Source organism: Felis catus, chromosome B2 (genome assembly GCF_018350175.1).
Source record: "Felis catus isolate Fca126 chromosome B2, F.catus_Fca126_mat1.0, whole genome shotgun sequence".
Taxonomy (NCBI): Eukaryota; Metazoa; Chordata; class Mammalia; order Carnivora; family Felidae; genus Felis; species Felis catus.
This window is the reverse complement of record NC_058372.1, coordinates 82574082-82718260: the sequence shown is the minus strand read 5'-3', so window position 1 is coordinate 82718260 and position 144179 is coordinate 82574082. Positions and strand designations below refer to the sequence as shown.

Below are 144179 nucleotides of genomic sequence, written 5' to 3'. Positions count from 1 at the left end.
AGAGGCTCATGTCACCTTTTCTATGATTCCTTCTGATGTACCATTTCTAGACACAGATCAGAAAGGATTGCCAAGTGCTTAGAAATACATGTCTATTTGTAAAACGTGGCTACGATATTTTGTTTCTGCTCTTGCACTCCTACTTAGCATTAGCAACCAATGCTCTCTTCCTTTGCTCTCTGGGAGACGGTGTCCTCCCTTCCAAGACAAAAAGTCTGGGCATAAGGGCATGTACATCTGTCACATCAAAGTCATTAAAATGATGTGAGAAAGCCTAAGTTTGGCAGAACTGCAATTGGGAGAGAATGGTACTTACCCAAATCCAGACTGATGCTGGCCACTGACTCCAAATTACTTCCATTATCTAATTTTGGCTGCTGGTTAAGGATACTGTTTTGTTCTATATGTAGATACAGTGATAAATGGGATGGAATTCAGTAGGTCTGATGCCTAGAAAAACCTTCTTGAGACCTGGGAATTATAGACAAGATTGAGAAAGAAACATGCAGAACCTTTCTCTGTTGGGAAATTCTAGTTATCATGCAGCTATAAAAACAGAGCAATCTTCATATTAAGAGAATTTTTTTTTTCTCTAAATACAGCAAAATTAACACCATCCATCCATTCATTCCTTTTACAATATTTATGAGGAAAAAGCATTTGGAAGCTTTTTTTCTTAAACTGAAGACTCTTGGATATCTTTTAAAAATGTTGAAGCAAATGGTTTTCCAGTATCATTTAGCTTTATTTTATTTTTTGTTATGGGCCTTAACATATACTCTGAACCTGCACACATTAGCAAATGATATTCCTGAACCTTCAGCTTCCTCCCATAGCATTGCCTACTGTGTTAAATCCCTAAGCGTTTGACTCTGGCAAATACAATTAGACTATGTAGGAAAGAAAACAGCACGTGGCAACATATAAATAAGCAGAGATCTCATTGCCTCAATATTCAGTCAGCATTCTCTCAAAGCACGATATTTTATGAGAGCCATTCGTGTGTATTTTATTATGTGGAGGGGTAGTCAGAAAATAACTCCTGTGTTGATGGTTACTCTTATATTAATTATCCAGATCATTTATCTACTATGTCTGAGTGATCCCCAATTATGTATGAAAAATCAGCAAATCAAGTGTAGTCTGTACAGAGATACCCACAATTAGCACAAATATACTGACTCTACTGATACACTCTTCAGGGATAGGTTAGGATACATCTACTCTCTGAAAACCAATTGCATTTGTTTCCTAATGTTGCTGTAATCAACGACCACAAATTTACTGGCTTAACCCAACAGTAATCTCTTTTTATACAATCTGTAGGGCACACATCCAAAAATGGTCTCACTGGGCTAAAATCAAGGTATTGGCAGAGCTTCATTCTCTGCTGGAAGATATAGAGGAGAATGCTTTTTCTCACATTCTCCAGCCTCTAGAGACTGCCCACATTCACTGGCTTCTGGACCCCTTCTATCCACTAAGACAATAATGGCCAGTTATGTCTTTCTCACATTGCCTGACTCCATTGTGACTCTTCTGCCTCCCTCTTCCACCTTTAAGGATGCTTGTAATGGATTACATTGGATCCACCTGGGTAATTTAGGACACTCTCCCCATTTTATAGTGAGCTGATTAGCAACCTTACCTGCATCGGCAACTGTGCCACTCGTTGGCCATTTAACATCAATTATTCAGTGTCTGGATATCAGGGCCTGGACATCTCTGGGGGATCATTATACTGCCCACCACGCTAGTCTAAGGTGTTGTGTTCTTTTTACCACAGCTGCAGTAGAAACGTTTTAGGGATGCCCACCCTAAGCACACACCTTCTCAAATAATGTGCCCATTACCATTGGTCCCAACTAAATGGAGCTGAGGTGAGCCTCTAACTGAAGAAGGAGCCCATTTACAGATGAACCAATAATTTATAACCTCTAAAAACTAGTCCCAAAGACAAGCTGGTCAGGTAAATCATCCATTTTGGAGATTTACACTTAGAGATACAGAGGGAAGATACCAGGTATCCGTGAATTCAGGAGCTACCAAGTTATGCATACGTGAAAACTAGATAGCAGTAACAGTTTTTAGTATGTTTAATTAAGCTAAGGAAGATGGTTGAGGAAGAGGGTTAGGGGGTGAAATAGGTGTATCGAAAAAAAAAAGCCAAAGAAAATACGAGGTGACCTTAAGAGATGACATGAGGTCTCTTTTGTTCCTTTTATTCTTTTTGTTTATGTTGACATTTTTGAGGAGTACTGGTGAAGTATTTTGTAAAATATACCTCAGTTAGTATTTGATATTTTTCTCATGATTAGATTAGCGTTGTGGGTTTGGGGAGACGAAGATCGTAGAGGTAAAGTGCGATTCTCATCACATCGTATCAAGGGTACATACTATCAATATGACTTATTGTTGAGGATGCCAAACTTAATTACCTGGCTAAGGTAGTGTTGTTTTTCTCTAATGTAAAGATAGAATGGGGAGCTATTTTCCACCTTCTTGAGGGTGGAGTATCTACCTAAATTATTTGGAATTTTTCACCCAACATTTTTCTTTTGTCCTTTATTAGGTCATTTGTTTATATCAATATGGACTCATTGATATTTTATACTTTGGGTTAGAATTCCATTTTTCTTTTGTCCTCATTTTTATTAACAGTACTTTGTAAGTTCTCTTTTCATTCTGTATTCTCTAAAATTTATGCCTATTGCTTTAATAGCCATTTATGCTCAAAGATTAAAAATATCTATCTCCCAACATCTCCAGGTTACGGAAAACTTTTTCATCGATGTCATAATGGTGTCTACAGCAGGCTTTGGGTAGGCCTGCTGTGTTCAGTGCCTACTAAGCTTCTTTGTAACATAGGATATAGTGCTGGTGTAAGCTGGTCGTCAGTAAATAACTGCAATGCATATATGCGTGCATCGAGTCTGTTGATAAATTGTTTAAAGTTGATGTTGACAAATTGGCACCAAAACAAAATTAGAAAACATGCATAGAGCTAAGTAGTTAGATCTGGGTCTATCATATGATTGGTGATATAAGAAGCTTGTTAAACCCTTATTTAATACATTCTATGTCTTGGAAGGATGTCACCTGAAGCAGGTAAAATATCATCACCATCAAGGGGAAAACATAACCTGAGAGGAAATTAGAAGATTCGAAGAACTTTCTTCTCCAGTGTCCGCTATCCTAATATCCTTTAATATGACATGCTGGAAATATAGCTTTGATAGCAATGAGGAAACAACCTTCTGCAAGACTTATGTTAGAGCACGTTGTGTATGTTTTTTTGTGGGTTTTTTTTTTTTTTTTTTGGTCACACCTCAAAGCCAGTCAGTTTTGGAGAATTTCAACACTTCAAACTCAACCTGTCTATGATGAAACATATGTATTTCCTTCTTCCAAGTCAGATGCTCTCCTACTCTTTCTCAACTCAGTGAGTGGCACCACAATGACAAAATAATGCCAAACACTTTTCAAAATAATTGTATCAATTTATAGAAGTGTTGTCCTTGATGCTGCATTATTCCTTTTCCTTTATCTCTAATTAGGTACTGAGTCCTACATATTGCTATGTTTACTCATTTCATCATTTTATGTTCATTTTTATCACCAGTATCCTACTTCAAACCATCATTTTCTGTCTAAAATGTACTTTGGAAATGTTCTATCATATTATCCTCAACCACTCTTTTTTAAAATTTTTTATTTTTTTGATATAGACTGTTACCTTAGTTTCAGGTCTATAACATAGTGATTTGGTGAGTTTTATACAATAAGCTGTCCTCACCACAAAGGCAGCTACCATCTGTCACCATACAACACGATTACAATACCATTGACTGCAGTCCATATGTGGTGCCTTTTACCCCTGTGACTTATTCATGCCATAACTGGAAGCCTGTATCTCCCACTCCCCTATACCTATTTTGTCCATATACCCTTCCACCTCCCTTCTGGCAACCATCGGTTTGTTCTCTGTATTTGTAGATCTGATTCTGGTTTTTGTTCACTTTGTGTGTGTGTGTGTGTGTGTGTGTGTGTGTGTGTGTGTGTTTGGTTCCACATATGAGTAAAACCATATGGTATTTTTCTTTCTCAGTCTGATTTACTTCACTTAGCGCAATACCCTCTAGGTCCATCCATGCCGTCATAAATGGCATGATCTCTTCCTTTTTTATGGCTGTGTAATATTCCCCCTGGGTGTATATACCACATCTTCCTTATTCATTTGTCTATTGACGGACACTTAGTTTGCTTCCATCTTTTGTCTATTGTAAATAATGCTGCAATAAGCACTGGAGTGTGTATATTTTCAAATAAGTATTTTTGTTTTCTTTGGGTAAATACCCAGTAGTGGAATTATTGGATCATATGGCATTTCTATTTTAATTTTTTAAAGAATCTCTATACTGTTTTCCATAGTGGCTGTACTAATTTACATTCCCACCAACAGTACCCATGGGTTCCTTATACTACACATTCTCACCAACACTTGTTATTTCTTGTCTTTTTGACTTTAGCCATTCTGTCAGGTGTAAGGTAATATCTTACTGTGGTTTCACTTTGCACTAACTTGATGATAATTAGCAAGATTGAGTATCTTCATGTGTCTGTTGGCCATCTGTATGTTGTCTTTGAAAACATTTCTATTTAGGTCCTCTGCCCTTTTATTTCATTGGATTTTTTGTTTGTTTTTGGTATCGAGTTGTATAAGTTCTTTAAATATTTTGGACATTGACCCCTTTTGGATATATCATTTGCAGATACATTCTCCCTTTCAGCAGGTTGGACTTTTGTTTTGTTGATGGTTTCCTTTGCATGTAAAAGCTTTTTATTTTGATGTAGTCCAAATAGTTTATTTTTGCTTTTGTTTCCCTTGCCTTAGGAGATCTATCTAGAAAAATGTTACTATGGCCAATATCAGAGAAATTACTGTCTGTATTTTCTTCTAGGATTTTTAAGGTTTCATGTATTAACATTTAGGTCTTTAATCTATTTTGACTTTTTGTGTATGGCTGTAAGAAAGTGATCCAATTTTATGCTTTTACATGTAGCTGTTCACTTTTCTCATAATCATTTATTGCAAATACTGTCTTTTCCCGGTTGTATATTCTTGTTGTAGATTAATTGACCACAAGTGTGGATTAATTTCTGGGCTATTCTGTTCCATTGATCTATGTATGTATTTTGGTGCCAGTACCATACTGTTTGGGTTATTACAGCTTTATAATACAAACCTGGAATTGTGATACCTCCAGCTTTGTTCTTTCTCAAGGTTGCTTTGGCTACACAAGGTCTCTTGTGGTTCCATATAGATTTTAGTATTTATTATAGTTTTGAGAAAAGTGCTATTGGTATTTTGATAGGGATTGCACCCACATGCATTCGTGACCAGCCCCAATCTAGTCGTTACACCTGGGTCAGACATCCCTGTTGAAAGCATATGTATAAGCCCTTCATCTTCTGCTTACAACCATAAATGGAATTCCACTTGGGATTAAGATAAAAATACTCTAGCTTAGTTTGTAAATCCTTTGCAGCCTATTCCTGTTTTGTTCTTCAGCCCCTTTTAATATCCTACCCTCTCTCACCCTCTCTGTTAGAACCATATCTGCTTGCCTCACCCTCTGGGATGGGCCATGCCCTTCTGTCCATCCTGCCTACGCTATTTCCTTCGCAGGAAGTCCTCTCTCTCCCTCCCTAGGTAATCCTGTCATCATCTTTGCAATCTCAATGTGGTCATCACTTCCTAGGAAGTCTTTCCTTATCTTCTGGATGATATCAAGTCACCCCAGTGTGCTGTGATCCTATAACATCATAAACACAGCTCCTTCTGTTTCTCCTTCACAGCACTGATCATAGAAGCAATGCTACATATAATTAGGCATTTGATATGTGGAATGAAGTTTTTCTTCCACCAGACTATAAATTTTGAGTGCAGAAATTTGGTATATATTTACCTCTGTATGTCTATTACTTAAAATGATATCTGGCACATACAAAGTTTTTAAACATTTCTTTAAGAAATTTACTATTTTCTAGATTCATTAATATCCCAAACGAAGAAACAAAAGCTTAGAGGAATGAAGTGCAAGATAATTAATTTGTTAAGGCAGAGACTAGAACAGTTCTCCTGAATTTTACTCAATTATTCCCCCATCATCTGTTCCTTTGTGATTAAAATCTGAAAACAAAGCAAGGCCAAACAAGATGAAATTCAGGTACAAGACACACAATATATGTATACACCATTGAAAACGAATATGGCATAAGTTTTCTCAGAGCTACAGCATGATTGATTGACATATTTGTTTTACTCAGATACACAGAATTAGCTTAAAAAGAGTCTTTCATTAATAACAGACTCGTTTTTATGAATGTCCTTTTTAAATTTGCCTACACTTTTTGTTTTTAATAATAATATAAACACCATAAAACTGCCATTAAACACAAAAACGAAAATCTTGCAGATGTTCCCACCTCTCTTACTCGTTTGTCACCTCACTGGCATTCTGTAGCAAAAATCCCTTTACTTTTCTAAAATTATGTGTGGTTATGTGTGTTTGCTTCATCCTAAGATGAAGAGATCCTATGGATTCACATGCTTTCTGACATTTGTTATCAGGCTTTTACTGTTTTTCAGTGTAACAGGCGTAAAACGATAACTCAGTGTGGTCTTCATTTGCAATTTATGAACAACAAAGTGGGTTTGAATCATCAGATTTTTATTTTCCATTAATTCCTTCCATTCTGGGTCGAATTGGCCAGAATTCATTCTTCTCCTTAGGTAGAAAAATTATTTTACTGAAAATCATCAAGAATAATAAACAATCTTACAAATCACTTTACTGTGATAAGTTATTTTTACTATAATGGAGTATTATTTATAACAGTGTATAATTTTAGACAGCAGGAAACAGACATTGCCGGTTATTATCATATTTTCACTCCATTTAATTTTTTTTTTTTAATTTGGGGGACGGTTAAGGTTTTTTAAATCTTGGGACATGGTTTAGTTTAACAAACTAACATTAGATTTGGTCCACTAGCAGGCAGGTGGATTTGGTCCACATTTGGTCCACTAGCAGGCAGGTGAAGTAATAGGAATGATTAATTTGTGTGTGTGTGTGTGTGTGTGTTTGTGTGTGTGTGTATCTGTGTTCTTATATGTTTCCATATGAGTAACAAAATTAATGTTAGGGTAACACCGATGTATCACTTGGTCCATGCTCTGATTAACTGACACTTAGTGGCAACATGTCTAGAAGCTTAGTCTAAACTGGAATTTGCAAAGATGATCCTCATTTTCCTTTTGGAAAATCATCTTTTGTGAACTATTACTAAAAACTTACATCAAAATAATCAAAGCGTTTAAAATACAATTTTACTCATTTATAAGAAAAGTTTTTAGTAGATAAATGTCACTTCCAATCACCTGTGGGAAATTATTCTGGAGCTCAAACTAATGTGCTATTACCCTTAAGTAAAACTTATGCTCAGGAAGATTTGTCATGTTTCTGCAGAGACCTGAAATATTGGCATGAAGGTGAATAACCAGTCTGGTATCAGCACACATACTCTAAGTTACTTACATCTCTACATTAGCTAAAAAAGGGGAAATTGTGTGTGTGTGTGTGTGTGTGTGTGTGTGTGTGTGTGTGTGTGTGTGTTTACAAAAGAAACTGCCTTAAGTTTATTCTAAAATCCAAGTAGTATTTATTACAAAAACCCTTTCCAGAAAGTTAGGAAATTTCAAAACTGTCATTGGAAACCTCGAATTCCCCAGAGTGCAACTGCTTTATAGGAGAGGACATTGGTCAGTGTGAATTCTGGTAATCATGTATGCTGGATCAAATGTCTGCATTCCCAGCCAGTTACTAAAGTCAACTCTGATCGACAGTCCCTGGACTGTTTAATTTTTTACCGTGCCAATCATCAAGGCTTCCCTCTTCCCTCTCATTTATTTACATTAATAACGGAACCTTTAGCTGCTATGCTCAAAGTGAAATATTCTTCTCAGAAACAGTTTATGGAGCCAAACTTTTTTTTAGTGTCAAGGAGAGCTCAAGTCATTGACTCATTGTTTTTGTTTTCCCAGATAATATCAAACATGTGTCCCAGATCATGTATAGTGAACCTGCTCAGAAAACATTCTGACTGCATTTGGTGTACGAAGCTGCCAGAAGCTACACATTTTGATGTTGGCCAGATGTTAGGCATTTGTGCATAAAAATGATGGGGAAAATATGCCTATTCATAGTCGAAGGTTTCTGCCCGCAGTTACTCTAAGGGAGATTTTGGTATTTATAGTATAATAGAGTCACATTATTAAGTGGGAAGAGTAGTTTATCCCACAAAATAGGCTCTTTGGAAGAATTATTGTAAGACTGACAAAAAAGCAATATAATTTCCAATTATCTATGATTGATCTTGCCTCATATCTCCAAGTCACCTCTTGCCATTCTTCATTTAAATCTATGTACTCTACTGTCAAATCTTGAGATAATATGGGGTCATTTTATCATTTTCATTAGGATGTTATAAGAAATACATCATAAATATATAAACAAAAAGTGAAACATTGTTAGACTAGTGCATTGGGGAAAGTTTAGATGTTAAATTTTAATCATTTGAACAAAAGTACATCTTTTTGCATAAAGTATCTGAGTATTTCTCCTCCATTAATTCAGTTAGGTTATTCAGACAAGCCTTCTTTATATGATGGAGTTCTCATTTGCATTTGAAACCTGAGGCAAAATTAATTTTCCTTTCAGATGGTATATAATAAAATCCTACTAGTATTGTCTTTCTTTAAATCCCTTTAGATAAGTGATCCTGGGAGCATTTCAAGCTTCTTAAAATACTTGATGGAATGAATGAAGCCAAACTCTGAAGAACTAAAGATAGTCAGTTAGCACATATGTCAGTATTAAATAGCCTCAAGAAATTAAAGATCAAATGTTGAGTTTGACAGATACGAATTTCTGAGAAATATGGGGAAAACCTGGAAAGAGTCATAACTGCTTAGCATCTGAGTTAAAAAAATTAAACTCTGAAAAAAAATACATTAATCATTTCTCTCTATATATAATGTAGCAAAATCTATGGAAAATGCTGTAGGCACATTTTTGTGCTTTTGACTAAGGAGAGAAGTATGCCAACTGGGTCAGAATTAAACGGTTAATGTATTCAAAAAATAAAAATTCTATATGTCTACATAGAAATTTTGACTTTTAAATCAGGGAAATGCAGAATATATACATAAGCAGAGTGTGTGAAATTTGAGCGCACTTTGATATAGAGAACTAATTGTACCTTTAATGATCAACAAAGTGAGCAACCTTACGAATGTATTTGCATTCTAGATGATCATAACAGCCCTGGCAAGCAAAAGAGGAGGTCTGCTGGATGATCTAGTCTAGACGATACTTCCTAAACATAAAAACAATTGATTACTTAAGGTTCACAGTTCATATATCAGCCCTACAGGGAGAAAGAGATGGTCAGTGAATGTAATTTTTGAATAGATATTCAGGTGGTTTTTCTGAGTTCAGATCAGGTAGGGGTTGTAAGTCCTATTGATTCTAGATAAAGTGATTCTGTCTAAAGCATGCTACATGTCCATGCAGCCATGCTATAGGATTATTGCTTTGACACTCAGAAAGTCGCTCATAAAAGCGGTCTGAAACTGGACAGTCAGAGATACTTGAAACAAAATATATTTTATGGAGGCTTGCGCTTCTATAACTGTGGGAGGTGGTTCTGAGATCTACCATTCTGGGAGATCTTACTAAGACCTATGATGAAGTAAGGTATCTAATACGACCTAGTCACCTTCTCATCCAGGGTGCCGAGAAGGAATTTACTTTATAGAGTCTACAACACTAAGGATCGATGGCTGTGGTAGCCGCAGACAACGGTGGATGGAAATCATGTGAAAGAAATGAAAATTGCTCACAAAATCAGACATAGAATTGAGAACGTTAAGTCATAGTAGGTAACATGAGTATTCAGTTATCCTTGTACAGGTCCATGATGATCTCCTACACAAAATAAGCTATAAATATTAAGAACACCCATGGGATGTAAAATCCTTGCATTCTTGGGAGATAGCTTAGAGCCTGGTACACTTCCTGTACACTGGGACCATTTTTAAATGAATGAAAGGATACAATTTAAAAAAGTAAGTTTTTGTAAGAAAAACATCTTAGCATCCTAAACAAGAAGAAAAGTAAAATATTTATACCTAATTGGGAGAAACTTTTCATCCTATTTATTTAATACTACTCTATGATATTAAAATAGGTAAACTCTTCTCTGACCTCTCCAGAAGTGAGAGAACTGTTTAAAACTGCTGGGTGAGATTAGGGGCCTTGAAAATGCTTTTGATTAGCATGAAGATAAAAATCTGCTTTTATAACTAAAACTATGTGGCAGATTTTTAATATGTATCACCCCACAACATTATATTCTGCTCATCTGACTATACAAATATCTTGGAATTGAATAAAAGAGTCATTCAATTGAATATAATTTCCACTTTGTGGCAGTAAGTAAACTGTAGGGTAGGATCAAATGGTGAATCCTTAAAAGAAGGCATTCCAGGAGCATTCGACGTCAGAGTACTTGGATGCTAATATAGAATTTTGAGATGAATTTAAATGAAGATGTATACTGTAATAATCATTACTGAGAATCTTAGCTATAAGATGCTCTTACATAACAACAAAACAAATGCGTATGCTGGAGAATTTCAGTTGTTACCTTTCTGTCTTGCTTTGAAGCAAGGTTTTCATCTTGGTAACACCATAATTTGAAGTACATAGTTGGATAGCTTAAATTGATAGATAGTAGTAGATAGATAGTAGATAGATAGTAAAATCTATCAATTTTAGAAAGCTGAAATCAAAACAAGGATCTAGATTCAAAAGTGGTTATTTCCTTATAGGTGAGCTTACTGTAATGAATTGTAATGCTACTTATTATATTCACTTTAGGAGGAACTCAGAAAATAGTGAAGTTTACAGTTAGATGTAGTCAAGGGAAAAAAATCCACAGAAGTCAACAAAAATTGTCTTGGGACATTTCTAAGAATAGGAGTAAAGGACATATTTTCTACTTGACCAAGGAATAGGCACCTTCAGAAAATAAATAAAAGGTGTGAATTTAAATTGTAAGTGAAATATCAGTGTAAAATTTCTCTTTAAGTTACTTGGGAAGAGCTACCTGGTTTTTGATGTAAGGAGGAGTGTAAGCATCCCATGCATGCTCAGGGGAGGCAGGAGAAGCATATTACCAGACAAGGAAGAACTGCTAATTAATTTGTATAATTCTTTCTCTTCTATTTTCTTCTCTCAGGTCTCCAAAAGATTGGTAATGTAATGGCAGTATGACAGACTTCACAAAACTTGGGGCACCTGGGTGGCTCAGTCGGTTAAGTTTCTGACTCTTGATTTTGACTCCGTTCATGATCTCACAGTTTGTGAATTCAAGCCCCGTATCCGGCTCAATGTGGAGCCTGCATGGGATTCTCTCTCTCCCTCTCTCTGCCCCTCCCCTGCTCATGCTCCCTCTCTCTCCTTCAAAATAAATAAATAAATAAATAAACTTAAAAAAAAAAAACTGACACAACTAGGTAATTTTTTGGAGGTAAGGACTGGAAAGAAGAATAATAGCTGTGATCTTTTGATTAGGATGACAAGTGTACATATGTGGGAGGGAGGTGTTTGAAAGCACCACTTACAAAAATAAAAGTTGAAAAAATTGTGAATTCATAGCTGATGAGGTAGCTATTTGAGAATATGGCAATAGGGCTCAAAATAGAAACAAAAGTTAAATATATAAATTTACAAGGGAATCATCCACAAAGCAGAGATAAGGAAAGCTATGAATTTTGGATAAGTTTTTTAGGGAGGAGATTTTCAAAGGAAGATATAACAGGCCTTAAGTTATATGTCTGAGGACACCTGCACATAGGACATTGAAGGCTAAAGAGAAAGGCTAAGATATATGAGTAGACCAGGCAGTTGGTCATTGAGGAAAAACCAGAAGAAGCAGGGGAAGTTCCAACTCAAGGGAAATATTCAAGAAATGGAATTAGGTGATCAATAGAAGTCTGAGGGGATGGATCAAGAGGAGAGAGGGACTGAGGAAGAATGGGAGGGACTGAGGAAGAAGAAGAAAGGGAGCACCGGCCATGGAGCTCTTTTGCTGGGGAGACGTGAAGAGAATAAGCCATGGTGTGAGTAGACCACTGTTGACTCTGGTAATCTGCAGATGCAGATTAATAGACTCGGAGAAGATGAGGTAGAAAGGAAGTTGAAGTCCTCTTCTTTCTTCCTTATAAGGAGGACTGAAAAAAGAAAGGGTTTGGAAAGGTGACAGGAGACTGTGAGCAGGAGTAAATGGGAGATGGTGGGGAGCTTCCATGTGAAGACGAAGGGCATAGAATATGATGGGAATTTGCATGGACTCGCAAATTTCTGGAACAACACCAGGGAGTCTGGGAGCACGTCCAGTAAACACGAGACGAGTGTGGTAGGAGAAGAGAGGCCCAAGGAAATAAAAATTTCAGTAAAATAGTCATAAAATCGCTATCAAAGGTAGAGGTAGAGGAAAGAAGGACAGCAGATAGAGATGATCAGCCCTTGCAAAGGCCACAGTAGCAGTTTAGTTTTGGCCTTCATTCTTTTTTTTTTTTTAATGTTTATTTTTCATCATGAGAGCCAGCATGAGTGGGGGAGGGGCAGAGAGATGAGGGAGACAGAAGACCTAAAACAGGCTCTGTGCTGACAGCAGAGAGCCCAATGCCAGGCTCAAACCCACCCACAAGCCATGAGATCAGGACCTGAGCCAAGTCTGAATTTTAACCCACTGAGCCACCCTGACGCCCCATTCTTTCCATATTCCTTAAGCATTAGCCCTTTCATCCCAGACAACATACTCAACGGGGCGATGGCCATTCGTCTTTTTCCACCTGGTGAGGGGAAGCATGGAGTCCCCCAAAGAGTCACTCTAATTTTTCATTTATTTTTTTCTTATGTGAATCTAATTGAATTCAAAAACTAAAACATGAGGTCAAATTTGTTCCCCATTTAATAGGAAGAAAAAAATGCAATGATGTAGTAACGATCTTTCTCAGGGTAGAGGTCTAACTTTCTGCTTAAGATAGTCACATATTTCTGAGCTGATAGAATTTTCTAATTTTTAGAAGTAATTTAATTCATACATCTAGACTTGAAGTTTTCTGAAAATGCCTGAGGGGCAAAACTACGATTTTTGTTGTTGTTTTTCCCCTGACAGACTATTTCTTTTTTATTGGCTTCATGATTTGGGGAATATTTGATAACAAGGCAGAACTCAAAGGGGTGAACTTTATTACTCTCATTTATTTTGCTCCAGGGTCGAAGAGAGTTGAAACATTTATCACCGTAGTGTATCTTCTATACATACTCCTACTATGGGCACTGACTCACGGTCACACGTAAAAAGATTCACACTTCTGAAGAAAAAAATTTTGTTGAATAGCATGTCTACTAAATCACTGGGCCACAGCCCATTTTTAATTAGTAGAAACACTAGAAAGAGACTGATGAAGTAGAAGGTAGCTGGAAATTTTAAAGCCCTCTGAAAATAGTTATTAAAACTAACTTTAAAAATCGGCCTTAAGATTTGCTTATAGCAAAAAAAGAGTTTTAGAACTGGAAGTGTTAAAAATGGTTAATTCTATGGATTCAGAAACAAAGACCAGACAAAATAAATCATACACTGATTGCTGGAAAGAAAAAAATTAACTAGAATCCAAATCTTCAGTTTCCCAGAGTAAGTCTTTCTATAATCTTCCCACCAAAAGTGGTGATAATTACAAAGTTTTGATAACAAAGAACATGGTGAAACTAATAGTAAAGCTCCTTACTGAACAAAATAAAAATCTACAATGATAATAATCCTTATGTAAATTAGAACCAGTATCCAATATCTTTGAACTTTTGTTTTTAGTTCTGTTCCTATCAACTGTGTAATTTTGGAGTGTACCAAAAGTCCATCAATTTGAGTGTTTTTATTTTTGTCTTTGTATGGTATCTGAGTAGTTGAATTCCATTTGTATTTTCTATAACTCCTATCAAAGCTAGTTAAATTATTCCTTTAGAGCTTTAAAATATATATGTCATATATATATATTGGCATACATATATTTAAAATATATATATGTATCATATATATGATACATATATATATGCCAAAACTTAAAAGCCTTTTTTTTGCTATAATCTGTTACTTGCTTCTTTTTCTATATTGAGAAAGAGAATAAACTTTTAGTAAATTGCTAAGTGTTCCAGACACTGTGTTCAGTCCTTTGTTTTATACTTTTATGCTTTTTTTTTAACTCTTAAAGAAGTCTCTGACATCCACGATCCCAGTCACGAAGAAAAGAGAGTCAGATTAAAAAAAAATTTTAATGTTTATTTTTGAGAGAGAGAGAGAGTATGAGTGGGGAGGAGAGAGAGAGAGAGAGAGAGAGAGAGACACGGAGACACAGACTCCTTAGCAGGCTCCAGGCTCCGAGCTGTCAGCACAGAGACTGATGTGGGGCTCGAACTAGTGAAACAAGAGATCATGACCTGAGCCAAAGTCGCTCAACCGATTGAGCCACCCAGGTGCCCCAAGAGTCAGACTTTTAAACTTATTCCAAATAATATAGATAATAAAGTGGCACAAAGGTTCTCTCAGGCGGTTTTACTCCAAAGCCCATTCTTATTTTAGACTAGCTCTTCCCACAGCCTCCATAATCTCTTTAATTCATTGTTAATTATGGAAAATCTCCCAGCCCCAATTTCTTCCAGCCACAAACATGCTCTTCAATTCACCAAATGTACTTCCCTTACCAACTTCTGATCAAAGTGATCTATTCTTTGGCATTTATATTATTTCCTGAGGAGTATTTTGTTCTCCTTCCCCATGGCATAAATCTCTCCTTACTGGAAAAGGTAATTAAATTTTACTATTCTGTATTTCTTGAAATAGCATCTTGCAGAGCAATATTTTGTTGACACCACGTGATAAAAATAAAATCTCATCCTAGATAATATATAGGAATTATACCAGCAACCCCAATAATTGATCTTCCTCATTGAATGACAAACCAATGAGTGGACAAAGATTTTACTGAGATGAACTGCTGACTTCTCCACAGGAAAAATAAGTGGACCTTTTTTTAATGGAAATTTTATACTTCTGAAATATTTAGGGTGGCGCTTCATGGCATTTTTGTTGATGGAATATCCTCAAATATAACTTTGTAAATTTGGAGAGACCTAACAGATGAATTAACCAATCAAGGAAATTATATGTATGTCTGGGGTAAAAATAAACTATAAACTACTCACAAAATTACAAAGGCTTTTGATTCTTTTAACTGTTCTTAACTCAAAGATCTAATGAGAGATTAATAAAGATACACATGTAAGCCTGGAGTGATAGTCTCACGCCAACTTCATGTTATCAGACATTACACACAAACAATCAAAATAAATCAAAGATGTCATATCTCTGCATACTGGTTTGACAATTTTTTCCTAATGAAAAATAAAAGAGAATTATTAATTGGTTTCTTAGGACATTAATTTAAGATAGATACTATTGGATTGATTTAAGGGATCTATAACCATGATTTTCTTTTTTTCTTGGCATTGAACTCTGTCTCTGTCTCCCACTTTCTCTCTCTCTATTTCTATCTTTCTCAGATATCATCCTTTTCCAATCCATCAGGGATTTGACACTCTGGCTTGAGATAAATAGAATTCTCACGCTGAAAGTACTATTTTATAAGCGACAAAATACGGAATAGCAGATCTGAGATAGATTGACAATCATAATAACAACTATTATCCTCTAAAGCTGTTTTCTGCTACTTAAAGGGGCAGTATCTATTATAGGAAGAATATTCTTTAAAGTTTGGCTCCACTGGAAAAATGTTTTGTTATTGTGATTGTTGCAAATATAAGCATATTGCCTCTGGCTCTTTTAAATGAAACCAGCTTCATTTCACTTAAGAAGGTTATCTGAACACATTTAAATTGGTCACATTTGAATCCATGTGTAGTTAAATCTTTCAGGGAAAAAAAGAAAAAGTTATTCATCTCCATTTCCACTACGTTAATCTTAAACCTGGATTTTCTTTCTACCCCATATTCTTAGTACAAAGCCTTATTGGTGTTCTCTGCACCTCATCCATACATAGTATTCAGATTTGCCAGAATAATCACTTTCAAACTTCATTGTGGTGGTACTTCCCTTGTTCATGAACTTCCTTACATTCATATCCAATAGGTTAGCAGATAAAATACAAATCTATTAGCTTGCCATTCAAGGGATTAACATGCGCTGCCTTGGCAAAAATAATTTCCTCATTTCTTTCATTTCAGACATGGAAGTCTGAAAAAAGTCACAAAGTGAAAATTGAACATTTCCCCTTTACTTCTTGCATTTAACATCTCAGCTGATAATTCCCAAGTTCACCTTTACAGGCCAGACGGCTCCACTTAATTCTGGACCCATATATTTAACTGCCTAATTGGCACCTGCACTTGGATCTATAATAGGTATCTCAAAATGAACTTGTCTAAGACTGAACTCCTGATCTCTCCCCACACCAGCTCTATCACTCGTTTTCTTCATCTCAGTCACTGACAACTCCATTCTACCTGTTCAGGCAAGTGATGTCACCTTTGCCTTTTTTCCTTTCTCACATCCGTTCCAACAATAAATACTATTGGCTCTACTTCAAAATATATCCAGAAGTCAACTGCTGCTCCCCATCTCCCATTGGCAACCCACACTGGTCAAAGCCACCTCATCTCTCCCCCGGAAGAGCGCATTAACTTTTGTGCCGGTCTTCGTTTTTTTTCCCTGAAGCCTACACTCAATTCTACAACCAGACTTTGCTATTACCTTGCAAGACCCTATGTGGTCTGCACCTCCTGTTAGTTCTCTGACCTCATCTTTTGTGATTTCCTTCTTGTTCTCACTGCTGCAGTCTCATGGATTTTCTTTTTGTTCCTCTAATACACAAGGCACCCCACTATCTCAGGGCCTCAAAGGATCTGCTTTAGTTTTTCTGTTGTCATAGTCACCAAATCCTGTTTCAGTGACTTTTAAAAAATTTTGTTCCTTATTTTAAAACTTTTAAATATTTGAATTAATATTAAATAATTTTTCATTCTTTTCTGTTTGTGCATTGCTCTAAAGTAGTAAAGGCTATCCATTTTCCTCTAAGCATTCCTTTAGACAAATGTCATAAATTCTTAGTGTTTTACATTCATCATCACTACTTTCTAGATTTTCTATATACGGATGTTTTATATTAACTCCATGAACCAGGATTTATCCAAAACTATAGTATTAAAATGTATAGTTAGTATAACATTTTGTTTTCTGGTTGCATGATTTTCATTTTTTATTGAGCTATGGTCACAGTATAGTTTTTATACTTATTTTCTCTTGATAGATAATGAAGCTTTATCTTTGGCCAAATATATGATCAATTTTTATTAATATACTCTGAAGAAAAATTATAACATCAAATTTTTGAGTACGTTTTATATATATTACATATAAAATTTTATATTTTCACAAGGTATATACATATATTTATATACACATATACAACTATATCAGTCTATACATACTAATTTATATACATATATAAATCAGCACTGCATTATTATCGTCTGTTGTTTTCCATTTGGATTTTCTCAAAGAATTAAAATCAACACCTGTGTGATTCTATTTCTCCTTTCATAGTTGAAAGATTGATTTATTATAAGATTCTATTTTGGTCAATTTTATTTACTTTTACTTTCTCTGATATAGCCCCAGAATTCCATGTATTCATTCATTTGGGTAATTTGGCTTATTTTTTCAAAGTATGCTTTTTGTATAGATTTTAGGTATGTTTTTGATACAGAATTTTTCATTATAAACTAATATGAAATTATTTCTCTGGATGATTTCAGCTCATTTATACTTATTTGCTTTTCCAATTATGTTTTCATGTTATTTTATATGATTTTACATTTCTTTTTTTAATTTTATTGATTTCATTAGCTGTGTGCCTGCTTTAGTGTTTTTAATATGCTGATTTCCCTGATATTTAGGAAGCTTTGCATTTTATTATGGTGGTCATATTTATGATAATATCTTAATATTAAACCATAGTCCTTTATTATCTGTCATGAAAAAAATATAATATTATTATATTTTCCCTACTGTTTTCTCTTTTCCCTCTTAACTATATCTGGCTTTAGTCAGTAGTAAAATTTTTATTATTTAGCTTTGTATCTCCAACAGTTCTTTGAATGATATTACTTAATTTTTAGCTACATTAGATGAAGCAATTGAACTTATTCTACTTCCTGTCTTTTTTGCTTACATTTTCTTTTAATCATTTCTGCATTGTGAAGCCTATCACTTCTACATTTTTCTTCACCTTATACCTGAGATAGATGTTAGATTTTATTCCAGTTTCATATAGTTAATGCTCATAACCTCATCCTTTACATAATCTTTTGAGATTTTCCATAGTTAACTGAAGTTCTTCTTATAGTCTACTTGAGAAGTACTCTTGGGGAAAAAATATTTTCAAGCTTTATGTAAGTTCAGGCTTTATAGTTGAAAAGTATGTTTTCCCTATATGAAATCCATAGTCCTACTTTCTTCTCTTGAGTGTTGTGTAATTTTGCTGCTGTATCTTTTGGTATACAAGTTTTGGAGAATTTTGAGGCTAGCCTAATTCTATTTTTCTTCATTAAAGAATCTTGATCTTTTGACCTTGCTTCCCAAGGAATTCTTTCCTTATCTTTGATGTTTAGGATACACCTTGATATTGACAATTCTGTGTCAATTTTCCTTGTTGCACAGTGTATCCTTTCAATATGTAAATTTAAGACTGTTTTGATTTCAGAGAAGTTTTCTTGATTTCTAATTTTAAGTACTCTATCTCCATTTCATTATGGGGGGAGTGGGCAGAATGAAACCTAAGCAAATAAGTTTCTCCTTGATTAATTCTCTAAATCTTATCATTTCCTACTTAAGAGCTTAACACTTTCTTTCAAATTGATTTTGATTAATTTTGTCATTTATATCTACCATTCCTTTCACCAAGTTTTCCACAATGTCAATTATTTCTTTGGCTTTTTCCATTTTGTCTCTGTTTTTTAATATGCTTGCAAGATTTCTCCCAATTTTTATGTCATTACCTTCTCTGTCTTTCCTGAGTTTTCACTTTTTTGCTTTGTGATTGTAGTAATCAAAATGCTGGTAAGAAACAGACGATCTACTGAAAGGAGACAACACTAAGAGGCAAGTTTAATAAAAGGATTATTATAGCAAATGACTAAAAATGGTGAAGCACCTAAAGCTTGACAATAGTGGAAGAAAACACATTATCTCATGGAGGCCTTAAGGGAAGAAACAATTACTGGAAGTCAGAGGAAACAACAGTAGTTGTAAAAGATGGTTACTTATCAGGAGATGTAACATTCATTGGAGAAACACAGCACACCAGTGTCCTGGCTGGAGGAAAGCTGGGGAACAAATGTCCTAATCTTAATCGCTTACCCATAGATCTCTTGTCAGTACTCCCATCCACCCCACTGACCGAAGTCAATCTGAGGGAGCAAAAGAGAACCGCTGAGTAACTTTGCAAAGATCAGCCTTCATGAATTCCTAGCAAATTAGGAAAGAAGGAAACATGTATTAGGAGCAAATAGCAAACATCTAACACAGGGCCATTCTTAAATTTTCAGTAAAATTTTTTCTCCTCCATTTCTCCATTTTCTTCTCCTAGTATCTTGTTATTCTGTGCTAATTCTCCTCCTCCTCCTCCTCCTCCTCCTCCTCCTCCTCCTCCTCCTCCTCCTTTTTTTAATTTACCACACTCCATGAATTTGAGTAGAGAATGGAGACAGGGCCATGTATCAGGCTGAACCACAAGAAATTGCCACCTTTACAGGTTTAAATTGATAGAACATAGTTAATGTGGTTCAACATACAGAGGCAAGTTCGTTTTCACAATCTTTTCCTTCAGGTGTATATGATAGACTTCCACTTGCCTGTGTGCCTTGGCGTTGTACGACATTTTGGAACTCTGTTTCTGTTTCTTTTTCAAACCAAATTGTGTCCTCTGGCTTCTGCTGAAACAAGCTCTCTGCAGTGCTCCAACGTGCAACTGCAAACAAAGGTGCATTTTTGCATCTAGGCATGTTCCCTTCACTTTTAAGAAGCATGTTTGTTTGTTTTGTTCCTAGTGCTTTTCGCTGTTGTAAGATATCTCAGCATCAACAAAAATAGGCACCCACTGTCGAAATTTCCATCCAAATTTCTTATATTGACTTCCTCCTACTTTAATTCTGGTAAAATTCAACTGCTTTTAAAAGTCTTTAGCCTTATTTGTTAGTCTCAGGAGGGCACTTATCTTTTTTTTTCCTCTAAAATTGGAAAATTATTTTTATGCTATTATATCCATAACACAAATATTTATTATGTACATGTTATGTGCAATGCTTAAGTATTCATAATACAACAACAAAACAAAGATACTTTATTAATCTTACATTCTGTACAGATAGAATAGTTAATAGATCAAAAAATAAATGGATTTACAGACAAATGGATGGTATAGACAATTTGTTATTCAGACCACCATTTTGCCATGCCACAAAAACACTATGTAACAAACTACACCAAAACATAAAGTATTAAATTAATAATACTTTACTGTCCTAGAGCTACTCGTGGGCTAACAGTTGGCTCACCTGGTTGCACTGATAATTTTGGTAGGCTTGCTCCTGTAACTAGGAATTGGCATGGGGTTGGAGACAGGTGTCAGCAAATCTTGGCTAGGCTGAGCTGGGACATTGGCTCTACTTCATAAGTCCATCCTCTCCCTAAAATTAGCAAATTAACCTAGGCTTTTTCCCCCTTCATTTGTTTGTTTTCTGGCAACAGCAGAGGCACAGGTATGCAAATAGAAATATAAAACGTCTTCACTCAGAACTGGAAGATGGTCATTTCTGTCCACTCTATGAAGGCCATCCAAAAATCAAGGAGTGAGAAGTATGTCCCAGCCATGATGCACATACATGCAAATACATATGCAAAAGGCCATGGACAAAGGGAATAATAAACAATTGGGACCAATAGTGCAGTTATCTACTCAGTAACTGACAGAAGTGGGTCTTCTATGTGACTCCTATCTGAATAGAATCTTAGAAAACAAACACAGCAAACTCCTGCTCCTTGAAACTCGGCAATAAAATGTCGTTAACCAAAGATAGCTAGCCAACCATGTTTGAGAGAGTTGTGAACAAACGCAGTTCTACATAGCTGAAACTGACATGCTATGATACTGTTAGTGTATAGATTTGCAATAATCAATGGCCTAGCCATCAGTGTATTTAGTTACCTGTCTAACCAGCCATCGATAGAACCTTAAAATTCTAGCAATATTAACTAATATATTATGAATAACTGAAAGAACCTTTGTGTTCAGCCATATAGGAAAAATCATGTTTTATAAAGAAAGTCCAATTATCAATTTATTTTTTACTTAATGCAAAGAATAAATTCAACTTACTCTAGAGAAATTTCAAGAGAATTAGTGTGTGAAATTTCTTTTGATGCATTTTCCATGAGGAATACAGAGCACCTAACCTTTAAATAGTTCTTATAGAGTTGGGTTTAAATTCTAAACTCCGTGATGTGTTCCTTCTACTGAACTTGTTAGTATCTGGGGGGGGTGTTGTTAAAAATCTCGTGAAGTCTGTCTCTGCTCTATAATTTTGTCAACTGGGTCACTGTAAACACACACACACACACACACACACACACACACACACACATACATACACATCAGCCCCTGAACGGTCATAAAGAGACAAAAGATTTCACTAAGGACTCTTCTTGGTTAAGTGCACAGAACAGCTAGTTCTGGTCAGTAAAGATAAAGGAAACTGTTGTTATCCACCATAAAAATTAAGAAAGATGGCATATATACATATGTATACATATATGAAATATGTATAAAATTTCCATTATGACAGCATTAGATATTACAGTAAAAGACTAAAAAATTTTAAAGCATAAGTCCATTAAACTTACAGAAGATTTATTTTAGATGGGCAAAGAGTACACATTAAAGGAAAAGGAGAATCTATGGAGGTTCCACTGGGAGTTTGAAATAACAGAAACAAAAATCACATTATGGAAATTTGTCATTGTGTTTTCAAATTTAACATTTTATCTTACATCCAATAACCTATGATTGCTTCTCTCCTATTTGACTTGTTAATTACCTACATGCTGTGTCACCATGGGCATGTCATCAGAATGTTCCTTCTTTCAGACACCTTTCCTTTCATACTTGCTTTAATTCACATGCACATATTACAGCAAGTGAGCTGTGATACCCTGTGATCTACATGGAATTGTAACTATTGAATTATGAATTATTTGAAAACCAAAACAGCCTCAAGGGACATCCTCAAAGAGGTGCCTATTTGTATTTCAAACAATGAAGGTTAGACAAGTAGGTTTTTATAGTATTGTTAAAATAACATATATGCATTACCTATATTCATCTGTATAAACATATCATTAATGATTCCATGAAGAAGAGTTCGGTTTCCAAGATCGTCGAGTAAACGTCTGTGCTAACTCGACTGCGCACGTGTGCGCGCATATATATGTGTGTGTATACACACACACACACACACACAGAAACACACATGTTTCTCCAATAAATAGTAACAGCTTTTTTCATTCTAAATCGATAAGTTCTTCAAAGAATAAAACCCATAGTCCTGGAGTAAAGTTAACCAGTATTATTTAGATACTTTCCTTATTAGAGATTGTTCTCAACTCTTATGTGCTGCTTCACTGGTCTGAGATACAACTACTTCTGTGAAATTAATGGGTATAATTCTTTTTTGCCCAGTTTTATAATTCCCCAGATAAAGAAAGCATTTTGAAGGGCCCCTGGATGGCTCTGTCAGTTAAGCGACCGACTTCGGCTCAGGTTTGTGAGTTTGAGCTCGCGTTGGGCTCTGTGCTGACAGCTCAGAGTCTAGAGCCTCTTTCGGATGCTGTGTCTCCCTCTCTCTCTGCCCCTCCCCAACTTGTGCTCTGTCTGTCTTTCTCTCAAAAATAAATAAAATGTAAAAAAAAATTAAGAAAGCATTTTGAAACACACACATAAACACACACAAGCAAATGTAGTCATATACTTCATTTCTACTGTGTAAGCATTACTATCTCCTAGTAAAGTCCTCTCTTATTCCAGGAAACTCTTCAGTGACCTTCCTGTTATAATGTATAATGGTCCACTTACAGCCTTCAGATCCAATGATTGCAGTAAGTCTTTCTACTTAACCTTTTTAACAATCAGATCTTGATTTCCAACATCTCACAAGTTTTTTGTTTTTTGTTTTTTCTCTTTATGAAACATCTGTTGGGGTGCCTGGGTGGCTCAGTCAGTTAAGTGTCCAACTTCAGCTCAGGTCATGATCTAACAGTTCATGGGTTCGAGCACTGCACGGGGCTTTGTGCTGACAGCTTCCTCTCTCTCTGTTCCTCCCCTCCTCACACAATGTTTCTCTCTCTCAAAAATAAATAAACATTGAAAAAAAATCTCTTGAGTAATATTTTTTATGTTTATTTTTGAGAGAGAGAGAGAGAGAGCTCATGAGCATGAATGGGGGAGGGGCAAAGAGAGAGGGAGACCACAGAATCTGAAGCAGGCTCCAGGGTCTGAGCTGTCAGCACAGAGCCTGATGTGGGGCTCGAACTCACAAACCGTGAGATCGTGACCTGAGCCGAAGTCGGTCGCTTAACTGACTGAGCCACCCAGGTGTGCCATCTTAATAGTTCTATAATTTTTTATTTAAGTAAACTTAACTTTATTTAAGTTCTATAATCTTTTATTTATTCTAAAAACACTGGGTTTTTAAACAATGGGATGCCTGGGTGGCTCAGTGAGTTGTGCATCCGGCTCTTGATTTCTGCTCAGGTCATGATCCCAAGGTCATGGGACTGAGCCCCTCATTGGGCTCCATGCTCAGTGTAAAGCCTGATTGGGATTCTCTCTCCCCTTCTATCCATCATCCCCATTGTGCACGCTCTCTCTCTCTTTCTCTCTCTCTTTCATATAGAAAACATTAGTTACATTAAAGTGAGGAAAAAGGAAAATTCTTCCTGATGACAACGAAGCTTAACATACTAAAGAAACTACTACTCCAGTATGTAGTTTTGATATGGTGCATATTAAGTAACAACCTGATTCATGCAATGTTTGTTGTAGGTGTCAACTTCACAGTAGAGCAACCAAGCCAACGTCTGTAGCACAATTAACCTGAATGTAAGTTATGTAATTATAAGGCTGTTTGCAGTATTATGTTAGCATGGCTACAACCATTCTGGGGTTTTCCTTAAGTTCTAATTACTGTTTCTTACGGTATCAATAATAACTAAATTCAATGCCCCCTGTAAGAAATGACACTTAGAATGTGGCTACACATGTTATTTTAAACAAATGAAGCACTTCCTTTACTTTTTAGAGCAATTAACTATAATTACGTAATTTACTTTCAGGTGCAATGCAGTGGCTTTGTTCTTTCTCTTTTGGCTTATAGGGATTTTTTGTTTAGAGCTTATTTGTGGGGGAAAAAAGGAATGTTAACAATATACTAAAATTTTGTTTCAATCGTGGCTCTTTTATATCAAAGTTAAAAAAAAACATATTAAATACAAATAATGAAGAAAAAACAACGAGGGAACACCAAAGCATAAATTGGTTATTTATAAAATGAAGGAGAGACATTACTTTAAATTTTTCATTTTTCCTGGGTTGATCCTGTTCTTATTTACACCTGACAGGAAATTCTGGAGGGCAATTAATCGCCTTTTTCACAAGAGAAGACATATCATTTTTTTTCTTTTAGCAATGACCCTGATCTCTATGCCCAAGGAAGACAGATAAACATTTAGGTGACTGGCTTGAATCCAGTGGTGCACATGTATAACTACTCCTCTCACAAACTGCTGGAAACAAAGATTATCTTTAAAATATTAAAGCTGTAAGTCCAACAGGACAATATGATAAATCGAGAATTTGTAATCTGTACGTATGCTGTCCAAAGACAGCAAATCCAGAAGGAGCAGCAGAGAAATAAACAACTGGGGGACTTTTTTGTCAGAAGATAATGATGATGGCAGAAAGCATCAAAAATATACACTTAATTTTGCAGTTGTGGTTGCTATTAATTTATTTGTCTTTAAAGCAAGCGAGAACTGTATTCACACATCCAAAGCAGAAGCTTCTCATTCTGACTTCCTAGAGGCTGAAACCTCTTTGTTTACAATTCTTACTGATACAGGGTTCTGAAATGGAGATGAAAGCAATTACTCCTTCCCTCATTTTGACCCTTAATATATCTTTCTCTGAGTCTGTTCTTACTCACAATTTGAATGGCAAGATTATAACATGAAACCAACTGTAATAGAAGTGTTCTCCAAGTATACTAGCAAATCAAAAGGCTTAATAAAATTTCAAGGCTCAATTGCAACCAGTGTTTTCTTGGCTCAAAAAGGACTGTCAACTATGAAAACTTGACAGTTAACAACAGTACGTTTCAAGATGATACCACACAGAAATTTTGTTAAGTTTGAATATGCAGATATAAAAGGCAACAAATGAACCAGAACACAAGCAGAGTAAACATCTGACCGATTAAAGGAGAAGGTGGCCTTGGGCTTAGTTCAAATGGATCTGAACATAGATTCTGGGACATGCACATTCAAACTTCCAGAGGGAAATCAGAACACAGATTTCTACTGTTATCATGTCATCTGTTATGCACACTTGGAAACCAGAACACAGATTTTTATTGCCATTGGGTTATATATTATATACATTTGGGATCTAAAAGCCAATTCTCCACTGCCTCAACTCAGAAATTACTTTAAATTGGATAATGCTACAGGACATAGAGCTTTGCCTCTAGAACTAATTATAGGAAGCTGAGAGTTTGGATTCATTTCTGAATGCAGAATGGGGGCTCAAAAATAGGCATTCAATCAATAAATGAGCTATAATATTCAAACTATTGGGGCGCCTGGGTGGCTTTGTCAGTTAAGTGTCTGACTTTGGCTTAGTTCATAATCTTTCAGTTCGTGAGTTGGAGCCCTGTGTCGGGCTCTGTGCTGACAGCTCAGAGCCTGGAATCTGCTTCTGATTCTTTGTCTTCCTCTCTCTCTGCCCCTCCCCCACTTATGCTCTGTCTCTCTCTCAAAAATAAATAAAACGTTCATTAAAAAACAAAACAAAACTATGCGTGCCAGTTGCTCCCTCAGCTATAGAAGCCCATAGGTGTGTATAAATGTCCTTTTATACGAGGGATCACTATCAGATGTTGCCTGGTTTTGTAAATACAGGTTTATTGGAATACAGCTATGCTTTTTTATTTATACACTATGGATGCTTTTGTGCTATAAGGGCAGAGTTGAGTAGTTGTAACACTGTGTAGCCTGCAACACTGAAAATATTTACTATCTGCCCCTTTACAGAGAAAGTTTGCTAACCCATGGTCTATGCTGTTTTCAGCATAAGCTTTTTAAAGACTATAAAAAATTTCCATTTTTTGGTTATTAATATTCATAACTTTTCTTGCAAGAATTTGGGTACTTTCTAATGAGCAAGTGGGATCCTGGATAGACTTTATCACACTTACAAATAATGTTACATCAGGACTCATTTAAGCAAAACATAAATGTATTAGAAGGATATTACATATCTTATAAAATCAAAGGCAGTCCATTTAGACCAGATCATGTGACTAATATAAATAAAGACATTTGCAGAAAACTAAGCAGTGGGATTTTGTGAACTATCCCATTAAAACATTGCTATTGAATAACTACCCCAACTGCATTCTCTGAGTTTCTACTTGAGATTCAAATTCCTGGGAGGCAGTCCCATTTGCCTACGTTAGGTCTTCTATCCAATGATAGTGACAAATGTTTGTTTGTAATTGATAGCCCCACAAAGGCACAGGGAAAGACATTGGATAAAATAAGGAATGGTATGAAGAATTAAAAAGAGCTTCATGAAGGCTTGTAAGCAAAGGGAAAAACATGCTTAAAAGCTGTAAGTTGTATAAAAACATAGGATCTACTATGAAAACAGGAATAATCAAAGGCTAAAACTATAGATATTTGAAAATTGAGTGGCAGAGCTAACAAAACAAAAAAATAATAGAACCTTTATTTAGAAGTAAGGTCAGGACTTTGTGGAGCCTATAATTTCATGACAAGTACTAACTATTGTAGTGTGAAAGTGGCCACAGACAATATGTAAGCAAATGGGCATGGCTGTGTGTCAATATAACTTTATTTACAAAAACAGGTGATGAATTTGATTTTACTTCAAACCATAGTTTGCTGACCCCTGCTCTGTGTCCATGGTTGCCCAAGGAGACAGTTTCTATGCCAAGGGTTATGCAAAATAGACCTCTGGAATGTGAGGGAAAGTAGATGGTTTTCATTTGTTTTTTTGTTTTTTAGGAGGTTTTCACTTGTATGTCTCTTTTTCTTTAAAAATTCCAGTTATATATGTACATTATTGTATATATTTGTAGAATAAAAGAACTATGGTTTAATTATAAATACATATATAAATGTTTCCTCAATATTGTTTTACTAGGGACACATAGTTGGCTCAGTCAGTTGAGCTTCTGACTCTTGATTTCAGCTCAGGTCACGATCTCATGGTTCTGCACTGATAGTGCAGAACCTGCTTGGGATTCTCTCTCTCTCTTTCTCTCTCTCTCTCCCTCCCCCCCCCCCCCCATGCATCCTCTCAAAATAAATGAACTCAAAAAATTGTTTTACTAATATAAATATGTGACAAAAATATATGTGTGCGTGCATGCATGCACACACACAGAACTGCTCTAGGCAATAGGGAATAATTGAATAATTGTACTTTTTTAAATCAGTGGTGTAACTCAATCAGATTTGTTTTTCAGAAGGATAATTTAGTGAGCTGTATTTTCATTATATTTAATTTCCTTACCGGAAGTATAGCCATCATTTTCTTCTTAATTCAGAAGATTTTTTTCATTTTGTTTCTTGTATCTTTGACTATCTTAGTTTTATCAAATATGTTTCCTCATAGTTATTCCAAATTGAAGCCATAAAAAGCATCAGTATTACAGAAAGTAATGATACTAAAAAATGATAAAGAATTTTAGTAACTTGATGAGATCTTGTTGACCAAAATATTCAGTGCAAGTTTTGGTGTCGCTTGGAGAAAACAGTGAGACTATTCAGTAGAGCAAGTTTAATCCTCATGATAGATGGGATGCAGTGATTAAATGGCAAAATCTGTGAACTACTACTGCCAAAGGAATATTAAAAGGGGTAACACAGAATATGTCAAGACTTAATACAATGGAGAAGATGCATTTTTAAAATGTAACTAGATCAAGAATTCTTCCTATAAGAGGGAGTGGAACATACATTTCAGAACTAGTATAGTACAAAAACAACAGGAAAGAGCTCATCATGCTAAAAACAGTTCAAGACTAAGGAAACATCCATCCGTTATGCTTTTAACACAAAAAGGTATAATTTCTTGAAAACAGCACAGAGAAAATACTTTCTATAGACGTGTATTGGGGAAACCTCACAAAGGGGAAAAAAAAACATTTTTCATAACCAAATCCTAGCATAGATGACCTATAGAAAGAGTATAGTAGAATATCAGAACAGATCCTATCCTCTTGGCCATCAGGTACGGTGCTTGAAAACGTGATCATCCTTAGGGGTAACCCATCTTGGACTCTGACCTTAATATATCACTGTTACTCTATCTCAGGCTCTCACCCCGTGGTCCCATCCTGGATATCAGTATAACCAAGAATTGTGCCAACCAAAAATTAAGACCATCCATTTTCATTCTTCTTGCTCATTTGAACAGTGTCTCTCTGTGATAATCTTTCTACCTCATTTAGAACTCAAATCCGTTGACTCTAATAAGTAATGTTATCAATTATCTTTCTCTAGATTGGGTTCTTGGATTCATCATTACAATCACTTTTGCACAAACACTCAACATCTTGCCTAAAAATAACAGATTATCAATCAAGGTTTTGTTAAATAACTTTGTATGTATTACTGCTGCAATACCACAGCCTGTTATTTTATGCTAAATGATGTGGAATAGATGAGCGATATTGTTCAGATGTAAAAGAGGACATTGAGTAATGGTGGGCAGCTTCCTGGAGGCAGTGTGGCTTGATCTAGAATTTCATAATGTATAGAAACTGGATGGTTGGGAAGACATTTGTAGGAGGGAGAATCTGATAAGTATAAATGGGGTAACTAAAATGTCAATTTAGGTCTAAGGGATATACATACATGGACTTAAGATTAGGGGAAAAAATCCAAGAATACTTTGAAAGTATAGGGTTCATCTTTGTATATACCAGTTTCAAAGGTTACAAAAATTTATAGCAGAGACCACTGGGCAGGGCACACATTGAACAGCAATTCATTTTTTAGTAAAATAATAGCATTTTTCAGGTAGAGACAACATTATTTTCTCAACAAAAAAAATCTCTAAATTTTGTATACTTGATTATATTTAGTCTCTTAGGCATATATATATATGAAAATTATAAAATTAATTAAGTTAAATGTTTAGTATTTGATTAAGTCTCTTTTATGTAATGTCATACCCAATCATTTTTATGGCTCCAATATATTTAGCATGACATGGTAAACAAGATTAAAAGCACAAAAGCTACTTACTGAGCTCAATCAGCATTTTCTCCACGATCTGCATTTATTACAGACTTTCATTTGCAACTTGGTATAAATTGAAATGTAAGTGTATATATTAAAGACAATTAATCATGCCATGTTAGTGGTTTCCTATAGCGTGATCTATGACTGCCATCTTTGGTATTAATAACTTCTGTATGATATTTCAGAAGCTGAAAAAGTAATTTCAAACACTGGAGCAAAATTTAAATTTTTCACAGCTACTGATTCTTTGTCTAGCCTGGTAGTTTGTTAATGGCTATCACAGAGATTTCTGTCTATATGTACACAAGTTTTATTATCTATTAATTCATTCTGAATAAGGATATGTTGACGTACCTAGTCAAAACTGTCAGAATTTGCAATCTGCTATGTTCATGTCATGTGCATTTATAGTATCAGATTCACTGAACCTATTAAGATGCAAGGGAGCCAAGGTTGGATCAAGGGTCACAGCTCACTTACAAACATATGGGCACAAGCTGCACACACACACAAAGACACAAAACTTTGTGTGTTATCAATAGACAAGCAAGGTTATAAGAAAATTAGAAATATAAAAACAAGCCTTTAAAATAAGATCTTTAAAAAATAATTCAGAAAAAATTAAGTAGAAGCATGCAAAAGCTCTCCTGATATGAAAAGGGAACTGAGGTTTTAATCCAGAAAAGTTTTTTTCTAACATAATTAAGATAATAAAATCCACAATTATTTAGTACTTGAAAAATTACAGTAAAATTTTACATGGATAAAATTTTCCAAATAAAAATCATACAAAAAAAAAAAACCAAAAAAACAAAAAACAAAAAACAAAACAAAACAAAACCTTGATTTATGTTAGACTTTCCTCCTCCAACTGTGAATGCTGGAAGAAAACATATTGGTTTGATGAAGAGTTTTGTGTTCATAAGCTGAGAATTCTATATTTATTCTCATATAGTTTACATGTGACAGTCAATGGAAATTCATTGTTAAATATGTAGGGGATAAGAATATATATACATATTCCTATATGTATATCTATATTAACATATTTTCCAATAGTATTAGATGTAAATATATAGGTATGGATACAGACTATGAATATAGATATATTTACATACACACATAATCAAGCTATAAGAAAGATGAAATAAGAATTCTGAAAAGTCCTATTAAAAGAATATATGGGAGATAGGCATCAAAAATATGTAAATATCTAGGGTGCCTGGGTGGCTCAGTTGGTTAAGCGTCTGACTCCTGAATTTAGCTCAGATCATGACGTCTCAATTCGGTTTGTGAGTTCTGTGCCAATGGTGTAGAGCCTACTTGGGATTCTCTGTCTCCCTCTCTCTCTGTTCCTCCCCCACTCATGCTTTCACTCTTTCTCAAAATAAATAAATAAACTTAAAAAAATGTAAATATTGATACCTTGGAATAGGAAATACCTGTGACTGAAAAAATTGATGAAAGCAAAATCAAAATACTCTGGAAAAAGATATTTAAATATTATATTTAACATTATGTTATTAATAATAATTATTCTCTGCTACTATAAGCCCACATTAAATTAACATAGTCTCCAAATGAGAGAGAGAGAGAGAACACACCAAATCCCTCATCTTAAATAACAGGAAGTAAAATACTAAACGAAAAGCTAAGACTATATTATTAGTATAAGTCAGCTATGCTACCAGATGATTTAAGTTTGCTATTATGAGCAGCAGTATAGTATGGGGCTAAGAACACAGACTCTGGAGACAGATCATCTGAGACTGTAAACCTAGTGTAATCCTTGCTGGTGTTTGACAGTGTTTCAGAACTCTGGGCTTGAGTTTTGAGAGAGACAGAGACAACGTGAGTGGTGGAGGGGTAGAGAGAGAGAGAGAGAGAGAGAGAGAGAGGTAGAGAGAGAGAATCCTAAGCAGGCTTTGCACTGTCAGCACAGAGCCCAACGTGGGGCTTGAACTCACACACTGAGAGATCACAAGTCAGAGGGCTTAATTGACTGAGCTACTCAGGTGCCCCGTGATTCAGTTAGTTTAAATAAGAAAAACCCTTAGAACAGTACCAGAGCATGGAAGCCATATGTAAGAGTCTGTTTTGTTACTGTTAAAGAAGAAAAGGATATCAGATTGTGTGTTACTTAGACAAATTTAAGCAAGATTTTAAAAATCAAGAGGTAGGGAAAATATCATATCTTCTTTATCCATTCATCAGTTGATGGACATTTGGGTATTCTCCATAGTTTGGGTGATAGGTATTAAGGAGGTCACTTGTTAAGATGAGCACTGGGTGTTGTATATAAATGATGAATCACTGAATTCTACTCCTGAAACCAATATTGCACCGTATGTTAACTAAAATTTAAATTTTAAAAAGGAAAATGCGTGTGAGTCAAAAGAAGAAAAAAATATATATATAACTATTAATACATAAATAACATAGCCATGGGAAATTAAAATGAGAAAGTCAAACAGTAATATTCATAACAAAGATTTATAAATATGGACGGTATATTTAAACATATAGTAATGTTTATTTTTAAGACAGTTGGAAATTCAAGGAGAAATGGACAAATACATAAATGTACAGAGAGATTTAAACATAGACCTACTGGTCTTTGAGCATATTAAATTAAATGGATAAAAAGATACAAAAGATTTGAATAATTTAGTAAGGTTGAATGTTATTTATACATCTTTGATGTTTGTGTTCTATCACAAATACACTTTCTTTGTATCCACACACCTGAAAAAAGCTGCCAAAAGGATTACTGGATGTTTATCCCAACAGAAATAAATACCACACTCAAATTATAATAATTTAAGGAGAGTTTATTTACAAAGTGACTATTCACAAAGGTGGGTGTAGGACCCGAAGGAAGGCCACGGTAACCCAGGGCTGGAGACAACAGGCACAAGAGGACAGCAGAGGAGAGATGTTATAAACTCAGAAGAGTAACTGGGTAATAAACACCCCACTTTTGTTCTTCTCTCCTTCTCCATCCCCCTGCTGTGGCTTCCCATTGGACAAAACCAACTAGAAGCCGGGAAACTAAGAAATCCCTTGATGCAATTCCATAAAGGCCAGACATGTGAGACAGAAAGTAGAAGGGAGGAGGTTAAGAATGAATCTGGAAAGACAAGATATCGTATGTGGCAGAGAAGCCACAGACAATCCCAATAAATTTCAAAAGCCAGGAAATGCTCTGGACACATTTGCTAAAGACCCCAATAAAATAAAAAGTAAAATTTTAACAACAATTTTAAGTTAAAAAATGAATCCACCTTAAACAATTTCTTCATTCACCATCCCGTCTTGCAACTTCTTATTTCCGATTTTTTTTTCCCAAAAAGCATTAGTTCCTATAATGGTTCATCCAGGAATGTCTTTAATGTTAAATTCTGTCTTTCTCTCTGTGAGACAATGATAAACAAAGTAATCCAGGAAGCAAATATTATCATGTTCATAAACCTATCTAAATGTTGACTATAAGAGTACTAAGTTGGAATTAAAAATATGAAATTTCTGAAACAATATGAAAGGCAGAGTTAGGAACCTCAGAGAGCATTTGAAAATGATATTTACAGCATTTGAGAGAAGGAAGATATTGATTACTTCATTGTTAAGTATGAACCTTAAAAAAATTGATGGTAAATGAAAAAGATTACAACATTTAAACCAATACATGGGAAAACAGAATAAAGGAATACTTAATCAAACCGAAGCCAGGAATGGAGAAAAGGAGGGCAAAGAAAAACAAATATGCTAAATAGAAGATAGAAATTAACATGTTAGATATCAAAATAAATGAAGACATTTAAATAAGCTACTAAGGAAAAGTGTATCTAATTACACTAAAAATAGAATTCAGTTTCATTCTGTTTATAAGGCATGTACTCAAAATGATCCAAAATCATTGGGAACAAAGGAATGGAAAAATATTTTTCCAGGGAGAACTGTTATAGCCAACATTTGAGAAAAATTGTAAGTCTATCAGTAGGGTAAACACACATATATATGTATATGCATATGTACATATATGGGTATATATGTGTATATATATGTAGATGTATATGTGTGTGTGTGTATATAGGTGTGTGTGTGTATATATATATATATATAATGGGATATTATGCAGAACATAAACATACACACCGAGTCTATATTAATATGGATAATTGAAAATATGACTCTGAAAAAACATTCTGCTTAATTATGCATGTGACATAAAATTTATATTCATTTAAATTGATAAATCAACAGTATCATACATTTTTCTATAGTAAAAACTGAAAACACTAGAATGATACTTTTTTTTTCTAATGATTCAAGTTTTAATTTAAATTTCCATTAGTTAACATATAGTGTAATATTGGTTTTTGTATCCTTTGAGTAAATACCTAGTAGCACAATTGCTGGATTATAAGGCAGCTCTATTTTTAATTTCTTGGGGAACTTCCATACTGTTTTCCAGAAGAGTGGCTGCACCATTTTGCTTTCCCTTTCTCTGCACCCCCTCTGACATCTGTTGTTTCCTGTGTTGTTAATTTTAGCCATTCTGACAGGTGTGAGGTGTTATCTCATTAGTTTTGATTTGTATTTCCCTGATGATGAGTGATTTTGATCATCTTTTCATGAGTCTGTTAGCCATCTGGATGTCTTTGGAAAAATATCCATTCAGTATTCTATTTTTTAACTGAATTATTATTATTATTATTTGGTGTTGAGTTTGATAAGTTCTTTATAGATTTGGGATAATTGTTTCACAGATATGTCATTTGTAAATATTTCTCCTATTCTGTAGGTTGCCTTTTAGTTTTGTTGGTTGCTTCCTTCACTGTGCAGAAGCTTTTTATCTTGATGAAGTCCCAATAGTTCATTTTTGCTTTTATTTCCCTTGCGTCCAAAGATGTGTCTAGTAACAAGTTGCTAAGACCGAGGTCAAAGACGTTGCTGCCTGTGTTTTCTGCTAAGGTTTTTATGGTTTCCTGTCTCACATTTAGGGTTTTCATCCATTTTGAATTTATTTTCATGTATGGTGTAAGAAAGTGGTCCAGTTTCATTCATTTGCATACTGCTGTCCAGTTTTCCCAGCACCATATTTTGAAAAGGTTTTTTCTATTGGATATTCTTTCCTGCATTGTCGAAGATGAGTTGACCATATAGTTGTGGGTCCATTTCTGGTTTTCAATGTGTTCCATAAATCTATGTGTCTGTTTTTGTACCAGTACCATACTGTTTTGATGACCATAGCTTTGTAATATAGCTTGAAGTCCAGAATTGTGATGCCTCCAGCAGTTTTTTTTTTTTTTTGTTTTTTTGTTTTTTTTTGTTTTTTTTTTTTTTTGTCAAGATTGCTTAGACTGTTCAGGTCTTTTGTGGTTTCATACAAATTTTAGGATTGTTTGTTCTAGCTCTGTGAAGAATGCTGGTGGTATTTTGATAGGGACTGAGTGAAATACATAGATTGCTTTGAGTAGTATAGACATTTTAAGCAAATTTGTTCTTCCAATCCATGAGCCATGAGCATGGGATGTTTTCCCATTTCTTTGTGTTATCTTCAATTTCTTTCATATGTGTTCTACAGTTTTCAGAGTACATCTCTTTTACCTCGTTTGCTAGGTTTATTCCTAGGTATCTTATGGCTTTTGGTGCAATTGTAAATGAGATTAATTCCTTTATTTCTCTTTTTGCTGCTTCATTATTGGTGTATAGAAATGCAACAGATTTCTGTGTGTTGATTTTATATCCTGTGACTTTATCAGTTTTAGCAATTTTCTTAGTGGAGTCTTTCAGGTTTTCTATAGTATCAAGTCGTTTGTGAATAGTGAAAGTCTGAATTGTTCCTTGCCAAATTGGATGCCTTTTATTTTTTTGTCTGATTGGTGAGGTTAGGACTTCCATTACTATGTTAATTAACAATGGTAAGAGTGGACATCCTGTCTTATTCCTGACCTTAGAGTAAAAGACCTGAGTTTTTCCCCACTGAGGATAATATTAGCTGTAAGTCTCTCACATTTGGCCTTTATGATGTTGAGGTATGTTCCATTTATCCCTACTTTGTTGAAGGTTTTATCAAGAATGAATGCTGTACTTTGTCAAGTGCTTTTTCTGCATCTATTGAGAGGATCATATGGTTCTTATCCTTTCTTTTATTAAGGTGGTGTATCACATTTATTGATTTGTGAATATCGAATCACACTTGCAGCCCAGGAATAAATACCACTTGATTATGGTGAACAATTCTTTTAATGGACTATTGGATTTGATTTGCTAGTATCTTGTTGAGAATTTTTGCATCCATGTTCATTAGGGACATTGGTCTTTTTAGTGGAGTCTTTGGTTTTAGAATCAAGGTAATGCTGGCCTTGTAGGAGTTTGGAAGTTTTCCTCAATTTGTTTCATTTTGAAGCACTTTGAGAAGAATAGGTATTAACTCTTAAGTGTTTGGTAGAAGTCCCTGGGGAAGCCATCTAGCCCTGGACTTTTGTTTTTTGGGGACATTTCTTATTACTGATTTCTTTGCTGGTTATGGGTCTGTTCAAATTTTGTATTTCTTTCTGTTTCAGTTTTGGTAGTTTGTATGTTTCTAGGAATTTATCCATTTCTTCTAGATTGCCCAATTTTGTTGGCATATATATTTTTTCATAATATTCTCTATATTTGTCTGTGGTGTTGGTTGTGATCTCTCTTCTCTCATTTGTGATTTTATTTGGGTGCTATTTTCTTTTTGATAAGTCTGGCCAGGGGTTATAAATTTTATTCTTTCAAAGAACCAGTTCCTAGTTTCATTGATCTGTTCTAATGGATTTGTTTTGGTTTCTATATCCTTTATTTCTGTTCTAATCTTTATTTCCCTTCTGCTGCTGGGTTTAGGGTTCGTTTGTTGTTGCTTTTTTAACTTATTCAGATGTCAGGTTAGGTTGTACATGTGAGATTTTTCTTGCTTCCTGAGGTAGGCCTGTATTGCTACATACTTCCCTCTTATGACCACCTTTGCTACATCCCAAAGGTTTTGGACTGTTGTGATTTCATTTTCATTTGCTTCCATGAATTTTTTTGTTTCTTCTTTAGTTTTCTGTTTAATCCATTCATACTTCAGTAGGATGTTCTTTAACCTGAATGTATTTGTGGTCTTTCCAAATTTTTTTTTTGTGGTTGACCTCAAGTTTCGTAGCACTGTGGTTGGAAAATATGCATGGTATGAAGGAATGATACATATTAAATTAATAATACTGGTGACTCTTCAGAGAGAGGAAGGGAAATCAGACTGGACTGGGATCAAATGATTCCTCAATATAAATTAAATCTGACTAAATGTTAATATTTGTAATTTCTGGATTTTCAGAAATTAATGTTCATTGCATCACTCCTTGTGTGTGTTCATTTTTTTATTTAAAAGAAATTTTAATGTTTATTATTTTGAGAGAGAGACAGAGAGCAAGTAGGGGAGGAACAGAGAAAGAAGGAGACACAGAATCAGAAGCAGGCTCCAGGCTCCATGCTGGCAGCTCAGAGCGGGGCTCAAACTCACAGACTGCGAGATCATGACCTGAACTGACGGCCGCTTAACCGACTGAGCCACATAGGCACCCATTGTGTGTGTGTGTGTGTGTGTGTGTGTGTGTGTTTTAAGGCAGATAATAAAGAGGTTTGAAACAGGAACAGTAAAAAGAGTGGAAGTGGTTGATATATATGCTGCCCAATACACTGTGAGATATGCCACAAAAATAAGATCTTGACAGAAATGAAGATCAGGCATCATAGACTCACATACATATGGTGCTAGTGCTCAGAATCTCAGCATGTTAACCTCAATGCTTGGTAATTTTTTCAGATTATTTAAAATATATCTTAAACATCTGTTTCACTTGTTCTTTATTATATGAAAGACATTAAGATAGACACAAAACATTTGGACAATAGTCCCAGAGGAGAAAGGGTAACTAATGGCATAAAAATTCCCTCAGGACAAAGCAAACAAACATTTTCTTGTCTGGAAGGATAAAAGGGACCTTGAAGTAAAACCCTGAATGCAGCCCTGGTAACAGCAGACAAGCCTAGTAGATTTGCCTAACTATGGTAAGGGGTCAATCTGGTTGCCAAGGGTAGCCAGCCGTAATGTAAATGAGTGAAGTGGGCCAGGCTTTAGTACACATACATACAGGTAACTGACAGCCTCAGTGTAGGGGAAACCCCAGGGATTTGATAGAGGCTGTGCTGAGCTGGAGAATAAATATTCCTTCTGGACGATCTGCTCCAGTTGATAATTTTATTTAAGAAAGTGATCTTAGGGTTGCTGTGCTTCTGGTTTCTCAAGGAAAGATACGAATTCTGGTAGTTATAAGAAATCTGACTTTTTGTATGCTGGAAACAAATTTAGATTTATAGCATTGTGCTGGCCAACACCATGAAATAAACGGACCCTGGCTTTGGGTTACCATGGCCTGCAAGCCAACAGTAGGAGAGCAACTGAGTCAGCAAAGATGGTTTGCTTTATGATGATGTTTCTGGAAGCCTTAATCAGCATCCCAGCACCAAAGCGTCTCCTGTTAACACAACCGACTATCAATCCAGAAAGCCTCCTACCCATAGGTCTATTTTATCGTGTAGGCATTTGTTTAGCACACTGAGTGCTTTGTGCCTGCTCTACTCATAACACCATTCCTTCAACCGTTTGATCTCTGTAACGTCTTGTATTGTATTGAAAGGGACATACACAAAACTCAATCCTGAATATTATGTTTACAATCTTTATCATGCACCTGATGGTCTTAATTCATGGCACTAAAATCTAATGTTATAAAAATGTTGTTGGGTTGGAGTCTAACAGTTTAAAATTAACCACTTTCTGGATGACATCCTAAATAAGAATAAAGCTGGCAAAAATCTTATTGGAAATCTCCTCACATGAGGACACTTCCCAGGTTATAGTCACAGAAATGGACTCCACAGGGAAAAAGCAGCTAAGCCAGGGACAGCACTTACAAGTGAGCACAAAGTGCCAAGAGAAAGAGCTTTTTAACATTTTTGTTGATATGGCTACATGTCTTCAGGACTGAGTTTGTACCATGGCACCCACATCTCAGGATTGAAGAAAGCTCCCCACCAAGACTGTGATTCCCGTAAACCAGAAAAGCATCCTGATCGCAGGTCTTCACAGCTAAACCAAATATCTCTAAGATCATTAAGACAAAGCCTTTCTCCTCGTGTTCATTTAATTTCTCTATATTATCCTTATTGTCAACAACCTGCCTCTCCCCATACGTATGTCTCTTATAACAGGTTTTACTTTGGATTAATAGTAAATAAATGAAATGAGCCCATTTCAAATGTTTATTTTTTGTATGAAATCTGATCAAATAAAAATTTTTCAAGTAAGCACATTACAATATCCTAATTCTGTAAGTAAAACAAAGATGGAGAACAACACAGAGGAAAAATAAATTATAGAAGCAAATAAATAAATTGGCAGTTTATTGCCAATTATTACCAAGCGTAATTGGCATTCTAATCCTCCAGAGCTCCCAAACTGAAATTACCGTAATAGTTAAAATAGAAAAAAAATCATGTAGCTACTTCAAGGAAATAATCATTAATGAATACAGTCCTTAGTTAAAAAGCAAATGAGTCTTAACTCTGTGATTGTACATAGCAGTCTAAGCAGGGTTGAGCTGGCATGTGAATTTCCCCTTAGTTGCAACATGAACTAGAAACTTAAGGTTTCACTGTTGAATCAATAACTGGATCAGCGTTTGGTTGTGTGTGTTTAATGAATCAATGACTTACCTTTGTTTCAATGCCACATAATTAAGAGACTGATTTGTCATATATGATGTTTTTATTACCTTTATTATTTATAGCTTCTAGTTGCTTCTAAGGATGAAAGGTATGTGAGTCAAAAGAGTAATGACAGAAAAAACGAGGTGCCACCTTCCCGTGAAAGCATCACAAGAGGCAGTATCTGACACCTGACAACTTTATGGCGTATACAGACAATAAAGGTTTTAAAAAATGATGTCACTATATATTTTGTGAGTTAGAATGATTTCAGAGAGCTGATTCGCTAAAATTACAGTTGAATAGGTATTATTGCTGTTATATCTGGTGGAAGAACCAGTAAAAAAAATCAATCATTCAAAACAATTTACTGGAGAAAAAAATTCTGACTGGATATTAGGTTAAGTGTATTTTGATACTTGTCCAGATTAATGTTTTACTTTTTGTTAGTAGTATTCTATTTGGGCAAAAAATACGTTAAAAGATCATGCATCTTAATATGAAGTGGATATTTCAAAATACAAAAAATGAATGAAGAACACAGGTTCATATGTTCTAACATGTATTCTCTATTTTCTTTTTAGTTTTTTGTAAAAAAAATTATGTTCATATGTCTATCTCTTTCATATATTTACAAATCCTGAGTAACTCCTGGTGGATTTTTTTTTCCATTTATGCATTCAGATTAAGGTGCACTATTTGGTTACTAAATTGTTTTTATGTGTAAAACTCAAATATTTGTAATTTGTTTCTAAGTTTTCAATTTCAGTGATTCATTACATAGTTAGTTGACTAACTTACCTAGAAGGACCAACTATTGACTTTTCAGTGCTTATTTTTCTTAAGATTCTCTATGATCTCCAAGGGAATTGTGCACAGCACAGCTTCTTTTTGGAGTGATGTATGTGTTCTTTGGTAGTTAAACTTTCACTCAATTCTTAATACAACTGAAGACAGAGCTCATTAATCATACCCCAAAGCACAGTACTATGATTATACCTCTGTAGTTTCAAGGTAGTAAGTAGGATCTCTTCTTTTGTGTCCAAAGAGATTTACTCAACTGGTCCTTACACAACTATTTCCATTAACTTGCTTTGCGTTAACTATTGCTCCGTATTTCAAAATCAGAAATTAATTCTATCATGGTTATATACTCATTAGAAGAATGCATAGACACACAATTGCTAAAACATTCAGTAGCTTAAAAACTTCTAGAAAGACGGTTCATTTTTGAGGTATTTAAAAATGATTTCATTTACCAGTATTTTAATCACTTTTTTCTTCAAGTTTAATATTTAACTTTGAGAAACCTGAAGTATTTCAATTATGCCTAACTAATCTATCTTCAAGTGTATGGGTGCGTGTCTGTATGCACACACATTGAGAACATTATAGAAAAATTGTTAATTATAATTATTCAAAAGTTTTATTCTAGAAGTAAACATATCTGCTGTACTAGGCTCATGTCTGTAGTCTCCCTCCAGTCTGACTCCATCCTGTCTCCCATTTCTGCTTAAACCACTCCCCTCCCACACTGTAAGCCCTTCTGATGATCAGACATGTGCCCACAGCCTTGCATCCCCCTCTGCACCACACATTGTTACTGCCCTGTCTCCAAAATACTTCCACTATGCCAAAATTTTGACTCCTTACTTAATAAAACCCCAGATATTTTTCCTCATTTAAGAATTTTCTGTCTCCTGCTTCATGCTACCATGCAGGTGTCTCCCTTCCAATCAAAGTCAATTCATCCTCATCCACTGAATCAAATACCCTCCATTCTTTCCTACCTATGATATACAGACAAAAAATGTGTATGTATTTTATATGTATACATTATGTATATATGTATATATATTATGTATATATATGTATCTGCACACACACACACACACACACACACACACCCCTCTGGTTCCTGGCACAAAGCTTGTAAAACCCTTGTAATTTACCTTGTGAAAGGAGCCCTAGAAGCATCTCTTGCTCAAATTTTTGTCCTTGACCTATCCACGACTCCCAAAACTCTTATAAATTCCTAAGTGAGAACAAGAGTACTAGGAGAATCTTTTGTTCTGTTAAATTGACTCTGGTTGGGTTCCTGAATGGCTCCTTGATGGGGGCTAGTCACCTGAAAGACCAAGACATGGTAAGAAGCTCCACCCCTCATTCTCCAGAGGGAGGAGAGGGCTAGAAATGGAGTTAATAACTAATCATGCCTACTGGAGGAAGCCTCCATAAAATCCTGATAGTGTAGGGTTTGGGGAGCTTCCAGGTTGGTGAACACATCCACATGGGGAGGGTGACACAATCTATCTGTACAGGGTCAGAAGCTCTTATGTTTGTCTCTTCATCTGGCTGTTCATCTGTATCCTTTGTCATATCTTTTTTTTTTTCTTAAAGTTTATTTTTGAGAGAGAGAAAAACAGCATGAGCATGTAAAGGGCAGAGATAGAGGGAGACACAGAATCTGAAGCAGGCTCCAGGCTCTGAGCTGTCAGCACACAGCCCAATGCAGAGCTCGAACTCACGAATGCAAGGTCATGGCCTGAGCCAAAGTCAGATGCTTAACCTACTGAGTCACAAAGGCACCCTAATCATATCCTTTAATAAACTGATACATAGTGTTTCCCTAAGTTCTAGTCTGTGTAGCAAATTAGTCAAACCCAAGGAGGAGGTCATTGGAACCTCTGATCTTTAGCCAGTTGGTCAGAAGTACAGGTGATAAACTGGGCTTGCAACTAGCTTCTTAAGTGGGGGTTGGGGGCAGGGCAGTCTTGTGAGGCTGAGCCCTTAGCCTGTGGGATCTGACACTATGTCCAGTTAGGTAGTGTCAGAATTGAGTTGAATTGAAAGACACCCAGCTGTTGTCACAGAGAATTCTTGTTGGGGGGAAAAAGCCTCCATATATTTGGTGACTGGAAGTTGTCCAAAGTGAAGTGTTCTATGTGAATATTAAGACACCGGGAAGCACTTATACTAGTAATTGGGTCTTTCCCTACAGATGAAGGAAAAAACTAGTTTTTTCCTGTATACTATTTTTCTCCCTGCTCTCTTCTTTTACTTCCCATTCTTGACCTTATCATTTTTTACATGCTTTAGTAAGACCTACCCAAAATACAAACAATTGGAGTCCCTTCCCCTGCTATCTCTGTTTCCATGTACACCAAATATTGACTCCTCATGTATCACTAATTTTTCATTTTCCATTAACCCTTCAGCTCATTTCAACTAGGGTTGAAAGATTTAGCAAGCAAAGTAAAAAGTACTAGTTAAATATACAAATAATGTTTAGTAAAGTATGTTTCGAATACTGCATGCATTTTATCTGGCAATCCTAATTTCCCATACCTCTTCCACCAGGAGCCCAAACTGTGCTCGTGATACCTTTGTTGCTTATCCAACTTCCTTAGAAACAAAGAAAGCCCCCTTACCCATCTGGAACAGAGAGTGTTAGGTAATTAACACTTTGTGGGAATAGCTATCCTCAATGACAGATTCCAGTTCTCGTGCCCCTTCCACAGGTTAATTTTAAATGTGTGATTTTCTTAATTTCCAAGAATTGCACCATGGGATTAAGCTCTAGAGTGGTAGCTGGTTTAAACAATGCACCTTGAACTGGCTACATTCTCTTCCCTGTATCCTTTCCATGCTGTTCTGCCAGTGTTCCTAGCTCTTCCCAAATAAACTACTTGTACTTAAATCTTTGACTCAGTCAATTTCTGGAAGAAACCAGAGAAAGGCTCAAGTCTGTTCCTATTTCACTTTTCAGTCTAACTTCTGCTCTTGATGATCTCTTCACTTCCACGGCTTTACCAACTTTGTACAGATAAATTAGTATTTTCCAAAAATTTCCAAACATTTTCCAAAATTTTATCTCCAGCTCATTCTTTCTAACTTTCAGGTTTACAAAACATATTTGACATCCGTCTGGATTACTCTTGAACATCTCAAAATCAACATGTTCAATTTTTCCCCTTTCCTTATTTATGTTCTTCCTTTAATCTCCCCTCTTTCAATAAATAGCTTTCCTACCTAGTTTTTCCTGGGGCGGGGGGAGGGTGTTTGTTTGTTTGTTTGTTTTGCAGTAGGTTAAGAAGAGGCATTCTTAACAGTTTCCATTCTCTCACCTATATAGCTCATCTGTAACCAAGCCTCAGAGACTACCTCCAAAGTCTATTTGTAATAGGTCCACTGTTCCCTCATGATTACTGTTACCTTAGCCCTGCCACCATATTCTTTTACATTGGAATTCTGCAAATCTCTGCAGCTAGTCTTTACTCTATTTTTGACCTCTTCCAATCCATTATCCACAGAATAGACAAGTGATACTGTAAAAATATAAATTAAGTTTTGTATTACTCTGCTTGTAAGACTTCACTGGCTTCCTATTTTCTTTTAAATGGAGTTCAACTCCTTAACTTGAACTGTAAGGCCAAACCTGGATGATCTCCAACCCAAATATGGCCACTCTTGCGGGGCCATTATCACTCTGACACACCAGTTTTCTTTAAATTAGTTGACTTTAATGCTATTTGAATTTCATGCTATTCCTGAAGGGTAATGTTCTGTTTCGTCAACTCAGTCTTCTCTAATTTAACTAGTTTTTTTTCTTGAAATTGTACCACAACCTGTAATTATATATTTTTACAATTAGTTATTAAATGTCTTTCTTCCCTATCAGAATGTAACCTCCATGAAGATAAAGGCCATGCCTATTTTGTTCCATAATGCCAACGTAATGACCCGGTACACAATTGTGTGTCTGTTTTGTGGTACAGCTCAACAATTGATTGAATACACTGAAAGATTCAGAATATATGTGATAAACTGTACATATTCAAGCATTTTAACTCATTTACTCTTTCCAACTATATAGAATCTAAGGGAAGCCACAACATCTAACCTTATTGAGCTTCCATTAGCTTACTTCCCTTTTGATTTTCATAACCTAAGCATCATTATAACCATTTTAAAGACCAAGAAAATGAATCTCAGAGATGCTGAAAAAGATTCTGGCTCGTACAAATCTAATAAGGATTATAATTGTCAGAGCTGGAATTAAAATATATGGCCTCAAAATCTTTTGCCAGTAATACTCTAAAAGTTTCATTGAATGATATTATGTCAACTTGGTACTAGAACTGATCTCAGAATTCTTTTTTATTACTTTTTTCGGATCTCAGAGATTTTAGAATCTATTAAATCTAAATAAATTTTGGTAAGTAAGCAACAACTTTATAAAATATTATTCTCAGCAACTTTCCTAATGTTTTTCGTAATGAAAACTTCCAGGAACAAGATGTTATTGCTCATCTGTTAAAATATGTAATAATCGTAGACTGACACTACCTTCTCAGCAGATATTTATAGCAACATAGAAAACAACCTTGTGTCAGGAGAAACAAAATGATCACAACACCTATGGTCCCTAAACCCAGGTAGCATGCAATTTTTCTCCACACTTAGTAGTGTGGGGCATTTGGTAAGTTACTTATTCTCTCTTTACATTTGTTAAATCTCCCATAACATGTGGATGATAATAGTATTCACCTCATGAGGGTAATTGTGAGAAATATATAAATTTATGCGTACAGAATGCTTAAGACAGTTCTTGGCACATAATAAGTGCACAGTAAATATTAACATTAATTATCTACCTCTGAAAATACGCTGTTAATAGTTTTTCACCTGTTAATTTAATTAGCCATTATTAGTCACCAACATACTAGATTTTTAAAATCTATTTTAAAGGCAGATAGAATGAATAAGAAATTTCAGATGTTGACAGTTTCCATGAATAAAATGAAACAGGCAAACGAATTTGCTTTCCATTAATTCTATATTAACTTTAATTGAAGTAAACTCCATATCTATCATTTGATTTGGGCCTTTCAATCTAACAGAGGAATATGCTAATATTGGTATTTACCATTAGACTATTCTTTTAATTTTTAGTTTGCTCATTATTCTCAGTTATCTCATAATTTTCACTTAATGTTAAAAAGAACATACACTTTGTTCTAACTGCAAAAACCATTGGAATTTTAATCCAACTTGATAATCACACCCACCTGCATTTTGTTCTGAATGTCTTTAAGACAAAATAAAACCCATTTGGTCTGGTTAAATGTATTTAAAAATTCAAATAACTCAAATGTTTTGTGTTTCAATTAAACCATCTAGACCACTTGATGTCGGAGGGAGTAGGCTGCAGTGACCAGATGCTTCATCCTTGGGTACACATATCCTTTGTGCCATCCTCTTGTCTGTCCTAAGGGGAGGAGGAGGAGAGAGTGTGCATTTACATAGTATCAGAAACAAACTTTAATTTGACTGCACAGAGTTTATCTTGAATACTTAATTATTTATTCCCATACTGAAATCATTCTTATCAGACAGAAAGTGTTAGTAAGTAACTCATGGGGGGGGAAATAAAATTTGCCTTAGAAAAATTTTCTTATGACTTCTCTTGTTCTCTTCTTGCATCCAACATAAATGGAAAGCAATTGGTCTGAGCTATGCATTCCCTCATTGCACAAAATAGGCACTAAATGTGTCTAAAAAGCTGCTTCATGTTTCTTCAAAATGTTTCTTCAAACAAGCAATAGGACCATGCATGCTTACACACTTCAGATAAAATTAGAGATGAACAAATGTTTTTAAAACCTGAAGATACAGACCATATAATATAGGCTGAGATCCTATTAAAAACTGAAACCATAATTGGCCTGGGGGGGGGGGGAAGATTGGAGTGCGTTCGTAGTGAGCAAAAATGACTTCTGAAAGAAAAAAGGGTCATTCATCTCCAGGAAAATTTAATTAAATTAAAAAGGAAGGCATCAAGAATTAAAATTTTACAACACATGTATTAGGAAAATACTTCTGAAAAAACATATGAAAAATTTCTTTGCATTTCATATGTCAGTGAATAACTCATTTTCCCATTCTGATTTGATAACATTTGGACGGAGTCAAAAGAAAATATAAAGTGTTCATTCGAAGTGTGAAGAGGTCATAAACTTAAACCATAAAATATTTGGAGATTTTAGTCTTTGAGTCCTGACTGCATAGTTCAGTTATGACATAATTAATCTCCTCTTAAAGAATGAAAACAATATGTATTTTAAGAAATTCTCATCTATCCAGTGGGGAGTCCTACTGTCGTGACTTTCCATTTCCTCAACTGTTCTTGTCCGTAGATTCAGGGATGTGGAAACAAATGACTTACAAAATCTTATTCTAAAGTGAAAAGAAGCATTGCCTCCTCCCGTTGGAAGCGAATGATCTCCCAGTGCGCTCCCTTCCACTCTGGTTTACATACTCAGGGACTTTGCTCTAGCTAATAATCCTTTTCTCTGCATTGTCTAAAACCGTTTTGTCACTAGTGGTTTCTTCTGCTTATAAATGTGCTCAAATTTTTTGTCATAACTATTAAAAAAGTTCTCTTTTGATATGTCTCTTCCTAGATAAACATAAAGCTTAAATGCCTGCCAGTCTTTTGAGGCCACTTCTAAGTATTGCTATTCAGCTTTCTCCCCTTCCTTATTTCCCAAATCTCTCCTTCACTGGGTACAATCTGGTAACATTTTTCCAAGTCACTAAAGTTGCTTTGCTAAGATCATTAACAATTCTAATTGCTGACTACAAAAACCAGATTTTAGTGAATATCCTGACCCCTGCCCAGCTAAAGTGCTAAGAAGTTGTTCAAGTTGTTTTCAACAAACAAATCAACCACCCATTTTGGAGCTGGTTTGTAAGCGACGTGACATCAATCAATCCTTCTGTTTTCTCCTATGATGCATTTCGTGTTACGACAGTAAGTGAGTACAGAAAAAGAAGAGTCTAATGTGATTTTCATTGTTCCTTCCTTGACCAATTAAAGTATGCGATTACTTTACCTTGCTGTACTTTATATTCATAGCATCATTTACATTATTAAACAATACCATATTAAACACCAAGTATCATATGATGTAAGCATTTAAAACAGTAAAATAAGTAGGTCAGCAGGAAATCAACACATTAAAGGAACTGGTAATAGCCTTTAAAAGATGAATGTCTCATAGTCTTTAAAGTCTGTTTAATTTTTCCTTCATCAATTCCTATTCTTATAACATCTTCATTAATGATTAATTAAAAATTACTTCAAGAAAAAAATGGGCATTAAGAGAAAATCTGAAAGGCTGTATAGTGTATAAATTGTTTTATCCCTTAAATACAAAATTTAATTTCATTCTAGTCCCATGAATATGGAAAAATGTTTCATGTAAATAAGAGTAAACTACCAGATATAGCAAGGATCTATTAATATCACCCAAAGAGAACTAAAATTTTGAAAAAAAGTTTACTTAATTATGATATATATATATATACACACACACATACACACACATATGCATATTTCATGCAAATTTAGAAAGTCAGATAGATTTAACCAATCAAAACAGAAGATGTTTGGCTCTAAGACATGTCTCTGGTTCATAGCTTCAGTTTGATCTATTTTAAGACAAAACTGCTATATGCTGTTATTTATTTCCAGGTGCAATAAAATCCATTTAATTTGAAGACTAATTAAAGTAGAGAAACCTAATGACAAGGAGTAAACTAATGCTCTACTAATCAAACTAGGGACTGACACAGACTGCCAAAAACAACAGAGAACACTCAGTAAGGGAAAATGTCAGCATTGATATTAAACATTTATACATAGCTTGTTACTGTCGTAAGTCATGAAATTAAAGGACGTAACTTAACATTTGACCCTAAGCCATATTAATTAAGCCTACAGCTGATATTTTCCTCTAAAACAGTTAACTTATTAAATTGTGTCAGTAAAAATGACCACTTAATAATTCTTTTGTACTTGTTTTACGTATATGTTTCAGAGCACATGAATAACCATACAAAAAATTAGGGATAAATTAGAAAAGTTATTTATGCCCTTTCTGCTCATCTATGATTAATTTCCAATGAAATACTTTGATATAAGCTGTGGTACTATCAACTTTTTAAGATTAATTTAAAATTTTTGTTTATTTTTGTCCCAGAGATAAATGAGATAATGAAGGTTTGACTTACCTTCTACTTGGACAAATGCGACACATTATGCTAAAATTATTTAAATGCTTAAAGACCAAAATGCTACTGAAGATGAAATATCTCCTTGAATGCAAATTTCTCCTATTTTTTAGGATTTGTGAAACTAAAAATAAGTTTATGCAATTCAAAATTTTCTGACTTCTATTGCCAATACTATGCATTACAATTTAGAGTGATCAAGCTTAACCTTTAAATTCTAGGTAGCAGATATTATTGACTAAGCTGAAGAATGTGTATTTTATTTTTTTAATGTTTGTTTATTTTTGATAGAGAGAGAGAGAGAGAGAGAGAGAGAGAGACACACACACACACACACACACACACACACACACACAGGGCAAGCGGGGGAGGGGCAGAGAGATGGAGACACAGAATCCGAAGCGGGCTCCAGGCTCCGAGCTGTCAGCACACAGCCCAACGCAGGGCTCAAACCCACAAACCGCAAGATCATGACCTGAGCCGAAGTCGGACGCTTAACCAACTGAACCACCCAGGCACCCACAAAGAATGTTTTTTTAAAACTGAAGATTAAAGCCTTGGGCCGCTTTCTGTCAGAAATTTACTCACTTTACAACACTTATCACATGTCGTTTGCTTTATACTAAAGATTATATAGAAAGTAGTACAGATACACAGCAGCGATTCAGATAATAACTGTTTTCCTTATATTAATGATTGAGTTGTTAAAAAGAAAATCACAGGCCCCAAATGGCATCACTTAGGCTGAGTCACCAACTCAGGGCTTAACACCTTAATGCAATTGCAGTTTCAACCACCCCCAGAAATATGTCTTAATTCTTCAGTCAAGAATTTTCTGATCAGCACCAGTGAGGTAATCTGTCACATGGGCCCTCTCCTTCTACCAAAGTAAGATGAAGTAATCTGCCTGAAAAGATCATCTGTTCTTCCCTTTAAAGGAAAGAGGCCTTGTCTAGAATAATCCTTTTCTTCTGCTAATAACTTTCTTGCCCTACTCTTCTTCCTGGAAAAAGTTTCCATTTTGTACAGCTCCCTAGGGCTCCCTTCTACTTGCTAGATGGGGTGCTGCTGGATTCATTAATCACTTAATAAAGCCAATCAGATCTTCAAAATCACTAGAATTTTGTTTTTTAACAGATTTGGTGGCAGTGGTAAGATTTGAAGCAAACTTCTGACAGCATTTGGGGACAAGAAACAGGTGTGGCACCCTGTGAACTCTTCTGAGTTCATTGTCTTTCTTGCCATTTCTGAGGGCCATCGGTAAGTCACTCTAGGTTTGAGCTCCATTCGTTTTGTATTTGAGCTACTGATCTTCTTGGCCTTCCAGTCCAGGGTTAACAGGTTAGTTTAGACTGACTGGAGGCTGTAACAGATGGCCAGTCCTTAGCCTGTGGTTTAATCTGCAATTCCACATTGGAATAACTTCTCCAGTTCCAGTCCACCATCCCCATTTACTGGGCTTTGCTGGTTGGTCCTTCCCCATTTCCAGCCTGTAGTGTCCCTGCTTGGAGTTGGCTGATTTAGTCCACAGCAGGAATTCCTGGCAGTGCACACAGTCTTTTCTTGGCCAGTCTGCTGTGACATCTTTTGGTTACTACTGGTATGTTGAGGTACATGTTTGTTTGTCTGGTTTTGTATAAATAATGGCTATTGTTAAGAGGGATATCAGAGGCCTAAAAGCCTCCAAAAATGGTGGGTATGAGTCCACCATTTTTTTTTAAGCATATTTATTTGAGAGAGAGAGCACATGTGAGCACATGACAGGGGGCGGGGAAGAGAGAGAGGGAGAGAGAGAATCTAAAGCAGGCTATGGCTATGTGCTGTCAGCACGGAGCCCGACATAGGACTCGAACTCACAAACTGTGAGATCATGAGTGATCTGAGCTGATATCAGGAGTCGGCCACTTACATGACTGAGCCATCCAGGTGCCTGGAGTCTACCATTTAAAGGTTGTTAGAGTGCTTACCACCTAACTCGACTGCCATGTTAGGAAGAGTTGGTTACACAATGGGCTAGATTGCCACCAGGTCACTACCATCAAAGTTTCCATGCGGTGAGGCGCAGTGCAAAGCACCCACAAATCCCAACCCTAGGGCAAGTACCTTTAGGTATTAGTTTGGCTTTAAGAAACCCAATGTCTAGCTAAAAGAAATGAGATCCTTTATATTCAGAGAGTTGAGAGTGCCACATTCCAACATACCTGCTTATTTTATGTCAAAGAACGATAGTCCTGGCTGGAAGTTGCAGATATGTAGCAAGATAAAACAACAACAACAACAATATAACATGAACTTACAATGGCCATTTTGGGGAGCATTCAAATTAGGTAACATTATTTACGAAGTGCCCTTGAAGGCAAGGGTTCCCAAAGTAAATGGAATAGGATCCCTGTTTCAACTGACAAAGAGAAGCCTCCAAAAGGTTTCAAAATTCCAAAACAGTTTCATTACAAAGATTCACTGCAAAAAGCTAATTAAAAAAATTAAATAGAAAGACACCTAAAATTAAAGACCAGAAGACTGATGTAACTCCTACTGCTTCCCTCTATCTTTTGAGCACTCCTCCTCTTGAACCTTTGTTTAAACTGTCTTTCCACTTCTAAAGAGACTTTTAGACGGTGACCTTTTAGAATAGGACCATTGGAGGCTACCGGAGATCCTCTTCAGGTATCTTTCACTGATTGGTCAAAGGCCAAACTAAGGACCACAGTTAAGGAATTTCTTAAACCTAGGGAGGACAGAGAAGTGTTTTTGTAAACAAAATACCTCCTGAGAGGTTGAGAAAGGGAAATAAGATTTCAAATTGTCCCTTCCTCTCCAAATCCAGAGCCATTGGTTACTGATTTTTTCCCTCCTGAAAATAAGTATTTCCTTCTTGCTTGTTTCTTCATCCCATGTCTCCAAAACAGGGCTTAATTTATGACATGCAAGTTGTGGATTGTTTCTCTGCCTATCTTTAAGAATGACTCTAGATCTAGGGTGCCTGGGTGGCTCAGTCGGTTAGATGTCCAACTTCGGCTCAAGTCATTATCTCATGGTTTGTGGGTTTGAGCCCCGAGTCAGACTCTGTGCTGACAGCTTGGAGCCTGGAGCCTGCTTCAGATTCTGTGTCTCCCTCTCTCTCTGCCCCTCCCCTGCTCACACTCTGTCTCTGTCTCTCTCTCAAAAATAAATAAACATAAAAAAAATAAAAAAACAAAAAGAATGACTCTAGATCTTATGAAGATAGTATCTTTTGCACACTCATTGATGACAGCTCTTGAGTCCATAATGTTGCTTAATACTCCCAGAAAAATTTACCCTTTGTCTTGGATGAAACCCAGCAAGATATTAGAAAGGATTTAATGACTCTGTGATCAGAAATTTGGCCAAATTGGAAGCCAATGTTCAGAGCCTGATACAATTTTATTGATTTTTTTTTTCTTTTTATGTTCTCCCCTAAGGTCAATGTACCAGAGGAAAAAACATTCTCATCAGTCAGTGGATGGATCTGATTCAAGTGACAAAATAATTCTTTGAGGAATTAAAAATAACTATCCTTGTTTTATTTTTTTTTTAATTTTTTTTTTCAACTTTTATTTATTTTTGGGACAGAGAGAGACAGAGCATGAACGGGGGAGGGGCAGAGAGAGAGGGAGACACACAATCGGAAACAGGCTCCAGGCTCTGAGCCATCAGCCCAGAGCCTGACGCGGGGCTCGAACCCACGGACCGCGAGATGGTGACCTGGCTGAAGTCGGACGCTTAACCGACTGCGCCACCGAGGCGCCCCAAACTATCCTTGTTTTACAAATCTAGTCTTTATAGGACCAGAGGTATGATTCCAGAAACAATTCAGAGACAACCCATCCTCTTACCAATTCCAAAACCTCTCCTATTTATCTCAAAAAGCTTCTGAGTATTATAAAAATTGTGGCCTTGAGAGAACAAAAGTCCCTCTAAGAGGACTTTGCTTTTTTCCCCCTATGCATTAAAGTATAATTGTTTAATGTCCTACCTGGTCTTCTCCAACAACTATCTAACATCTCTTTTCAATGCAAACTTCAGGGAGATCATTCTTTTTTCCTTTTTTTTTTTTTTTTTTAATAGTTGACACACTGTTACATTAGTTTCAGGTGTACAACATAGTGATTCTACAAGTCTATAGATTATGCTCTGCTCACAAATGTAGCTACAATCTGTCACCATCACACCATTAAAATGCCATTGACTATATACCCTATGCTGTACATTTTATTCCAATGAGTTAGTCACTTTATAATTGGAAGTCGTTATCTTCTACTCCCCTTTACCCATTTTGCCCATCCCTCAGAACTTCTTCCTTTTGATAACCATTAGTTCTCTGTATTTATGCATTTGTTTCTACTTTGTTTATTTTACATTTGTTTTTTTTTAAGTTCTATACATAAGTGAAACCATATGGTGTTTCTCTTTCTCTGACTTATTTCACTTAGCATAACAACCTCTAGGTTCATCTCGGTTGTTGCAAATGACAAGATGTCCTCCTTTTTATGGTGGCATAATATTCTCTCTATATATAATGTCATCTTTATCCATTCATCTATAGATGAACACTTGGGTTGCTTCTACATCTTGACTATTGTCAATAATGCTACAATAAGCAAAAGGGTGCATATATCTTCAAATGAAGTGTCTTCTTTTTCTTTTGGTAATTTCCCATCAGTAGAGTTATTGGATCATAAGGTATTTCTATTTTTAATTTTTGAGGAGCCTCCCTACTCTTTCACACAGTGTCTGCACCAATTTACATCCTCACCAACAGTGCAGAGGTTTCTCTCTTCTCGACTTCCTCACCAGCACTTGTTATTTCTTGTCTTTTTGATTCCAGCCATTCTGAAATGTGTAAAGTCATATCTCATTGTGGTTCTGATTTGCATTTCCCTGATGATGGGTAATGTTGAACATTTTTTTCATGTATCTGCTGTCAATCTGTATGTCTTCTTTGGAAAAAAGTCTATGCAGGTCCTTTGCTCATTTTTTCAGTCAAATTATTCTTTTTTTAGTGTTAAGTTGAATGAGTTTTTCTATATTTTGGATATTAACCCCTTATTGGATATATCATTTGCAAATATCTTCTCTCATTAAGTAAGCTGTCTTCATTTTGTTGATAGTCTGCTGTGCAAAAGTTTTTTATTTTGATGTAGTCCCAATAGTTTATCTGTGCTTTTATTTCCCTTGACTGAGGGGACATATCTAGAAAAATGCTGCTAAGACTGATGTCAAAGAAATTACTGCCAGTTTTGCTCTAGGGGTTTTATGGTTTTAGGACTCAAACTTTTATGTTAAATCTATTGTGAGTTTACTTTTATATACGGTGTAAGAAAGTGGCACAGTTTTCCCAACACCATTTGTCAAAGAGACTGTCTTTTCCATATTGCATATTCTTGCCTCCATTGTCATTGATTAACGATATAGGTGTGGGTTTACTTCTGGGCTTTCTCTCCTGTATTACATATCTATGCAACACTATGATATTGTTTTGATTACTGTAGCTTTTACTATATCTTAAAATTTGGGATTGTGATACCTTCAGCTTTGTTCTTCCTTCTCAAAATTACTTTGGCTATTAGAGGTCTTATTTCAGGATCATTAGTTCTAGTTCTGTGAAAAATGCTGTTGGTATTTAGACAGAGATTGTGTTGAATCTGTAGATAGCTTTGAGTAGTATGGACATTTTCAGTGTGTTAATTCTTCCAACCCATGAGTATGGAATATCTTTCCATTTGTTTGTGTCCTCTTCAATTTCATCAGTGCTTAGTTTTCAACAGGTAAGTCTTTCACCTTGGTTAAATTTATTCCTAGGTATTTTATTCTTTTTGGTACATTGTAAATGGGAATGTTTTAATTTTTCTTTCTGCTACTTTTTTATTAGTGTATAGGAATGCAACATGTTTCTGTATATTAATATTATATCCTGAAAGGTTACTGAATTGACTTATTACTCCTAATAGTTTTTGGTGGAGTCATTATAGTTTTCTATTTATAATATCATGTTATCTGCAAATAGTGACAGTTTTACTTCTTCCTTACCAAGACAGATGCCTTTTTTTCTTGTCAGACTGTTGTGGTTACAAATTTCAGTACTATGTTGAATAAAAGTGGCAAGAGTGGATACACTTGTCTTGTTCCTTATCTTAGTGAAAAATGAACGTCTTTTTTTCTAGTGAGCATAATGTTAAGTTGTGGGCTTTTCATATATGGACTTTATTATGTTAAGATATATTCCCTCTAAGCAAACTTTGTTGAGTTTTTATCATGACAAGATATTTAATTTTGTTAAATGTTTCTATATCTACTGAGACGATCATATGATTTTTACCTCGTTTTCTCGATGTGGTGTTGTATCACATTGATTTTCAAGTACTGAACCATTCTTGTATCTCTGAAATAAATCCCACTTGAGCATGGTGAATGATTGTTTTAATGTATTGTTGAGTTCAGATTGCTAATATTTCATTGATGATTTTTGCATCTATGTTCATCAACGATGTTGGCCTATATACAGCTTTGGGGTTTTTTTTGTTGTTGTTGTTGTTGTTGTTGTTGTTGTTTTTGTATTCTTTATCTCATTTTGGTATCAGGGTAATTCTGGCCTTATAGAATGGTTTTGAAAGACTTCCTTCATCTTATTTTTTTGGAAGAGATTGAGGAGAAGAGGAATTAACATCTTTAAATGTTTGGTAGAATACACTTGTGAATCCATCCAGTTCCATTTGTTTGTTTTTTTTATTACATTTTGTTACTAGTAGTCTGTTCAGATTTTCTATTTCTGATTTAGTTTTGGAAGATTGTATATTTCTAGAAATGTATCATTTCTTCTAGGTTTCTTCTATGTCCAATTTGTTGGCATATAATTTTTCATAGTATTTTCTTATAGTCCTTTGCATTTGTCTGGTGTCAGTTATTTCCCCTTTTTTTTTATCTGAGTCCTCTTTTATCTTGGAAAGTCTGGCTAAAGATTAATCAATTCAATAATCTTCCAAAGAAATATTTCTTGATTTTATTGATTTAATTTTCATATGGGTTATTATTAGTCCCTATTTCTGCTCTAATATTCATTAATTTTTTTCTACTAGTATCGGACATTTTTTTCCTATTTCTTTTAGGTACAAAGTTAGGTTGTTCATTTGAGATCTTCATTTCTTAAGGTAGGCCTATATCGCTATAGTTCCGTTAGAACTGCTTTTGCTAAGAACTGAAGATTTTGGACTGTTATTTTATTTTTGTCTCCACATAATTTTTTTTGTTTTTGATTCACTAGTTATTATCATGTTGTTTAGCCTACATGTATTTGTGGATTTTCTTGTAATTGATATCTAGCTTCATACTGATGTAGTCAGAAAAGATGCTTGATATGATTTCAGTCTTCTTAAATTTATTGAGATTTGTTTTGTGAACTAAAATGTGATCTGTCCTGGATAATGTTGCATGGGCACTTGAAAAAAATATCTATTCTGATGATTCTGTTTTGGGATGTAATGTTCTATTTGTGTATGTTAGGTCCATGTGATCTAATATGTTCCTTAAAGCCACAGTGTTTCTTATTTTCTAACTGGATAATATATCTGTGATGCAAATGGAGCATTAAAGCAAAAGTTAACAGACACAAAGGAAAAAAAATGATAGTAATACAATAATAGTAGGGGACTTTATGTATTTAGGTGCCTTGTTGAATGCATAGATATTTACTGTTGTTATGTCCTCTTGTTGAATTGATCCTTTCACTATTTAATGCCTTCCGTCTATTGTTACATACTTTTTTTAAAGTTTATTTATTTTGAGAGAGGGGCAGGGACAGAGAGAGGGAGAGAGAAAATCCCAAGCAGCCTCCACACTGTCAGTACAAAGCCTGATGCAGGGCTCAATCTAATGAACTGTGGGATCATGATCTGAACTGAAATCAAGAGTCAGATGCGTATTTATTTTTTGTTTTGCTTCCATTTCCAAGGTAAATGTTTTTCTATCCCTTTACTTTCAGTCTATATGCAGTCAAACCTAAAGACATATACAGATAGGTATTGTTTTTTAATCCATTCTACTACTTCAGTATCTTGATTGGAGCACTTAAACCATTTACACTTAAAATAATTATTGAGTTATATACTTATTGCCATTTTGTTAACTGTCTTCTGGTTGTAGTTCCCTGTTCCTTCCTTCTCTTCTCTTGTTCTCCTCCCCTGTGGTTTGATGGATTTCTTTAGTGTATCTGTTATAAGTTTTTGATTTGTGGTTACCATTGAGTTCATATATAACATCCTATGTGTATAGCAGTGATAATAGGTTGACAGGTTCAAACACATTTTAGGACTGAAGTTTTACCCACCTCGTTCATATTTTATGTATATGTCATATTTTATGTCATTTTATTTTGTGTATCACTTGACGATTTTTTATAGATATAGCTGATTTTACTACTTTTGTGTTTTAACCTCCATATCGGCCTTATGAGTGATTAATCTACTACTTTAGATTTTTGTGAATATTTTCTTTATACATTTTCTTCTAGTTATGGCCTTTCATTTCCACTTGAATAATCCCCTTTCTTTTCAGACCAGTTTAGTGGTGATGAACTGCTTTAACTCTTGTTTGTCTGGGAAACTCTTTACTTGGCAAAATTATCATTCAGCATTGAGGAAGAGATAGAGTATTCTTGGTTGAGTAGTACTTTGAATATATCACGCGGCTCCATTTTGGCCTGAACGTTTCTGCTGAAAACCCAGCTGATAGCCTTATGGGGGTTTCCCTTGTATGTAACTGTTTGCTTTTCTTCTGCTGCTTTTAACATTCTCTGTCATTACTTTCTACCATTTTTTAAAAATTTTTTTCTAACGTTTATTTTTGAGACAGAGAGAGACAGAGCATGAATGGGGGAGGGTCAGAGAGAGGGAGACACAGAATCTGAAACAGGCTCCAGGCTCTGAGCTGTCAGCACAGAGCCTGACGTGGGGCTCGAACTCACGGACCGCGAGATCATGACCTGAGCCAAAGTTGGCTGCTCAACCGACTGAGCCACCCAGGTGCCCCTACTTTTTACCATTTTAATTATCAGGTATCTTGAGGTGGACCTTCCTGGATTCATTTTGTTAGGGGCTCTCTGTGATCCCTGGACCTGGATGTCTGTTTCCTTCTCCAGGAAGGGAAATCTTCAGCTGTTCTTCAAATAATTGTCTGCTCTTCTCTCTCATTCTCCTCCTTCTGGGACCCCTATAATGCAAATGTTATTACTCTTGGTGATGTTACAGGGTTCCCTTAATATATTCTTTTTTTTTTCCTTTATGCTGTTCACTTGATTGCTTTCCATTACCCTGTCTTCCATATTGCTGATCCATTCTTCTACATCCTCTAATCTGTTGTTAAATTCTCTGTAACGTATTTTTCATTTCAGTTATTGAATTCTTCAGCTCCGAATGGCTCTTTTTTCTATTTTCCGTCTCTTTGTTGAAGTTTTCACTGAGATCATCCACTCCTCTCAAGTCCCATAAGTATCTTTATGACCATTAATTTGAACTCTTTATCAGGCATGTTGCTGACCTTCCTTTTGTAGCTCTTTTACTGTTATTTTGTCTTGTTCTTTCATTTGAAACATATTCCTTTCGTCTCATCATGTTGTCTGTTCCTATGTATTAGGTAGGTCAGCTATATATTGAATGTACTGTCCTTGTGTAGAAAACGTCCTGTGGTGCCCGGATAGCCTAATCCCTCCTGGTCACCAGTCCTTGTGTGGGCTGCATACACCCTCCTATTGTGGCTGAGTCATGACTACCTTTAGCCCAACTGGCTGTAATAAAGCTCTTTACTTGTTGTGGGCACCCTGCACAAAGTTTGCTCCTCAAACTGTTGAACGGTCCAACAGAGGTTGCCATAGGCTCATTGGTGGACAGGGTCAGTAGTCAACATAGTTGTCTGTAATTAGCCTCACTGCCACAACTGCAGGTCTACTGAAGGGCAGAGCTGCTAATAGGCCCTGCCGTAGAAACAGTGGGTGTGCTGGTATACAGGGTTGTCCTCCCCCTCCTCAGGGTAGGAGTCATTTTGTAGTGGCACTGGTCTTGGCCAGAGCTGCCTGACAAGGGTAGTATGGCAGGAGCCACTTTGGAGGAATGGTGGGCAGGTCACACAGTGCTAGCAAGGTAGATGAAGAGTTTTAGCACTGGCTCCCACAAATGTCCAGCTATGTAGTCTGGGTAGGGGAAGAGAAAGGGTGCCCAGAGAAATCGTATTCCCAGAGAAATTTTCCTGCAGATTCTTACCCTTCTGGCATGCATTCTAAGATCTGGCAATAAATTCCCTTCGTATATATCCCAGGCACTTTTCTAAGTAGTTTTTCTGTGTTGTGCTAAGTTATTCAGTATGCTGGCTCTTCAACGTGGGGACTCAGTTTTCTATTGTCCTCCAGCTCTTCTGGAGTCAAGCCCCACAGGTTTTCAGAGCCAGACATTATGGGGACTTATCTTCCCAGTGCTGGTCCCAGGTAGTTCTGGTGCCCAATCTTCTTGCTTCTGCATGCTTGTTCTTCAACAACTGTTTGTGGTTACCTGCACTGGGGATTCGGTGCCCAACCTCATTTCAGCCCCTCCTACCCGTTTTGATGTGGCCTTCTCTCTATAACTAGCTGTGGAAGATCTGTTCTGCCAGTCTTCAGGTCATTTTCAGAAGTAGTTTATAAATTTAGTTGTTATCTTGATGTGTCCCTGAGATGACATGAGCTCAGGACCCTCCTACTCTGCAATTTTCCTGCTACTCTCTGTAACTTGAGTCTTTTTAAAGGCACTATGATGGGTAGAGGAATGTAAAAAATGAAAAATGAGGTTTTTCAGGGAGCTCGAAAGATCCAAGCAGCCATTCTGGATTTTCCATAGCCCTAACTGTTCTTTAACTTAGAGTAACTGTTTACCTATCTTAATTTTTGATCCAGGAGCAGATTATTCCCATGTTGCAAGGATGTCAGGATGGCAATCGTCTGGCAATTAAGGGTTTCCTTCCTTCCTTCCTTCCTTCCTTCCTTCCTTCCTTCCTTCCTTCCGTCCGTCCTTCCTTCCTTCCTTCCTTCCTTCCTTCCTTCCTTCCTTCCTTCCTTCCTTCCTTCCTTCCTTCCTTCCATGTATTTACTTGGTGAAGCAGAATGTGGCACATGTGGATGAAGTTCAATTTTGCAAATGCAAATATAAAGAAGCCTTAGTATCACTTATTTGACAATATGTCCCATGCAATTTACATATCAAATAAGCCTAATTGGTTTACAAATCGTTTAGTATATTCCAGGTAAAAATATTTTTAAAAGGGTTTTAAAGCACTTGATCAAACAGAATGGTAGATCATCATTAAATCTAATTATGAAAGTTTACCTTTAAAATATTATCAAAAGCAAGCAAAAGTCCAGGAAACTTTTCCTTTTAACTGAGAAAAAAACAAATTCTAAATTTGTACCGGCTTACTTTTGATTTTAAAATGAATTTTTAAATAAATTCATTTTAATTTTGGCCAGCTTAACTACACATTAAAATTCCTTTTCAAATATTCCTTTTCCACAAACCTTCTACAACTGTTTTTTTCCTACATTTTTGTTTTATCCTGTATCTTCCCTCTTTAAACAACCAGACTTATTTTAGGACAAAATTATTCTTTGCCCTCAACAAAAAAATGCATCTCCATTTCTTATACCCTTTGTTACTGAAAACACATCACACTCTTCTGGCACACGGAGATGTTTTTCTTATTATTTCTGGTAGATTTAATGGCATATATTACTTAGAATTCTTAAACCTTAGAACCTTAATTTCTACTGAAAACTAAGAAGTAACCAACTCTGAACTGTTATACCAGCATTCTTTAAATTTATATACTTATGAATATACTTCATAATTTTTAGAAGCATGTTTTTTTCCAATGTAACAAAAACAGACCCCCCCCCCTTTTTTTTAGTTTCTGTGTAATAAGAAGCCAACAGTAGATGAACCTACGGTGAGTAATTAATGCTTCAGTATTTTTTCTCATTAGGAAATGATTTAGATGTTTGATGAATTTAACTACTCATCATTTAACCTAACTCAGAGAAACTTCAAGGTTTTAGGTTACCAGAAAGATTTTGAAAAACTATTTAAGTCGACATAAATATTGATAAAAGTACATTTATACAAACTTTTATCTTGCTTACATCTATTTAATTCACTTGTTCTTAATAATTAAGTTTTTGTAGGTAAAGTCAGCCATTATGCCAAGCTATTATTTTATTGTTGACAGATCTTACATAAGATAACATAAACTTATTTGGCTAGTAAACACTGGTAAAAGTTTTATATTTAATGTTGACAACTCTAAAGATATGTAAGCTTTAATTAGACGTTCAATCTTAATCTGGCTTTCATATCAAGTATTTTTTGAGATCACATGAGCTTATTGAATAACATTTGGGCTCGTATCTATCTTTCTGATGGTTTTAGAGTGCCTAATCCTTACAGGTGCTTGCCTTCAAGGCAACTAAACAGAACTCTTGTACAAACTAAATCTAGTAATACCACCCAGGGGGAGAAAATACCGCATATCTACACACATGAACATACAGACAGAATTCAGCTACCTTACTGCCTCTGTGTAAAAATTACTGCTATTAAATATATACAAAATTCATTAATTATAAAAATTCAGTGTGAATTTATTTTTCAGGTAGATGGATAAGTTAGGATTATCTGTCGAGATGCCTAATGCTTTTACTAATATTTGTGAAGACACTTTAAGATTTGTATTTGTCCTTACCAAGTCAAGTTCTGAATGACCTTTCTCCTCTTTTATTTGTATTTATTTACTTTAAGAATTACTTCTCTGGGGTTCCAGTCCAAGGTAGCAATGCAGGAAGACACTGAACTCAAACCCTTCTAGACATACCAAATCTAAACCTATCTGTAGAGTAATGCCTCCTGAAGAAGTACTGAGGGCTGACTGAAAAGCTTCTGCTCAACAAAAAATAGACCACAAAGAGAGCAACATGAGAGACAGACACACAACAAGAAAGGGAACACCCCTGATGCTGTGAACTGTAGTGAGGGAGATACATGTACCCTGGGGGACAGAAAGAAAAAAAAAAGCCACGGATTAAAAGAGCAACCAGAATATAAAAGATCCAGCTCTAGAACTTTGTCAAACAGAGGTAGAACTGATGGAACTCTCTCTCTGGGTCTGAGGAGCTGGCAAGATCCATGGTTTACAGTTTCTCTCTATCTTAACAGTGCATACGGGAAGAGGGTCTTGATGCCATAGCAGGCCTGTTGCCTCAGCAAGCCCTTGACCCTAGCCTACACTAGCTCCAGATGCCCTGGGACACAGAAACATCTACAGTTTAAGAGTAACTAGGATATAGTGGAACTATCCCAGGACCCTTCCAACTGATGGGATAGCTGCTGGAACTCTCTCCGGGTTGGAAAGGATGGTAAGCACCATAGTTTATCACAGTCTATCTTGATAACAGGCTCTGGATTTCATAGCTGACCTACCACTTCACTGAACCCTGAGTCCCTAGCCCACAGCATCCCCAACTGTCTCACTAAGGCAGCTCAGCATGGTACATACTGGGACACCTCTGGTCAGCACTCACTACAGCTTTATCCATCACACCAAAGTAATACAGGCACAAAGTGCTGGAGCACTCCAGACCTGTCAAACTTTGGCTATCAACTGATTTTTCAGCAGAAACTTTGCAGGCCAGAAGGGAGTGGCATGATAAAATCAAAGTGCTGAAAGGAAGAAAAAACTACAGCTATGAATACTTTACCTGACAAGGTTATCATTCAGAATGGAAGGAGAAAGAGTTTCCCAGAAAAACAGAAAGGAGTTTTCTATCACTACACTGGTCATACAATAAATAGTAAGGGACTTATTTAAGTGGAAAATAAAGGCCACAATTAGAAGAAAACTGTGAATAAAGATATATAAAATATGACAACATATATAAAAATGTGGAGGGGGAAGTAAAAAAATTCTTTACAATTATTCTGACATATATCAATCAACTTAATACAACAAAAATAAAGAGAAAGCCAAGCATAACACTACAAAAGTCCTCAATCACAAGATAAAAGAAAGCAACAGAAAAGAACTACAGAAAAAGAAATTAACAGAATGGCAAAAAGTACATTATACTTTTTGCTTTATACTACTTTATATGTGAATCGTATGAATATTCCAATCAAGAGATAAAAGAACAAGACCCATCTATCTGCCATGACAAGAGACCCCCTTCGTACTTTCAGGCATACACACTGAAAAGTGAAAGAATAGAAAAAGAAAAAGTGCATGCAAATGGAAGGGGCAAGGGGTAGGGAAAGCCAGTGCAGTAATACTTCCATCAGGTAAAATAAACTTTAAAGACTGTAAAAAGAAACAAAGAGGGGCATTACATAATTAAAAATGGGTCAATCCAACAAGAGGACACAACAGTTGTAAATATGTAATATCTATGCAATGCAGCATTAGAGTACCTAACTGCAGAAACCAAATTATTATTAGACATAAAGGGAGAAACTGATAGTAATACAATGATAGAGGACTTTAATACACCACTTATATCAATTATTTCCAGTCAGAAAATAAGTGTCTTTGAATGACACATTAGACCAAATATATATACAACACATTTGATCCCGAACCAGATATATACAGCACATTTGATCCAAAAACAACAGAATACACAGTATTTTCAAGTCCACATAGAACATTCTCCAGGCTAGATCACATGTTAGGTCATAAATCTCAAGACATTTAAGAAGGCTGAAATCATATCATCCATATTTTCCAACCAAAGTAGTATGAAACCAGAAATTAATCACAAGGAAGAAACTGAAAAAAAAATACAAAATAAGAGGCTAAATGACAGGTTATTAAATAGCCAATGGACCAATAAATAGGAAATGAAAAAACACATGGAGATAAATGAAAATGAAAACCCAACAGACCAAAATCTTTGGATTGCAGCAAAAGTAGTTCTAAGGGGGGAAATTTACAGTAAGACAGTGATGCACAGTGGTGCAGTTATATCTCAAGAAACAACAAGAATCTCAAATAATGTAATTTTGCATTTCCAGGTACTAATAACAGAAAAACAACAAAACCTAAATTTAGTAGAAGGAAGGAAATAATAAAGATCAGAGCAGAAACAGAGACAAAAAATAGAAAAAAATCAATGAAACAAAGAGCAGATTTTTTGAAAAGGTAAACAAAATTGATAAATCTTTAGGCAGATTCATCCAAAAAAAAAAAGAAAAAAGAAAAGAAAGAAGACAGAAATAATATCAGAAACAAAAGAAGAGTAAAACTAACAACCAAAAGACAGAAATTCATAAGATTATACGAGAATACTATGAAAAGTTATATGCCAACAAACTGGGTACCCTAGAAGAAATTGGTAAATTAAAACATGTAAAGAGGAGTTAATACCTATTATTTTCAAACTATTTAGAATACAGAAGAGAAAGGAAAACTTCCAAGTTCATTCTGTGAGGTCAGCATTACCGTTATACCCAACTATCCAAAAATTACCAAAAAACTACAGGTCAATGTTTCTAATGAACATAAGAAGAAATAGGCAACAAAATATTAGGAAACCAAATTCAACAATACATCAAAAGGATTATTCACTATGATCAAGTGGGATTTATTCTGGGGATGCAAGTGTGGTTCAATATTTACAAATCAATAAATGTGATGCATTTGCGTTAACAAGAAAAATAAAAAGCACATGATAGTTCTAATAGATGCAGAAAGAGCACATGACAACATACAATATTGATTCATGATAAAAATTCAATAGACTGGGTTTAGAAAGTAACATACCTCAACATAATAAAGACCATATATGAAAAACCCACAGCTAACATTACACTTGGAGAAAAATTGAAAGTGTTTCCTCTATTATGTTCAGGAACAAGACAAGGATGTCTACCTCACCACTTTTATTCAATATTGTGCTAGAAGTCCTAGGCACAGCATTCAGCCATACAAACTTCTAAGGAGTAAGTAAAACTGTTACTATTTGTAGATGACAGGATACTATAAGTAGAAAACCATAAAGACTCCACCAAAGGCTATTAGAATTGGTAAATGAATTCAGTACAGTTGCAGGATACAAAATTAATAGAAATCTACTGCATTCCTATATACTAATAACAAAGTAGAAAGAAAAATTAAGAAAACATTCCCACTTATAATTACACCAAAAAGAATAAAATACCTAGGAATAAAGTAAACTACGGAGGCGAAAGACTTATACGATGAAAACTAAGAAAACAGTGATGAAAGAAACTGATGATAGAAACACATGGGAAGATAATTCTATACTCATGGACTGGAAGAATTGATATAGTTAAAATATCCATTATTGGGGTACCTGGGTGGTTCAGTCAGCTGGTGTCCAACTTTGGTTCAGGTCAGGATCTCATGGTCTGTGGGTTTGAGCCCCATGTCGGGCTCTGTGCTGTCAGTTCAGAGCCTGGAGCCTGCATTGGATTCTGTGTCTCCCTCTCTCTCTGCCCCTCCCCTATTCACGCTCTGTCTCTGTCTCTCAAAAAATGAATAAACATTAAAAAAAATTTTTAAAAATCAATTACCACCCAAAACATCTACAGATTTATGCAATCTCTGTCTGAACACCACCAGTATTTTTCACAGAACTAAAACTAATTATCCCCAAATTTGTATGGAACAAAGACCTCTAATAGCCAAAGAAATCTTGAGGTATCACAATCCCAGATTTTGAGATAAACCATAAGCTGCAGTAATCAAAACAATATCCTACTGGAACAAAAACAGACACATAGTGAATGGAATAGGATAAAAAGCCCAGAAGTAAACCCACACCTATATGGTTAACTGATGACAATGGAGGCAAAAATCTACAATGGGGAAAAGACAGTCCTTTCAATAAATGGTTGTTGAGAAAACTTTCCTATACCTTACACAAAAATAAATCTGAACTGGATTGAACATCTAAATGTGAGTCCTGAAAACATAAAACTCATAGAAGAAAACATGGGCAGTAATTTCTTTGACATCGGTCTTAGCAACTCATTTATAGATTGGTCTCTTCAGGCAAGGGAAACAAAAGCAAAAATAAATATTGGGACCACACCAAAATGAAAAGCTTTTGCAAAGCAAAGAAAGCCATCAAAAAACAAAAGGTAACCTACTTAATGAGAGAAGATATTTGCAAATGACATGTTCAATACGAGGTTAATAGCCAAAATATATAGAGAAGTTATAAAACCCAATACCAAAAAATGAACAATCTGATTAAAAAATTAGTAGAGGACCTGAATAGACACAAAACCAAAGAAGACACAGATGGCCAACAAGCACATGGAAAGATGCTCAACATCATTAATCATTAGGGAAATGCAAATCAAACTAAAATGAGACACCACCTCACACCAGTCAGACTGGCTAGTATCAAAAAGATAAGAAATAACAAGTGTGGTAAGGATGTAGAGAAGGAATCCTCTTGCACTGTTGGTGGCAATGTAAACTGGTATGGCCACTGTGGAAAACAGTATAGTGATTCCTCTGAAAATTAAACATGGAAATGCCATAGGACTGAGTACTTCCACCACTGGGTATTTACCCAAGGAAAATGAAAATATTACATCCAAAAAAGATATAAACACTCCTATGTTATTGCAATGTCACTTATAATAGTCAAGATATAGAAATAACCCAAATTTCCATCAATAGACAAATGGATAAAGAGATGTGATACACACACACACACACACACACACACACACACACACACAGAGGAATATTATTCAGCCATAAAAAAGAATGAGAATTTGCATTTTTGACGATATGAATGGATATAGAGGGGATTATGCTGGTATGAGCGGCTACTGTAAGTCTCTAATATCCTATGCTCACAACTATTAGCAGATTAATGAAGTCTTCCTGGATTCCAGTTTGAAGGATCTTGTTGATCACAACCTATTGGCCTGAGGATCATTTTGGAAACTTTATCAGAGCAGAACAGCTCTCATGCCCACCTGGAAAAGACCTTACCAAGTGCTCGTGACTACTGATAATGCTTTAAAACCAGAAGGTATTAAGGCTTGGGTACACACCACATACCTGATACCTGGTCCTGTACAGATGCTGGAGATCTCTAAATCTAACTGCTGAGGAAAATAAATACCTGACATTGACATAGACTGCTTTTCTACCCAAGACAGCTGATCAAAACTTCATACTTTAAATGTTTCTTTTATTGTTTTCCTCTTGTTTGGCCTGGAAAGATAATGGCCTCATCTGTATTTTTTCCAGGCCATTCCTAAGTGAGGGGGTGGAGGATGAGCTCTGGAATTAAAAAAAAAAAAAAAAAGACTTTTATTTCATGCTAAGAGAAAATCTAACTACGTCCCTAACTTTTCACAAGCAAAAGAAAACATCTCCCTGGTGAACTCCCTGAATTTACATTACTGGGTTAAAAAGAACCTGCCAGGAGGCTTTGTGATTCAGAATTTATTCCTTTTGGCAGGTGTCTCTTTACCTGGTTAGGGATAAATGTAAATAAGACTGTGATCAAGAACTTATTAAATCTTAAAATTATTGCAAAATATGCTAAAACAATAGTGGCCCAACAAAGATCCTTAGATTCTCAAGCTAAACTAGTTCTTGATAATAGGATAGACCTTGAGTATCTTTTAGGTGAGCAAGGAGGTGTCTATCCTATGACTACCACCACCTGCTGTTTCTGGATAAACACTTCTATGGAAGCTAAAATTCAGCTACAAAAGATCAATAAGCAAGGTACTGGCTTTCTTAAAAGGGTGACTCCTTCAATGGGGACTTTGATTGGTTTGGGTCCTGAGGACAATGGGTCTGAAGTGCACTCCAACTTTGGGAATTATTCTGTTTACAGTTATAATATTCTCCCTGGTGCATTGCATCCTCTAAGAGCTAGCTAGCTAGCTATCTTTTATTTAAATTTACATCCAAGTTAGTTAACATATAATGCAATAATGATCTCAGGAATAGAATCCAGTGATTCATCCCCTACATATAACACACAGTGCTCATCCCAACAAGTGTCTTCCTTAATGCCCCTTGCCTATTTAGCCCATCCCGCAAAATCCTCAAGCAACCCTCAGTTTGTCCTTTGTATTTAAGAGTCTCTTATGTTTTATCTTCCTGTTTTTATATTATTCTTGCTTCCCCTCCCTTATGTTCATCTGTTTTCTATCTTAAATTCCACATGAGTGAAATCATATGATATTTATCTGTCTCTATTTTTGCTTCTCATAATACACTCTAGTTCCATTCACACTGTTACAAATGGCAAGATTTCAGTATTTTTGATCACCAAGTAATTTTCCATTGTATATATATACCACATCTTTATCCATTCATCAGTCAATGGACATTTGGGTTCTTTCCATACTTTGGCTATTGCTGATAGCACCACTATAAACATTGGGGTACATGTGCCCCTTGGAAACAGCACACCTGTATCCTTTGGATAAATACCTAGTAGTGCAATTAATTTTTTGAGGAACCTCCATACTGTTTTCCGGAGTGGATGCACCAGTTTGCATTCCCAACAGCAGTGAAAAAGGGTTGCTCTTTCTCCGCATCCTTGCCAAATTCTGTTGTTGCCTGTGTTGTTAATTTTAGCCATTCTGACAGATGTGAGGTGGTATCTCATTGTGATTTTGATTTGTATTTCCCTGATGATGAGTGATGTTGAGCATTTTTTCATGTGTCTATTAGCCATATGGATGTCTTCTTTGGAAAAGTGCCTATTCATGTCTTTTGTCCATTTCTTCAGTGGAATGTTTTGGGAATGTTGAGTCTGATAAGTTCTTTATAGATTTTGGATTCTAACCCTTTCTCTGATATGTCATTTGCAAATATCTTCTCCCATTCTGTTGGTTGTCTTTTAGTTTTGCTGATTGTTTCCTTCACCGTGCAGAAGATTTTTCTATCCAAATGAGGTCCCAATAATTCATTTTTGTTTTTGTTTCCCTTGCCTGCAGAGACGTGCTTGTTGAGTAACAAGTTGCTGCGGCCAAGGTCAAAGAGGTTTTTGCCTGCTTTCTCCTCTAAGATTTTGATGGCTTCCTGTCTTATGTTTAGGTCTTTCATCCATTTTGAGTTTATTTTTATGTATGGTGTAAAGAAAGCGGAAGAATTTTAAATGCCCATTCCTAGCTGCTAACTACCAAGCAGATGTTCTCTCTGAGTGGAACATCAGAGGAGAAGTGAAAAAAAATGACTTAAGGATTGTGGACCTGAAGTTGTGGCCTAAGAACACCACAGGTATTTAGCAAAACACAACAAAACAAAAAAGAAACAAACAACAACAATAACACACATATGACCTGTGAATATCACACAGAGAGATCAGTAAAAGCTATAAGAAGTGTAGAGCGGTAGCTGAGAGTGTCACTAATGCCTTAAATTTTTATTACATCTCTCAGTTAAACTGAAAAGTCTGATCATTGGGGAAGAATTGTTAAAAAGAAAACCACAGGCCCCAAATGGCATCACTTAGAACAAGTCACCAAATGGGACGTAATACATAATCTAATTGCAGTTTCAACCTCTCCCAGAAATGTATGTCTTAACGAGTCAGTCAGGAATTTTCTGATCAGCCCCAATGAGGTAATCTGTCACAGAGGCCCTCTCTATCCCTCAAAGTAAGGTGAGGTAATCTGCATAATATCCTCTATTCTTCTTCTCCATTATAGAAAGTCATCTTGCCTGAAACAATTTTTTTTTTTTTTTTGCTAATAACTTTCTTACCTCACCTTTTCCCCCTTATAAAACCTTTCTTTTGTACAACTCCTCAGAGTTCTCTACTTGCTAGATTCGTGAATCATTTAACAGGTCAATTTGATCTTCAAATTTACTTGGTTGAATTTGTTTTTTAAGAGAGTAAAGAAAATTACAAATTTATGTTTTTATTCCTAAATCACATAAGTATTATGAAATTATACAAAATATTACACAGAGGTAGCATAAGCTTTCTAAACCTTGTCAATAGAAAATTTTCCCCTAGCAATTTCAGCTTTTTGGAGCATACTGTTGATTGTGGACAACAGGACCTAAAGGCTTTTAGGAATAAAATTTTAAAATTTTAGGTAAACTAAAAGATACTTATTTTTTTTTAATTTAGCATCTTCCAGGGCTAATACAAAGGATCTCATTTCTTCTCCAAAATATCAGTACCCTAGCTTTAGCTGAGCATCATTTAGCCTATTGCTACAGCTCCTTAGGTAGCTACCACCTTGAATTTCTCAAATCCATTCTTCTTACAGGTTTTGGAATTTTATATAAAATGCAAATTTGACTATTTCACATCCCCATATGTGTTTCCTCATTGCTATAAGGCACATTTTCAAGTTTCTGATTGTACCACACTTTTTCTCCATTATTGAGCACCTACCTACTTGCCTTTATCAATCACATTTGCTGCCACTGCCTACCTCACATTTTGAGCTCCAGCACACCAAAGGATAAATATTTTCCCTGTTACACACTTGTGTGTTTTTCTCGCACCATCGTTCCTTTGCTCATGTGACAAACTCTACTCAGAATCACCTTCTCCAATATCATTTGGTGGAATAAATTCTATTTATGGCCATAAATTCAATTATGTTACTACTTCCATAAATTCTGATATCTCTTCAAACAGCGATACATAACTCAAAGATAAAGAATGACTGGCTAATTTAACTATATAAGAACATCAGAAAGCTAAATATCATAAAGATGGGAATATACTAGCAGGGCACACACATTCAACAGAGCAAGGGTTAGTGTAGGAAATATAGAGTTCATCCAAACAATAAGCAAAAATTAACTGAATTAATATGCAGTGGGGAAAACATACAAGTATTCAGAAAAGAAGAAACTAACATGTGCACAAGTGGATGGTCAGATTTCAATATGATCAAGAAAAAGCAATCCTGCTTTTTACATATTACCTTGGAAAGTGTTTGAAATGATTGACAATATTCTGCGTTGGTAAATTTAGGAAAACAAGCTCTCATACACTAAGTCCTTAAGGAAGTCAATTCAAATGTGTACATACTTTGACATGGCAATTCCCCTTTCTAAAAATCTCTCCTACAAAAATACTCACACACAGACTCAATTCTGTCTCTGTAGGTGCACGATGTTGACCCTTGAAACACAAAGATGTACATACAAAGATATTCCTTAACAGCCTAAATGCCCATTAAATTTTATATGGTGAAATTACATACAGTGAGTGCTAACCTTTAAATATCATGCACAAATTTGAAAACAATAAAAAATAGGTTATGTATTTGCAAAATACATTAAGAATAAAGATCACATCACAAAACATTAAGAATAGTATAATATCCTTATGTTAAAATATATTTTTAATTTTTAATAAAAGTAGGACGGGGAGTATGGAATAGTTGGTTAACCCACTGATTATATAACATTGCCTGTGTTTAACTCCCAGTTTCACCACTTACTAATTGTATGATATTAGGTGAGTTATTTATCTCTTTATAGCTCAGTTCCCTCCTCTGTAGAATGGATATAAATGTATTTTTTAATGAGTGACAAAAAGCTTGAAAGATTCACATGGATATATCACTGGGAGTTATTTCTGAACAAGGAAGTAGGGACACAGGGGTTTCACTTGAGACTTTTAATTCTTATTCTATATATTTCTGAATTTTAAAATATATTACATTAACAAAATTAATAGTAAAAATAACATGCCAAAAGTGGCACTGCTCAGACCTACAATATAAATAAGTCTTCCATATTAGACATATAAACACCATTAATTCAATTGTTACAAGGAAGATCCATGTAAAGAATAATAGCATCTATGCTGTGTTAGGTTTTATGGTTATACCACAACATACAGAGTAAGAAAACTCATCCTCTCAACTTTTTTTTAATTTTTAATGTTTATTTTTGGAGACAGAGCATGAGCAGGGGAGGGGCAGAGAGAGAGGGAGACACAGAATCTGAAGCAGGATCCAGGCTCCAAGCTGTCAGCACAGAGCCTGACATGGGACTTGAACCCAGCAACAGTGAAATCATGACCTGAGCAGAAGTCAGGCACTTAACCGACTGAGCCACCCAGGCACCCCTCATCCCCTCAACTCCTACCTAAGAAATGTCAGTGTAAAACTAAATAAAGAAGGCATACATTAATAGGTCAAAGTCTTAGGAAGGTATCAGTTCGTGCAGGTGCTGCTCACCTAGGTTGACAAGACTGGGCAGTAAAATCTTGATTTAGTTGCCAGATCCAATTAAGTTGGTCAAGATATCTATCTGAATCATAGTTATTTTATGTAAATATTTATGTTTTTAAAATAAATGACTGAATGAGATCTGTGGATCCAATAGTAAGGAAGAAGACCAATTCATAAATGATGACTCATTAATCATAATCTATGTAATCTATGTAATCTATGTATATCTATTATATAGATACTATATAGGTTAATATTTACTCTTTCCTCAAAAGTGCTGTTATAGTATTTACTCATATATAGTGGATATAAATATTTCTATTTTCTTCTAACTTTATTTCCATATTAATCATAACCTGATTATTTTCTTTTTCAAATAAGTCTGTGACAAAATTATTGCTTCTACTTAACAAGGTTTCCCTAAAGTTGCAAAGAATGTTGTCTCTGCAAGTGCACAATGTTGACACTTGAAATACAATTTACATGTATTACATTATGAGGAGATTTGTATTCTTCGATTGTATGTTCCCTCTACACTGGAGACCTGGAGACAACTTTTTTCTTGCCATTACCAGAAAATGCACATAATTGAACTATTTGTTTTTACCTGGGAAGGACTGGTCTCCCCCTAACCTGTGTTGCACTGTTAACTGTCTTTGTCTATCTTCAAGGCGTCTAGTTTGTTCTGTGATGATACCAGTTTTATAGTCAATCCCATCTTGTGGCAGGAAAAGAACTGCTTTCAGATTGAGTACAACCTCATAAAAAATCATCCTGCAGTGCAAAGTCATTGATTCTACAAGCTTTTCTAAGTTCTAATTGCCAGCATTTCCTTGGCTATAGGAATCCACGGTCTTACTGTTTAACTGCTTTTTGCCCATTGTATGTAAACTACACTTATTAATTCAAGATGAGCTAATTTACATTAAAATTAGAACTGACTGAAAAATATTTTTAAGCCACATGAATACATTTTATGTGTGATATAAAAAGAGATGGTCAACATATAAATGATATCTAAAAAATAAGAAAAGCTCAGGTAAGGGATCTTGAAAACCACCAGTTACTCGAGCTCAGAAAGAGTCAATTTTAACATTTAATCATTGGGTTATAACAGGTTAAAATAATTTCACTGTAGGCATATGATGGTTATTACATAAATTAATAAGTAGATGAAAAAAAGAATGAAGTGAAATAATTTTTTGCAGGTTATTTCACTACTGCTACTTCGGGTCTTGACCAACTTCTACTCAATTTACTCTATGTGGACAGTGAAATTTTTATCTCTGCTGTAAGAACTACTAACTCTGTTCTCTCCCAGAGTGTAATATAATTTTGACTTTTAGGCAGTCTGAAAATAAAGGCCTAGAAGTAACTTCACTCTTTTCTATGATCAGGAAAGACACATTCTCTGGCACCCCGGGAAGAATTAAAGTCAACATAATATTTAAAAGCCATGGGAGTACCTAATAATCCACTTTGATGGTCCTCATGAGAAATACAAATTTACCTTTATGTCTTTATTGTGATTCCTCCAATGTATCAAATGACTGAATTTGGCATTTCCCATCCCTTTGATTGCTCTAATCTATCAAATAATGGAACTATGTGATTCTCATTTCCTCTAAAAGGGTGTTCTGTTTTTCTCTTTTCTTTTTCACAGACTGATTTACAACCTTTTCTTCTATTACTCCCTCTGGAACTCTCTTTCCATATTTCTACCAGCTTTTGTGTTAAACGGTTTAACTAAATTGCATGGTGGCTCACCCCCTCATTAACTTCAATCCCTGCCTTCCTACTTTTAAATTAACAATGCCTGACTACCAAGGGAGTTTTATGACCATCAACCCATTTCTTTCTTCTCATGATTATATAAATACAGTTATTTTATTCCCAATGAGAACACTATTAGAACACATTTTCTCCGAGATTAAAACAAAACCATTCTGCCTAAATTCCTTTATTATACATATGTTTTAAATTTTTATTGATTTCTACATTTGGGAAAAGCTAAATGGAATTGCACATACTATTCTAAGTGTGTCATTTCATCTCAATATTTTAAAATTATACCTAATTAATGCTTATAAGAAGTTCTCCTTTAACTTATAATACTAAATATATTACTTTGATTTTGGTTTTAGAATTATTTTTCCATATCTGGAAATCATATTATTGGTTGGACACTCCTAGATATTTTTGGCATTTTCACTTAAAATAAGTTACTATTTTATACATTTTTAGCATTATGTGCTTTTTGATTTTGACATTGGCTTTTTTACTAAATAGCTTTTTTTATTAATGATTCTAACATACGCTTAAAGATGCTTTCTGTGAAATTCTATCATTTAGTATTTTAAAATATATTTATGGGGCGCCTGGGTGGCGCAGTCGGTTAAGCGTCCGACTTCAGCCAGGTCACGATCTCGCGGTCCGTGAGTTCGAGCCCCGCGTCTGGGCTCTGGGCTGATGGCTCAGAGCCTGGAGCCTGTTTCCGATTCTGTGTCTCCCTCTCTCTCTGCCCCTCCCCCGTTCATGCTCTGTCTCTCTCTGTCCCAAAAATAAATTAAAAAAAACGTTGAAAAAAAATAAAAAATAAATAAAATAAAATATATTTATTACAATGCTCTTTAAGAATTTTATTATCAGTGGTCCAAAGGGGAGGTCATTATGAGGATTGTGACAGGTCATAGTAGTGTGACCAGTAACCCAATGACCAAATAAATGATGGATAAGCTACAGGACAGTTGAGTGGGAAGTCATTCACTCAACATTGGATGTGTGGTGTTGTATAATAAATGTTTCAGAAGATTAGGAAAGCAAAGTCTCTGCCCACAGACATAATCAGAGGCTAGTGGGGAAGTTACAACATACACTACTATTTCAGGTATACTACAATAAAAACTGTGAAAGTAGCATAAAGTGTTTTGAGAAATGGCAAGTGAGGATGAGAGGAATCTTTTCCAAGTTTCATCCATTTAAAATAGGATATTCAGGGGTGCCCCTGGGTGGATCAGTCAGTTAAGTGTCAGACTCTTGATCTCCACCCAGGTCATGATCTCACAGTTCATGAAATCGACCCCTCTCCCCATTTGGATTCTCTCTCTCAGCCCCTCCCCTGCTCACACTCTCACTCATGCACTCTCTCTCTCTCAAAATAAATAAACATTAAAAAATCAGACATTCAGTGCACCTGGTTGGCTCAGTCGGTTAAGTGTCAGACTCTTGATTTCAACTCAGGTCATGATCTCATGGTTTGTGAGTTTGAGCCCCACATCCGGTTCTGTGCTGACAGCAGAAAGCCTGCTTAGGATTCTCTGTCTCCCTCTCTCTCTGCCCCTCCCCAACTGGCTCTCTCTCAAAAATAATAAGCACTTAAAAAAATCAGATATTCAGTGATGCTACAGAATAGACACATTGGTAGGTGTCACATACACAAAAATGCATAAAACAAAGTCTCCTGCTCTCATGGAGTTTACACTCTAGTGAGGGATAATTGCACACATTCAAAGAGGAAGGGGAGAAGGCAAATAAACATATTTCAAGCAGAATAAAGAGTCCCCCCCCAAAAGCAACTCAGAATTATAAAATGATTAGAAGTATGCGTGTGCCAGTGCAGGGAAAGGGGTAACAGTAGAAAAAGAGTATTGGGATATAGGGTAAGAAAAGACCATGAAAGAAATGGAGATCTCCCCTCCAAGGATTTTAATTGTGTAATCAGTAAGTTGTAATCATATTTTTTTGAATAAAGATATTGACAGATCTGTATGTACAAAGGTAACTGAGGCAACAGAGGAGAGGAAGTGTTACCAGTGCAAACAGGAAGACCAATGGTACAATTTTTTTAATAATACTCCAATAAAGACATGTCGGCTCATTACAACTAGAGTTTTGCATGTTGAGTAAGGTATCTATAGAGATTAAGTGACAGGAATAAGAGAATAAAACGTTCCAAGTTTTGGACCATTATCCTATGATGATAATACAATTTCCCATGATGAGAATGTAGAATGCAGTGAAGTTTGACAGATAAGTTTTGTGGTAGAAAATTTGGATTTGAAGAACTTGTCATTCATATCAAGTAGGCAACTGGAAATTAAAATAATGTTGATAAATAAAGAAGCATATTTGGTATTAATATGTTACTAGTTCACAAAATAGAACTAGATGAGATTAGCCGAGGGGAGACAACTGAGAAAGGAAGAAAATGGACAAAAGGAAAGACCACTTGTGAACCATAAAATGAATCAGGAAGAAAAAAAAAAATCCTATAGGTCCTGTTAAAGGGTAATCAGGGAAATCACTAGGGTGATTCCAGAAGAAAGGAGTATTAATAACACATGATAAACAATCTATTACATGTGGGGATCACTAATGATAGTTACAGAGTCAATAGGGTACAAGGAACAGAGAGCATACTAAAGAAGAACGAAGAGTAAATGAGAGATAATAAAGTGGAATCAGCAAATGAAATACTAAGAATGAGCATTAATATAGAGGTTAAAATATACCAGGCCCTGTTATAAACACTTTATGTATTTTACATACACATTTAATCCCCAGAAATAGCCATATGAGGTATGATTATTAGTCCCACATTAGAGATAACAAAACTGAGCCAGAAAGAAATTAAGGAGTTAATCCAAGGATATAGAACCAAGAATAACAGAACCAAGATTTGAACTTGTTCAATTTGTTCCAAAACTTTTCCTCTGAACAACCACAGATTATTTGATACCACAATCATAATTCGGTGCTGGCCTTATGATTTGTTTCAACAAACAGAATGTGGCAGAGTTGTTTGAATCCTAGACGCTAGGCTTCAAGAGCCCTTGCAGCTTCCACCTTCACTCTCTTAAAAACACTGTCCTGAAATACCATGTAAAGATACCAGTCTAGCCTATTAGCCACATGGAGCAGAATTGAAGTGCCCTGGGGAAAAATTAGCACTGATTTCCAGACATGTGAATAAGCGAACTCAGCCACAGATGCAGTGGAATGCAGCCACATGAGTAAGCCCAGGAGAAAGCAGAAAACACCCAGACAACCCATGGAATCTTGAGAAGAGACAAGTGTTGTTTTAGACCACTAAATTTGGGAGTTGTCTGCTATGCAACAATAAACAATTGATGTAGAAACTGGTACCTAAAACTGGGTACTGCCATAACAAAAATCTAAAACAAGTGGCATTAGTTTCGGATGAGGTAATAGGGGGAAACTATAAGAGCAGCAGGAAGTGTTAGTGGACTCTGTGAGAACAATAAAGAAATTGCTATTGAAGGCTTGAGAAAGGGTGATCTGTATTATGTAGTGAGAAATAATTGACAACAATGCCATCTGAAAAACTTGGAAGATATAAAATAAGACTAATGAACTTGTGAGTCTGGCCAAGGAAATTTCCAGACAGAATGTCAAAACTGTCAGTTGGCTTCTTACAGGTTCATGTGACAAGGTATGAGAAGGTAGAGATAAACTGAAATTCGAGCAGCAAGAAAAATCTTCAGAAATTACAGAAGACACAGTATACATTACAGGTTGGAAAACAAACCTATTTCTTTTCTCCATATTCTCTCCACAAAGGATTTTTTTAAAAATAAAAGTTGGTCTCATGGTAAAAATGAAATTTAAGGTGTTAAGATCTCAGAAAATTAAGTTGCTACTAGTAGGACCCTGCCAACTGAGAAAAAGAAAGAGAAAAAATTATCTTCTAAAAATCATAAGGACATTATCCCTTAGAAAAGTTTCATGTATTCCTCAGATAGTGTTCTGTTTTAAAATCAATTGTGGATTTTAGGGGCATCTGGATGGCTCAGTTAAGCATCTGACTTTGGCTCAGGGCACGATCTCACAGTTTGTGAGTTCAAGTCCCGCATTGGGCTCTGCGCTGACAGCTCAGAGCCTGGAGCCTGCTTTGGATTCTGTGTCCCCCTCTCTCTCTGCCCCTCCCTGCTCACGTGCTCTCTCTCTCTCTCTCTCTCAAAAATAAACAATAAACATTAAAAACTTTAAAAATCAATTGTGGATTTTATCTTTTAGAGCATGAAGGAAAAATGAATCAGATTCATAAGAAACTAGAAACATGTAAGAAGTTATCAACACTATTAGCTTCAGCTAAAAGGACAGTGCTAGATTAAAATGAACAGAGGCCTCTAGAAAACTAACACAGCTGCAAACAGGGACTATTTCTTGTTGATAAGAAAAAAAAAAGGGAGGGAGGGTAATAAAAGGCAAGGGAAAGAAAGAGACACAGAAACAGACTGAGAGTCACTGAGGGCAGACCATGAGCCCAAGGTCTAGAGCTAAAAGCCCAGAGGGCAGAGTCAAGAGCTGAAGAGAAAAATAGGTTAGGGAACCACTCTCAGAAAATGGAAATGGATCATCATCAAGTCTAATTTCTTGTTCTAGGAGTTAGGGGAAGTGGTGGCATATGCCCTCCTAGAATTCAGAACCACCAAAATTTCCACAGTCCACAGCTGCTTTGTCCCTCTGTCTCCTTTCTCTTTAAATCAGTAGTGATCTCTACACTCATTTCACCATTATACGTTGAGGAGGGGAGTGGTAGATAAATTATTATCTCTTTATTTCACAAGTCTCTGGATTAAGAAAACCCACACCTGAAAAGCCTCACCCAGAACTGATAAAGATCACGAAATCAAAAACTTTAATCCGGGGCACCTGGATGCCTCAGTCTGTTAAACATCAGACGTCGGTTCAGGTCATGATCTTGCAGTCTGTGGGTTCGAGTCCCACATTGGGCTCTGTGCTGACAGCTCAGAGCCTGGAGCCTGCTTTGGATTCTGTTTCTCCCTATCTCTCTGCCCCTCTCAGCTCATGCTCTCTTTCCCTTCCTCAAAAATAAACAAACATTTTTAAAAAATTAAAAATAAATAAATTAAAAAAAGCAAAAAGCCTTCAGTCCTGATACTATGATTTGGTGGGGTCTTTGGAAGGGTGAATGAATTTTACTTATAAGAGCTGGGTAATTAGTTGAGGTCAGAAGACAGGCTATAGTAGACTCAACTGTGCTACCAATTTTTTGCAGCTTCTCCCCTCAAGAGGTGAGGGCTGTTTCTCCCCTCCTTGAATCTAGGCCATTCCTGTGGCTAGTTCTGATAAATGTCTTGGAAATGACAAATTCTAGAGTCTAAGGCACAGAGGACTTTCAGATTCCATTTTTCCCCCCTTAGAACGCTACACTGACACTTCAGTGAAGAAAGAAGGTTTACTTGGAGGAGAAGCCACATAGAGGAGAAATCAAGGTATCCCTGCCAACTGCCAGGCATGTGAAAAATCCTGGACTATTTGGCCTAGCTACCTCCCATGTTAAAGGTAGCCTTCTGAGTGGGCCAGGAGAATACATAAAAGGAACCTCCTAGCCAACCCACAAAATCTTAAAGAACAATCATTGTTTTAGTTCAGTAAGTTTGGAATGATATATTATTTTTAATCCAGCATTATATAACTGATAAACATACTGTCGCTCACTACTGTACCTATTAAAGGTGTTTTAAGATGAATTAATATTTTTATTTAAAAGATATGCAGAATCAATACATGTGTGTTGTATATGTCTTTTAGAATAGGGAAGTCTAAGACACATTTGGCAGATAGGACAAAACATAACAAGGTATGAGTAAAAATTATTAGGAATGGAAGAATCATATATATGTAGCAGAGATTAAAAATGTAAGAGATTATTATAAGCAACCATATCCCAACCAATTTGAAAATTCCAACATAAATGAGAAATTCCTAGACAGACCAAGAGTTCACAGAAAATTCTATTAATATTAATGATATTTATTAAGTAATTTAAAAATATTGTAAACAAATAAAACAGTCTTATAGGGCTTTCTAGGAATGTTGGTATTCAAGAAGTAGTAATTTCAACTTTGACTTCATTCTTTCAGAGAATGCAAAATGAAGGAATGCTCCCTGATTTCATGAAATTAGTGTCGCCTTAACCAAAATTCTAACAAGTGCAGTCCAAAAAAAAAAAAAAAAAAAAAAAAAGCCAACCTCACATAGGGACATGCATACTATTTCTTATGATTGTAAAATCCTAGAAATTATATTAGCAAAATTGTGACTGGTTTACTTTTTGTCACAGAAGCAAATACTTGGTTTATTCTTAAAAACATATAGAATTTAAATATTATATCTAATTATTTTAAAGAAGAAACAAAGATTTTCTCAGGATTTAAAAAAAAAAAAGACTATACCCTGCACAAGCTTTTTGAGCAGCCTTGGTGAACTGGTGGGTCATTGAGATGAAGTAGTCAGATAGAACATTCCTTATTCTACCTTTTGGCCCCATAGCCCTTTATTTTGGTTATGGAGGAGAAAGCATCACTGAATGAAGCCTGCATCCTCTTGTACATTAGCCTAACTTCATAAGGTATGAAGCCATAATGGAGTTTTTAATATTCCATTTCATGATTTTCTTTGGTCCGTTGCTTCTGGTTGATGGAGTACATAAAGGGAAAGATCACTGAATGCCATGGCATCAGCTCACTGCCTTTCTTCTCCTACTAAATGCTGAGTTCCTTAGTTAGAAGAAATGTTGTATAGAATGCTGTAACAATATATACAGCTTTCTCATTCCTCAATAATTGTTTCTGGCAGAAGTAAGCAGAGATATCAGATCCATATTCAGTATAAGTATCTACTCCACTGAAGACAAATTCTGTCTGCTATCTTCCCTGTGATAGAAAAGAGCTCATATAACTGAGTTAACACCAGGTAGCTACACATTGTTCTCTGCCCCCTGGAAGACAGGGCATTCAGCAGTGGCTATAGCCAGATCAAATATGAGGTGGCGTGGGAAGGGTAGTGAGAACTGGAAGGGGGATTATGTGTTGAAAAATTCACGAAAAATGTCTTTTTTGGCCTCTTCCTTAGGAAGTCTGATGAGCCAGCACTGAGGCTGATAATGAAAAAGAGTTATATTGACAGAATAAGTATTTTTGACACCTTATCATTGAGTGTCTCCTTAGGCACACTGAATGTTCACATTGGTAACAAATATTTTAACTCCTCAGGCTTCTTCTGTATGATTTACCCACATAATCCTGCACATGCCCAACTAGATGGTTTGTTAGATAACAAATACTTAGTTCAATATGAACAGTGCAGTTTTTTTCCCCCTCCCAAATGCATTGTTCTGTACTGCAATTCCCCATCAGCACTTGACACAGTCTCCAGATATCAATGCAATCTAATAATAGGCACCTTGAACACTCTTGATTTCACTGGATCATAAGCACAAGTACAACACCCTTTGCTCTACAATCTGGGCTAGCTGGAAGGCCTTCCTGGCTGTGAGGCCCACTCAAAACTCTCAGTATTATGAGTTACATGGGATATAGGTAGGAGCAGCATTTCCAAATATGTATATTAATTGAGCAACACACTAAATTTTGGCATATGTCATCTACAAATCTAAAGAGGTCCAACAGGCATTGTGTCTTTGTCATAGAGTTCGGGGACCTGAGATGCAACTTATCTGACACTCTGGAAGGGGCATTCCAACATCCTTTAGACAACTGAACAGCCAAAACATTTAATTCAGTGGCAAACTCCTCAAAGTCCTTCATCTTATTTTCCATTGTCTAGTATGCATGCATCTTTCAAGGATAGCTGCTACTTACCAATCAATATGTCCTATCAACATGGACAATCAATGTAATAGACCAGCATGATTTCCTATAGGAAACAAGATAATTAAGGTCCCACTGAGCTAAATTATGGAGCCAAGTCCAGGAATTGATAAAGCCTTGTGGCAGAAAAGTGTTGTTATACTCTGCTAGGTGAAAGTAAGTGACTTCTGATGCTCTTTGTTTATTGGTATTGAGAAAAAAAAATGCATCAATCAGCTTGATAGCTAATTTTCCAGGTGTCAGGGACTATATTCACTATCACCATTAAAGAACAAATGCAATTGGAGACACCTCTTGATTAAGCTTATGATTGTCCACTATCATTCTCTATGATCCATCAGCCTTCTACATAAGCCAAAGTTAAATGGGACTGTGATGGGTATAACCAGTTCAGTGGATGGAAATTGCCTCCTTCCAGTTACTTGGGGCAACAACTACGGAATCATTCTTGATTTCTCTCTTTCTTTCATGCACACTTGCGATTTGTCAAGAAATTCTATCAGGCTTATATTACCGCGATAGCTTCCAAACAGCTCCCTTCCCTTCATCTCTGTCGTCTACCATTGATTTTCATTGGAGCAACAGAGAAATCCTTTCAAATTATAAGACAGCTTGTGTCACTCCTCTGTTCAAAATGCTACAGCAGTTCTCCACTTCACTCACAGAAAACGCTGATATCTGCACAGTGGCTTATAAAACTCTATGGGTTCTGGATCCCCATTAAATCTCTGACTTTATCTCCTGATCTCCTTTCTTGTTCACTCTACTCCTATCATACCGGTCCCCTTGCTAGTTCTCAATCACAGCAGTCATGTTCCTGCCTTGAGTTCTTTGCTCTAGTTGTTTCTGCTTCATATAATGTTATTCTCCTATAAATCTGAATTTCTAGACTCCTTACTTTAAGCTTTTACTCCAAGTCATCTGCTGAATGAAGACTCTTTTGGCCACCCTATCTATAATACCCATTGCCCACAGACTCCTACTAATTCCCCACACTCTATTTTTTTTCTTTTTTCTATATATTTCATCTTTTAAAAAAATTTTAAGTTTATTAATTTGAGAGAGAGAGAGAGAGAGAGAGAGAGCGAGAGCGAGCACAAGCAGGGGAGGGGCAGCAAGAGAGGGAGAGAGAGAGAGAGAGAATCCCAAGCAGGCTACATATTGTCAGTGCAGGGCTCAACGCAGGGCTTGAACTCACAAACTGCGAGATCATGACCGGAACTGAAACCAAGAGTCAGATGCTTAACTGACTGAGCCACCTAGGCTCCCCTCTATATTATTTCATCTTATATATGCTACATATTTAACTTGCTTACTTATTCATGTTTATTAGTTACTATTTGTTTTCCTTTATTAGAATGTGTCCTATGATGATAAAAACTTTGCTTTATTTATTGATACATAGAAAAATGTCTGGCATATATACGATGCTCTTAAATTTTTGAGGAATTCACAAATGAATAAATAGACAAACCTTAAAAAAGTATTTTAAGTGAGGGGCGCCTGGGTGGCTCAGCAGTTAAGCAACCAACTCCAGCTCAGTTCATTATCTCATGGTCCGTGGGTTCAACTCCGCATCAGGCTCTTGGCTGTCAGTGCAGAGCCCACTTTGGATTATCTGTCTCCCTCTCTCTCTGCCCCTCCCCTGCTTGTGCACTCTTTCCCTCTCTTTCTCTCAAAAATAACTAAGCCTTAAAAAAAACTTTTAAAAGTATTTTAAGTGAAATAAGGCAGTTTGCAGAAAGTGTATATCATACAATTCCGTTTACATAGAGAGGAATAAATGAAAACTATAAAATGTCATTTAGCAATTTATCCATATATGTTAAACGATAGGAATAAAGGCAAATTAATAATAATCATAGAAGTCAGAATAGTAGTTATTTTGGGGTGCAGGAAGGGGAATGTCATTCAGGAGATGGATATAGGTCACTGTAAAGATAAAGAGAGGTTCCAAGATGGCAATATAAGAAGAACCTGAACTCCCCTCCTCCTTAGATACACTGAATCTATACCTTCACGTACAACAGTTCTTCCTGAAGAAAAACTAAGAGCTGACGAAATAGCTTCTCCACAACAAAGAACAGAGGGACCACATCCAGAAGAGGAGGAGAGACAAAGACCCCAGCCTTGACACTGAACTACAGTAGGGATGGATACTACCTGCTGGACCAAGAGCAGATTCATTGGCCCAGGGGCACAGAAAAAAAAAGTCAAGGTTTAAAAGGGCAACTAGAATTTAAAGGAAGCAGCCCTGAGTGTCTGCTAAATCGAAGGCACAACCTGTGGAATGCTCTTTGGGGACAGAGGGGCTAGAGTACCATTGTTTACCCTTCCCTTCCACCTTGATAACACAAACAGAAGCAGGATCTGGGTACTCTGGCCAGTCTGACCCTTCAGGCATGTAGCCCACAGTAGGCCCAGATGCATTGGGGCAAAGAAAAAAAAAAGTCACAGTTTAAAGACAACTAGAATATAAAGGAAATCCCCCTGGGGGAACTCCAGGAATGCTTTCTGGAGTTGGAGGGAGCAGTGAGTACTATTTTTTATGCTCTCCCTACATCTTGATAGTGCAGAGGAGCAGGGTATCGGTCTGGCCAATTAGCTGCCTTAGCTGAGCCCACATCAGCATCAGCTGTACCCACAAGGAGGTTCCCCCCAACCACCCAAGCTCCAGCCATCTCCAAAAATAACTCCAGTACAGCACACACTAGGACACCCTTAAACGGCACCCCCTACAGCCCCAACCATCTTGTCAAGGAAACATAGGCACAAAGTGCCCTGAGACAACCTGAAGCACCTGCTTCAGTTCCTGCTGTCCCACCAAGACCCTGGCCCCCTTGCATCAAGCACCCTGAGGCCCCCTGGCCTATATATGCTTCAGCTGTCCCACTAGAGCTCCCCAGGATGGAGTGCCCCAGGACCCCCAGCCCATGCCTACTACAACTCCAGCCAGCCAGCCAAAGCTGCTAGGCACAAGCAGTCTATGCAGGGTACATTCCTTCAGAAGTAGGAGAAGTAGCTGTTTTGTCTAATTTATCGAAACAAACACAAAGAGTCAAACAAAATGAGGAGACACAGGAATATGATCCAAATGATCATAAGAAAAAAACTCAAAAAAGAACTTAAAAAAAAAAAGAGAGAGACAAGCAATCTACCTGATAGAGTTCAAAGTAATGATCATAAAGTTACTCACCAGACTTGAGAGAAGAGAGGATGTACTCAGTGAAAAGTTCAACAAAGAGATAGGAAATATGAAAAAGAACCAATCAGAATTGTGTAATAAAATAACTAAAATGAATACATCAGAGAAAATCAATAATGGAATAGAGGATGAAGAAGAACAGATCAGTGAAATGGAAGACTGTGTACTGAAAACTACCCAAGCTGAACAGCAAAATAAAAAAAAAAAAAAAAGAATTTATAGGTTAAGGGATCTCTGAGATATCAAGTATACTAATATTCACATTACAGGCATTCCAGAAGGAGAAAAGAGAAAGGGTCAAAAAACTTATTAAAAAAAGTAACTGAAAACTTCCCTAACCTGGGGAAGAAAACAGATACCCAGCTCCAGAAAGCAAAGAGACCCCCAAATATGATGAACTCAAACATGTTCACACAACACATAATAATTAAAATGTCAAAGATTAAATATAAGGAGATAATTTTTTTTTAATTTTTTTTAACATTTATTTATTTTTGAGACAGAGAGAGACAGAGCATGAACGGGGGAGGGGCAGAGAGAGAGGGAGACACAGAATCTGAAACAGGCTCCAGGCTCTGAGCTGTCAGCACAGAGCCCGACGCAGGGCTCGAACTCACGGACCGTGAGATCATGACCTGAGCCGAAGTCGGACGCTTAACCGACCAAGCCACCCAGGCGCCCCAGGAGATAATTTTAAAAGCACAAGAGAAAAGCGACGAGTTACCTACCCAGGGAATCCCATAAGGCTATCCACTGATTTTTTTTAGCAGAAATTGCAAGTCAGAAGGGAGTGGTATGATATATTAAAGGCACTAAAAAATGAAAATAAGAAACAAAAAACAAAACAAAAAATGTGTAACCAAAAATATTGTACTAGCAAAGTTATCATTTAAAATTGAAGGACAGATAAAGAGTTTTCTAGAGATAGAGAATCCCAACCAGGCTCCGTACTGCCAGTACATCAGGCTCTCTCTTGCTCGCTCTCTCAAAATAAACTTTAAAAAAATTGAAAAGAAAATCTCACGTACAGTTGCAACAAAAAAGAATAAAATACCTAGAGTTAAACTGAACTAAGGAGGTGAAAGACTTAAATGATGAAAACCATAGAACAGTGATGAAGATACTGGAGATGACACAAATGGAAAGCTTTCCATACTTATGAATTGGAATATTGATATAGTTAAAATGTCCATACTACCCAAAGCAATCTACAGAGTCAATGCAATCCCTATCTAAATACCAACAGTATTTTTCATAGAGCTGAACAAATAGTCCTAAAATGTGTACGGGACCACACAAGATCCCAAATAGGCAAAGCAATCTTGAGAAAGAAGAACAAACCTGGAGGTATCACCATCCTAGATTTCAAGATATACTAAAAAGCTATATGGATCAAAACAGTTTGGTCCTCTCACCAAAATATACACATAGATCAATGAAATAGAATAGGAAGCCCAGAAAATAATCCTATGCTTATTTGTTCAATTAATCTAGGACAATGGAGGCAAGAATATACAATGAGGGGAAGTCAGTCTCTTCAATAATTGATGCCATGAAAATTGGACAGCTATATGCAAAAGAATGAAGCTGGATTACTTTCATACATCACACACAAAAATAAACTCAAAATCAATTAAAGACCTAAATATGAGTTCTGAACCATAAAACTCCTAGGGAAAACATAGGCAGTAATCTCTTTGACATCAGTCTTAGCAATGTATTTATGGATGTCTCCTTAGGCAAAGGAGACAAGAGCAAAACCAATATTGAAAATACTCCAAAATAAAACTCTTTTGCACAGCAAAGAAAACCATCAATGAAATTAAAGGGCAACCTAGTGAATGTAAGATGATATTTGCAAATTATATATTCAATAAAGGGTTAAGGTCAAAAATATATAAAAACTTCTACAACTCAACACTAACCCTTCTCCCACAAATAATCCAATCAAAAATGGGCATAGGGCCTAACAGATATTTTCCCAAAGATGGCAAACATACAGCCAACACATGCATGAAAAGATGCTCAACATCACTAACCTTACACCAGTCAGAATGGCTAGTATCAAAATGACAAGAAATAACAAGTGTTAGTAAGGATGTGGAGAAAAAGGAACACTCATGAACTGTTGGCAGGAATGTAAATTGGCATAGCCACTGTGGGAAACCAAACTGAGGTTGTTCAAAAAGTTAAAAATAGAAATGCCATAGTATCCAGTAATTCTAGTAGTAGGTAGTTACCCAAAGAAAATGAAATCACTAATTTAAAAAGATAGATGCACCCCTAAGTTTACTGCACCATTCTTTACAATAGCAAAGATACGGAAGCAACACACCTGCCCATCAATAGATGGGATAAAGAAGATGTGTGTGTGTGTGTGTGTGTGTGTGTGTGTGTGTGTGTAATGAAATATTACTCAGCCCTAAATAAGAGTGAGATCTTGTCATTTGAAACAACATGGGTGGGCCTAGAGGGTATTATCCTAAGTGAAATAAATCATATGAAGACAAATACGATATTATTTCACTTGTATGTGAAATCTAAAAATCAAAGAAAGAAAAATAGAAGCAGACTCACAAATACAGAGAACAAACTGGTGTTTGCCAGAGGGAAGGAGAATGGGTACTAGATGAAACAGATGAAGGGATTAACAGGTACAAAACTTCCAGCTACAAAACAAATAAATCACAGAAATGAAAACTACAGCATAGGTAATATAGTCAATATTTTAATAACTTTGTATGGTGACAGATGGTGACTACACTTATTGTGCTAAGTACTGCATAATGTATAGAATTGTCAAATCAGTGTGTTGTGCACCTAAAACTAATGTAAACACTGTATGTCAACTATAATTAAATAATAAACATTTTTAAAAGTAAAAATAAGTAACATTTAAAGATAGAGGTGACATTCTAATACCTGTTTGACTAGAAGACAAAAAATACTTGACTTGATTTTTTTCATATACATGAAGCAATTAATGAAATAATATATTTTTAACTTGACATTTATTAGTGTGAAATTGAACAAAGAGGGATAAAGAGGATGTACTTTCACTCTTATGCTAAGTAGATGATAGCTTCATTCATCCTTTTATTTACTGAAGAAAAAATTTACTTTTCATGTTATATATTAGGTGCTGTCCTTGGTGCTGAGATCAGTGGGGGTACGGTGGGGGAGCACAGAAAAACAACACCAAAACAAAACAAAACAAAACAAAACAAAACTTTGCCTTCCCAGAGTTTAAATCTAGTGTGGGATATTGATGATAAAGAAATAAATAGGGGCACTTGGATGGCTCAGTTACGCATCTGACTTTGGCTCAGGTCATGGTCTTGCGGTCCATGGGTTGAGCCCCTGTGTCTGACTCTGTGCTTATAGCTCAGAACCTGGAGCCTGCTTGGGATTCTGTGTCTCCTTCTCTCTGCCCCTCCCTGCTCATGCTCTCTCTTCTCAAAAATAAAAATAAACATTAAGAAGAAAATCCTTAAAAAAAAGAAATATATGGCTATGTAGTCTATTAGATATTGAAAAGTATAATAGAAATTCTATTTTACATATGAAAATCAGCAAAGCCCTCACTGAAGTGAAACCTGAGAAACAAGGGAATTCAAATCATAGGTCTTGGGAAAATTATCTTAGGCGGGTGGAAAAGCTTCTGTGCATATCCTGATTTGAGAGTATTTGAAAAATAGTAAGGAGGCCCATGTGACTCAAGAGCCAAAAGGTTAAAGGACAGAGCTGAAGAATATGAAGCCACTGCTGTATTTCAAATGTTTTAAATTGTACTCTGAACTAGATGGAAAGACCTTTGAGGTTTTGATCAAAGGAGAACTATAATTAAAATGTTTAATGGAGCCATTCTGGCTGCTGTGTTGAGAATTAACTGTAGGCAGGGGCGTCTGGGTGGTTCAGTCTGTTAAGCATCTGAATCTTGATTTTGGCTCAGGTCACCATCTTACAGCTAGTGAGACTGAACCCCATGTCAGGCTCTGCACTAATAGGTGGAGACTGCTTGGGATTCTCTCTCTCCCCCTCTGCCCCTCCCCCAATCTTGTGTGTGCACGCACGTGCATGTGTTTTCTCTCTCTCTCAAAATAAATTTTAAAAAAGAACTTAAAAAAAAAAAGAATTAACTGTAGGCAGATGAGGATAGAATGAGAAAGACCTGCTAGAAGACTATTGCAGTAATCCAGGCAAGAAACAAGGGCATGGACCAGGGTATCACAGTGCAGGTAATAGGATGTGGTCAGACCCCAGGCATCTTTTGAAATTTTACCTGATGGATTGGGTGTGGGTTGTGAGAGAATGAGATGAGACAAGGAGAGCATCAAGGTTCACAACCTGAGCAATGGAAACATGGAGCTACTTACTTAGTATGATAGGGAGTCTATGGGTAATGTCTGTCTGTTTGGGATGATACAACATAACACCATAAACTGGGTAGTTTATAAAATCAATGGAAATGATTTCTCACAGTTCTGGAAACTGGAAGTCTGAAACTAAAGTACTGGAAGATTCGGTGTCTGGTGAAAGCCTTCTTTCTGGTTCAGAGATGGCTATCTTTTTGCTGTGTCCTCATAGGGCAGGAGAACAAAGGAGCTCTCTGGGGCCTCTTTTTATAAGGACACCAGTCCCATTTGTGAGCTAATCACTTCTCAAAGACTCCCCACCTCCAAATACCATCACACTGAGGATTAAGTTTCAACATACAAATTTTGAAGGGAGACAAACCTTTAGTTCATAGCAAGCAAGATTCAGATTCAGGTTTAGATAGACTAAATATGAGACATAAAGCAGATTAAATAATTGGATATATGAACCTGGAGTTCAGGGGAGAAGTCTAGAGGGAACATTTTGTGAATCACCGGAAACTAGATTTGATGAGGAAAATAGACTGGGACTGGATGGAATTGTCTCAACTATATATTTAGACAGAATCTTTTCAAGGACTGAGCCCTGAGGCCTTCCAACATTTAAAGTCAGAGATTTGAGGAGAAATCAGCAAAGCAGTTTAAGGATGACTGGCCAAGGCGGATAACCAAAAGAGAGAGTATAGTGTTCAGTCTCAAGGCTGGGGTGAGGTGTTTCACAAAGAAATGAGTGATCAACTGTGTCAAATGTTGCCATTATGGAAAAAAAACAAAGATTTAAAATTGCCCCTGTATTAACATGAAGAGGACCTGGTAAGAACGGGTTTTGTAGAGCGCTGAGAGTAAAATGAATATGAATAGAAGCATAAAAATGGTGAAAATAAACACCAGGAAGGGAAACAATTTTTAGTTTCAATAAAAATAGTTGAAATTCCCTTTAAGTTACACAGCAAGGTAAACTCTTAATATTTCTCAATTGTGCTTCTCCTATCTTTACTTGATTCCCGGAACCTTGGGTGTTTGAATCAACAGTTCTTGAGAGTCTTTTGTGAGTCATTCAGCTTTGTTCATCATGAGTAGAATGTTTTACAATCCACTTTTCATTTGCTTCCCTCTAGAATCAAAATGTTCTTGGCATGTACAGTTCCTGGGAATCCACCAGGGGATCCGGCACCAGTTTCCTTATGGGAAAATTCAGCAATTAGCAGTTTGAATCAACTGCCAGCTGTAAAAGAAGCAATGTTTTAGTTGCAGGGCTGAAGCCAGTTGGAAAAGAGATCTTGAACTTACTGTTTAAGGATGTGGATGGTAGTGAACCAGCCATTGCTCTCATAGTCTTTCTTCCAAGATTTACAGTATTCATAGAGAAGATATATTTACTACCATATCATTTCTATTCAATTGTAGTTTTTTAAGTTTATGTATTTATTTTGAGAGAGTGAGCGAGCGCATGAGCAGGGGAGGGAGGGAAGGAGGGAGGGAGGGAGAGAGAGAGAGACAGAGAGAGAGAGAGAAAGAATCCCAAGCAGGCTCAGCGGGGAGTCCAATACTGGGCTCCATCCCAGGAACCATGAGATCATGACCCGAGCTGAAATCAAGAGTTAGACACCTAACCAGTTGAGCCACCCAGGCACCCCTCAACTGTCTTTTGAAAACAGACTGACCATGCTGCGCATAAGATATACCACATTGTTTTCAAGACCTCCATATCTGTGAGTTTAGTAAATGTGAAAGCTGAATTTTTTTAGTTTTTTTTTTTCTACAATATTATCAACTTTATCTGTCACTAACTTTCTACTTAGATTCCTTAACAACCCCACTGATTCTTTCCCTGGTTGTTTGCTTCTTTTATTGATCTCTCTTTTCCAAAGCCATAGGCAGTACCAAGCACAACAAACAATTTAAGGTCTTTATTAAACTTTTTTATTTAAAATTATTTAACCTTTTTTAAGGTCTCTGGAGTCAAACAGTTTAAAATCCATCTGATGATATTATCTCTTCAGCCCATAAACTTCATAGTGGGCCTCAACAACACAACTTTATGTTTTCAAAGCATAATCTCATTCTAATTTCTTTTTCTGTGTTGCCAAACAAGACTCTACCTTCATTGCCCACTTTGTTCTATCAATTTCAGATTTGCTAAGCAGAGGCATATAAGCATTCGTTAGCTTTAATTATCCCCATCATGCATTCCTATGCATTTGTTCCATAAAAATACATTAAATATAATCATAGCTTCCTTTTCTGTGGTGTGCCACTGTAAAGGTTGTCTGAGTTATTGTTTATTCACATTTAGTTATATCCTTAGGGTTATCATTTGTTATCCTGCAGAGTTCAATAATGTTCTAATTCTCTAGCTGTTTTTTAACTACATGAGGATTTTTCTAGATTCTCTTTATGTTTGTGAGTCTGAAATAATATATTTTATCTAGCAATAAAGCTAATACTTTATGTATACTAATATTTTATGTATCCCTTCACATCTAACTACTTCAGAAGCTTTTGATAAAGTTTCTCTCCCCAAATATTAAGCTTCATCTCTTGAAAATTATTTATTTTTATACTAATGGCATAAAGAGTTCTCAAAATTTCTTGGACTAGGGCTAAAGGTCTTCTTGAACTTAGCATTCTTTTGTATACTAGACTGTAGATCACATACCATGCAAGGAACTGATGATAAAGCAGTGAATAAGACAGACACAGATCCTTCTCTCACAGATTATTAATCAGGGATGCAACTGATAGAATGGGTAGAGAGAATAACAGCAGAAGTGCAGGGTGCCAGCCAATCTCTTAGGCTTGAATATTTCTCCATCCTTCATTCTGGTGCCCCTCATGACTCGATGGTGGAATGCTATTCAATCGGGATTTATATTTTCTGCACTGAAGAGACTTATATTAAAAGAATGAAACACTGAATAAGTGTTTCATGAGCAGTAAGTATCTTAAAGTCTAAGAGTGTATGAAAGACCAGAAGGAACAAGCCAAATACAACCCTGCTAAGTTTAGGGTTTTGCTCAGTATTAGAGCTATTTGGATTATGTTGTTGGAATCCAAGAAGGAAACCTTTAGTATTATGGCTTTCCAAGCTATGAGATCCTCATCTTTCACCCATTATCCTGAGGTTATTTTGAACCTTTACACCAACTACTGTCTCTGAAACCCAGGCATAGTAAGAGGAGCTTGGTCAGAATATTCTCTAATAAATCTACTTATTCTAATTTTCTGTGAACACCAAGTGTGAACATACGCCAACCACCATAATTATCCTGAATCCAAATTTTTTTCATAGAATTTGTGGGGGAAAATGGTTAGAGAAAATCGTAATATACTATACTAACTTGTGGTGTACTCTGTGCTTGGTTGGGGCTATATTATGCCAGACCAAGAAGCGACACATGAAGGCCAGGTAGGCCTGCGTAGGCAGGATAAGGGATGGCTCAAAGATGAATAATAAACATGCAATTAGATGAGCCATATGCACAGAAAACACCTACAATAAATATTTGGTATAATTCACAGAAAGCAACCAGAGCACAACATTCAGGAGTTTCAGCATAATAGGTGATGGCTTTCAGGGCAAGATACCTATCCTGGTACCAACACAAAAGCTTTGCCCAAAGGATCAGGTTGAGACCTATTAAACTAAAATACAAGATGGCCTAAGAAGGCAGATAACAAATGATATAAAAGGAAGAAGCAACAAAACTGAACTGATTCCAAACCAATGACCTAAAAGCCGTAGAATATGTATTCCATTTTCCTATGACAGAGGTGAGAGGTAATTAACAATAGGGAAGTGCTAAAGTGATCCCAATCTGTAAAACTGGGGACTTAGGAGATTCAAGGTAAATAAAATTCAGACATGACCTTGAATTAATGCCACTAGTCTTCCTAACAGACAAGACTTTGGCAATTTTTGTTACAGAGTTGCCGGAATGGATGTCAGAACATGGTACTGACAGAAATTTTCTGGGGCACCTGGGTGGCTCAGTCAGTTAAGCGGCCGACTTCGGCCCAGGTCACGATCTCGCAGTCCGTGGGTCCGTGCCCCGCATTGGGCTCTGTGCTGACAGCACAGAGCCTGGAGCCTGTTTCAGATTCTGTGTCTCCCTCTCTCTGACCCTCCCCTGTTTATGCTCTGTCTCTCCCTGTCTCAAAAATAAATAAAACGTTAAAGAAAGTTTCTTCCCTATTTCAAGTGACCAGAGATATATCATAGTATCTATACTTTACAGTTATGTAAGAAAGACTATTAGAATAACCTAAAGTCTATTTTTAAACCTTTAGAAATCTATATGTGATTTCAGTAAATATTAACCTGATTCAATCACATCATATCCTCCATGAATTATAAAGGGTTTGAATAAACTAACATTTATTTGGAACATGTCATCTATTTCTCTCTTCTCTGATCCCTGGAGTAGTTTCTCTTTTGGTCCTTCCTGACTTGATAATTTCTTTATTCACTTTTGGACAGTGTTTATCTACTTTTTCCCAACTTACTTCCTATTTATAGATCATTCCAATTTTTGAGTCTAGAATGCTTTGAATATAATGACTGATAATATTTCCATTCCTGAAAACAATCCTGGGTATGCCAGTCACAGTTCTATAAACTTGTTTACCCTTCAGGGAGAAATATTTGATCTTATCATTTCCTGAAATTTATCTCTTTTTAATTTACAAATGATTACAGATAGCTAAGCTTCTACTTTAGGGATTTGATGATGTCTCTACTTAGGAGTAGAGACCTATTCTTTGATTCTTTATCTGTTTTCCCATCAATGAAACATTCTACTTTTATTAAAGTAAATATGAAACATTAGCACAAGATTGGTAGAACTCATTTAGTGAATTCAATGAAACTGCAATTTGCCTTTTACTGTTATTTCCTTCCATATTTTCAAAACCTATTTCCTAAAAAGGGAAAGAAAAAAAATGAAAATAATAATGCTTTAAAACAAAAACTGAACATTTGTACCATCTAGTCTGTGATTTTTTATCTTTGAATATTAACTGCATTATCCTGATTGTTAGCTTTATATGCTTATAAAAATTATATCAAATTCTATATGTTTTAAGTGTGTTTTTGCCTTCAGTTTTTTCCCTTTTGAGAAGGTATAATACTATTGTAACTTTTAAAATAATAATCTTAAATTTACTTCTATGAGTAAGAATAATGTTTTCAAAGAATATTTCTATCTATGATATTGATTAAAAAAAGAAGAAAAGAACATTTGCTCTAGCCCCCAAAGGGCCTATGCTTTCTCTTAAGTATGCTGGACCTTCTATCACAAAGGACTTGAATTCTCAGAAGAATCCTATGATCGGACTGTTAATTACTATGTATTTAAACTGCCTCAAGGGTCAATCTAATCAATCATGTAAAAATACTTTGTCTTTTAAACAGAATATGTGTAAAAACTAGTGCTGCTCATTTGAGAGGTTTCTAAATTTTACTTCAGTGATTCTTAGTCAAATATACAGTTCTATCAGATCCAAATAGTGTCAAGGGAAATGTTCATTTCTTCTAAAATGAAAAGACCTCATTTTTATAATAAATATAATAAGAATAGGTGTTCTGGAGCTAGCTGCACCAGCTTGCTAGAATAAATGGTATGCATTTCCTACTAATTCTTCATTCAGCAACAACATATTGGTAGCTTGGAACTGGCCATGGTGGGAGTAGTTACACCACAGATCCACAAATGTTACAAATAAGGGCTTTTGTTTTTGAAGAGAAAGTTGTTCAATATTTATCAGCACACTGTTGATACAACCCCAATACCAAAGTATACAAGAGTATAAGGAAAAAGGTAAAATTGCCCGCCAACCTAAAGATTATCTCTTATTATTTCAATGTATATAACTTTCTATAATTTGATACACTAAAAATTTCCACATTAAAGGGAACAGTGCAAACTATAATGAAACAATTGGTTCAGACAGAGGGAAAACTCTAGTAGCCAGAATCCTAATATAGTCTCCAAGATTTTTCCTTCCTGATATACCCACCCTATATATCACTCTCATGATCAGGTTAATAATCAGATAAGTTTGAGTTAATTCAAAGAGAGATTATCCTGGAGGACCTATTCTACTTAGATGAGCATTTTAAAGAAGGTGGGTGTCAGAGAGAAGTTCTCCTGCTGGCCTAGAAGGAAAAAAAAAATAATAAAAGCCATGTTGTCAATTGTGTATGGAGGGGGCCATATAGCACAGACTTGCTGGAAGCTTCTAGAACTAAGAGAGATCTCCAGACAACAACCAGGGAGAGGGAGAGGGAGGGAGGGAGGGGGAAAGAGAGAGAGGGAGAGGGAGGGAGAGGGAGGGAGGGAGGGAGAGAGAGGGAGGGAGAGGGAGGGAGAGAGAGGGAGAGAGAGGGAGAGAGAGGGAGGGAGAGGGAGGGAGGGAGGGAATGAGTGAGAGAGAGAGAGAGAGAGAGAGAGAGAGAGAGAGAGAGAGAGACACCTCAGTACAATCACAAGGAATTGAATCTGCCAATAACATGAATGATCTTGGAAGAAGACCCAGGCTCCAGGTGAAATCTCAGTCCTGCTAAATATCTTGATTTCAGTCTTTGGATTCTGAACAGAAAACTCAACTATACTGTGTCAACAGAAATAATGAAATAATAAAAGGTTGCTGAGTTAAGCTTCTAAATTTATGGTAATGTGCTACTCAGTAATAGAAAACTAGCATACTTTATAAAGAATATGTCAAACATTTTTAGAAGATGGTGACTGGGAAAGAATAAATGAAATGGAGTCCAATCCCAGAGCTTTCAAGGATGCATCTTTCTACTCCTCCTGAGTAAGGATAAATAAAGGATTCCCGGGTCTAGGCCTGGACACACAGAGCAGGTTCCCTAATATGGCTCTCTGAGGTGCTCTGATGGTTGAATGGGAAGAAGCGCAATCTCTTGGCACTTGGATTCCCAGACTAAAATGGAATAGGATAACGTGAGAGCAGGCCTCAGCATGATAGGGCTCAGCTCTGTTTGCTGGTAAAAACCAGTGTCTTAGGCTTGCTTTCATGGACACTGGCAAAAACTGACCACAGGAACTCCCACTCCCTAATGGTCCTTCAAGAGGAGTCCTATGTTTGAACTTGGAATGGAGGTATCTAAGTCACCACAGCTATAATATCTGAAAAGAACTTGCTGTCCTGGGCCAGGAATTGATCAAATTAGACTTTAAAATCGTGAAATCAATAGTTACCCCTTGAAGAATTTTGCTTGCAAGGAATTAAAGCAACTACAATGAAAGCAGTTGAAGGGAGATGAAACATCATTTTTTTTCCCCCGGGATCCCAAATTCCCTGGGTTTATTACATGATTTGATACAAAGCAAGGACAGTAAATCCAGAAAAAATGCTGATATCAGGCTTTTCTTCCAGCCAGTTGGAGGGGTTTAATGATGTGACCTCTAGTTTCATGCAGCAACTTACAATGATGAATTCAAAATTTTGTTCCTTGCTTTGCTAACTTTAAACTCCTTCTAGGGGCACCTGGGTGGCTCAGTTGGTTGAGAATCCAATTCCTGATTTGGCTCAGGTCATGATCTCACAGTCCTGAGATAGAGCCTCACATCGGGCTCTGTGCTGACAGCACGGAGCCTGCTTGGGATTCTCTCTCTCCCTCTCCCCTGCCCCTCCTCTGCTCACTCCTGAGTGTGCTCTCTCTATATTAAAAAAAAAAAAAAAATCCTTCTATAGTCAAGTTGTTATATATAAATACTTCTTTTAGAATACATTTCTCAAAGTAGATTTATGTAGACAAAATATGGAAACATTTTCAAACTTTAGACATGAATGGTCAAACTGCTTTGAGGAAAAATAGCATTAAACAAAGAACACGTCAGTAATGCACATTTTATAGTATCCTCACTAGCACTGAGTACCATATATAGTTTATTATTGGATAGGTAGTATTATTCATTTTACATTTTAAATTGGCTTTTCTTTGATAATTAATATAATAAATACACTTAAGGGGCACCCGGGTAGCTCAGTCAGTTAAGCATCTGACTTCGGCTTAAGTCATGATCTCACGGTCTGTGGGTTCAAGCCCCTTGTCAGGCTTTGTGTTGACAGCTCAGAACCTGGAGCCTGCTTTGGATTCTGTGTTTCCCTCTCTCTCTCTGCCCTTCCCCCTCCTGCACTTGGTCTCTCTCTCTTTCAAAAAATAAATAAACATTAAAAAAAAAGAAAACAAAAGAAGTACACTTAATGTTAATTCCTTTTTCTCTTTTTTTTTTTTTCAACGTTTATTTATTTTTGGGACAGAGAGAGACAGAGCTTGAACGGGGGAGGGGCAGAGAGAGAGGGAGACACAGAATCGGAAACAGGCTCCAGGCTCTGAGCCATCAGCCCAGAGCCTGACGCGGGGCTCGAACTCCCGGACCGCGAGATCGTGACCTGGCTGAAGTCGGACGCTTAACCGACTGCGCCACCCAGGCGCCCCAATTAATTCCTTTTTCTAAGAAACCCATTGAGGCATTTATGTTTTCCTTTTATCAATATTTAAGATTCTTTCTCAAATATTAAACATTTTCATAAAATAATTGTAGCCATTTATGAAGATATCATTAAGCAAAACAATAAGACAATAATATTATTGGCAATATTTTCCTGAATATGACCATTTTTATTTTTCATAAATCAAAAATAATGCCATAGTTGTACAACTATATTCATAAAACCTGGCTAAAAACCATTTTTGTGGTAAAAAACAAAATATGTTTAAGTATATAATTTATAACATATATAGAGAAAGAGAGAAACACAAAATATGCTGAGATATTTTTGTTTCCTATCTGTAAGGCAGCAAGAGGCATATTTGTAAAAAATAATAAAATAAATTCGAATAGATAACTAATCAATAGCTAACATAACTTGATAGCTCTGAAGTTTTTGGTAATCTGTGAGACTCTGACAAGTCTTTTTAAAAAAATTTTTTAACGTGTATTTATTTTTGAGAGAGACAGAGACAGAATGCAAGTGAGTTAGGGGCAGAGAGAGAGGGAGACACAGAATCCAAAGCAGGCTCCAAGCCGGCAGCACAGAGCCTGATGCGGGGCTCCAACTCACAGAGCTGTGAGATCATGACCTGAGCTGAAGTCAGACGCTCAACTGAGCCACCCAGGCGCCCTGAGACTCTGATAAGTCTTAAATGGGCATCATTAAAGCTTCTGCATGTAGAATTTGGTGCAAACTCCTGTCCCATCACTCTGTCCCAGTATATGAGCCTCAGCCCTGCCGACTCTGTAAAAATGGTAGAGGGAGAATCCCTTATGTCAGTGGGTGAGTCACCAATATCAAGGCTTTTACATGAGCCAAAATAGGGAAGAGTGGTTATAGCTTGAGTTTTGTGAGCCAGAGAAAGGGGCTGAAGTATTCCTTTTATTACATTGATGTTCATCAGATTTTTTTTGGTAGTTCTTCCGATTGTTATCTACAAGTTTGCTAATATAATTAATATTAATAAAGCAAAGGGGTGTCTGGGTGGTTCAGTCACTTAAGCATCCGACTCTTGGTTTTGGCTCAGGTCATGATCTCACAGTTTGTGAGACTGAGCCCTGCACTGGGTTGTCCACTGACAGTGTGGAGCTTGCTTAGGATTCTCTCTCCCTCTCTCTCTGCCCCTCCCCCTGCTGGTGCTCTCTCTCTCTCTCTCTCTCTCAAAATAAATGTATATTTAAAAATAAATAAATAAAGCAAAACCCATAGGTGTGATCTTGATAATGTGAAGAGATTAAATAAGAAACGGAGACCCCAACTTATCAAAAAAGACCAAAGCAAAGCATATCAAGAGGTGGATGAGACTGATTTGGGCTCATATTGGTGATGGAAACTCCTATGGAATTCTGGTTTATTTCCAGGTGAAAAATAGCAGTAGTAACTTCTAGGGAGTAAGTAATGGTTTATTCCACTACAAAGTCATCATTTAACCTTGTAAAATATGGCCCTAAACAGTGTCATTATTTATTTCTCCACCTAGATGCAAGCACATACACCAAATGATTAGTTTAACCATTACTATCCATAGGAAGAAATGTGGGAAGGTACAAGGTCCTGGTCAAACCGGCTGACCTGGAGGAGGAAGAAACTGAATGTAGCCTGGAACCAGCAAGGAAGGTATCTCACCCTGGAGCAACAAGGAAGACTCAATTAGAATTAGAAGTGATCTAATGCCTCCCAGCCTTCCCCTCATGTTGTGACAACACATAAGCTCTTCTTCTGAGAAATCAGATTTGATTTTTCTCTGGTTAGGATTCTATATTTAGGTTGTCTCCCATGTACAGAATTAAAATAACTTGTGAAAATACAATCTGAATCATCAGCAGTAAGTCTTTGCAATGGGAATTTGATAGAATATACAGCTTATATGAAATTCCAGACAGAAATAAGACTTAATTTTTTTCTTAAATAAACATACCCAGAATACAAACATTATGGCAGGATAAACCTAAAGGGAGGCTTCTTTGAATAATACATATTTGCTCTAATTTCAAACCACCTATTTTACACTGAAACTGTCTTGGGGTTAATGGCCAAGTGAAAGAGCCTACATTGGTGCAGATTTACCATGTTTGCAAATATTCATTCACAAACCCTTGTCCTCTTTACCCTTGCAGTACACATTCCATCCCATTGCTATTGAGCTTACTTAGTGATGTATTTTTGAATGGGATGTAAGGGGATTTGACATACACCAAAACTGAGCAGAAGTATTACATATAGATTTTGTCTTAGCCTTATGTTTATCCCTACTGTCAAAGAATGGGCATGCCCTAAATAGTATACTCTCTCTCAGCCTTGGTCTAAAAATAGATTTGCTGAGGAAAGCAAAGCTGGATGAAGCAGAGTTACAGCAACCACAGATAACCTGAAGTCACAACACCTACAGAAGCAAAGACTAAATGTCTACTCCTGTAAAACACTGAGAGTCTGGGTGTTTCTTCAGCAGCAAAGCTGACTAATAGGTGGGAATTTAAACATTAGTTAAATTTCTACATGTTTTTTTTATTTTTAGTTTTTTAATCAATTTATACCCTTTCACCCATTTCTCCCAACCCTTCCCTTACCCTCTTCTCTGGCACTACTAATCTATTCTCTGAATCTATGAGGTTCTTCTTTCCTCCTCTTCATTTTTTTTTTTTTTTTTTTAGATTTTGCATACGAGAGATCAATCAGATGATTATTTGTTTTTCTCTAATTTCACTTAGCACATTGTCCTCAAGATCCATCTATGTAGTCACAAATGGCAAGATATGTGTGTAGGAATATATAAATATTAATATACATATACACACATATCACAATTTCTTTATTCATCCATTAATGAATAGTTTGTTTCCATATCTTAGCTACTGTAAATAATGCTACAATGAACACGGGGCTGCATATGTCTTTTCAAGTTAGTGTTTTCATTTTCTTTGGATAAATAGCCATAAAATGGAATTGATGGGATCACATAGTAGTTCTACTCTTAATTTTTTGAGAACATCCATACTGTTTTCCATAGTGTTACACCAATTTATGTTCCCACCAAAAGTGGACAAAGATTTCCTTTTCTCCACATCCTTGCCAACACTTGCCCTTTTATTTTCTTTTTAAATAACAGTCATCCCATCAGGTGTGAGGTGTTATTTCATTGTGGTTTTTATTTGCATTTCTCTGATGATTAAGAACACTGAGCATCTTTTTATGTACCTGTTGGCCACCTGTATGTTTTCTTTGCAAAAATGTCTATTTAGATCTTCTGTCCATTTTTAATCATTAGACTATTTGTATGTTTGCCATTCATTTGTATAAGTTCTTTATATATTTTGGATATTAGCTCCTTATCAGTATATGATTTGCAAACACCTTTTCCCATTTATTAGGCTGGCTTTTAATTTTGTCGGTGGTTTCCTTTGCTGTGTAGAACCCTTTTAGTATAATGTAGTTCCACTTATTTCATGTTGCTTTTGCTTTTGGAGACAGATTAAAAAAAAAATCTTTGCCGAAGACCTATGCAAAGAGATTATTGCCTATGTTTTCTTCAAGGAGTTTAATGGTTTCAGTTAAATGGTTTCAGTGGATTAAGTCTTTAATCCACTTTTAGTCAATTTTTGTGCATGGTGTAAGATACTGGTTTTTTGTTTTGTTTTGTTTTTTTTTTTTTGGCATGTGACTGTCTAGTTTTCTCAACACCATTTATTGGAGACACTGCCCCTTTCTCATTGTATATTCCTGGCTCCTTTTTTTGGAAATTAATTGACCATACATGCATAGGTTTATTTTAAACTCTATTCTGTTTCATTGACCTATGTGTCTATTTTTATGTCATTACCATACTAATTTAATTACTATAGCTTTGTAATATAGTTTGAAATCAGCTAACATGAGGCCTATCTCCAGCTTTGTTCTTCTTTCTCATGATTGCTTTGGCTGTGTTTCATTATTGTTGCTGTTACTGTGATTCCATAAAAATATTAGGATTATTTTTTCTATTTCTTTAAAAAAAGACATTGAAGTTTTGATAAACATTGCATTTAATCTTAGATTGCTTTGGGTAGTATGGACATTTTAACAATATTCATTCTTCCAATCCAGAAGCATGGGATATCTTTTATTTGTGTCTTCTTCCATTTCTTTTGTTACTGTCTATAGTTTTCAATACACGTATCTTTCACTCTTTTATTAAATTTATTCCTAGGTATTTAGCCTTATTTCCAATATTTATCAACCTACCATGACTTCCAATTTGCTCTAAAACTCAAGGTTGAATAAATGTCCTTCAACAGAGTAATGAGCATATGCAGATTACTATTAACAATGACTGTTCATTAGGTAACAACTTTATTCAAGTCACCTCCAGGCTAACTGTAGAAACTTTATGTAAGTTTTATGACTTCGAAATTATACAACCATAGAACACCTAAATTCAAATCATAATTTTTTAGATTAAAATGGTTCAAATAGGAAGATTTTGAGGAAAACTCATCAAAATTCAAAAGAAATTATAACAACATGTGCAATTCAAGCAGTTGCCATTAATCTGAACAAGGTCTCAGATTTTGTTTCCAGTTTCATTTTACATTAATTATGTATTATCAGTTTATTTTTTATGTATGAGAACCAAGAGGTACCAATCCAAATATGTATAATTGTCCTTTCAGAAGCAAAAAAAAAAAAAAAAAAAAAATCATAGCAAATATTATGAAAGATTAAGGTGGCCACTTTAGCTTTTTGCTTGTATGATTGTGTTAAATCTCATTTTTCCAAATTCACTGTTGAACAGATATGGAATACTATTATTTGACAAATTTTACTTTTCAATTTGTTCAATAATGATGATTGCTATACATGCTAGAATTTGCTTCCTATTTTCAAGAAAGATTCTGAGACTTGTGATTTCTTCTTTTCCAAAAATGTACACGTTTCTAGGTGTCATTGTCTTCGATCATAAAATGACATTTTAAATATGTCATTAAAATGCATCCTATCTGATTTGTAGAGGGAATAAATATTCAAAGACGCTATCCATGTAATCCTATTAAAGCATAGTTTGCAAGGAAATGTTTCGCATGCTCTTGAATCTTTGAAGCTCATGATGGTTGTAAGCCATGCTATAGCTCTGTTGTTAAATTTTCCCAAAGCAGTTAAAGCTAATGGCAGTAACAAATGAAATGCTGTAAATCCAGGAAAGCATCAAGCCTGCTTAATTCCTGAGGCATACATTTTAATCATTGGAAAGAATTTTTTCCTGTTTCTTTAGCTAATCTCACTTTCTTTTGTTGTTCCCCAAGAGGATTTGATGTTTTGTTAAGAATGAAATCAATTACAGTACGACTGCAATTTATAAGAGATTTAGCACTAGACAGAAGTCACTAAGATGCAAAAGAGGTGTTTTACTGTTTTTCAAGTAGAAGAGTCTCTCTCTCTCTCTCTCTCTCTCTCTCTCTCATTTGCTTTGTTTGACTTTTTCTTGTATTTTCATTGAGAAATTTCTGGCAAATAAAACACATAAAATTGACATTCAGTGTAGCGACTTATTCCCTAAATGCCCTTATTAAGCTAAAAAACTGCTTTATATAATTTAGACAATTTAAGTACTTTCATATATGACTACATAGATTTTTTTTTTTTTGCCTGATATAACATTTGAATCATTGCTATCAGAATTTCCAGGGTTTCTTTCCTCTTTTTTCCCAAAAAATGCAGATTCCTTGGCTTTGACTAAAACTCAATCAGAATGATTCATGACCCATGTATCTGGATTTTAACAGGATCTTCAAGTGAGTCTGAAGTTTGAGAACCATTGCTATAACTAAAGAAGTAGCTGAATACAATAATTACTGACATGTTTTACTCTCTCCCTTTTTCATTTGGCTTCTTTGTTCTTTTCTCAATTTGATTTGCTGCAACTATATCTTCAAAGTTGAGCTTCACCTTTGCATCAACAGAATTACAGCACTGGTGGGTAAATCTGAAATAAATTAAATTTGTGCCCTAAGGTATTAAGCCTTATTTCTCTTGTTTCATTGAATTTGTTATGTTTGTTATGTTTCCAAATAGGAAATTCATTTGTTTTTCTTGTAGATTAGAGAACTTGTACTTACAGGTTATGTTTTAGTGAGGGGAGAAATTGTCTATACTGGACTTTAAAAAATGTAAGGTCCTTTCTTCCAAGAGAATGAAGATAATTTAGTGAATATATATTGGATATCTGACATCAATATCTGGAAAGAAAAAAAAACTGTCAAAGACAAACTTGCTTCCTTCTTATTTTGAATAAAAGTACGTTTAAGTCACAACAGCATAAAAGGAAAAGTATAAGGCTATAGAATATTAATAAAATAATGTTTGCTGAAACATCATTCCCTACTACAGAAATGGGCCAAAACTTCAAACTACCCCATTATAACCCAGGAATAAATGACTCATATGCACATGCACAACACAATTCAAGCTAAAATGGTATTGATTTAATACAGCATACATCATATTAATAGTCTGAAGTAATTTCCTAACTTTCTACCTAAATTACAACAAAAACACATATATACTAGAAAATCTTATTCAATATAGAGGGTAAACTCAAGAAAACTACTCGATTAACTAAAAGTACATTATAGTATATATCGTAGTAATCATAACAATCGTGTGTGTGTGTGTGTGTGTACAAAATCTGCAAATTCTCTTAAGAATTATCCATAGAGCTGAAGTTTTGATGACTAAGAGAAATAACATAATTTTGTGTAGACCTAAGAAAAAAATTGACTGCTGAATAATTATCATTGTTTTTAATTCCCAATTTTCGTAAACAAAATAATGTTTGCTGAAACATCATTCCCTACTGCAGAAATGGGCCAGATTTTCTGGATATTTCTCTTAAATCTTCACTTTATTTTGTCTCTTTTGATGTAGCTTATATCATCTTGAAATTATATAGGTTCTCACTAGCCTTTTTGGAATCCTTTATATCTGTACTGTCACTGGAAAATGGTCATAGGGTGTTTATAAATACTTAAGTGAAATTGAGCTCAATGATTAATCTACAGCTAATTAGGTATATGGAAATAACATTTAAAAATCTGGATCTCAGTGCCTTTACTCATAAAATAAAGGTGATTATCCCTTTCATCTCTAAATTTCCTTTCAACTAAAAAGTTATACAATTCTATGGCACTACCTGTGCTGTGACTGAAACAGCCCTGATTGTCAGAAATTTCTTCCTTATGTTAAGAATGAAGCTGGTCAACCATGATACTCATTCTTTTTGGAGAGTACTTAATAGGATGTTTTTAGACATATGTGAGAGAAATCCATGTCAAACTGAATTTAGCCAATAAAGAATTTATTGCCTCACAAAACTGACCTGGCTTGAGCCTGGTTCTTAAATGATATAATTAGAGTTATCTCTCTCTCCATCTTTCTATTTCATTTTTTTTTTCTTCCGCATCCCTTCTGTTTTGAGAACGTTATCTCCAAATAGTGACAATGATGCCAAGCAGCAATTCTGGCCAAACAGCCTTCTGGTTTATCAACTCCTACAAAAGGAGACTGCCTCTTCTCCAAAGCTTCCTGCAAAAGTCTGAGAATTCAGTCTCATTGGCTTGTATGCATTTTGATTAATTGTTCCAGCTACCAGAGGAAGAGATAGGGCTTATAAAAATGGGCTTATTGGCTCTGCCTAGGAAGAATATCTACCCCTGCAGCTAGGATTTCAAATAAACCCCAATTTAAACAGGGGAAGTATGATACAATCAAAGGAAAATTGGTGTGCTTCTATCAGAAAGAAAAAAAACAAACAGAAATTGTATGCTAAGCAGGTAAAAAAAAAAAAAAAAAAAAAGATGTCCATGGTATTCTCGCCTACACTTAATGACAGCTACCAGTCAGTTTCATTATTTTTCTATAAGGTTTACTTAAGCAGACACTTCTCATGTGTTTCAGTCTCAGGATTTCTTTAAACTGAAAACTGTTGAGAATCTCCAAGAATTTTTACACATGTGAGTTATGTGTACTGATACTTAACACATTAAAAATTAAAATGGAAAACCTAAAAATCTTTAATTATTAATTCCTATAAAATAACAATAATAAACCTATTACCTATTAATGTAACTATTGTACTTGTTGGGAGCAATCAGTATATATTCCGAAAGAAGTAATTCATGAGAATGACATTGTTTTACATGTTCTTCAGTTTTTTTTAGTGACTCCAGATGGCTGGATGCTCATATCTTCTCTGCCTTCATTCTGTGCTGTTTTAATGAAAATCTAGCCCCACAGACATACGTGGTTGAAAAGGAAGGATATTCTAACAACCTTCTCAGATAATTGTGGATATTAATTTTTTATAATACATCCGAACTTGACAAAGAGTTTCTTAAGAGCTGCAATATGGAAACCAAAACCATACCAATAATTTTTTTTTTATCTGTCCCACTAAAATCTATTGGTCTAACTTGCACTTTGAATGGATCTTTTACCCATGCATAACTTTGAAATTTTGAAATATCATGCATTGTTCATTTGGAAAATATTGGCTCACTTTGGTATGCAGCAGAAATGCTTCATGTGTATTTCCTATTTCATCACACAGAATATTAAGGAGACATGTACTCAAGGGCTGATATTTAATACAAATAATATTTTTGCTTCATCAAGGGCAAAAAGAAAGAAACTGTATTTTCTTTTTCTGTGAGTGCCTGCTAATGAATAATACAACAATGACTCTTATTACAGTTTTGTACCACTACTTGGATTTAGGCAAAGGCATCAGAAATTTTATTCAACACTGCTTTTGCACCATCAGTGAAAATGCCAACACATGGAAGAGACAAATAATTTCTTAGCATTTTTATGAAAGTTGTTTCTACCTTATAATTCCCTGAATCTTGAAAACTCTAAGAAGTCCAGACTACACTTTCAAAACTAAACTGCTCCCTTAAAACTGTTGCCTAAAGTTTTTGTTTATTTCCACATAACTTGTTTTATTATACCTTCCCAGATACACAAAATTTTATCAGAATCCTTGCTAAAATGGGATAATATATGTGAAAGTCAATTTTAGACTGTTAATCACCTTACCACTATAAAAACAGTATTTTTTATAGTTATCATTATCATGGTAACTATTAATGGTATAACATCTGAACTAAACACAGTTTTGTTGTTGTTGTTGTTGTTGTTGTTGTTTTTCTGGTGTGGTTTGACTGTACAGACTAGAGGAAGAAAAACGTTATTCTTCTATTAATGTCATCTAACTTGCACTACATTCTCTCAGCAATTTCACTATACTGGCATACTGAGTTTGCAGTTAGCATAAAAGGCCAGTGATTTTTTTTTTTTTTATACAGCAGAAAGAAGTCTTAGGAGACATAATGACCAAATGTAATATGGAAAACTGGATGGGACCCTGGAACAGAAAAAATTACGTTTGGTAAAAAGTATAAAAATATGAATAAACAGGTACTACAGTTAGTAATAATGGACCAGTTCATTAATTTGTATGGTGACAAATGTACTACATTGAGGTAAGATTTAATAAATAGGAGAAATACAGTGTGGGGTATACGGTGACTCTGTAAGAACTTTGTAATTTTTTTGTTAACCTAAAGCTCTTCTGAAATAAAAAGACTATTTTTTTAAAAGCATGGTTAACAGTTGAGAGAGGAAAAACCATCTGTTTCAAGTTCAGACCACCACGGAAAACTCACCAAATTCATGGTCTCAAAAGCTTACATATTATTTTTAGTCAGAACATGGGGTGAAATCAAGGTCCAAAAGTTATGACGTAAAACTTAGATAAAACATGATGCAATTCTGAAGGATAGTCTCTAAATGATGGTAGCTGTATCCAAAGGATGTAGGAAAATTCATCTATGATTGGGATGTATTAACTAAATTCATTTTTAAATAACTCCATTGTTCATCTGTTAGAAATAGCCTATGGACACTGTGTTTTCTATGGAAAGAAATGCACACAATAATTGTGAAAGTGCTCATGGTTTGATCGACCTTTTAACAAATCAATATACTTAATATCTGGTCTTTTTTAATGTCTTATAAACATATGGCACTACAGGCAAGATATGTAAAAGATAATCAGATTTAATTTTTTTTTTCAACGTTTATTTATTTTTGGGACAGAGAGAGACAGAGCGTGAACGGGGGAGGGGCAGAGAGAGAGGGAGACACAGAATCGGAAACAGGCTCCAGGCTCTGAGCCATCAGCCCAGAGCCCAACGCGGGGCTCGAACTCCCGGACCGCGAGATCGTGACCTGGCTGAAGTCGGACGCTTAACCGACTGCGCCACCCAGGCACCCCCAGATTTAATTTTAAATGGAAGATTTCATATTCAAAAGTTGACTCTGTTAACACTTGGAGCTTTAGAAAATGAAAGTATTTGATCATTAGGTTCATTTACAAATATAACATAAAAAGAAAGATTTTCCTTAAGTCAGCCTCCAGCACATAGGTTAAGTGTTAACAGGGACACAGAAGATGAAATAAACTCTGTACACTCCTTTATAATTAGTAAAGTTCCCAAGGTATTATCAGCTCCATCATTATTTTCATTGTCTTTTATATCTAGTTTATGATTGAGAGAGAGTTCATAATATTCAGGGATCTGATAATGTCTCCAGGTTCTCTCAGGGGCCTGTGAATTAAATAGTATGAACATTTGTTAAATGGCTACATTTGAGTTTTTTGTTTTTGCTTTCAATTTTTTTTAATGTTTTATTTATTTTTGAGACAGAGAGAGACAGAGCATGAGCAGGGGAGGGGCAGAGAGAGAGAGGGAGATACAGAATCCAAAGCAGGCTCCAGGCTCTGAGCTGTCAGCACAGAGCCTGACGCGGGGCTCCTCCTCCAATATTGTTGCACACGAGAAAAAAAAGATAAAGACCAACAATTTAGAGCACATTAATATTTGAGTTATGACCCTTAAACAACTGAAAAACACAGCAGAAAAGAAGGCAATTATTTAATTTTAAGGCAAAATAAATCAATATTACAACTAAAAATGGCATCTTCCTTCAACCCTAGCATATGGAAGCAAATGTCTTGACTGGTAAACCACTGCTAATTGTCCTTAACGTTAATCTTTGTAGAGTTTGCAAATGCAGCTATTCTTCTAATGCCAATTATTTAAATAAACAATCCAATACATATTAACAAACCTATCTAAAACTGAGGCCAATAAAGGATGAACCTAAGTTACTATATAAGTTAGGGTAAGGTTAGCTGCTGTTAACAGATCAGTTCCCATGTCTCAGTGGATTAACGCACAGAAGCTTTATTTCTCACTGACATAAAGTGCAATCATGCTTCCTGGTTGGTAAATAGACTTCTGTGCAGTCATCTGTGGTCCATGACTATACATTCCTTTAAGCTAATGTTCAGAGACATTCCATTTGACTGTAGAATAAAACAAAAAGATATAGTCACAATTGGGAGATTTCTATGGACCAAATCTAAACATGGCACACATCATTTTCACTCAGGTTTTATTGGCTAGAACACAGTTCTGTGATAATACTTAAGTTCAAGGAAGACTGATATATTAAGTCTAGTTGTGGATTTAAGAAGATGATTCAGGGCACGTGGGTGGCTCAGTGGGTTGGGCATCTGACTCTTGATTTTGGCTCAGGTCATGTTCTCACAGTCTTGAGATCAAGCCCCACCTCCAGCTCCATGCTAGGTGTGAAACCTGCTTGATATTCTCTCTCTCCTTTTCTTTTTGCCCCTCCCCTGCTCTTGCTCTCATGCTCTCTCTAAATAAAAACAAACAAACATTAAAAAGAAGAAGATTTGGGTATTCTTCTATGTGCTATATAAATAAAGAAGTAACCTATTTTTTAAGACCTTAACTATGCCATTACATAGTGGGGATGTTTTCAATTTGCCCTCAGTTATTCCCCTCCCACAATCTATGCACTTACAATACAATTTAGTAGCCTTTACTGTTAAGAGGCAAATACATTTTAGTTTTGAACAATGTGGGCATTAGGGATGCCAACCCACCCCCAACTGCTGTTGAAAATCCACATATAATTTTGGCTTTCCCAAAACTTAACTACTAATAACTTACTGTTGACCAGAAGCCTTACTTATTACCTAAACAGTCAAATAACACATATTTTATTGTATGTTTATATATATAATGCTATAATATACTATGTTCCTATAGTAAAGTAAACTCGGGAAAAGACATTATGAAGAAAAACACAAGGAAGAGAAAATACATTTACAGTGTTGTACTGAATTTGTTGAAAAAAAATCTATGTCTAAGTAGACCCACACAATTCAAACTCCTGTTGTTCAAGGGTCAATGGTATATTCCCCAACCTTATAAATCTTTTGGCCAAAAGAACGTGGCAGAAGTAACAGTGTGCCAGTTTTGAACCTATCTCTCAAGATGTCAAACATGTTTCTTCTTACCCTTTTGGAAACCTGCCCAGCCACCATGAAAGAAAGCTCAGTTTGGACTGCTGGATGATGAGAGACCTTGTACAGAAGAACCAACTAGTACCCCGGCCTCCAGCTAGCTAATCTCCAGAAGCAGACGGCAACAAATGCACAAAGAAATTCAGATAAGACCAGAAACATCTCTCAGATGACGCTAGTCTAAATTGTTGGCCAACTGGCAAAATCACTAGGGTAACAAATAATTTGGAGATTGTTTAATATATAACTAGTATGTATAAACACTGAAACATAAATACACACTCACTATGTGTATCCTTTTAAAAATGGAGTACTTAGAAAAGTGTATAATACTAATTTGCAAGAATATAAATAGAAATATTTAATATTCTTTTTTAATTTTTTTAATGCTTATTTATCTTTAAGAGAGAGACAGACAGAACATGAGAGGGGGAGGGGCAGAGAGAGAAGGAGACACAGAATCTGAAGCAGGCTCCAGGCTCTGAGCTGTCAGCACAGAGTCCGACGTGGGGCTTGAACTCATGAACTGTGAGATCATGACCTCAGCCGAAGTCAGATGCTTAATCGACTGAGTCACCCAGGTGCCCCTATTTAATATTCTTTTTAAAGTTGATGAAGCAGATTCTTATTTCCAAGCTAATAAACTTGCCCTTCACAGTCTTGCTAGATGTGGCTAAGCAATCAAGGAAAAAGATCTTTGCACTAATATAGTTCCGTTTTTCAAAGAAAATAATTTATTTATTACTTCACATTCTTCATTATTCTATACAACATGTTCATGAAACATATGACAAATACATTGCCTCCTATTAATCTTTTAAAGCAAAAAAAGGCATTGAAGAGTGAGCTGCCTGAATAAAATTAAATAAGGGAAAAGAAAAAGAGCAAAAGAAACTGAGCTTCCTGGCACTTAGGTTAAATATGTTAACATTTCTTCTTATTTTGGAAGTTTGAGTCTGTCCATTTTCCCCTTAAATACCCATTTGGACGTATCCATTTCTAGTTACTTTAGAATACTGTTAGCATTCTATTGTGATATCCTGTGCCTTCACATTGAAAAGACTGTAAAAGAGAATGCCAGATTTTGACAGGTTTAAACGCTACATGACTTGGCAATGTTCGGCTTTGTTCTCCTATGTTTTACTCTGGCCCAGATTCTAGGACACACAGGCCAACTTAGAAGTTCAACATCTGACCAGCAATAGAGACGTGCATGCGGTCCCTGTGGTATTCCATGATTCCCTCTGGGTCACTCACTGCTCAAGGAATTCTAATGTCCTTAAACTGAAGGAATGCAGCATTTCTTCCCTTTTCTTCCCTTACTATAACTTTTTTTTTTTTTGAGAAGTGGGGAGGAAATTGTTTTCAAAATGAAATCCGAATGTATAAAATTAATCAATGCATCAGAATTTTGGGTAAGTCATAATGAAATTGTTACTATTTTAAAAGTAGAGTTCATATTTCAGGAGATAGACCATGGCAAATTCCTACCTTTTTAGGTTTTCCCCTCAAACTGCTCTTTCATTATTTTTTAATCCCTACTCAAATTCACGTGAACACATCAAAATCCTTTATTTTTGTCTATATTCAGTCATAAAAATGTGAAGTTTTGTATGGAGATCCTCCCAGAATTGTATTATACTGCAGTGCAGACAAAAGGAGATGGAAAGGAGGGGATGGCCACAGTAGAAATCACGACTCAGCCTTAGCTTCCCCGAATCACAAGCTCTGCAACTATTCAAAGGGGAGTTTGGCAAAAAAAAAATTGAAGACACAGACATTATTATCCATCCATGTGTAAACTGATTGAAAGAAATAAAATAAATACATCATCAACACAAATCACAGCAATATTTACATCCAGCAGGGAGAGTGACTGCCTTGAGGACCACTTTTCTTTGTCCCTGTTAGACTGCCTGCATATGGAAACAAAGTTCTACTGAACAAAGCGGAACTGCGTCTAATAAGTCCCAGTAGTAGGGTGGCATTCCTGAAAATACACAATTAAAACACAAAGAACTGTTAAATAATACTGCCTTGGGGATTGGATTGACAGCAATTCTACCTTATTAAAATAACTTTAAAAGTTCATTTAGAAGTCTCAACATCCAATTTTATTCAGTACTCAATATAGTAAAAAGAAAACCTATTTCTACTCATGGACAGAAATATTATGTGGCTTTATGTGACTAAATGTTGACTGATTATATCCTGATAAAATAGTGGAAAAATAATTTTCTTTTAACAATGGGTGTTTAAGTCATAGATAGTTACATTCTTCTAATTTCTTACAACATAAACAAAAATAATAATTTTCTCCTTATAGTAGCATGTAAAAGATGCCTAATAGCATTATTCTGCTACAACACATAAAAATGAACATACAATAATACTGAGAAAGGATCACAAAAGAAAATCTTAGGAATCACATATTAAGTGACATTTTTATCTGTGAGAAACATACATCCCACCTCCAAATCAAACTATATTGGATCAAACATAATAACCAGTCTGTAAGGGTAGGCTGAAGTCTTCTACTATGTAGAACTCTGCCAAATGCTACGTATGGGACAGAACCATAAGATGGTCCTGGTCTCAAGATCTGTACGATCTTATGAACAACATCAGTAACAGAAGAACTAACTGGTCATTAAATCACAAAACTTTAACAAATGTATGTTATTGGAAATTCAGCCGAAGTGATAAGAAATATTTTTTTAAAGTTTGATTTGACCAGGTAGAAAAAAGGTACTATAACAGAAAACGTCAATGAAACTGATCGTCACACTCAAATAACAGTATTTTAGTAGAGTTAAATGGAAGGTCTATTTATAATGGTAGGAACAGGATTAAAGAAAACTATTAAGGAACAGTGAAATAGTCCAGGCCTGGAAGTAGATGGTGCCATTACTGATCCCAAAGGCAAGGGTACAGAACAGCAGTTAACCCGTAAGAGAAAAGTGGGCATAGTTGTAGGAAAGAGCTGCTTATTAGGTTGGAGCTTGTGGTCATCAAAAGACAGGGGACATACTATGACATTGCCCTCTGTCCTGCTGGAATCTCTCACTGGTCAAACCTACAGGAGGCTGGAGGACGAGAGAGACTCTTATTGATTCAAAAATGTCAGCCTCCCACAATGGACCAAGGTAGAGAGTAGAGACAGAGGAGGAAATACACAACATGTAATATAGATAGGAGGGTAGATTATATAAGCACTATCACACCGGAGGTCTCCTAATCTAAAATCATATGAAACTTCACTGTTAGTTCTTTTTCATAAACAAAACCAGATGTGAGCCAGATTATTCACCAGTGATAAAGAAAAATTATATTGCCAGCATCCTAAAAAAATCCTTGTGTACCCCTTTCTCTTCACAGCCATAACCCCAATCCTGATAGGAAATTTTTTTCTCATTCTTTCATTTTTTTTTTTTTTTTACCATTTACATACATATCCTCAAATAAAACAGTTTAGCTTTGCTTGTTCTGGAAATGTTTATGAATTCATTCATTCCATTCATATTCTTTTGTGTCTGGCTTCTTGTGCTCACCATTTTATTTAAAAGAGTCATCCAGATTATTGCACCTAGTCATAATTTAGTCATTTTCACTTTGTCAATCATTCAATGTTTCGACAATTTTTAATATTTTATTCATTCATTCATTCATTCATTCAGTTTTTAGAGAGAAAGAGCATGAGTGGGGGAGAGTGGCAGAGAGAGAGAATTCTAAGCAGGCTTCAAACTCAGCGCTGAACCAGATGTGGGGCTCAATTCCATGACCCTGGGATTGTGACCTGAGCTGAAATGAAAAGCCAGGCATTCAACTGACTGAGCCACCCAGGATCCCCTAAGATTTTATTTTTAAGTAATCTCTACACCCAATGTGAGGCTCGAACTTACAACCGTGTGATCAAGAGTTGCCTGTTCTACCAACTGAGCTAGACAGGCACCCCAATATTCTACAATTTTCATAGACTATATGTGTCAATTTTTACATGTCTATTTGTAGTCATTTTAGTTGTTTCTGGTTTTTTAGCTATCAAGAAAAAGCCACTCTGAACATTTTTACACATATATCTTGATGAATATTTGCATATTCATCCAGAGTGTTTGCCCAGAATATAAACCCCAGGTCGTAGGATTTGCACAGCTTTATCTTTGTCAGATGATACAAACTATTTTTCTAAAGTAGTTGGCAATACATACCTCCATCAACAATTCATGAGAGTTCCCATAAATACACATCAACACTGATGTATTGTTGTAGAACCTAAAATTTTTGTTAATTTGGTGGATACAAAGAGTTATCCCATCTTTCAATAAACACAACATCTTAATTTTAACATTTAGTGCATTGTTATGGTTAATTCTTCTTGTATCTTGTTTGAGAAATCTTTCTGATTCCCTAGTTTCAGTTGCTGTGCTTCTAAAACCTTCCTGGTTCCTTTCCTTTCAGATATTTGCTCTTTGTCTTTTTTGTGTGTGTAGGAGGTCCCCTATAACCTTAAGCTAGTTTGTGTTAACTTTTAGATACTTGCAACCCAAAGTCCCAATGAACTTATGAGCGTTCTGGTCTTCCTGGTCCTCTCCATTGTAATGCTCCATTATCATTACTTGCCATATAATCCATTCTTCTTTACCTCCCACCCTTACTCCTGCTCCTTCCTTCCTCCCTTCCTTCCTTCCTAATTTGAAATAATATATTTAGATCATTTATGCTACTAATGGACTTAAACAGGTTTATTCTTTTCAGATACTTTTGCACTTTAACAGAGATTTGCACTTAAACAGATTTAAATCAAAAATGCCATGATTTCTTAGTATAATACAAAGACCTCTGGAATCAGATAGTCTGCTATTAGAGTCCAGCTTTTCCCTTATTAGCTATATAACCTTGAAAATTTACTTGCCTCTCTGATAAAAATGATTTCAATAACACATGTCCCGCTTACCTTATCATTTTTAACATAGTTTATGAAATCAATCTTAAAACTCTGAATCTCATAGATTATTATTTTAAACTCTTATACTAATTCCATGTGATATTTCAGATACATTTTTGATAAAATGATGAGGAACATCCTTTAAGGAAGATAACTTTCTGTTTTCCTCTAAACGTCACAATGTAAGTGACCAAGACATCTTTCATCTTTCAAAGATAGCACAGGCAATAGGAACTGATTTTGGTCCTCTTGTTGAAGAGCCCAGGAAATCTGTGAATCTACATGGGTCCTTATTGGTATTGTACCAAGGTCAGTTCTCTGAGTTCAGAGGACAATGACACAGATGTATAGAATTTACACAGTATCTTAAAATTTCAGCTTTAATTTTCTGTCTCATCCAAGAAATACTTATTTTATTGTACTGAGAAGATGGATAAGCTGTACATACTAATAAAATAAAATAATACAGTACCAATTATTGACTGTACTAAAATATAACACTCCTAAAATTAAAGGAAAACCTAAAATATATTCAGATAGCAAAGTTATGATAAGGGTGTCAGAATTCACATGAGTCTACAATTTTTCTAATGTCTGATTTTACCATGAGGTCACAAGTATGTTCCATCTTGTGAGTGAAACAGTAAGACTGACCTGTCCTGACACTGTCATAATACTAAAGGTTTCATAAGTTGAACTCCCAAAGCCTCTCGTGACTTCATTAGCCACTTTTTGTTCTCCTCTGTCAAAAACTCAAAGAGGTAATTCGTGCCAACGTGTCATTCCAGGTTATACCCATGACATAGAATTATGCTTTCTTTGTGTTTGCAATAGTGCTTTAGGGTAACATTAGCCTTTCTTTTCCTTTTCGGCTGCACTGGTGGTGACTTGGTGTTTTTTATTGTTTGAATGTCAGGTGGAAATACGGCAGCTAAGGACAGACGAAATGAGATTAAAAAATAAAACAGCACCAGTCCTTCATAGGAGTTCTATTGTCCTCTGCAAAGTGAGGAGCAGATCTACCAGCTGCAAGAGAACAAAGAGCTGTCACATATACCCTAAGTAATGAAGAGCTCTTCTTTCCCCTTAGATTCACCACACAAGCTCTTAAGGTCCATTGTAGGTGTATTACCATTAGGATAAAAGCTCTAGTAGGTTTAGCCTAAGGGGACATCAATTGTTGCGCATAAAAACAGGGACCCAGTGTGTGTGTTTCCATCTTTAAATAGGTTTTGCAGCTTCAACTTCCTTTTGTTAAGCTCTCACAGATTTCAGAGTCAGAGACACATTAAGGATGCCAATTTCCTTTCATACATTCTGATCAATCACTTCAGCCATTTTAACAATTGATACTGACAACAACTGAAAAGGCAATTCACATCACTGCAAACAAGACCCAAAAGAACAAACGTATTACACCACAGTCAAGTGTTCACTGTGTGTGTGTGTGTGTGTACATAGGTAGATTATATGTATGCATACTTGATGCATGCTATCTATGTATATACTTATATGTATGTTTATTATATGGCTAAGTTATTTTTTTTAGTTGACAACTTTACTTAAAGCAAAGAAATGCATCACATGAGAAAGCAAAATTTAAAAATAAGCGTGTTTAAAGTTTTTTATATCAGATTATGCTGTCCACTAAATATTTTACATACTGAATGAAAAGTAGGGACTGCATGTTTAAATAAATTTCATGAGACCAGTATCTCCAGGCGAATTAAAGACGGTGTTGGGGAAGGTGATGGAGAAGATGTGACTGCCAGTTGACCTGTGAGCCAGACCGAGCACTCAGAGGCTCCTCATCTCTTCTCCTGTCTTTGAAATGTGTGTTCCACTTGCCTTTACCACTTCCAGAGGCTGCTCTAAGGACACGGCCTTCAGATACTGATGTAGTATTGAGATCACACCTACGTGGTATATGTGACTGAACTCAGTTAAAACCTCTTCATAATTTTTTAAGATTTGGCAGGCAGTGAAGCCACTCATTTTTCCACTGCCCAAGACAAGCCTCGTATATAAGTTCACTTTGCTTATTAAAAACAAACAAACAAACAACCCTGCCACCTACCAACCTGGAGTGGTCGACCTCTTTCTTCCTTCTCTTGCTGCCTCCTCTGTATGGGGCCAGTTTCAGATTATACCAGCAAAGGTCCCAAGAGGGTTGTGAACCAACAATTGGTGAGCCAGCTAGAAGACCACAGAAATGGGCCTTCAGAATGAGGTATCCACCCGATTTTCCTCAGGGGAAATCCTGAGTTGGCCATCGACTTCTATGTGGAAGGGAGTGGCCCATAAGTTAGATGCTCTGGACCACCATGTGAGAATGGGGATGTCCCCCAAATGCCAGTCATTCTAACACACTTGTTGAGGAACTGAACATCATACCCAGTGGCAAAGAAGGGAAACAAATGATCCCTGCAGTGGGCTGGCCTCTGCTGTGGGCAGTTTGGCCGGTGACCAATGCCCAGCTAGAAGCTGAAGCTCGAGTTAGAAACTCAGAAGAACTGAGGTTAGACAAGGATGTGTGGTTTTCCATCCTCTGCTACCTTCAGGGCTGGCAGACAAAGTTGGGGAGAAAGATTATAAATTAGAGACCTTAGCATGCTGTTTTACAATGGGGGGTGCAACCTCCCACAGGTTAAGATCTGGGCACTTGTGACAAAGTCTAATTAGGATGCTAAGAGATGGAATATCTGAGAAAGTGATGAAAATGAAGAGAAGGATGTTATGGTGATTGACAATAAAACAGGCAAAATGTCCTATATGCCTCTGGACCCTGATACAAAGGAAAATTTTAAATAGCAATTACCCTAAAACTCTTAGGAGAAAACTTGCATTCTGTGTCCCTTGAAACTGTAAATCTTATCACGTCTTTGAAATGTAAACACCCTAGGAGATAACCAAAATATTGCTCACAGAGACTGAAGGGAAACAGAGGCTGGAGGGAGGCTTTTAAAAACGCAGACTGTTATAAAAGTTCCCTTGTCAATTGTGTTATAATGAACTCTCATCAGATCTTAACCACGGCCATGCCATTTGCAGTTATTGTTTTACTCTCATGCTTTGGCAAAAAGGGTTCCTGCATAAGTACTTCATCTTCAAGACATTTATAGAAAAGACACTGACAAGGCTTCTGATACCTAAGATCATTTTGCCTTCATGTGGGAAAGATAATAATGAACCTTTCCAGTGCTTCTTCAAGGCTACCTGCCAGCTCCACAGTATGTCATGGAATGCTGGTCTGAAATCTGACTCTGTACTTCTTCCTCACATCAGTGGAATGGGCCCATTACACTGATGATATACTTTTAACAAGTAAAGATTGTCTCTGCTGTAGGACACTCTGCAAGCTTGGCTGGAACAACCACAAGGCAGAGGGTGAGCAGTGAACAAATAGACATTTGAAGACCCAGGCACTGCCATAAGGTTTTGGGGAGTCATCTGGTTGGATAAGACCCATGTTGTCTCAAAAGCTGTGATTGATAAAGTGTAGGTTTATCCATTCCCTAAGAACGTGAAAGAGATGCAAGCCTTTGTAGAAATTTTGGGGGTTTGAACGACTCCTGTTCTCCCCAGGGCACAAGGCTTCCATCCCTTATATCACCTGATAAATAAAGGGCACATATGAGACATAAAGGGTCAGAGCAACAAGCCACCTTTGAGAAGACACAAACACTAGTGAAGCAAACTAAAGATCTGGGCATCTCCTATACAGGGCTACCTTTTGAGCAAGATGTGTTTGTGACTTCAGAAGGTATGGGTCAGATACTGTGGCAGAGATGACAGAGGGGAAGAATGACCCTAGGATTTTGGTCCCAGCTCTGAAACTCAATATACTACCATACGGCAACAGCTCTCACAATGTACACAGTGCTCCTCTAAGTAAAGCTTCTCACATAGCTGCCTGTGGGCTGAACTCCAAATGATCTAGCTTGTGATTACTCATGAGCCCTGGACATTAACCCTTTGACTTTGGACCATCCTGAAAAGATGAACCCTATGACTTGGACAATGGAAAGCGAAAGGACAGGTGATCAAAAATAAACCTTTCTGGGGGCAAGATATGTGGAAAAACATTTGAGTCTGCCTGAAGGAGTCTAAAGCAACCCTCAATGTTTATAATTCCCCAGTTCATAAGATCCTGACACCCTCTGGCAATTAGGAAGCTGTTGCCCGAGCTTGGGTACCAGCCCTAGCAACTGACAGTTCACTAGTTATAGGAGATTGAGCCCATAGAAAGAGTGGCCACCACAGTGCCTGTGTAAAATGGCATATGGCCAAGGATGCCAGATTGCTCTTAAAGTAGAGTAACTTGGTTAATGCAGTAACAGAATGGCCTGTGTGTTCTAGACAGCACCCAAGGCAAGTGCCAAAATAATCTGGGGACATCCACTGGAGTTGCCAACCAGTGAAGGACTGGCAAATTGATTATGTTAGCCACCTCCCTCTGAGCAAGAGTTCTAAATATGCCTTGGTTTGTATGGACACTGCAGATGGCCTAACCCAAGGTTTCCTTGTTGCCATGCAAACAAAGCTGACACTATTAGGGGATTAGAGAAGCTGAGTAACAGGTATGAATGCCCTCATCAAATATACAATGATTCAGGGTCACATTTCACATGTATATCACATGATATAGAAGACTGAACAACAAAAACACATGACATTACATGGATGTCCCATCTCCCCTATAACCCATATACAACAGGGTGGTAGAAAGAAAAATGAGAATATGAAAGCAGATTAAATTATTAACAGGTAAAACCACATTGTCTAAGTGGACTGAAGTACTGTCCCAGGCTTTAATACATTTGAATGGTCAACTAGTAGGGCCTGTTACCCCATATGCCAGACTGGAGGCCCCTGCTGAGGCACCCAATACCATCAAGGTTTAGAAGTTGTTGGCAATGAGTGCTCTTGCCCTGATCCTCACTGTGCATCAACACACTATACTACTGAAAACACTAAGCCCCATCACATCTGGGAAAGAAATTACTTACTGGAATTTACAAAGGGATGTCCCACAAGATGGGTGAATTCACACCCCCTGGGTAAGGGGGGGAATGCACAATCTCCACTGGGATCCCATTGATCTGCTACAAGCTGGACTTGTTAACATACACTAGACCTAGAATGGAAAATGCACCATCAAAAGGGGAGAAAATTGGGGTTCTGGTCTGGCATATCCCACCTCCAGTCATCTCTTCATGCCTGATGGTGCTGTCTCTTCTGGCCAACATGTATGGTATGTATGAGGTCAAGTTTCTAAAGCTGCCAACCTCCCTCTCATCAAGGCCAGGTGGGAACATTCTGTTTTCCACTAGGACAATCATTTGCTGTCTTTTTTCCCTCCATTAGCCTGAAAGATGTTATAACACATATAGAAGCCCTTACTAAATTCACTCAGCAATCTTAAATTATAGCCAAAAAAGCCTGTGACAGCCAACAAAGCCTGTCCTTACTGAACAATGAAATCACTCTAATGAGAAAAACTGTCCTTCAAAATAGGATGGTCTTAGATATTATCACTACTTTGCAAGAATGCACCTGTGCTATGATCAAAATAGAATATTTTGTGCTCATACCTGATGAGTCTGCTTATGTATCATCTTTATAAAATCACATGAGGCCACAAGTGAAATGCCCTAAGTGTTATGATCCCCAGCCTAAGGGATTTAAAAAATCAATGGTATGAATCCTGGGGATCTTGGTGGGAAAAAGTTGTCATCACTGACTTAGGGAATTATGAACTTAATCTGTGTTTCTCTTACATGTGCCTTATTGTGGCTGTGGCATCTGCCTGTAATGTGGCCAGATGAGGACCAAAGGAACTACCTCCATGCTAATGAAATGTCTCACTGACTGCTGAGAGCCCACTGTGGAAGAGGGGGATGTATGAGATTGTAAGACTTGGTCACAAGACGTGGAACACTGGGAAAGGTCATCAAAAAGATGCGACCACCAGTTGATCCATGAACTGGACCAGGGTCACTGGAGGCTCCTCATCCCTTACTTATCCCTGAAATGTGGGTTCTACTTCCCTTCCGCACTCCCAGAGGCTGTTCCAATAACACAGCCTTGAGATGATGCGGTGTTGAGAACACCCGCATGGTACACATGACTGAACCCAGTTAAGAGCTCTTTATAACCTTTTAGGATTTGGTGGGAGTGTGTGGGAATCCATTTGTCTCGCTGCCACCCAAGACAATCCTTATGTGTAAGTTCCCTGTTTTTATTAAAACTACCAGCTACTAGGGTGCCTGGCTGTCTCAATTGGTTAAGCATCTGACTCTTGATTTCAGCTCAGGTCATGATCTCATGGTTTATGAGATCTAGCCCTGCATCGGGCTCTGTGCTGATGGCACAGAGACTGCTTGGGATTCATTCATTCATTCTCTCTCTCTCTCTCTCTCTCTCTCTCTCTCTCTCTCTCTCTCAAAAATAAACATTTAGAAAAATTAAAAGGCTAATACATTAAAAAACAAAAAAACAAAAAAACAAAAACTACCACCTGTCAACCTGGAGTGACCTGCCTCTTTCTTTGATCTCTCCCTGCTCTCTGTGTGCAGGGGAGGGGGATGACAATTTCAGATGGCACCAGGGAAGCTCCCAAAGCTCCCAAGAGGGTTGCAAACCAACAGAAGGGAGAACAATATGTGCCTACAAGTGGGAATCAACATGACACATTTAAAAACTTGAAGTAATCTGTGTATGTTGGAGTAGAGAGCGAGGAGGAATGAGTAGGAAAACATGAGGTTGGAAATATTCTTGGGAACCAATTACTGAGGACCTGGTAAACAAGTTAAGAATTTTTACTTTTTCATTTTATCTGGAAAGCAATGGCATATGGGCTACACTGAAGAGAGCGGGATTTCTAGTAAATAAACAGATCTAGCTGTGATATGAAAAATGGAAAAAGACTTAACTGAGGACAGAAAGCTGTTAAGAAACTATATCAGAGGCTCAGCCTTCCCTTTAGGGACTTTTAATGAGCTTCTGAGTTCATAGAAGGGAAGAGTGTCACCCATGATAAATACAAAAGTAAATGTAATCAAGAAAAAAGAAAGTGATTCAGAGATCTGAGAGCTGTAAGCAAACAAGAAAAGGAAAGGATGTGTTGAGAGCAGGTGACAATATCAGAGCTCTAGAGACTAATTTTGAGCCATTAACGAGATGAAGAATCTGAACCTCAGGCTTTAGCTTTAAGCCTGGGACCTGGAACTGAAATGGGCCCTGGGCCATATGAGTCACTTGCATCCAGGTAGAATAATCTCTCTAGAATAAACTATTCCCAGTTGGGCCTTCATGATTTCCACAGTTTAAAATCAAATATAATCCTTGGTCAAACACAATTAGTGAAGCCATATGAATGAGAATCAGCAGAAAATGAAAACAAATTTAGATCTGCTAAAGGACATAAGATATTATAAGACAGACAGAATATTTAGAAGATAAAATATTTACTGATGAAGTACTTAAGGAATAAAGGATAGGAACAAAAATGAACAAGCAACAGGAGATTTTTAAAAATGATCAAGTACACATTAAGAAAAATGCATTTTGAAAAAAGTGGAAAATGAGTAAAACAGTACATTACACACAGCTATTGGGAAAAAAGTAAGAAGATAAATCTAAATCATCTAATTAGGTTACAAAAAAGAGAAACAAGGAAATGGGAACTCAGGAAGAGACAAGGAAGACAGAATGGAAAGTGGTAGAATATGTCCAACTGGAGTCTCAGAAGGAAAACATAAAGAGAATGCAGCAGAGATAATATTTCAGAGATAATGTCTGAAAAATTTCTAGAAATAATAAATATATGAATCCTCATACACTGAAAGAGCAACAGATAAGAAGAAATTTCATGAGATAGAGAAGGAGATGGAGAAGGAGTGTGGAAAAGAGAGATCAATCCACAGCTAGACATATTTAAGGAAAAGCAGACAGATTCTTCCACCAAGAAGGATACTTAGATCAGCAACAGATGTCTTAATACTATCAATGAAAGACAGAGGACTATGGGAAAATATTTTCTAAGTGATAAGGTGGGAAAATAAAAAAAAAAGATTTTCAAATTAGACTTCTAACTTCCATAAACACAGTAAAACTAGGTTTATTTATTTTTCCATAGAGGATTTTACCATCAACAAATCCCACTATGGCAAAGTCACAGGCATGTACTATGAAAAATATTATTCCAAAAAGGTTAGCTGAATGCAGAAAAAAGAAAAAGAACAGGTAAATATACAAATAAATGCATGTGTTTCCTCAAAATATATATGCACTATCAACTATGTACCATGCACAGTTCTGGGAAGAAAGAAGGGAGAACTGCATTTTGGAGTTTACCCTCTAGTGAGGGGAGACAGTACATAAATAATAAACATAGTAAATATATAATTTACAGTAAATATACAATATACAGTTAATATAATAATATATTATATTATTTATATATAATATAATATACAGTTAATATAATATACAGTTAAATATATAATTTACAGTAAATATATAATATACAGTTTACATAAAACAAATATCATCCATATAAAATAATAATAATGTCAATGGAGCGCCTGGGTGGCTCAGTAGGTTAAGCATCTGACTCTTGATTTCAGCTCAGGTCATGATCTGACAGTTGTGAGATCCAGCCCTGCATTGAGCCCTGCATTGGGCTCTGCCCCGAGTGTGCAGGCTGCTTGGGATTCTCTTTTTCCCTCCGTTTCTGCCCCTCCCATGTGTGTGTTCTCTTTCTCTCAAATAAATAAGCATTAAAATAATAATAACATATTACATATGTCAGGAAGGGATTCAACACGATTCAGTTTTCTAAGGCCCTTGCACCTTTTAGAGGGTGGGATTAATGGATAATAAATTTTAGAATTTGTTAAGTATACATGATATCAAGTTTAACTGTGAAAAGGGTAATATTAAGTATAAAACTGCCAAACCAGCAGAGGGAAAACTAGAAAAAGAAGCTATAAGCATATAAAAAAACAAAGAAACTATAGCTGAGATTGAAGTGAAAAAATGTAATTCTCTTAATCTGAGACAGTGATAGCCAGGATGGAGAATGCTGAACAAATGCTGTAAATGCTTAAGTAGAGGAATGACAGAATAGAGTGAAGGACTGCCATATGAGGAGGGCTGGGGAAGGAAAAGTCAAGAAGGAAATCTAGGTTTCTGTCCTGATGTTTGAGGAGGATGGTGACGCCATTTGTTAGGATGAAATAAACAGCTGGAAGTGGAAAGTGGTGATTTTCACTTTGTTTTACATATTCCACTTGCGCTGTGAAGGAGAAAGTCACATAAATTGCATACACTAAACATGCAGATAGTGTGTCTGAAACTCACAAAAAGGATGGAAGCACGAGTTATGGATTTGGGATCTCAACTCATGGTATGGTACACATTGCCTACCCTAATTTTCCCCACTGCTTCAATTTTATTCTGTCCTGTTTTTATTGTTCACTCTTTTTTTCTTCCCTTTTCCTGTTTATGCTTCCCATCCCCACTCAACTGCTTTCCTTAATATCACCTCAGTAAAGAGACAGGTGCAGGGATACTACTGGCTAAAACGGGTTGCAATGTTTATTATTGATTTGGTAAAATTTGTAAAAAATGTGAACCTTTTTTACACATAGCAAAAAAAAAAGACATTTTACTAGATGTCTTTAGATATAGTAATACTTCTAACAAACCACCCTAAAAATTTTTATACACACAAGCAATAGGTATGCATAAAAAGGTTCAGGTTAGATCTGTTTGTAACAGCTAAAAATAAATAACAAATATAGGAAACATGGGTAAAGGATGGGCTAAACACTTTGGTACATTTGTGCGGGGGAGTACTATGTATCTGTTTTAAAAAAATGAGTAAAGGGGCATCTGGGTGGCTCAGTCGGTTAAGCATCTGACTTCAGCTCAGGTCATGATCCCACAGTTTGTGAGTTCGAGCCCTGCATCAGGCTCTTTGCTGACAGCTCAGAGCCTAGAGCCTGCTTCGGATTCTGTGTTTCCCTCTCCGTCCGCCCCTCCCCTGCTCATGCTCTGTCTCTGTCTCAAAATAAATAAAAACATTTTTTTTAATTGAATAGCTACTCAGGATTTCAGATTTTATCAGTCAACCATCTGCCATCAATCATGCTAAGTCAGCAAAAAGTGAAAATTAAATCTTTATTCATTGAAAATGTATCTTTTGTCTTTTACACTTAAAGACAGTCTTTTGGTTTTGGTAATCTAGATGGCTTCTACTGAATCTATCCTTTGCTTTTTAGAAAATAAATCTCTGATAAAACAGTATGCCTTTAAAATACAAACTTGCCAAATTTTAGTGAAGACCAAAATAAATTAATTCAAAATTTATCAAACTGAAGCACTGGAACATTTTCTCTCTAGTTATCCCATGCTTGGTATTTATTTGGCCTTTAGGGTTTAATCAACAATAAGAAACTACATATTCATGAACATACCTTGAATGAACTACTAACGGAAATTATCATAAACTGTTTACAGTTTTGTAAATGTACCATAGGTTCAATCATTTTATCATATTTAGTTCACCATTGCTAATAAATCATCATCCTGGCCTTCTCCAATTTTATCATTAAAACAGAAAAGAAACACTGTTGATACAGTCCCTATGACTTTTAACATAACATGGTTTCATATCAGGAGGTACCAAAGACATTATTTTATGAATCAAGGAATACGTTATGATCCAAGTGCTTTTTAGAATTTGCTTGTTATTCTTATGTTCTGTATAATTTATACTCTGAAAATACAAACAAGCATGAACATCACAAACACAGTCAGTATTTTACCTTTTTGTATTATATCCGAACATTATAGGATTAGTAATTGTGTGATCAAGAAGAAAGGCATCTATCACCCGCTCTTTACCACTTGAAAAGTATCCCCCACCCCCACCCTGTCTCTTTCTTCCTTTCACCTGTCCTCTTGGAGAGCAGAGCTACAAAACTGAGTTTAGTGACACCCAAAGGTCTTCCTGAATGACAGACAAAAGAATAGCTAGAGCTAAGAACGGGAGTCTCATATGGGTGACTCAGACACATGGTATAAATTAGCAGAGCACTGGAAGATTTCCTATGTCCAGACCACCTGGTCTTGCGTGTTCTGTGTGCAGAAGAGGCTGTCAGCTGGGAATAAAATCTCCATCCCATTATGGAAGGGAAAGATTATTTTAGAAAACCCTATGGAGAGGAAACATATGCCTTAAACCTAAAGGGCACAGATCATCTGAGGGGGCTAGGAGTTGTCATCTTGAGAAAGGAAAAGGTATGGGAATATAAACTTTGTCTTCATCACTTGGTCCCCAATCTAGTAAGAATCAACTAAAAAATGTGTGGATGTGGACTTGGCTTAGTAGAAGAAGGTTCTTGAGATGAGAAACCTACCTCGCAGAAAATCAAATTAAACTTTGAAGCACCTGGGTCTTAGCTGAGCTTGGAAGGGCAGAAAGTGAAAAGTCCTGAGGCCAAAAAGCTGAAGCTACTGGGCAGTTGAATCTTAATCACAGATGAATTTGCCTGGAAAATATTGTATAAATTATACTTCTTCATCATGATGTCCCCAATCCTCTGCTCTCTTCCTTAACCTCCATTTCCTGGTAATAAAATTTAATGACATTCTAATAGGGACTCTATTGTCATTTTTTGGAAGCTATCTAAATATCACTTTATGCCGGAATGTAAATAAGTAATAACCTTAGCATTTAGTAAGAAAAAAAATCAAAATAGAGAGATGATATTTAAGAACTGAATAATGGTTTCAATTCCACTATAAATATTTTTAACATTATTCTCCTTGCCTGGAATGTTTCCCTGTTTTGCTGACAGCTCCTCTTTAAGGCCCCCCCCCCCCACCCTCACTGGAATTCAGTTTCTCATCTCCTTCCTATTCCTTTACTAGCTTTCACCATAATTGGATTTTACAAGTCCGTCTCCCCACTTGACTGCAAGGTCTGTTAGGACAAGGGCTGTGTTTTATAAAAACACATAAAACATTTTCTCCCAGTATCCAGAACATTCCTGGAACCTAATAGTAAGTATTGGTGAATGATTCTTGCTATTATGTTGTTTTGCCTATTTTTTTCTTACTGTACTTTATGTAGATTTGAATTCCCTAATTAAAAAATGCTTGATTAGGCTTCATAAACTTTAATTTTCTCACTAATTTGGTACTTTTCTCATCTTCAGTAGCTAATTAGAAATATGGCTACTTTAATTTTGCATGGTACAGGAGAAAACAATGTTGTTCTCACCAAATTAGTAAGGAGAGTATGAGATTTGAAGGCAACTGGAACACTTACTGAAGGGAGATTCTCAAACATATAGTTAGCAATTAGAGGACTATTTATTGAAGGTTATGTTTTGGAAGAAAAGGGGCTGGGTAAAACCTAGAATTAAAATACATCTGAGAATGTACAGAAGGTACAGAAAGAAAAAAATTGTGATCCACTTGGCAGAAAAATCCCAATTACATAAGTGATGGGATCAGGTGTCTTCTGCTCCCAACACTCTTCTCCCACTACCTCTGCATCTCATGCCCAAATTGAGAGCTTGGTATTAGCATGATCGTGCCGCCCTTAGGATCTTTGCTGGAGGCAGGACTTACTAGCTACGAGTGTTCCTGAACATAGATATCCTCTCTTTCCAGACCAAAACTTCTGCCCCCGAAGTTTTTTAGTTGTTCTCAGTGACAGATGTAAGTGAATTTGAGGAAAAGGAAAAACTGTACAGCTCAACCTTGGAAAGGCAGTCATCATAACAGTAAGAGTGGTGGTCAGAAGTCTGTTGTCGCAGAGGGCAACTTCCATTTACAGGTCTACGTGCAAAGGATTGGGGTCTTTATACAAGCAGCCATGTCTATAACCATCTTGTGCTGCAATTCCCCAACGCTCTTTTTTCCCCTTCTCTTCGCCTCCCACCTAGGGATTCCAGATTACATGTTACTAGTAGTTAAATATGGCAATTCTACCACCACCACATTGATATTTACGTAAAGAATTCACATGGCTACCCTTCTGCCTACGCGGGGAGTACAGACTGTGGTAATACTAACACTAAAGATGATGACCTAACCCCTAGGAAAGCTATCCATTTGATAAATATTTACATAAGGTTATTTGCTTCATTCATTAATAATTGATTTGTCAAAATGATCCTGCCACGTTTGTTTCTATCTTCTTTTAACTTGCTGTCTCCTAGGGTCTAAAGATGATCAGGGTTGGTGATTTTTTTCACCTTCTGCCTCACTTGATTGAAGTAGTTCTTATGCATAATTTGCACTGCTACCTGCTTGATTGCTCTATTTACAACAAGTATACCGTTTTGTGCTTATATTTAACCTGAGTCTTGTGGATGCTATGACTTTAGCTTCAGTTTGTGAAAAGTAACCTTCATCATTTGTGGAGAATTTATAACATGCGTGATTGTACACAGGGAATTTTCTGTGTGTCATTTTTTCCCCTCCTGGTAACAAGATGGTGTCCTTGATTTCTTGCATATTGATGGATTAGTTTCTGGTATGTTTGCTTGTTTGTGTGTGTTTAACTCTGTGAACGCTAGCCAATAATATGGTATGATACAGAAGACTGCAATAACATAGATATATAATTCCTTTCAAAATTCTGTTTTTTCCCCCAAGGGCATCATAGTTGTTTTCACAAATCTAATAACACTAGACCTTTAACAAGGTACAGTGAGAATGTTGAAAATATTTAGAGCATTTGCTCTCATGATTTGAAGTCTCCTCCTCCTTCCAAAAATGGTCTTAGGCCATTCTTTAGTACACACACACACTCAAACACACACATACACACATTTAGAATAAAATGTAGGTGGTTCTTTATTCAAACTAATATTCCTAGTATTAATACTTCAATTTCCCCATATCACCAGTTGTTGATTCTGAATTTTAACAATATTATTGACTTTTTGGGGTGCCTGGGTGGCGCAGTCGGTTAAGCGTCCGACTTCAGCCAGGTCACGATCTCGCGGTCCTTGAGTTCGAGCTCCGCGTCGGGCTCTGGGCTGATGGCTCTGAGCCTGGAGCCTGTTTCCGATTGTGTGTCTCCCTCTCTCTCTGCCCCTCCCCCGTTCATGCTCTGTCTCTCTCTGTCCCCAAAATAAATAAACGTTGAAAAAAAAATTAAAAAAAAATATTATTGACTTTTTAATTTGTTAATGTTTATTTATTCTTGAGAGGGGGAGAGAGAGGGGGAGAGAGAGAGAGAGAAAGCATGGGCAGGGCAGGGCAGGGGCAGAGCAAGAGAGGGACACAGAATCCAAAACAGGCTCTAGGCTCTGAGTTGTCAGCACAGAGCCCAATGCGGGCCTTGAACCCACGAACCGTGAGACCATGACCTGAGCCAAAGTTGGACGCTTAACCAACTGAGCCACCCAGGTGCCCCTATTGACTTTTTAAATTATTAAAGTTGTGCATCTCTCAGTGGAGAACACAGAAAATACCAAAAAGTATAAGGGAAATAAAATTTACATCATTCAAAGACAGTTGTTTCCTCAATGATTTTTTTTTACATGTATGTGTGCATATTTGCAAATCCTTACAAATACATAATACAAATTAAGGTAATACTATATAGACAATTTTATATTCTGCATTTCTAAATCAACATTCTGTGAATTTTTCAAAATTTTTCCATATTCTCTGAGGACATGATTTTTAATAGTTTGCATAGTATTATTATTATGGAGATAGCATAACTTATTTAACAAATGTCCTATAGCTAGACGTTTAGGTTGTTTTTCTAACTCTTGTTATCAAAGAATATTGCATATTATTTTTGTACATACTTTTTTTCTTTTTACATTTCTTCTTCATTAGAAATAGAGTTCTGGGTAAAAGGACAAAAACTATTTACATTATTTTGATAATTTTAATTATAAAAATTATTTTGATAATTTTTGTCTTCTAAATTATTTACTAAATAATGGAAGCCAGTGTTATGCCTTACAATTTTTAACGTGTATTTGTGACTAGTTATTAAAAAAAGGTAAGTTACTTATTAGCTAGTTGTATTTATTTATATTGAAGTTTCTGCTTCATGATTTTATTTTCCTGCATTGTTCTTATTCATTGGATTATAAGAACCCTTATTATAGATTCAATTTTCAACACTCCTGTTTTCTTCATTTAATGCTCATAATATATATGTTTCGAGTATATTTGACACACAATGTTGTATTACTTTCAGGTGTACAACATAGTGATTCAACTTCTCTGTGTGTTATGCTGTGCTCACAAGTATAGCTACCATCTGTCATCATGCATCACTATTATAATACCACTGAATATATTCTCTATGCTATGCCTTTTATTCCTATGACTTCATCATTCTACAAATGGAAACCTGTATCTCCCACATCCCTTCATCTATTTTGACCATATCCACACTTCCTTCTGACAACCATCAGTTTGTTCTCTGTATTTATGGGTCTGATTCTGCTTTTAGTTTTTGTTTGTTTGTTTTTGCTTTGTTTTTTAGGTTACGCATGAGTGTAATCATATGGTATTTGTCTTTCTCAGCCTGACTTATTTTACTTAGCATAGTATCCTCTAGGTCCATCCATGCTGCAAAGGGCAAGATCTCCTTCGTTTTTATGGCTGTACAATATTCCAGTGTAGATATATAGCACATCTTCCTTACCAATTTGCCTACTAGTGGACACTTAGATTGTTTCCATATCTTGGCTACTATAAATAATGCTGCCATAAACATAAGGGTGCATATATCTTTGAAAAGTAGTCAACACTTCTTTTTAAATTGATTACCTAGTTTACATGCTAGATGATGAGTAAACAAAATAGGTGAAGTACTATTTTCACAAAGTTTATATTTTATAGTCAAAAGCAGAAAATATACAAATAAGAAAATAAATAAGTTAAATTCATATAGTGATAAAAGTATGTAATAGGGCCAGTAATACTTGAATTAAGGTGTCCAAGAGCACAGTAAGATGCTCTCTCAAATCATCTTTACTCAGGTCCTGTGAATTTCTTGTCAATTTCTTCTTTGATATTTCTCATTTTCTTAAAAATTTTGTGAAACACAATATTGTTAATATAAAAATCAATATATTCCTCTGCAAGACTTCCTACGTAAGTCTTGCCTTAAGTGTGCATTTAGCAGTGACCTGCTAGTCATCAAAATTCTGAACAAGTGCAAGTTGTTTTCTGTTAGTAGTTTATTGCAATTTATATGTGTTAAAAGTTTGTTAACAACTTGAAGGTCTAGACTAATTTCAAGACCAAAGTAAAGACACAAGTTATAAAACTCCACCACAATATGCATCATGTAGTTTTGCTTCAGGAAAAGTCAGAATGGGGAGATATTTGGACTTAGTGAATAAGTCTGAAGAGAATATTTAAGTATTCTCACTGCATTATAATGCAGGTACAGTCTGGGAGGCAGGTCATCTAAGAAGATCCTCTCATCTTGTCTCATGATCAGCAGCTCTGAACAGTAACAGCGCTCCATTAAGGAGGAAGGATAGGATAGGAGGCCCAAAAGGATGGTATTTGAGAGTAATAAAAAAGGGGGAAATGGGTTCTGGGCTCTGAGGGACAAAGAAAAGGAAGAAAGTCACTAAAGGAAGTAAATGGATATTCAGGTGACTTCTTTTTCTAACCCAACAAGGATATTCCCTCACATAGGGGACTCATTTAGAAAATTAACCTATAGAAGATTCTCCCGATCACCTTTGCAGGACAAAAAATAGGAATGGTGCTTAAAGATGTTCAGGTACACAAACAATACATTATATTTTTGATACCATATAAGGCCTTGATTAAGCTCTAGCATCAATTAGAAGGCAGAAGTAAGAGTATAATTAATCTTGGTGTCTAATTATTTTTATAATGAGTAGCATAATGTTAACAATTTTGTCAGAAAGGAATAAAGTTTAGCTCATCTCAAGTTTCACTCTTCCACAGGCATCATGAAGGGAGAAAAGCAAGAGAAGTATGAACTAAAGTAATAGGTTATAACTATTAGAATAGGAGCCCCAGGAGAAGTTGTCGGTAGAGAACTGGGAAAGACAATTTGAGCAAAAGAATGTATTCCTCCATACCTAGGGAAGAAGTAGCTGTGATTCAAACACAACAAACACAGACGATGACAAAATTAGTCTTATCAATCACACTTGTTCACTTGTTTTTCTGGGCACAGGGAGAGGAATTCAAGTCACGTGGCCTGGTTGTTCTTCTCAACAGATTTGCCACCTTCATGGGTGTTGTACTCCCCACTTATCGTTCAGGAAGAAGGAGCGACGGGGAATGTTCCTCTCTTTGCAGAATTTCTATTTTTTTTTAATTTTTTTAACGTTTATTTATTTTTGAGACAGAGAGAGGCAAAGCATGAACGGGGGAGGGGCAGAGAGAGAGGGAGACACAGAATCTGAAGCAGGCTCCAGGCTCTGAGCCATCAGCCCAGAGCCCGATGTGAGGCTTGAACTCACGGACCGCAAGATCGTGACCTGAGCCGAAGTCGGACGCTCAACCGACTGAGCCACCCAGGCGCCCCTCTTTGCAGAGTTTCAAAACCTGTTTTTATGGACTTTTAAATAAAGTATCTTTATTTAGGGAGATGATACTCATAGATAAAATCCTCAAAATAAATTTTAGCTAAAGAATTATCACTGATCTATGATATCCCTTACTGAAATTTTCAAACAAGTTATCTTTAATAGCTTACTATGATTTTCTTTTACCATTTCAAAAAAAAATTACTAAGCCATATGTGCATGCTTATATATGTATAGACATTAAACTTCATATTTTATGATTTGGATCCTAACTCAATCAACTTAATCTATTGTCTTCTTGCAATGGTAGACATAGTGAGCATTTAATAAATAGTGACTTAACCTATTCAGCATTTGACAATGATTATGATAATGACAATGACAATGACAACAATGATTTCTATTCACAAGACCTCTACTCATTGAACTAGTAGTGACTGGTACTGTACTAAGCACAATATGAACCAATTACTTTATGTAAGTCTTCTGACAATCTGACTTGCAAAGCACCATAAATAAGACTTAGAGATTTATAAAAACTACAGAAGAGCCAGGATATTAATTACAGTTTTTAGAAAGGCCTCTGTCCTTAACCACTATATGATCTTTCCATCACAATTTTTTTTATTTTATTTATTTTTTTTAATTTTTTTTTTAATTTTTTTTTTCAACGTTTATTTATTTTTGGGACAGAGAGAGACAGAGCATGAACGGGGGAGGGGCAGAGAGAGAGGGAGACACAGAATCAGAAACAGGCTCCAGGCTCTGAGCCATCAGCCCAGAGCCCGACGCGGGGCTCGAACTCACGGACCGCGAGATCGTGACCTGGCTGAAGTCGGACGCTTAACCGACTGCGCCACCCAGGCGCCCCATCACAATTTTTTTAACCACAGAGCATTATGCATACTTTGGTGCTACTCATTGTTTTTGAGGCTCTCTGGGACCAACGGTTCACATCTTGTTTCCTGAGGCACCAAAGATTTCAAAAACGATCACTGCAGACTCAGGCCTAGATACAGTTTTCTGTTCGCTGTGGGGAAACAATTCTGAACCTATCTCCTCCAAGGAACCAGACAACTAGCATTGGCATTGGGCAATCATGGAGTACTAAAACATAGGATTATGAGGTTTTAGAATTTATTTTTAGTGTTTTATCATTTTTTTTAATGTTAGAATGTTTTTAAAGAGAATGTTTTTAAGAAATCTCCCTCAACAAATTTTCTGAATCTACCAAGCTGACAGGTGAGGGCAAGGCTTCTATACACAGTTACACAAAGGATCTAGCAGAGACACCTGGTCATTACACAGCAGCCCAGCATATTTCCAGGTTTATGGAACTGAATGAAAATAGCACAGAAGTAATTTAAATAAGAGCCCTGTTTGGACTCTGATTACATATTTTTAAATGTTGTTGGAGAATATCTGCTCCAGAAATGACAGAGTGGACAGACACTATGTGTGTGTGTGTGTGTGTGTGTGTGTGTGTGTGTGTGTGTGTATATATAATGTTTTCAGACATTAGATAACAGGAAACAAAGGAGGTAAGCTCAACTTGACCTGCTTATTGTGTTGAAGCAATTGTGTCGCCACAGTGAAGAGAGGGAGATCCCAACCGAGACTAACAGTTTTGCTGAGGTGAGGAAGCTGAAAGTCAGGGAAACCAAGGAAACTAGCAGTTGGGAGGCAGAGTATCAGACAGGGGAGAGGTACAGAAAAGCGAGAGAGTTCTGCAGATCTACAGTAGAGTTCCCTCCAACCTTTGGCTAAATAATAATCAGTGCCTACATGGAAAGAACTGTCTGAGGCTAGATAAAGAACCTGAAAAGTAGTAGTCCCAAAACAAAACAAATAAACAGTAATTCAAGTGCACTAGCAATAGTTTAAGCTCTCACTACCCAAAGAGAAAAGAGTTGTAGTATACAGAGCACTGGGAAGAGTCCCTAAAAGGATATCACCTTAGGAGTGAAATTAAATTAGTCCTAGACGAAAGGATACTCTGATCTCTCTTTTAAAAAGCTTAACACTAGTCTTGAAAGGAGCAAACTGAGTCTAAGTAATTAACCTGTATGCCAAATTCAACCCTAGGTAAAAAGCATCCCACAGAAGCCAGAAAACACATGTAAAATTCACAATGTCTTCAATCCAGTAAAAAACTATCAAGAAGGAGGAAAAACAATACAATTCAATCAATAGAAACAGACCCCATGTGACAGAAATGACCTTAAATAGCTATTATAAATATACTGCATGTATTCAAGAAAGAGAAAAACATGAAAATGATATATGACAAAAATTAGATTCTATGAAGAAAAATACAGTATGTAAAATGAAAAGGGTAGTAGATGGCATAACAACAAATTAGATTTACTGCAGAAGAAAAGATCAGTGGAGTTGAAAATATATTACTATAAACCATCTAAAATAAAAACCACAGAGTAAATAAACGGCTGAAATAAGTAAACAGAACAGCAGTGATCTGTGAAACGATATAAAAAAATCTAATATTTCGGAGGCCAGAAAGAAAAGAGACAGAACAAAAAACATGTGGAGAAACAACAGCCAAAACTTTTCTAAATGTTAGAGTAACTACAAATCCACAGAACAAAGCAGCTCAAGTACACACCCCAAATAAAGACAAGGCAACCTGTAACCAAATTGACAAAACCAAATGATATGGAAGAAACATCATTAAAACAGCCAGAGAAAAAAGACAATTTATGTACAGAGAAAAAAAATTAAAATTATAGCCCACTTATCAGAAACTTTGCAAGATTCAAAAGAAAAAAACTATAGCAATGTGTTTAAGTATTGTAAAATCCAAACCCAAACCAAACACTGGCCACCATAAACTACTATACCCAGCACACATACCTTTTAAGACAAAAGCAAAATAAAAACTCTGCAAATCAGTAGCTGAGAGAATTTATTGCCACCAGACCTGTACTCCAAGACATGTTAAAGTTAGTTCTTCAGGCAGAAATGACATGATACCAGATGGAAATTTAGATCTGCTCACAAAAATGAATAGCCATATAAATGGCTAGTATTTCCGTGAATGAAAAAGACCTATTTTCTAATTTTTAATCTTTAAAAAATAGTTGACTGTTCAAAGCAAAAATAAAAACATAATATGTTATGGAGGGAGGGTAGTAACAACTGCCAGGGCAAGCTGACTTGGTCTATGAAACACTAAATAAATTCAAACTTAGTTACAAACATCCCAATGAAGCTTTATTTTTTTTAACAATTTTTAAATGTTTATTTTTGAGAGAGAGAGAGAGAGAGAGAGAGAGAGACAGACAGACAGACAGACAGACCAAGGATCTGAAGCAGGCTCTGCACTGACAGCAGAGAGCCTGATGTGTGGGGCTTGAACTCATGAACCGCAAGGTCATGACCAGAACCAATGCTGGATACTTAACTGAGGCACTCAGGCACCCCAACATTCCAGATGAGATACAGAGCAAAAGTACATAAACCAGAACAGAAAGACCCAGAAAGGCCAACCATATTAAAAGGTGGACTTAAAGTGACATTACATCATTGTCATTTTCCGGTCTGTATTTACTACCTATTCATTACCATACTAGGTTCAATGTGCAAGAAATGACACAGGGATAACATTATTTTGGTTCCAAAGTGTTTAATATTAACAATGGCATTAATTTTTTAAAAATTGAGTCATGACTTATAAATTTCACAAATATCTAGGTGTATGTTTCGGTCTTGATTACTGAGCCAAATATTAAAAAGAGCTACCTTATTTTTCACAAAAGTATACCAGAATTTTATACCAGGGAAAGAATGGGATATACCTTTAGAGTCAAGAGGTAAGATTTTCAGGTAGCATATTTCCTATTTCCAAAACTAATAAAGGAGGAAAAGAACCTTCAATGCATAGGGAGAAATAAAAATAACCAGTTGGATAATTCAAACTGTGATTAACTGAGAGGCTTATATCCTTAGAAACATAAGAAACTGCATTAAACTCCTATAGATATCACCCTGAACCTGTAATTACATCAGTGCATTTTTACTTTCTTTGGGGATCATCACAGCATGAATGAAAGAGGAGTGGAGTAGGAAATATAGTATTCATTACATTATTCAGAATGGCTACCCATACAGTAAACAAGCGATGATCAGAAAGCTGTTCAGATAAGAACTTTTCCCATTTATAATTATGTGGTCTTAGAATATTATGAAGGTGAACTGACAGACTTAGGCATCAAGAGTATTTGGAAAAGCAAAAATCCTCTTAATAAAATTTAAAAAAAGAAAACAAAAGCAGAAAAACCTTATACCAGGATTTTAGCCCTTGACTTCACATTTCTGTTTCATTATGAAAACAATCTTGGAGCTAATCATATCAAAATCTTCTAAGACTCCCTACCATCAAAGGTATTTACATAAAATAACAACAATATAAAACACTAAAGCTGCATTCCAGGCCAAAACGATATGCAATTCTAATCTTCCTGGCTTTAAAAATAATTCTTAATAAAGGTCAGGCACATGATTTTCAATATACTTTCCACTGTAGTATTTTAGAAAAAAATAAATAGCAAAATAATGCCACACTTTGGGGAATAGCAAGGAATTTTATTTAAATATCAACTGGTATAGAAACATAAAAATTTAGTTCAAATTCTCCCTAACAAATTTAATTATCTTTGTTAATCTCACCTTCTCAGTACAGATCAGAGTTATTTTATTTGTGTATAAGTGAAATACAGAGAAGTTAAGCAGTCTTCCTAGAGCCATAAGCACGGTTACCAATTAATTGGTAGTTATGATTTATGTGTATGTATCTATATGTATAAGGATATATAGCCATATGTACTAAACTGTATATATAACAACTATATTATACGAATGTATATATGAATATGTGTATATGAATATATGTACATATATATGTTATACATATAAATGCATATATACCCACATAGATATAAATGCATCTATATACACAGGTAGCCCAACCTAGAAGAACTGCTAGGTTCTTAACCACAATTACTAAAACTGGGAAGCCTGGAATAGAACAGCATCTCAACTTTTTAATCAAAACCACAAGAAAAAATGCATCACAAGTTATAGCAGTATATATGTGAAATCCCTAGTGCTATAAACAACACAAATCTAAGAGGTATAGATGCTAGCTATGTGCTTGGAATATAGCACTAGGTATTTGAATAGTGAATATAAAGCCAATAAACAAAAGCCCATTCTATATATATATATATATACTATATATACTATATATATATATAGTAAATGGAAAGTGAAATTCAGGAAAAAAAACATATTTATAACAGACAGAAAAACTTTAAAATTTTTGAGAGTAATTTTAACCAAGGCTATCTAATATGACTGCACTGTAAACAATGATGCTTTGCTTAGATAAATTAATGTAGATTAGGTAAAATGACAGAGACCCAAGTTTATAAGTTAGAAGACTCAAGACTGTTAAACTGACAACTGTTGCCAAATAAAGCTGTAGTTTCAGTGTAATCCCAGTCATAATCACATGTATATTAAAAATAGAAATTTACAAGCTATTTCTCTTTTAAGTTTTTTTTTAGTTTTTATTTATTTATTCTTGAGAGAGACAGAGAGAGCGAGCAGGGGAGGGGCAGAAGGAGAGGGACAAAGAGAGAATCCCAAGCAGGGTCCACATTGTCAGTTCAGAGCCCAATGAGGGGCTCTAACAAACCGTAAGATCATGATCTGAGCCAAAACGAAGAGCTGGACACTTAAACTGACTGAACCACCCAGGCGTCCCACAAGCTATTCCTAAAATATAAATGGAATTTCAAAAATCCTCTCATTGGGGCGCCTGGGTGGCGCAGTCGGTTAAGCGTCCGACTTCAGCCAGGTCACGATCTCGCGGTCCGTGAGTTCGAGCCCCACGTCGGGCTCTGGGCTGATGGCTCAGAGCCTGGAGCCTGTTTCCCATTATGTGTCTCCCTCTCTCTCTGCTCCTCCCCCGTTCATGCTCTGTCTCTCTCTGTCCCAAAAATAAATAAACGTTGAAAAAAAAATTAAAAAAAAATCCTCTCATAGCCAAAACAATTTTAAAATGGAAACAAATAATAAATTGGAAGATAAATATACCAGACTTTAAGGTTTAATATAAAGCCAAAGACAGTATGAGATTGACATACAGATAAGAAAATATATTAAGAAATAGAGGGTCAATTCCTCTACTCAATAATGGAGAATATTCTCAACAAATGATGCTGGATATCAATAGTTTTGAAAAGAGGTTTGACGCTTACCTCACATCACACAGAAAAATTAACTCAAATGAATCATGCCCTAAAATTAAAGCTAAAGCTATAAAGCTTTTAGAAGAAAACAGTGGAAATACTTTGTGGCATGCAAACAGACAAGTATTTCTTAGTTTACAAAAAACAATAAATTTAAAAGGAAAAAAGTGAAAATAGATTTCATGAAGAGCAAACTTTTTTTTTTATCAAAAAACACTGCTAAGAAGCATAAATTGGTAAATCACATCATAAGAAAACCTTGCAAACCTTGGTTTGTGAGCATAATTCATTCCAGAAACATGCTTGTACTCCAAAGCATTTGTGTATCAAAGCGAATTTCAAGAACCACTGGCTCAGTTGTGATCATGTGACATTAGGCATCACGTGCTACTCATATTGCAAGACATCACTCATTTATCAAGTTTAAATTTATTAGAAATATCTGCTCTTCTTGCAGAACATTCCCACAAGTTACTCACAATCCAATATGCTACTGTATTTGCAAATATAGATGTAACAAAAGACTTGTATCCAAAATATAACTAAATTTCTAAAACTAAAACAAACACACACTGCACAAGGAAGACTTAAGGGTGGCCTATAAGCACATGAAAAATTACAAAGCATCATTAACCATAAAGAAAATGCAAATTAAGACCACTGGAAAGGCTAACGCTAATAAATCGTTAATATCAGATATTCGTAAATATATGAACAACTGCAGCCCTCTAAAACCCTGACATTTGAAGTGTAAAATCTTAAAACTATTCTGGAGATCTGTGTATCATTTATTTCTAATATTAAACATACAGCTACTTTATGAGCCAGTAGTTCTACTAAGGGGGAAAAAAATTCCTGAAGAGAAATATGCCTGAAGTATTTGCCTCGGAGAAATAAAAATATATGTCCAAAAATGGCTTATGTAAGACTATTAAAAGCAGCTTTATTCAGTAGTCAAAAATTGGAAACAACCTGAATGTCTATCAGCAGGGTATATAAATCCAGGTATATAGGTCTCTCCTGCTTTTTTAAAGTTTGCCTTATGCCACTCTTCTTTTACAAGAGACCTACATTAGTACCTGCTTTTGCTAATTGGATGAAATCCAAAGAGGATGTTTGCTTTTATGAAAAAAGGCGAAAAGCAAAAATAGCATTCAACATTTGTTTTTTCAAGGAGTCACTGCAGAAGCAGCATGTGCTCCCTCCCAGCAGTGCAAGTGGCAAGATCTACACTAGACATCTGAGCGTAAAGCCTCCTTAGCTTTGAAATGTGTGAGCATTAGTGCTTTATCTTGATTTTGTGCATCTATTATCCACACATGTCCTGAGGCATCAGAAAAACCTGAGAGGTTATGTTTGTGGTCTGGCAATGCCGGAAAATTTTTCCATAAAAAATAATAGTTCTTGTGGGGCGCCTGGGCGGCTCGGTTGGTTAAGCATCTGACTTTGGCTCAGGTCATGATTTCATGGTTTGTGAGTTCAAGCCTAGTGTCAGGCTGTCTGCTGCCAGCCCAGGGCCCGCTTCAGATTCTCTGTCTCCCTCTCTCTCTCTCTGCCCCTCCCCTCCCAAAAAATCAACATTAAAAAAAATAAGAATAATGGTTATTGCTTCTTCACCTTACACCATTTCCACTTAGGGAAGGTCTCACAGAAATGCTCCACTTTTGAATAATGGGGGAAACCAGTATTCATATGATCATGCACCGCTTAGCAATCAAAAATGTATTGCTGATACATGCAACAAGATAGAAGAATCTCAGACACTATGCTGAGTTCAAGAAATTGAACACATATTGATACCGTATGATTCTCTTTACAGGAATTTCTAGAACAGGCAATATTAACTTTTACTGCAAAGAGAACAATGGTTGCCTCAACCAGGTGAAAACTGTTTGATAAGGGGTAAGGGAGGGTGAGGGAAATGCTCCTTATCTTGACAAAGGTGTGGTTCACCTGGGTGTATACATTCGTCAAAACTCCTATAACTCAAAACTTAAGATTTCTGTACTGTAGGACCCAGGGCAGGCCACCCCTAAACATACCACAACGGCGTACCGGTTATTTTGAATTGAAGCTATTTGGGAAACAGGTGGTGCAAAGACCCCCCCAGACCCTCCCGTCTCCCTGAAACCAGGAAACAAATCTCCCATATGAAAAATATACCCTCCCGATTCTGAGAAGTCAGAACACATCCTTCTCACCAGAAATAGGGACTTTAGAGTCGAGAAAGCTATAGAAAGAAACCTTGATACCTTTTTACTAATCTACTACCTCAGCCCAAATTCCACTTAGAATGCTTGACTAATTAATGCCCCCAAACACATTTGCCTTCTCCTAAAAATTCATCATAAATCTACCGTCTCTGTTTAAAATATATAGCAACTGCCTGCCTAGGTCATTTCTTTGGGGGTGGGGGGAGGTCTCAATTTCATTACTGAGCCTTTGTGTGCAAATAAAACTTGGTTGTTTTCTCTTGTTAATCTGTCTCATATCTTCCAGCTGGAAGAACTTGAGGGTAGAGAAAGAATTCTCCCTCCCCAACAGCACTTTAATAATATATACACATTTATCTCAAAAAAGAATTGTAAATAGAGAAAAAAAGATAAAATAAAAACAGAAATCTTCTCTCTATATATTTTATACATAAATTCTGTATATAAAATAGAAATTCTATATATAAAAATATAAATAATCAAATTAATACACATTTGGGAATGATTGAAACGTGCCCAAACATTGTCTCTACCATCCTTCTTAAATAACTCCTAAAGAAATGATCACTAACATTTAGATATGTATCTTTCCAAGACTTTTTTTCCCCAACTTTCTATGCACATGTATAAAAATAATTTACTGAAAATGACATCATACTGCACATACTTTTTCAGCTGGTATCTTTTACCTGGGGCAGGAAGCGGTAGGGCTGGGATTTGCTAAGCACCGGGGTGGCTCAGAGGACAGCTGAAACAGCAGCGAGTAGCAGGTGCTGCAGGAGAGACGACTCTGCCTGGAGAAAGCCGGATCTGCTGGATCTTGGGAGAAACCACTCTTCCCAGAGGCCTCACATCGCGAGATCTTGAGATCTCGGGAGTTCAGCGGAGGTTGGCAGGCGGGTGCTGGGCTCATACTTTTATTTTTTTTTCTAATGGCTTATTCTTTTAGATAACTGAGAACTACTGCGTAACATAGTTATTCCATAATGTATTTGGCTGTTCTTTTACTAGATGCTTAAGTTGTCTGCAATAGTCACTTTGCATAGACAATTCACATTCACCATTTTGCACAAATTCTTAACAGTGTAATACTAAGTCATAAGTATGCATATTTAAAATTGTGAGACCTTTTGGTTATTGTCCACTAGTTTTCACACCCACCAAAAGAATAGGAGTATATCGTTTCTCGTGTAGTCATCACATTTAGTATTTTCAGTGCAATCCGTGTACTTATCAGTGAAAAAAAAATGATGAAGAAAAAAAATACCTGGAATAGGTTGGAAGGGGAACTTGTTTTAAAGTCCTTCCTAATCTCTTATTGCATATACTTTGGTGAGAGAAAGAAAATAAAAAACAGCTTGGCCCTAACAAAATAATTGCCTGAATTTCAATGCTTACAGGACGGTTCCTTTTTTAAAAGGTGTGAGAAGATTCATTCTTGGAAAAAACGTGCCAACAATTCTCTCAAGGATACTTATCCTGTGTTGTACATTTCATAATTCTTCCCAACTCAGTGTGTTTCAGTAAAATTTACACAAACTGCCTCTGATATCAGTAATTATGCATTAAAAAAAAAGATTGCAGTCAATTGCTACTGGTTGGAAATCATTTGTATTTATATTTTCCTATATTCCCACATAACCAGTTATTTATTAGGGATGTGTGAATGGTGACTTCTTCAGTTGATTTGTTCCTTTTAATTATGTATAAATAATTTAGCTTGCAGGCTTCCAAACAGACACAGTCAGTCCTCTTTTACCGTGTATTCAATTTTTATAATAGCCAAAGCTGCAAACTTTGCGCTGATACTCTTAAAATTCATTTGTGTTTAAAATGTAGTATTTTTAGTTTATCAGCTAAGGAAGGATTTCGAAATATTACATCAGAACATTTCATACAGTGTCTTCCATAGTGTTTCTTCTTCCTGATTACTTCATAACATACGACATGTCCCCCAACCCCACCGTCTCTATGGACTTTCTTTCCCAAGATTCTCTGGCCCTGTAATATGTGGATTTCGAATCCTACCACTCTGAATCCTCTATTTTCCCTTTCATTGGGTGTGGCCATTACTCATGTTTCAAGAGGTCTGTACTTTTTTTTTTTAATTTTTTTTTTTTAACATTTATTTTTGAGACAGAGAGAGACAGAGAATGAATGGGGGAGGGTCAGAGAGAGGGAGACACAGAATCTGAAACAGGCTCCAGACTCTGAGCTGTCAGCACAGAGCCCGACGCGGGGCTCGAACTCACGGATCGGGGAGATCATGACCTGAGCTGAGGTCGGCTGCCCAACCGACTGAGCCACCCAGGCACCCCAGGTCTGTACTTTTTTTTATATGTAATCTTTCCTTTAAGGGGAATGTATTTACAACTTCAAAATATCACTTTCCTGGGGAGTATTTCAAATATATACTTGCCAGGATTTTCCATTTTAAAATGCAGTAGAAGATATCCAGTCACCTACGGGTAATTCTTTTTTTTTTTTTTTTTTGATGTTTATTCATTTATTTTTAAGAGAGAGAGAGGGAGAGAGAGAAAGAGAAAGAGAGAGAGAGAGAGAACGAGCTGGGTAGGAACAGAAAGAGAGAGACAGAGAATCCAAAGCAGACTCCCCGCTATCAGCACAGATCCAGATGTGGGGCTCAAACTCACAAACTGAGATCATGACCTGAGCCAAAGTCAGATGCTTAACTGACTGGGCCACGCAGGCGCTCCATAATCCCTTTTCAATATCCTACTCTGTCACCTCCAAGAGACTCCCCTAAATTTGGATATAACATTTTCCTCAATCAATTTCACTTATTTCCTTTTTTGTTTTCTGTAAAGAGCATAGCATTCCATAATCTTCATGATATCCTCTGCAACTTTCTTTCTTTCATTTCACTCTTTCTGCCTTTACTCTGCCATAGCAGAATCTGTCCACCCAAGTCCCATTGTGGATGGCCTTGTTTTCACCCACACATTCTCCATGAAAGCCTTCCATGACTGATCCCCGCCTTCTCT

At 36.2% G+C, this 144179-nt stretch overlaps 1 long non-coding RNA gene across 1 annotated transcript; it reads right to left on the bottom strand.

The window, feature by feature from the left end:
• Positions 1-66215: 66215 nt before the first annotated feature.
• LOC123385466 lies at positions 66216-142041 on the bottom strand. Its single transcript, XR_006598038.1, has 3 exons — positions 141864-142041; positions 103825-103944; positions 66216-67080 (listed from the first exon to the last, which is right to left on the bottom strand). It is a non-coding gene; the product is annotated as an uncharacterized LOC123385466 (long non-coding RNA).
• Positions 142042-144179: the final 2138 nt, after the last annotated feature.